This window comes from Schistocerca gregaria, chromosome 3, assembly GCF_023897955.1.
Source record: "Schistocerca gregaria isolate iqSchGreg1 chromosome 3, iqSchGreg1.2, whole genome shotgun sequence".
NCBI classification, from domain to species: domain Eukaryota; kingdom Metazoa; phylum Arthropoda; class Insecta; order Orthoptera; family Acrididae; genus Schistocerca; species Schistocerca gregaria.
This window is the reverse complement of record NC_064922.1, coordinates 447274791-447418969: the sequence shown is the minus strand read 5'-3', so window position 1 is coordinate 447418969 and position 144179 is coordinate 447274791.

The following is a 144179-nucleotide window of genomic DNA, read 5'->3' as shown; positions in this document are numbered from 1 at the left end:
AACTGCCGTCAAATTTTTCTTGATCATACTTCAGCTACGTAGTTTTTATTTCAAAAATCGTGTCCAGTTGCTGTCTCTGTACTATTGTGCTCTGACTGTCACGTTCTGTAAAAATGGCTGCATCCTGCTCCGTAGCGAAACTCACGCGTGGTATGCCGTTAAAAAGAGGTGAGATAGAGATTGTTCTCAAAGTTTTTGACAAGTTTACAAAATAAGGGCGACGTTGAAGTTTTCTGAAGGAATTTATTTACTAAGTTTAATGAGTTTTTCGTAAGCGGTGTGTATAGTTGAATCGTTAGCGTAGTAGACTCGTTATGCGGTGTTATCCCTAGATTGCTGTTTAAGCCCTGGCTTCGGCGTTTTTTACGCTACATTTGGAATACCTACGTCGTTTATATTTAAAATTCATCAAATATATGATACCCAAGGCATATATAATAATCATTGTTATAACAAATGGGGATATTCCTTTTATAATTACGTACTGCACGAAAAATCCAAATTTTGCTTGGCAATATAAATTCTTGATTAGAAAAGATTGTTTCAGTAAAAAAAAACCATAGCAAATAAAATTTTAGGAGACAAGTCAAAATATGATACTCTTTATTTTGAGTATGTTCACTGTTTTACAGCAGAAATGTGGTCTCAAAATAGAGAGAGTAATATGCGTCGCAGAAACATGGGAAACAAAACTTTTAAATTTATCGAGCACTACTTACAAATGCTGCAGTTTTACAGTTGCCACCACTCCACTGTTCTATGAACTCGAGAAAACTGATCTGGAGCCAAGTTAAGGGATTTGTCGCAAGAAATAACGAGAGATTTTAGCTGCCAGACGTACTGGAACTAGTGTACGAAACTTTGACGAATGTTGGGGGGATACAGGGACGGCACGGCATGAAAGAAGAGGAGAAGAAGTGCTGCTTGGAAGGTTTCAGCTAGCCTACTGTTGATCGATTCGTTATGAAGGTGGCAGATGACAGTTCCAATACTGAAATACATATCTCGTATTCGGATATGGAAAGAGTTCAGAATTATTAGGCGACTGTTTAAATATTTAAATATACGATGAAATCCCTGCAATATGCTTTTGAGCCAGATACAGCTCACGCAAAAAAAGTATTTTGTTTTTATGTTAGGAATTTTCATCACCGTTCTTTTTAATTACAATACTATGTTAGCTAAAAACTAGAGCACGTTACGCTCTCTGTCTGGTCCCCAAGAAGCGTGCGGTGTTGCTGAAATTTTAGGAATATTATTTCATCTTGTTTAAAAATTAAATGACATTCTAAGCTGTATTATATGTCTGCTGGTCTCTTTTTACGTCTTGACAGCAGATGCTCACATCACTGCACGTCATTTGGACCAGCTGGCTGACATTTTCTGTCAAATTCGCCGGTAAAGTTGTTATCCCGTATTATCGCTCTGTCGATGCAAGCCTAACGCGCAGTATAAAACGTACCTCTGTTTCCGTACTTGACTTTATTCAACACAGCTTGGCTTTCACTCCATGTGAAACGAAATCCAGTGTCATTCCAGCAAACGCGGAAGAATAGTTGATGTAAAATGATGCACACAGTGGTACACGAGAGAGCGGATTAGGGGTTGGCAGCTAACAGTGGAAGAAATCGGCCACAAAGCGACTGCGAGACAGCACACAGATAATGTATCTGGACACACTGGTGAAAAACGGCCTGGCAAGGCACAGTAAATGTGAAAGACAGGCAGTTATAAGGGCCACCGTACAGTGTTCCAGCAAGTAAGCTACCGTGTGGTCAAGTTCAAGAACATTAAAATATTTCTGTAATTGGAATAAGGGTTCTTGCGAAGATAATATTGCCGCCATAGTTCTACGTCGCGCCAACATCAGCTCTACCTCGAAGTACAAAACTAACATTACAGACGTTGCGAAATGTAGAAGACTTGACAGTGTCATGCAATCAGGTAATGGACTGACACTATGCTTGTGTAAACTTAAACGATTTTCATGCGTCACTAATACTAGCAGTATGAAACTTTTCCTATCACTAAAATAAATAAGAGTCGCATTATAAAAGAAAAGCAAATATGAAAATCTTAGAAGAACCAGAATGTTAAATTTTGCTTTTCCAACGAAGAGATCAGTTTTACCAGCTATCTGATAGTAATTTAACTATATTTACAATCATTTGAGGAGGAAGGTCACAGACTGACAAAATTATTTATTCTGTCATAGTAACCATTTGTATTATGGCTCAAAATTGTTATTCACTTTCATATATTTATTAACATTGTGTGTTGATTTTGGCTTTGGTATTTTCGCGTTGCCTTGTTTAAGTGATGATACACTCCTGGAAATTGAAATAAGAACACCGTGAATTCATCGTCCCAGGAAGGGGAAACTTTATTGACACATTCCTGGGGTCAGATACAGCACATGATCACACTGACAGAATCACAGGCACATAGACAAAGGCAACAGAGCATGCACAATGTCGGCACTAGTACAGTGTATATACAACTTTCGCAGCAATGCAGGCTGCTATTCTCCCATGGAGACGATCGTAGAGATGCTGGATGTAGTCCTGTGGAACGGCTTGCCATGCCATTTCCACCTGGCGCCTCAGTTGGACCAGCGTTCGTGCTGGACATGCAGACCGCGTGAGACGACGCTTCATCCAGTCCCAAACATGCTCAATGGGGGACAGATCCCGAGATCTTGCTGGCCAGGGTAATTGACTTACACCTTCTAGAGCACGTTGGGTGGCACGGGATACGTGCGGACGTGCATTGTCCTGTTGGAACAGCAAGTTCCCTTGCCGGTCTAGGAATGGTAGAACGATGGGTTCGATGACGGTTTGGATGTACCGTGCACTATTCAGTGTCCCCTCGACGATCACCAGAGGTGTACGGCCAGTGTAGGAGATCGCTCCCCACACCATGATGCCGGGTGTTGGCCCTGTGTGCCTCGATCGTAAGCAGTCCTGATTGTGGCGCTCACCTGCACGGCGCCAAACACGCGTACGACCATCATTGGCACCAAGGCAGAAGCGACTCTCATCGCTGAAGACGACACGTCTCTATTCGTCCCTCCATTCACGCCTGTCGTGACACCACTGGAGGCGGGCTGCAGGATGTTGGGGCGTGAGCGGAAGACGGCCTAACGGTGTGCGGGACCGTAGCCCAGCTTCATGGAGACGGTTGCGAATGGTCCTCGCCAACACCCCAGGAGCAACAGTGTCCCTAATTTGCTGGGAAGTGGTGGTGCGGTCCCCTACGGCACTGAGTAGGATCCTACGGTCTTGGCGTGCATCCGTGCGTCGCTGCGGTCCGGTCCCAGGTCGACGGGCACGTGCACCTTCCGCCGACCACTGGCGACAACATCGATGTACTGTGGAGACCTCACGCCCCACGTGTTGAGCAATTCGGCGGTACGTCCACCCGGCCTCCCGCATGCCCACTATATGCCCTGGCTCAAAGTCCGTCAACTGCACATACGGTTCACGTCCACGCTGTCGCGGCATGCTACCAGTGTTAAAGACTGCGATGGAGCTCCGTATGCCACGGCAAACTGGCTGACACTGACGGGGGCGGAGCACAAATGCTGCGCAGCTAGCGCCATTCGACGGCCAATACCGCGGTTCCTAGTGTGACCGCTGTGCCGTGTGTGTGATCATTGCTTGTACAGCCCTCTCGCAGTGTCCGGAGCAAGTATGGTAGGTCTGACACACCGGAGTCAATGTGTTCTTTTTTCCATTTCCAGGAGTGTATTTGTGGACAACCCCACCTGCCACGAGAAGCCTGTTCAGTGTATTCGTTCGGAAAGCTCCCACACAAGTCAAACTGCACAGAAGTGTGTAGAATCCAGCATTCTCTCTGATGAAGGCGATGCTGAGGCAAACGCCCCATTACTATAGTCAAGACAGAGCTGTGTACAGCTGCAACGATGTAGGGCGATATGCACGCCAGTCGGTGTGACTCAGGGATAACATAATATTAAGATGCTGCCAAAACTTTTGCTTAAGCTGATGAATATGGGGAAGCCAAGTTAAACGGGTACTGAAAACCAGGCCTAAAAATAGTCCACTTAGGTACTAAATTCCTAGGCAAAAACGGCTCTGTTTTTCATGTAATCTCTCATAGCGTACATGGGGAACTTCTCGGCACTGAAGTCTACCTTTCCCTTCTTAGGGATTGCTTTGACCATTCGGTCAGCGGCAACAGATGACTTGGTCCGAATCATTGCGGGTCATAGATCCTGATGCCACCCACTCCGAACACAGGCTCTCCGTAAAGGCGTTACTCAGCCTCAGCGAAGACGACCTAACAGGGCAGCACTTGCTGGGAGCCCTGATGGGTCAGGTGGATGGGAATGTACTCCTTGGCATACGTGGGGAGTTTACAGCTCAGGCATCAGCAGTGCGAGCCTTGTATTGTCAGGACGCATGACGGCCCTTCCACGACGGACTGGCTGCCATGATACTGAGTGCGAAGAAATCCTATATTGTCATGGGGGCGGAATAGGACATTAGATAACGGATGTAGATTATGCACAAAGTAAGGTGTCCTCGCTCAAACAGCTGGACGATGGATGGAGTTGCATACCTATGACAATAACAGGTGCAGAATGTCTAAGCACACGATGGATATATGACTCACCACGTAATTTGTCTCAAATGTCCCACACTTCTTAAAAATTTGAAAGTGTAGAGGTCAAACCTTAACGGGAACCATAATACTGAAGGCCGAAAAGTTATTTTAGTCGTCTCTTGCGGCAGGCAGAGATACCTCGCTCTCAAACCCGCCGGGGAAGACTCAGTTTTGGTTTTAAAGGCGTCTATAAATGTGATAGTAATAAACTTTCTGGAATTATATATAATTATTTACATTTTTGACTGAGATCACGCACGCGAATTGACTGTTGTCACGCACATATGTTTTCTTAATATGAAAGTTCAGTTTCAGTATAACACAATTAGTGTCTGTGTAGATGGTTTGTAAAGCGAAAAATCAGCCAAAGTGTATAAATATTATTACCTCTGCTATATTTTATTTATTTTAAATGCCTATAAATGACGTGGTACAATTTTAAAGGCAAGAGTGACTTTTTACCACTTTAAGAGTGTTGTGCTACATATTCTCGGGGAAAAATGTATACAGCTCATCGGACGTTGCAAGATGCTGGTTAAAGATACTGTTTGAAATTTTAATGATAAAGGATTTTAAAAACAGGCCACGAGAAACTTTTGCTGCGTGCTTATGCAAAGTTTCGGACGCAAAGGCCGCTTACTGAAAAAGGGCTGGGATAAATCATTGTGTGCATTGCATTAGGCGAATAATATGACATTTCCAGTGAAAAAGTGACGGCTAATGTACTTCCCTATCCTTGTCCTTGTTCTTGTTCTGTTCACTGAGTTCACTAATGACACTGCTAACGACTGCACGGGAACATAATATTCCTTTTGTTTCAATTAAATTCCAAAGGAGGATGTAGCCAAGATCACGAACCCCGCCAGTGCGTAGTTTAATGATCGAGGAATAAAACTAAAATTAATGATTGTATTATGAGTGTAGGCATCACGTAAAATATCATGACGGAAGATTCGTACATTTGTTTTTGCAAATGACTTAACTTGCGCCTTATATAACCCTCAAGATATGCAGATGTTGAAATACAGAACGCAATTGTGGATGACTTTCGTGCATGTATCCATTGTTTCATTGATTTTCAAAGCAGTATTCTCCCTGTGCCATTCGCAATATTATCAGTTGTGAACATACGAAAATAAAAACTACTAACTACTTCTTTGCACTAGGAGTGTTAAAAAATAAGATTCAGTTTTTATAGAATACCACTTTTATGATATGTATTATTAACGAATTTCTGTATTGTAATAATGTATGGGAGCGAAGAAGGGAAACATTTTAAATTCGTCGCAGATTTTTTAATGTTTTCTCCGTGACGTGGACACGACTTTCTCTACAAAAATTACGTATGGAAATTACTGTTGGAAACTTTACAATTACCCAGTTTTTAATGAGAAAACTTTACACTACATTTCATCAACCTCCAACAGTCCCCTACTAAATAATTTTTGTGGAGCTCATACTTCACATTAAATGAAAAAAAAAGACCTGATGTTTATTTCTCTTGATAAAAATAAATTCCCGTTAATTAGAATTTTCGGTGTAAGGTTATTAACAACTTGCCAGAATAATTGCTATATAATTGCCGGCCGCGGTGGTCTCGCAGTTCTAGGCGCGCAGTCCGGAACCGTGCGACTGCTATGGTCACGGGTTCGAATCCTGCTTCGGGCATGGATGTGTGTGATGTTCTTAGGTTAGTTAGGTTTAGGTAGTTCTAAGTCCCATAGTGCTCAGAGCCATTTGAACCATTTTTTTGCTATATAATTGCTATTTATAAAACTGTAGTACGACGAATGAGCACTTACATCATCTAGTTCCTCTCGAGAGGCATTCTGTAGCTTTGCTTTGTAACCTTGGTTATTTTTCATATGACATGAAAGAAATGTAAACGTGTTTTGAAACTTATAATGAAAATGGTTAGAATGTTTTAAGAAATAACTTGTAATATAATTGAGGTCAGCTTTACGAGAGATTCAACGGAGCATAAGATATTCTACTAATTACTGTAAATTAACACTTCTTCGTTCAGGAGTATCTATGGAAGTAGTAATCAGTGATTTGATATGGGTTGAGTGGACAGTAAAACACTTAGACGCATTGAAAATAAATCTGAAACTTAAGGTGTGCTATAATTTAGCTTCAAAATTTAATAGACAACAGAGTACACGTGATTATGGTCAAAGATTCTGTTGTTAGATTCCACTATTCGTCTAACATTGTACGACCGTCACATGATTACTTATTATGGTTTTCACTATCCAGATGTGTCCACTACACATTTACAGTAATGGCCAAACTTGGGCATCGTCGGATAATACGGAACTAGAGATGTAAAGGGGAGCAATCACTTTAAAAGTGTCAACGTTCCTGACAAACTGTAACCGTCTTACCTGGATTAAGCGCGTAGGACTTGAAACTCAGAATGTCTGACGTGTGCTGCCTCACAAGAAAACACAACTAGCGCCAGCACACGGCCAGACGACCGACGTCGGAAGCTATGCACGTGAAATATTAATTAATAGGGAAGCATGTCGCACAGCTATGTCGCTCTATTGTTTTACTATGGAGACAGAAGGATAAGTTCAGCTGTTGATTTAATTCCGACAGATTCTTTCAAAACACGATCCCAGTAATTGCAAGTACACAGCAGAATCTCTGCACTGTTACATCCCGTGGGATGGTCGGTAGCAAAGTAAGGATTGTTAGTCGCTGACTTGCTCAGCTGTTGTAAGCGCATGTAATGTTTATGCAACATACGCCGATATTTGGATCATCACTCCTGAGACATTTGAAACGGCCTGCCATGAGTTGCTCTCCTGTGGTAACCTCATCATCTCACGGTAGCACTTACAGCCTTCGTCAAAAATTATTTGTTGGATGTGTTTCAATTTCTGTTTTCCCCTGCCCTCTACTACGACACTGGTAATTCCTGCCATCTTAACACATGTATTATCATTCTTCCCTGTCTTCTTGTCAGTGTTTTCCACGAATTCCTTTCTTTGCAGATTCGGCGGAGAATCTCCTCATTCCTTGTCACTCCAATTCAATTTCGACATTCTTCTGTACACCATATCTCGAACTCTTTGGTTCTCTTCCGTTCCTGTCTAGAGGCAGCAAGCGTAATATTACCAGCAGCATCTCAGTCACTTCTCTGTGGTCGCTGTGCTATTCTACTTGTGGGGTTCTCGTTCTTCATAATGTTTCTCTTAGTAACATACAAACTGTTTCGTGTGCTGCAAAAGTTAGTCCGTCTTTTACACGCCAGTTTTCCTCTAATTTAACCGACACAATGCTGGCAAATATTATAATTAGCATATCGTCTCCATAGGTGAAGCAGCCTGAAGCTGATTCAGTAATGGCTTTCTGCCAACATCCCGTAACTAGGACCTACAACACAGCCCTGTGAGCAGCCTTGAAACGATATTACACGTTGAGGAGAGAGTGTAATCTTTGACTGTTAAAGTATAACATAATCCTATAGTTAAACTAAACAGTAAATTAATGTTATGTGAACACTTCACACAAAACATAAAAAGTAAACATACCGTGTGGCTTCTTTAATTACAAGAATGGATTACTCTGATGTGACGGCGAAAGGCTGCGATGGTAACAAAGCTGACATGCATACTTCTGGGTGAACTGACGTTGTATTCTGGGGCTTTACGACGAACTATGTGTGTGCAATGAGATTCTGAACAGAAAAAGAATATGTGGTATGGATGATGACTACAGTAACAATTTATGGATAGCCGAAGAAAGCAGTGTCGCGTCAAATTTTGGTACTGAAAACGACTGAAGCGTACCATTTCGAAAAACATGGCACGTCATGTGAAAAGGTAGAACAGCGTTACCAGCTGTGGTGTTTGGAAATGAGTACCCACGACACTACTCCCTCCCATGACCATGACTAAATCGTGAAATTCATTATCGACTACAGCCATGATCCAGCATCACCATCAGTGGAACAGATCAGGAGCGACGAAAGAAAACTCTACTCAAATAACATTCGACTACAGACTCAAATATGTATATTTTTATGAAGGCTCAAAGGGTGACCGAAAACTATGTTAACATTCGAATATGCACTGCTTCACGGAATAGTATACGTAGAGAGGTAAAAATTGACACACATGCCTGAAATGACATGAGATTTTATAGGAACCGAGAAAGACTGCCAAACCTGTCCAGCAGATGGTAATGGATAGCAACATGTCTGTGACCCCGCATGAGAATCGTGTATACAATGAGGTGCAGAGTGAGAGAGAGTAAGATCATCCCTATCTAGACTGATGAAAAGCTGCTGGAAGTTACGACTTTTATGTAGGATTGCCCTCCACGTCATATTTATAAACGTGTGAAAGATCTCTCGCGCACTTCGTTTGATGAGGATCGCGTGGTGAGCTACCACGTCCGTCATGATTGGCCTCCCAGGTCCCCAGACTTCGGTTTGTGTGATTATTGACTGTGGGGCCGCAAGTCTACCCCGATCGTTCAGTCTCATTGGGGGTGGTGAGAGACAACATCCGACAGCAGTTTCTCACCATACCTACATGTATTAAGGTGCTGCTCACAACATTGTTTCTCGGCTTCAGATATAGTGCTAAAAGATGGCCGACATGCTGAACATTTGTTGTAAGGATCATCGACTTTGCTAAAAATCCATCGTTGTTCTAATTATTGCTTTTGTATTATATGAAGCGCCATCCACTGGTATTTTTGTGCACTTTTTTGGTTTGAATAAAATCCGTATCATTTCATGCAAGGGTTTCAGTTATTATGTCTCTCCCTATAGTGTTCCGTGACATAATGACCATTTTAACGGACTTTTGGGTCATTCTGTTTATTAATAATGAAGTCCACATCACTAAACAATCAAAAAGGGCTGTGTAATAAATGCAGAAATGCCTGGATGCGAGATATAACTGTAGTAGGAATCAAGGCTCCGTCAAGGGAAATGATACATAAAATAATCAGAGGCCAACAAAATAAAGCAATAAAACACATAACTGAAGTAGAGCGAGAAAGATACTTTCTAATGATGGCACATGGCAGCAGAACATGACAGAAAACCTGAGCGGTGCATGGAGGTGTAGGTGATCTAGGTCCGATCGTAAATAGAAGTTGCTCAGAATGACCTGATTGTTGCAACTGGCGAGCAGTGTGATCATTAACTCTTTCTCCGACTAATCGGCAATATTTTATCGACCTTCTGGTGCCTGCAGCTCCGTCAAACTGTGTGGTCTGGAGTCAGAAAACGTAGAAAGTAGTAGAGCTGTAGTCCCAGGGAAGACGAGTTTCTGCTGTGGAAGCTACTTAAGACCTAGGTTTTCGATTAAAACGGCTTAGACCACCAAACTGTGCTGATTCGTAGAGGGTTGGGCAGGGTACTTATTCTGACTACTACTAACGGCGAGAATTGATTCTCTGGCCAGCCTCTGCTGTAATCGTGTGCGAGGAACCGTTCAAACTCAGCACAATGTGCTCCCTCACAACGGAGAACGCCAACTGCTCAAATGTTACTAACTTGTGAATTAATGTACAATTACTTCCAGCAAAAATTGTGGACGATAACTCTATAAGGGGCCTACAATACTATTTGTCTGGTATGTCTCATCCGACTTCGGAAGACACATGAAATCACAAATCAAATTAAATTAAAAATTAATTCATGAAAAGAGGCTGAAGTTACTTTTTCAGAATATTATCTTTTTCGGGTTTTATATTAAGCCGTTATGAAGTCTATTTGAAATTGCCAAATATTAATACATAATGTGACGGGCATTTTTTGTTTTTCATAATAGATAAGAGACAATGTTTACATGCACAGCAGAAGCAAAGAAAAAAATGGCTCTGAGCACTATGGGATTAACATCTGTGGTCATCAGCCCCCTAGAACTTAGAACTACTTAAACCTAAGTAACCTAAGGACATCACACACATCCATGACCGAGGCAGGATTCGAACCTGCGACCGTAGCGGTCGTAGAAGCAAAGAAATAATATACAACATACGTTGTGCTGTTGAGAAGCAACGACTAATGATACAAACAGTACAAGTCAAGTGGATTTAAAAAAAAAAAAACAGTTTCACGCCCAATTTGAAACTGTTAATTTGGTTTAGCTTAGAAAGAATTATCTGAAGTATTTCAATATTATATTGTATGGTTTTCAAATAAAATGCTAATAATAAACTAAAACAGGGCAAAAGTCAAGTATATTTTAAAAGTTCTGCGGCCAATGACATCACGAGAAAAGTGGCCAAGTCGTAATTATAAAAAAAGTATAATCAGAAAAACTGTTACCATGCTTTTGTTTGAACGAGATACAGTCTGAAGTGTCTCAGAACCACATTTTCAAGTTTTCCAGATAAAATCTGAAAGTAATTATTTGAAATTAATGAAAATTTAAAATAATTGTAGTGAACGAGGTGACCAAGTCGGGTGTAAAGGTACGATCTCTAACGAGTAAAATTTGAACCACCAGGAATTGTTGAGGGCTCTAACGATGCAGTGTCAACTGCTCACAAAAGTATGTTTATAAACAACTAGAGACAGCTGCAGCTTCCTGAAGATTCTTATGCGAAATTGTCAATAACAGTGAGGAGGATATACAAGAAACTGGTCCCCCATAATACATATTAATCGTTAAGCATCTTTTCTTTGGCCTTTTCTTCAGGTGGATGTAAATCCCTTTATCTTAGTAAATGTCTGTAAAATAGCAGTTCCTCATAGTGTGAAGGATTACATGGTTGTTTTCGATACTGTGTACGTTGTGACTATCTTATATTGGGTAAGCTGCGGATGTGGATTTGTTAGCTATGTTTTTTTTATTTTTGTTTGTTCATTGTAGTGTGGTTTGTAATTTCTTTTGTTTTGCAGTAGGAGCACAGAATTTTGTATATGCCACTGTTATGATATACATCATATGTGTTAATATCATTTATTAAAAGGCGTGTAAGCGGTTGTTAAGATTTATATGCAATTTACACATTTTATTTTTGTTAAAAAGGTTACTCGGTCTGGGTGAGTCCTGGTCATTGAAAGAAAACGAAATAAAATGTTTTCTGTGTAGTATCTCGTTTTGTGTCAATTGATTCTTTTTAGATTTCGCCACACATCTTATGAATCGTTTATTGTCTGGTACACTTCACTACCAGCCATGTTCCATCTCAGCTTTCTTTACTTTTAGTGGCAGTATAAGCAGTCTATCGCAGAACGAAAAAAGGCGTCTTTATATTGAGGAGGATGGTACGAAGCTTCTGGATTAATGACGTCGGAAGATATAGGCTAATGATGAAACACATTATTCATTCATGGCAATGGAAAGATCAAATAAATTAATATTGTTTATCCGGCTGGTGGTCGACAGTAACAGTAGTATTATTGTGCACTAGACTAAGTACATTTGAGAAGTGGTCAATTTCTTGTTGTGAGCCAGGGAATAAGACGAGAATGTCGTCAACATAATGTCTGTAGTACACTGTACAAGAGTTAACTTCAGAGTGGTTTTTGAAGAATTTGTTCTCCAAGTGAATGACGAAAATATTTTACAGTATGCTTGCCAATGGAGATTCCATAGCTAATCCAATTCATAAAATATTTGGAGGTCGCACTAAAGTAAAATTACTTAGCATTCAGGACAAGTTCTACCTTCAAAAGGAAGACGACCTTTGGGATCCCATTTTTTTTAAATCTATTTGGCCTCTGCAGTGTTTATTATTTGATTTTTCTTCTCTACAGCGTAAGGCAAGTCGTATATAGTTTCTGAACCTGTACTGTAAAAATACAAGACTTCTCTCTCATCTTGTATTATAAAAAAAATAAAGAAACAGAAAAATGCTCATCATATTATGTATTGAAATTTAGTAGTTTAAGATTCACTGGATAATGGCTTAATACCAAGGACGAAATTTGTCGTGTGAACTTGATAAAGTTATAAAAGAAAGTATCTAAAGCTGCTCTTCACCTATTGAAGAAGTAGCGTCACCTGCATCATCGAGACACTCAGAAACTAAAAATTAACTGCTTCATATAGAAGCACCAATACTAAATTCGTAGAACGGTTAATCTTTAATTAACCTAATTCTGATGTGGTGGTAATGGTTTGCAACTTGAAGACTGTGGCAACACGATTTCAACCAGTTGATGATATTACCACCTCCTATGTTACCAAGTTGACGTCCTACCGTCCGTCTCTGCTACATTTACGTCTGCGGATGGCCCTGTAGAGGGCAGCCCAAATGAACCCCCGTCCCTGTGTAGTGACTGTTTATCTATTTCGGCACTTTTTATATCGTATATCCTTTTTTATAAGGTAGAGTAATCTTCCTTGTTTTCTCAAGAACCAAACTCCTAATAATTATACATCCAATACACACTCTTCTCATGGCCACTGCCTAGGACATTTCGCCGCAAACAATCGGCCGGGCTTCGGCTTCTTAACTATAGGCGCCCGAGCTGTATGTAACAGTGTTCACCACGCCTGCTCAGGTGGACATCCACCACACCAACGGCTCCTGTGTTCTTCAAGGGTATACTAGATGCGCTACTTTACTGCATTATTTTATTTTAGTGGGCATTTCGGTTGTAACTGAAGCTTTGCTATTATTCCTCCTCACATAAGACCTGAACATGGTCACTTAGAAGATAGGAACACGATATCTGAAAATAAAAATAAACGACTTAACATCTACATCTACATTTATACTCCACAAGCCATCCGAAAGTGTGTGGCGGAGGACACTTTATGTGCCACTGTCATTACTTTCCCATCTCTGTACCAGTTGCGTATGGTTCGCGGAACGAACGACTGCCGGAAAGCCTCCGTGCGTGCTTGAATCTCTCTAATTTTATATTCGTGATCACCTCGGGAGGTATAAATAGGGGGAAGCTATATATTCAATACCTCATCCAGAAACGCACCCTCTCGAAACCTGGACAGCAAGCTACACCGCGTTGCAGAGCACGTCTCTTGCAGAGTCTGCCACTTGAGTTTGCTAAACATCTCCGTAACGCTGTCACGCTTACCGAATAACCCTGTGACGAGATGCGCCGCTCTTCTTCGGACCTTCCCTATCTCCTCTGTCAACCCGACCTGGTACGGATCCCACATTGATGAGCAATACTCAATTATACGTCGAACGAGTGTTTTGTATGCCGCCTCCTTTGTTGATGGACTGCTTTTTGTAAGGACTCTCCTAATGAATCTCAACCTGGCACCCGCCTTACCAACAATTAATGTATTATGACATTCCACTTCAAATCGATCCTTACGCATACTCCCAAATATTTTACAGAAGTAACTGCTACCAGTGTTTGTTCCACTCTCGTATAATCATATAATGAAGGATTCTTCTTTCTATGTATTCGCAATACATTACATTTGTCTATGTTAAGGGTCCGTTGCCACTTCCTGCACCAAGTGCCTATCCGCTGCAGATCTTCCTGCATTTCGCTGCAATTCTCTAATCCTACAACTTCTCTGTATAATACAGCATCATCCGCGAAACGCTGTATGGAACTTCCGACACTATCTACTAAATCATTTAAATATATTGTCAAAATCAATGAACCCATAACACTCCCCTGTGGCACGCCAGAGGTTACTTTAACGTCTGTAGACGTCTCTTTATTGAGAACAACATGCTGTGTTCTGTTTGCTAAAAACTCTTCAAACCAGCCACACAGCTGGTCTGATGTTCCGTAGGCTCTTACTTTGTTTGTCAGGTGACAGTGCGGAACTGTATCGAGCGCCGTCCGGAATTCAAGGAAAATGGCATCTACCTGGGAGCCTGTTTCTAATATTTAGAGCCTGTATCTTAAATGCGATCACGGCGGTGAGTATTGAAATAAACTATACAGCATTAACAGCGATAACAACTATCAAAGTGGGAGGGAGAAACTGACTTGAACGATGCTGTAAGAAAGAGCTGGACGTGACCGATGTCGCACGCTGTGGAAAGCTAGAGGGGCGCCTCGCGCCGTGCAGGGTGCCTTATATTTTATTCAGCCTCTCGCGGGCCGTGGTGGTGCGGGTTGCGGCGTAGCGTGTAGGCAGGGGTAGCGGCGCGTCGCGTCGCATCGCATCGCCTGGTTGGCGGCTATTTGTCGGCGCTAAGCGGCTCATGTCTGCGTGGATTAGGCCGCTCCTCTCCTCTTCGCCTGCACCACCCACCACCGGCTCGTGGGTGAGTCTTCGGCGCAGCCGCTGTGGCGCCACGAATTTACTTCCCTTTTACGTAAACGACGTCGCTGCGACACTTTATAGGAAGCGCTGCGGCGCTGAAACAGCGAAATATTAGCTGACTGCACGGAAAGCAGTTTCGAGGTGCCCGCTCCTCTCTTGTCCGATGGGTCTTATATAACAGCCCCTGAAAGATGCCTACCTCCTTTTTTTTATGTACCGCTTTGCTCGCATATTAGCTGATGTAACAAGTAAGGAATCTCTAAGCGCCTCTAAGAGGTAGAAAATACAACGGAGGGTTAAGTAGCTCCAGGCGTCAGCGAGTAGTCTAAGGGAAAAGCTATGTTACCTCGCTGGTCTGTATCGTGTCGACGATTCAGATTTCAGACATTCGAGTTGTTCTCCCAATCTAACAAGCATAAAATAAAACTAAATTCTCAGGTTCCAAGACAATTTGTCCAATATTTCTTCTGAGTTATAGACCTACAAATACTACAGAACAGTGTGCCAATATTTCTTCAATTCTTCAGGACGGGTACACTGATGATTGACACTTGCCATTGAATTCTAATGGTTTCACTTAGGTATCGTCCAATGATTGGACACTGTGAACTGTATGTTTTGCTTGTCACCAATATGGGCGCCATTGTATATTTTCTAAAGTCTGATCAGTATGTTCATTTTGCTTGAATCTACAGCCCAGTGATACATGGTTCCAGGCGATAAACATATGGTCATATAAAATCTAATAACTTCACATGCAACTGGTAAATTATTGCCAGTTTACTCCCACAATTATGGCAGCCCAAATGGTTTAAAATATGATTCAAATGGCTCTGAGCACTATGGAATTTAACATCTGAGTCATCAGTCCCCTAGAACTTAGAACTACTTAAACCTAACTAACCTAAGGACATCACACACATCGCGGCAGGATTCGAACCTCCGTCCGTAACGGTCGCGCAGTTCCAGACTGAAGCACCTAGAACCGCTCGGCCACTCCGGCAGGACCCAAAATTTTTCCTGTGTTCACCTGCGGCAGCTGAATAGTTTAAGGACAAGGCTACAGGCTCATTCCTCTTCGCGGAGACCATAGATAACGCAAAGATGTACGTAGCCTTGTTGGAGTTCTGCGCTAGCCACAGTTTCTTCGAGACGCAACCTTTCAACAAGATGCACACCACGCCATTTTGTGAACGTGAGGGCTCTCTTGCAACTTGTGTCCCAAACCGCTGGAGTGGTAGAGGTAGTCCATCGACTGCTTGGCCATCTAGAAGCCCAGACATTACGCCACTTGATGTTTTCTGTAGAGACTTTATCAAGAATCAAAGGTATCAGACGCCATTTCTTGATCTACCAGATCTGCACTATCGCATCAGTGCCGATATCGCAAATGTTGTGCCTGTAATGCTACAAAACTGTTGGGTAGAAGTGGAAGACAAATTAGATGTCTCTCGCGCCACTAATGATGCGCATGTCGAGCAGTGTTAGGTTTGTAAAAAGCATTTTGGATTACAACACCTGTAGAAACATACCGTCAATATACATCTCAGTTACCACCCAAGTTATTACGGTTTATATTATTACATGTTTAAGGTGGACACCCTGTAGTGACATGTCCAAAAAGAACAGACACCATCTTTGTATAGTTAAGTGCAACGGGCCATTGAACTTCTTCTTCTGAGATGGATGCACACTCATTGTCCGAACTCTCATGGGACTTGGTAAGATTGTCTGCCTTGAGTAACGAGTGTAATGGGCAGGGGCATTACGAATGAGGTGTGTGTGGGCATCAAGTAGAGAATGTGGGTCTCACGGGGAGCGTGCAAGGAATAAATCCCTGCAGTCGCACTATTCTCTGTGCCTTCGGTGGCTCAGATGGATAGAGATTCTGCCATGTAAACAGGAGGAGATCCCTAGTTTGAGTCCCGTTCGGGGCACACGTTTTCAACTGTCCCCGTTGATAGCCTGTAGACGGCTTAGGGTCTTAAATTTTTGTTTTATTTATTTCAAGAGCTTTCAGACTTTTCACGTAAGGAAATCGAAGGTATTACTATTCAACACGGCCTCGTATTTTGCTTCCAAGGTAGCATAAATCCTTAATTTCGTGTACTACATTTCACCAATTCAGGGCTAAGTTAATCACTAATCTTATTAATCTCAGTCGTCATTGCGTTCGCCTTAGTTCGCTTTACTCTCAGTCGACAGTTAGTGTTCATTAAACTGTTAACTCCATTCAAAGTTCATTGAGGAGGGGAATCTCATCAGGGAATGTTATTGCTGATATACTCTCACTATGAATTTTAACGTTAGTCCTTATCCGTTGCTTTACATCTGTCATTGCTTCTACGATACATAGATTGAACAACAGAAGCGAAAGACTGCATCCCTGTCCTATAATCATTTTAATCCGAGCGCATTGTTCTTGGTCTTCCAATGTTACTGTTTCGCCTTGGTCTTTATACCTATTATATACTACCCCTTCTCTCGATGGCTTACAGCTACATAGTCATCGTGCATCGTTTTACGTAGTTGAACGCTATGTGTAGACAAATCTATGAAAGTGTCATGTTATTCATTAAGTCTGTGTCATTGGTGCCGTTACATTTCCTAAGACCAAACCGTCAGTCATGTACTAGTTTTAATTCCCATTTTTCTGTGTATTATCATTGTCAGCAGCTTGGATGTTTTAGCTGTTAAGCTGATTGTGCGATAGTTCTTTCACTTATCTCCTTTCACTGACTTCTGAATTGGTGGATGATATTTTCGAGAAACTCTGAAGGTCTGTCTCGATACAGATAGATGCCACACACCAACCTGAATAATCGTTTGCCCCTTTCGCCGGTGATTTTAGAAAATCCGATGGATTGTTGTCCATCCGTTTTGAAGTATTTGATCTCAAGTCTTCTCTTTTGTTAAAATTCATAATTTGGCACGTAGAACATCTGTGATTGATTATACGCACCCATTTATGGTCAACAACTAAACACGTATGAAATTTATTGAGAAACTACATGATGCGTCTCATAGGAAGAATGTGAAGTGTGGTAGGGGTGCGTCTCTATCATGGGCAGTATCTGGGTTGGGCTGGTGAAGTAGTCGATTGGTGTTATGAATCTTGGTGGAATCGCGATCTGCGCAAGAAACAACTCTCTTTAGTTCGACCCACCAATACTAGTAAATCAACTATTGTGGACAAAAACATTGGTCGTGATCTGTTCGTATACTTACCTTTCTGTTCCGCTGTTGGGTTTGGTGGCTATTTTCCAAATGTGCATGAGGTTATTTTATTGGATGCATTTGATTGGTCAAAGTGGTAGCAATATGCTGATATTCTTAAATTAATTGTTGAAGGTATAAGGGTCGAAGTAAATGTTAAAATGCTCCAGGATTTAATAATCAGCATCGTGATATTGTAATATTTATGTCTACTGAAGATATAATTTCTGATGAAGCATTGAGGAATCATTTAACTTCTCTGTATGCTGAAGTTCATCATCATCTTTCCAGTGTTCTATAATTAAAGTTGAAGACGAGGTATCGAAGGAAGTTTATTGCCCGTTGCGTCGTACACTGACGTCAAGGCGCTGTAGAGCCGGTCGTGTATGGAGGTTTCGACGCATGATTGTCTGTAAGAGGATTCTCCGGAGCCGGACACGACTCTATTATGCGACGAAGAGTTATCGTCGTCAGCGTCGTCGGACTCGTAGATTTTCTCAACATTAACGTGGTCGCGAACCGATTTGCTATGCAGTTGCACGGCTAAATGTTCCATTTAATGTCTGGTTTAAGTATGGTGATGGAGATTTTACAGATTCTGCAGTGAGATCTGAATGTGATACCAAGCGTATGCTTTACCAGTTGTATGTGGAAAATGCCTTGAAGTATCGTAACCTCTGAAGGTCTCTCTCGAAACACATAGATTCTGCACACCAACCTAAATAATCGCAATTTTAGAATATCAGAAGGAATGCTGTCTATCCATTTTGACGTATTTGATCTCAAGTCTTCCAAAGCAAACTCTGCCTCTAATTCGGAGTCTCCTGTGTCTTCATCATCGATGTCCATTTCTTTTTCTGTCCATTATCAACTATGACCTCCCTCTTGCACAGGTCTTTGGCGTGCTGTTCCCAAATATCTCTGCGTCTAGCAATAAAATTTCCAGTGTCCACCAGTAGAATTCCCATTGCTTGCTGCCGCCAACACTTCTGATTTCACAGGGGTTGTTTCGACTTTCCTTCGTGCATCTTAAGTCTTTCAGACGAACATTTCTTTTTTAGATTTCATGACAGTGCACACTTTCATAATGCAGCTTTTGTGAGGCAATAGTTTGTGGACCGCAATATTCTTGAAAAGGGATGAGGAACCAACATCCCGATCCCAAATCAGTGGAGTACCTCTCTGATGAAATAAAAAGTCGACTTTGGTCAGGCACCAGCGTCCAACACTGTTACCACTTCCGGGTTCAGATCATGAGGAACAAAATGCTGCCACTCATCCACTGGCATTCCGACACCTCATTGAATGTCTCCTCAAACGATTTCAAGCCGTCGAGAAGGCGAACGGTAGACACTCCTCAGATTAAGGTCCACTAATTGCTATATGCATACTTCACAGAGTGTTCGTGCTTTATGCAGAACGCCTTCATTTTGTGTCTCCAACCTGCCAGACGCTTGGCATTAAGCAGCGTTGTGACCCCGTAAAGTAACTTCCTCTCTACGACTCTTCTTGTTACAGCCAGGTTACAATTGTTGCCCACTACTGCAAGGAATCTGTAAGTAAAATCAACTCAGTCTCGACTTATCCCTCGTATTCATCCCCGATTAACGCTACACAACATTAGTCTAAAAGATAATACGTATTTGTACTGTATGACACGACGTACTATACAGCACAGAATAATATTTTAAGTACCGGGTCAAGTAGTCAAGCAGAAGTTGTACGAAGCGTTTAATGTAATAAATTAAAATTTGGTGCCGAACTGTGACTCCCTTGGCACGCCCATGTGCTGAGGCATTTCACACATATTTAATAAATTCAGAAGGGTATCTCTCAACAGTCTATATGAGTGATTCAGGACGTCCACGTTGCTACAGAGACTGAATTCTGTTCTAATGCTTGTGGTACGTTGAGGTAATTACTTCCAGAGTTGGTGTGGAATGCAGTGTAGGTTCTGAAGTAATATAAACTTGAGTGCATGATTGGGTAGCGTATTTTGTTGCTCACTGTGTGTCAAAGAATTCGTTAGCCATTTAATGATCCATAAATAGTTTTAACATATTCCAGTTATGAGCCAAATTTCAAAATCATACTTTAATAAGGTAACAACTTCGATACAAAAAACGGAATCATCGGCGCACCACAATATTCAAGGGAGAGAAAATATACACTTGACCCAATTGATTCTCATTGTCTGATTAGGTACGTAACTTATTTGACAGAGTAAATCCCAGAGCAGCACGTAAGCTACGCAGCTTCGACTCAGGGAATGAGACCTGTACAGCCTCGCTTTATACTGAACATGTCTTGAAGTCCCCATAATCTGCTGTAGGTCAGTCGTCCAAATAACACTACACCCCAGAATGGCATGCATGATCCAAACACTACCTGATCAGTTTCGCGGAGTTGTAGTCGCAGTGCAGTAAGTCAGAGTCCTAGAGAAAAAGAAAGATAATGGAAAACAATATCAAAATATCATTTAAATACGATCGGGTCACACAGTGTCGACGACAGTAAAATATTTAGGTTTCAGTGGTAGTTTCGTAAATCATTTTAGTATGCCGCACACAAACGACTTAGACAAAATGCGGGCTTCAGAGTATGCCATCGTACATAAGTGTTATTGGCTAGTAGGGCTCTAAAAGCTTTCACAGGTAAGGAACTGCCAGTAGGTATGAACGGGATTTGCTACATCTAGCGCAGCAGCGATTATAGTGGGACGGCACGTTCGGGACCGCAGAGAGAAAGAGATTGGAAAGTTCCAGAGACGGTCCCAATGCGAAGCATTTCGGTAATGGGCAGCATCGGTCATTAGAAACAAAGTTACCTCTGTATGCAACACAGAAAAATGTATTTCACCGTATCAGTGTGAAGAGCACAGAAATAATACCATCTCACGTATACTCCAAATTCCCAGAACGTTACGAGCAATTCTTAATTGTATATTCAATTGAATATTGTCTGTTATCATTGGACTGCAGTACTGCTATTACTACCTTGTATCTGATACACTAATACACGAATGAACTCCTGTGTGGACTATATCCATGCTGGATTTTCAGATTAAACTACTTCTAGGTTTCTGTGAAGCGTCTAGGTGCAGAAGTTGATTATGGGAGCATTGTAGTGTAATGGGTGTAGAGTCTCCAACTAAACAACGAAGAAGAGCCGAAGGTTCCCCCAGCACTACATTTTTGGATTGTACCTGGGATAAACAGTAGCATATACATCTACATTTATACTCCGCAAGCCACCCAACGGTATGTGGCAGAGGGCACTCTACGTGCCACTGTCATTACCTCCCTTTCCAGTTCCAATCGTGAACGACTGCCGGAAAGCTCCGTGTGCGCTCGAATCTCTCTAATTTTACATTAGTGATCACCTCGGTAGGTATAAATAAGGGGAAGCAATATATTCGATACCTCATCCAGAAACGTACCCTCTCTAAACCTGAACAACAAGCTACACCGCGATGCAGAGCGCCTCTCTTGCAGAGCCTGCCATTTTAGTTTCCTGAACGTCTCCGTAACGCTATCACGTCTACCAAATAATCCTGTGACGAAACGCGCCGCTCTTCTTTGGAGCATCCTCTGTCAACCCGACATGGTATGGATCCCACACTGATGAGCAATACTCAAGTATAGGTCAAACGAGTGTTTTGTAAGCAACCACCATTGTTGATGGACTACATTTTCAAAGGACTCCGCAATGAATCTGAACCTGGCACCCGCCATACCAACAATTAATGTTAAATGGTCATTCCACCTCAAATTGTTCCGTACGCACACTCCCAGATATTTTACAGTAGTAATTTTATCAGTGGTTGTTCCGCTATCATATAATCATACAATAAAGGATCCTTCTTTCTATGTATTCGCAATACATTACATTTGTCTATGTTAAGGGTCAGTTGCCACTCCCAAAACCAAGTGCCTATCCGCTGCAGATCTTCCTGCATTTCGCTACAATTTCCTAGTGCTGCAACTTCTCTGTATACTACAGCATCATCCGCGAAATGCCGCTTGGAACTTCCGACACTATCTACTAGGTCATTTATATATATTGTGTAAAGCAATGGTCCCATAACACTCCCCTGTAGCACGCCAGAGGTTACTTTAACGTCTGTAGACGTCTCTCCATTGAGAACAACACGCTGTGTTCTGGTTGCTAAAACCTCTTCAAACCAGTCACACAGCTGGTCTGATATTCCGTAGGCTCTTACTTTGTTTATCAGGCGACAGTGAGGAACTGTATCGAACGCCTTCAGAAAGTCAATGAAAATGGCATCTATCTGGGAGCCTGTATCTAATATTTTCTGGGTCTCATGAGCAAATAAAGCGAGTTGGGTCTCACACGATCGCTGTTTCCGGCATCCATGTTGATTCCTACAGAGTATATTCTGGGATTCCAGAAATGACATGATACGCTAGCAAAACCATGTTCTAAATTCTACAGCACATCGGTGTCAGAGATATAGGCCTATAGTTTTGCGCATTTGCTCGACGACCCTTCTTGGAAACTGGAACTACCTGTGTTTTTTTCCAATCATTGGGAACCTTCCGTTCCTCTAGAGACTAGCGGTACACAGCTGTTAGAAGAGGGGAGGGGCAAGTTCTTTCGTGTACCCTGTGTAGGATCGAACTGGTATCCCTCAGGTCCTGTGGAGTTTCCTCTGTTGAGTGATTTCAGTTGCTTTTCTATTCCTTATTTCAGCTTTACGCGTGTCATCCTCTGTTTCAATGCCATTACCATCCCAGAGTGTCTGGATATGCTGTTTCGATCCACTTACTGATTTAACGTAAGACCAGAACTTTCTAGGATTATTTGTCAAGTCGGTACATAGAATATTCACCTTAAGGTCTCTTGTGTCACAGCAATGCCAGGTATGAAACTATGTGGCGTAAGTTTCCTAGGTTGGCTCTACATCCAGAGGTTTTCCGCTGGGTAGCATGGCGTGACACTCTGATGGGGAAAGTGGGTAATAACCAGTTCAGAGGACTGAGGAAAGTGACGAGTATTGATGGTGCTGGCTGGCCGATAGATGTTTGGCTGAATGGCGAAAGCGGAGGCGTATGTGTGAGGCCGCCTGCCCGCAGTGTCGTCTTTAAGGGCTTCCTGAACTGTGCGCTCTTGACGTGCCTGGACCAATGGCTTATGGTTTCTGCCTGCAGATTTTTAGTTTTCTTACATGTTAGAACGCGGAAGTATGTTATTTCAGTGATATTTATATAGCTAGCTGTGCCGAACAGTATTACACACTTTACATGTGCTGTAATTTGGGGTTTGCTGAAACCATCATTATATAACAATTATCTGCAGACATTGCGCCACTATACCGTGTTAGTGACTAATGAGAGGTAGTTAGGCACAGTGTATCATTTTTGACGTGTAGGATAAAGACTTGCCGGCCGCGGTGGTCTCGCGGTTCTAGGCGCGCAGTCCGGAACCGTGCGACTGCTACGGTCGCAGGTTCCAATCCTGCCTCGGGCATGGATGTGTGTGATGTCCTTAGGTTAGTTAGGTTTAAGTAGTTCTAAGTTCTAGGGGACTGATGACCACAGCAGTTCAGTCCCATCGTGCTCAGAGCCATTTGAACCATTAGGATAAAGACTTTGTACCAGTTGTACGTTATCAGTTAAATAGTCGGATTGCTACATGTTTTCGCATGCTGTTATACTGATCGTGTGCATCATGAATAGCTTATGTCACTCATAGAATAAGACATGGTTGTTTTCTGTTTCTAATACTGAACTGTTTAAGGTTATTGTCTATTGTATGTACATCTGTCTTCTGTGAGTAGATGTCGACTGAGACGTCTGTACCAAGGAGGCATATTTACGACAGGTTTCAAACGGGAAACACCTGTGGTCTTCAAAACATAAGCCAACATTCTTAATTGTTATAGTATTTATGGTAAACATTTGATCTTTTAGATCCAATGCATTTCTGAAGTTGCCTTGCACTGGTTAGTTACGTTATGTTTTTGTTGTTTTAATTATGATGGAAATTAATCTAAATTTTATTTAATGTGAGACTTTTCAATGAATAAAGTTTGTTCCTTTGTTGATATTTGGTTTTAGAAACACTGTCTGCGAATCTAATGGTTCTGCCCGGTTGGTCTGATAGGGTCCAATACCTATCTGTAAGAAGCTTTTTATTGATATTATGAATAAGCGTATAAATATTGTATTGGTAACCCAACACCTGTTAATCGATTCAATCCTTAAATCCTAATGGTCCAGCTGTTACAGGATGATCTCGGAGAGGAAAACATGGGTAACCTCTCGTAAATCACTTTTACTTACACGGAAAAAACGTGTTCAGTTTATATACTGTTTGTTTTGAAGCCCGAGTAACGGGAGTCCAGTGTTTCAGCTGTGTGGCCATCATACTTCCTAAAATCGAGCTGGAGTCGGAAATACTCACTTTTTTTCTTACTTTCTAAACGTTTCATTTACTTCTAAATAAATGACGGCCTTAATACGAGTTCACGTATTATACCAAATTTAGAGTCGTGAACAAATAAACAAATTCGTTACACATACTGTTCGCTGCATACCAGTCAAGAAAAAGCACATCTTGTATTACCACAAATGTGAATGACGTTGACCAGAGACGGCATAATGACTAGTAAGATATGAAACGTTTTAAATGACTCAGGAGTCACATTTTCTTGCGGCAATACTCCATGAAAGAAATATCTGCCATAGATTATAATTACGGTATGCATGTATCTGTCGTTATACTGTCACGTCACGGATTGGTCAGAAGTATGTGGTGACATACTGATAGAGACTGTGAAGTTAAATGAATAGTTGTCTTTCTGTGCTTCACCCTTAAAGTTATAACTGTCCTTAGGCAGCGTGGTATGTACAGGTACTTCATTACGGAGATCACTGTACAGTGAAAAACGCTCCATTTTGTGACTGGCCCTGAATTTTACTGGTTTTGAAAAATTCTTTACCATAAAATTGCGGCTTTTATTCATGTGACTCAATATCGGGAGAGTGACATGTGTTCTCCCTTGTCATCCAATCACAAATGCTAATCCTGAAGCGATTTATGTAAGCTGATATAGCTAAATGCTCTGATTGTCAGTGGCGCTCGCAGCGAACAATGGCTAAAGCGGGTTTTTTGTTCATGGCCGTGCAGTGAATGTAAGCTTTTGTATGTCACGTAGAAATAAAGTAAGCTTTTTCACTCTTCCTATTTAACGAATGGGGCATTAACAGTACATCTACCAATTTTCTCTTTCTTTGATGCATTTCCAGCGACTTCATAGTGATCTCAGCTGTGGTATTAAAACACTGTACATGAAAACAAGACAATGCTCAAAAATTAAAAGCACATCATTATCTAGCAAGATCCAAACATAAAAGTTAACACAAAGATTTAAACTTCTCTTTGAAATAGTTCCATCATAAAGGGTGTTCCTGAATAGCAGCTACATCCGCTGTGAGATAGTTCCGTCAACAAAACGAGTTAAAAACCATTAAAATAACTGTGCAGTGGGGTAGCGTGATATACAAAGTGTCATGATAGTTGAACAAGTACAAAGTTCATGAAGTATGGAGTATCGATAGTGAGGCTAATTTCAAATGTTTGTGAGCCACTAATGTTACTATGAGAAATGAAGCGAGATATATGTAGCAACGAGATACATGTAAATATTTGTACAAAGTTAGATAGGCTGCACGGTGTGGACAGCTGTATGTAACGAGTTCGTAATACGAGAAAACCAGTAATTCACTGAAAGAATGAGAACCAAAAGAATACTAATAAAATGTTTAGTGATGATGGAAAATTAGGATCATTTGCGACCATTGTGTTAGTGGGTGGACCTCATGGAGAACATCAGGTGATAATTTATACCCCTGTCACTCAACATGTTGAATACCATAATTATATACTACTAAGCACAAGATTTACTTCAGAAACTTGTCTGCATAGCAAGAAAATTTACTGATCATTCATTGTCCACCAGTAAGTTTATAGTGTTAAAGTTCCATTTCCATCATTTAAAGGAGAAACAAAACGACCGCCTGAGACATCAGGAATGGAGACCTATGGAGTAAAGGACATCACAATTAATCAATTCGGCATTCAAGTATTTGCTAAGACGGAAAATAATTTCACACTAATTTGAAACTCGGTGGTATCGACTTGAAAGTAACAAAATTCGTGCATGTTCACATGGTAAATGATGTAAACCAACCTTAATTCCTTGAGAAAACTATTTAGGTTTATAAAAACCAGTAAATGTTAATGGTTAACATAAATTATGGCATAGTGCCTCATATGACTTTTTACCACATTCACTTACCAATGCTCGTTCAGAGTTGTCAAAATCATGCTAATAAATATTTCCACCTCTGTGAAGTTGGATAAGTAAGTACGTTGCGTCAGGAATCTAATTTTTTCTGCTATATTTGCCGCCTTGACGTAACAGAAGCAACACACAGAATGGCAGAAATCCCCACTCAATATAATGTATCCCTGGACTCCGCACGTAAGACAAGATGTGTCACATACAGTACGAATGGTTTCATCCCATGTTCAAAACTCTACTTAATGGATACGGCCCATGTGACAAGCGACTGGCAGAGAGCGTTAATATTACACTGCCCGGAACAAAAATAGGTACACTTGGAAATACTACGTCAATTTTGATCAGATAACGGCGTATGCCATGTGGGGGAAATTAGATGCATTGATAATGGTTTGAACTTTGTCCTTCCCTTTAAAAGAGAATGGTCATAGCCTAAGAACTCAGTGTGGTACAGACGTGTAAAACAAGTAGGCAACCGTGCCACAGAGTCGCTTTCTATAGGCAAATTAACTCGTTTGAAAGGCGATAAATAGTGGCCTTCTGGGTGGCGAGAAAGTCGTTTCGGAGAACTGGGGTACAAGTAATATGTGCTGCGTCAATTGTGCAACGGTGATGGTATCAGTGGCCTCGTGAACATTCTCACATGCATAGACGAGTTTTTGATGCCCACGCAGCCCAGACGCCCACAAGGATCGTCGTATTGTAAGGACAGCAGTCGCAAGTCTTACAGCTACTACAGCACAGACGAAAGGGCTTGTGAGGTCAGACATATCAACACGAACTGCAGCGAACCGGCTATTAGCAGTGGGACATTGGACACTCACAGCTCTTGTCGGTCTTCTATTCACAGCAGGAAATCGATGTGCACGGCTCGATTGGTGCCGTCAGAGAGTGACTTTGGTAATCGACTGGGGTATCCTGGTCTTCAATGATGAAAGCAGATTCTTCCTGCACGCATGTGATGGTCGTTTGCGCGTACAGCGTAGACATGGTAAGCACTGTCTCGTAGAGTGCATCCGTCCAAGACACTCTGGGCCTTATGGCCTGAAATGCAATAAGCTACAACTCCCGTTCACCTTTGGTGTTTCTGAAGGGGATGCCAACTAGTGCAGAATACTGTTAGTCCCATTTCCTTTGCCCTTCTTGCAACAAGAAGGTGATTTATTGTTCCAACAGGATAATGCTCGCCCACATCCGGCCCTTGGAACTCAACGTACTCTGCCAGATGTGCAGTAACTTTCCTGCAACCAACCGAGTACGTGGGGGGTATGGTGCGACGCGCAGTAAGTCCTCCGAGTCGTCAACCAAGGGCTGTTAGAGAACAACGTGAACGGCTTCAGCAGGCGTGGTATAACGTAACCCAGACCAACACTCGTCATCTGTACGATCGACTAGATTCCAGAGTCAACGCTTGAATTGCCACCTTGGAAGCTACGTCATATGCGTGTCTCAGCATGGGTTGATACATGGTATCTCAGAACTGCTTGTGCTACTGGTCAATCAATGTAATAATTTCATGTGATCCATATGCAGTCATTGTTGCATTACTACATCTTGAGTGAATTGGAAACCTCTTATAGGGTGAAATTTTTTTCCTGGCAGTGTATATAGTGACTGCCTGAGGACCTGGCGTTGTATTTATTCCAATCCGCTTCCTCTCACCCCTCTCTGCCAACCTTCCGTACCTCTTTGTGAATGTCCTCCTGCTCTACTCTCTGTTGGTTCTTATACTCAAAGTATTTCTTTCCAGATAGTGGATAGTAGGACGTTTATGGTTGTGTGTGAATTTTAAATAACAAAAATCGGGTTACAGACGAACTGTGTAGATAACAATATAGTTACAGATACACTGTATTCGAATAGTTATTTTGAAATGCCAAATTAACGACAATACAGAATAATGCATAGCACTGTTGATTTAGCCACAAGAAACATGTTACGTATTATGAAGCAATATTAGTATAAATCATGCTAAGAAAGTTACATGCACCTATGATTCCTTTCTTTGATCGTATCAATGAAGTAATTCCAAATTATAAAAATCTCTTTCCTAAGCATTTGTTTACGCAATTGAAGTGGAGCTAGAAATCAATCTCACAGAAAATCACCACTGAACCACTTAGAAATGTAAGTAAATTGGGACTTCAGACTGAAATCTATGACCTTTTGTTGTTACCATTTGAGCCGTGGCGCGGCTGGAGCCAGTGGTCTCGCACTTAGAATGGCATCGCTGCCATCGATTATAGGGTCACCATCTTTGCCTCCCGCTATTCAGGCCGCTGGACGGGTGGTTAAAGGAGAGAGAAAAGAGACAGTGGAGTGGATACTCGCACGGTTGGAGGTGGCTTGTTGACGTTTACCATGAGACCTGTGGTACGACGCCTGTACGCTTTGGGCTGGGTCAGCGAGAGATCCCGGCAGTGACTTGATGGGACCTCGGGTTTGGTATCGCGGTGGTGCACTGTTGTGTTCAGGGGTCTTTCTGCTGCGAAGGCATGTATAGCTTCTTGTTATTGGCCATTGAAATTGAGATGTGTTTGTGGCGTGACGGTGGAAATGTGTGATGATCGCCGCTGTTGCATGTGAAAACGCTTCGTCTGCCTTGTGTCTGTGCAGGAAGTTACGTGAAGTAAATAGTTGATACTACGGCGACGTATTGCTCTCACCCGTTGTTGAATATATTTCCGAATTACTGAATGGTGAAGATATCCAACATGTAAAGCAAATGAAGCCATTTGCGCCATACTAAGGTACTGTTTTATTCTGCTTAAATCTATGTCAGTTATACGTGCATTTATGTGCCCTTCGTTGGTTGCAGAAGTTATAGAAGTGTGTAAACAAAGAGCTATGTGGAAATGGATGTAAAGTTGAAACCCTTCCACTAAGTGATTACACTCGGACTCTGAATTACTAAAGGTGCCTTTCGATACCAACACCTACCTCGGGTAATAAATGTTAGTCGGAGGTTGTCATGGTATTGTGAGTAAATATTATACACAAAATTGTTAATTCTGATTATACTGAAATGGAGATGTGAGGTCGGTTGTGTGCCGCTGTAAATTACTATTGTCTCCTCTGTGTGGCAGCCTAGCATTGTCAGTGGCTTCAATCATTATTCCTCTCATATTTCGAGTTTTGTAGTCGCGGGTTTGCTTAAGCTGACACTTAAGTCGAGCTGTTAGGCCTGTAAACAGGCAAGTCAAACTGAGTATTCTATGAGCTAAAGACGTTATTCTATTATGTGGTACATTAGTTTGTTATAGGTTGGAAGTATTTTACGTGGTATTAATATTCTGCTGTTTGCTTTGTCTAAGGAGGAGCTAGTTCTGTGAAGTAGTCGTTTATATTTTATTAGCGTGTTACGCGCTGTGCCTTTTCATGTTAATTGTGTTTAAGAAGCTACAAATGGCTCTGTATATGTTGCAGGTAGCTGAAACTGACGTGTTCACGGGGTCGCGTCCTGATAGGGTTGATAGTGGCCCTTTCTACTACGGCACATCCAGCTATCCCTCTTTAGTACATTTGTCTCGCTTACATCGTTAATACGTTTGTAGAGAGGAGTTAGGGCTTACTGTAATCACCTTATATGTTGATGTTAAGTATTTCCCTTGCCAGGGCGCGAAACATCGTGGATATAGTCGTATTATGATCTGTAAAGATTGGTAGTGTTATTCATTTGTTCTAGTCACACGTATGGTTATTTATCTTGTTGTATTTAATGTCAGTAAAATCTGTGTGTTACCGAGGTCCGAATTAGGACATTGTATTCTCCTTTTGTGGAAACAAATTTAAGTGATTTTATTCTTTTTTAAGTAGCCTTTAGTTGCGTACATTTTGCCTTCATGTTTGGTGTTTTTATGGCTTCCACATTAATTAAAGTTCAATGAAGGTAAATTGGGCAACGGAGGGTTTCGTGTATTTATTAGTTGCAAGTGGATCCTCAGCTAACTGCAGGAACCCTATCACTATATATTACCACATAATTTTCTTTTACACAATTCGTAATAGAAATTAAAACATATCAACGCTGGTAGCGACGCCATTGGCAACTGCGATAAGTACACGCTGGATTGATCGATGATGAACATATAACACATATTTTACGTTAATGAACCAAATTCTGAATGTTATCTTCAAAACGTTTACTGGAGTTATTCAACTAATTAATTACTTCAAAATGGAAAGAAAAAGCTAATGTCTACTCCTAATACTGCCGAAGAGCTCCCACTTATTTATTTTATTGAACTGTTCTCCAAACAGCAAACCATTTTGCATTGCTCACGAAACTTTGATACAGCATTGTAACAAGCTTTCTTCTACTTTTTTCTTATAATTTTGTTGTTACGACACTGAATCTCAGATCTAAGCATGTAGATCTGGAAGCTGTACCAAGAGACGTGACGTGCGTTAGTTAATACTGGAATGAAAATCTGAAATATCGCGTTGTGGTTTGGTTATTCAGAATAAAGCAATTATCCATGCATATACAAATCTAGCTGGTACTTAGCCTTAACGTGGCGAGACGATGCGTCCATTACAGTGAGTATTGAATATCAACTCCGTCCAGCGTATTTGCATTGATAACTTCCACAATGCATATCTTTATTGCACAAAATATGTTTATCTTGTTAGTATAACATTTGGCAGCACACCGTGGAGCTTATTTGCGTTATTCTTGCAGCATATACATTAACAGCCATCCGAAGCTTTACTGTACGTTCCCCGCTCCAAAGACACGATATCAAATCATTTTACAACTCTGTGAAACGGCGGCTCACATATACTGGCTGGTAACTGTCACTCTACTGCTGTTGTACTCTTCGATGGTCGCTAGTCGACTGAGCGTGAGCTGCATCTGGCTGGCTTGGCGCACACCCAAAGCTTTTATACAGCTTTTACTTTTGTGCCCATGGACGTACCTAGCACAGAGGCACTCACACCTCCCCCCCCCCCTCCCCTCGATTTTCCATCGCAAACATTATATTACTAGTAAAATCTATATAAATCTTATGCATGCATCGGTAAAACAAAACATCATACAAAAGCATAATTGATTTCTAACAGTTAACTCAAAATAAAAATTTGTTTTACAGATGTGAAATAAAAAAATACTATATGTACACGCGTGAAGAATATGTGAAACAGATGGTAGTGTTACAAGTTCCAGGCAGCTTCTGCGATAAACTATCCCGGATCTCCGTTTCTGCATCGGTTTTCCGAAAACGTTACCGATAGGTAGGGGACCTATCCAATGAGGCACCCAGGTACGTTTGATTGTTGCGACATCAGGGTAAAATATCTCTGAATATTGCATACAAAAGTTGTTTACAGATATTTTGTTCAGATGGAATGCTGCAACTTCTGTTTCCAGTGGGTTTCCTTTCTGTGTCCATCTCCTGAAATACTCATTTAGTACAGGTACATTCTTTGTGCAGAAACGAAAACTTGTGAAGTGTCATTCTCAAATTCGACAGGGGAATGAACAAACCACAACTCTGTATTTGAATGTAAGTAGTTTCTATTTAAAAAATTGGGAAGGCACTTTGAAACCATATAATTATGCTGCTCACCACATCACCACAAAAAATGAGACAAATTAAAATTAAGTACTTTATTAAGAATGTTTTAAGCGGCCATATCGAGAAACTGACTGATTCTCAGACTCAATAAAGTTTGACTCTTACAAAGAAGGTAACAGCCATCAGCCACTGTTAATAATGCACCACACCTGGGAGCTGGTTTTGCAGTCTACAAAAATGTTTTAAACTCAATGACAGGTGGAAAACCAATTACTAATAGCCTAATGAAAATTTTTCGTAAATGCGCAAGTAAATCATACACGTCAATTATCGCCCATATGCCAGTCAATGACAAGGAATGTAGAAAACCTGATGAAGTTAGTTAATCATTAGAATTAATTAATTAAACATTAGAAAGCGTCATTCCCTCAAACCATTCTTAAATTTTAGTGGGTGATTTTAATGCCCAATTAGATAGAGAAGAAAATATTGAATAAACGATGGGTGGATTTCCTGCACATAAATGGACAAACCAAAATGGCCAAAGACTTGTTGAAACATGCAAAAATTTTAACCTTAAAGTCATGACAACACATTTTAAAAAGAACTCTTCTAAACAAAAAACTTGACAAGCACCCAATACATTTATTTGACAATTCAAATCGATCATGTAGCAAATTCATATCCTAGCTACAAAGAAATTTTCAATGCCAAAGTTAGGTAAGGGGCTAATATTTATTCTGTCCGTTATCTAACATGAATAAAAATAAAAAGCCTAAAAAACTCTTCAAAACAAATGTTATCCCATAATTTCACATTGCTAAAATAGCCCCAAGTCGAATAAGTGAACCTGACAAAAACAATCCAACAATTGGCAAAGCCTAAACAAATGTTCATCAAAACAACACAAAATTTAATTCGCTTCCAAAGAAACAAAAGCACCCTTGCTGGAATGCGGATTGTGAAAGAGCAGTTAGGTCTAGGCATGAGGAATTCGAAAACTGGAACAGGAATCAAGTCGAAAAAAAGGCACAACACTTTTCTAGCTGTGAAACATGAAACCACACATTAATCGGACAGGCTAAAAGAAACTGAGAAAATGTGCAACTTTTAGAAATCGAAAAAGATTTCCAATAGAGCAATACTTTTATAAAACATTCAAAACAAAACTTACTGGTTACCAACATCAAAGGCTTTGCTTCAAAAATGAAAATGGCAGTTTGGCTCTTAACAAACCTGAAAGCTGTAAGGTACTTGCTAATAATTTTGAAAAGCTATTTATCTGTCCAGAACCAGTGAATAAATTCCAACGACAGCAGATTAATAACACCGACCCTAACTCTAAAGCACCTGACGAAATCGAAATAAGTAAACACATTAAGAGACTAAAAAACAATAAAGCAGAGAATACAGTTTAATGGCAGAATTACTAAAATCATCTGGCATTGCAAAGATCATTCAAATAATAGGAAATATCTTGAAAACTGAGAAAATACCTTAATAATTGAAAACTGCCCTAATTCATCCATGACTTAAAAAAGGGAATAGGTCTGATGTTAATAATTACTGAGGTATCTCTCTCCTCCCAGTCACATACAAAATTCTCTAGCAGTGTTTAACTGATCGAACCCAAGAACAACTAGAACCTAAAATTGATGAATACCAGGCACGCTTTAGACCAAACATATCCTGTCCGCAACAAATTGTTGCTTTAAAACCAAGCATATGACACCAAAGGATTTCTAGTAAGAATAGTATATGTACATTTGTGGATTTTAAAAAGGCTTACGACTCAGGTAATCGTGAATCTGTTTCCCAAATTTTAAAGGAACAAGTGCTAGATAATAAAACTCTAACACTGATTAAGGAAACGTTATCTGACACTAGCAGCCATTAGGTTGGTAAAACAAATAGTAGAATTCTAAGAAAACTGATGTAAGGCCAAAACTAAGCCAATGAAATGGGTTGCTCCGATTAAAGAGGATCTTAAAGCAGCTGCTATAATTCAGCGTGACCTCACAGACAGGAAAACATTCAGACAAAAGGTATTGATTGAAAAGTTGGTCAGAGGGAAATTAGAAGAGGAACTGTAACACCGTGGTCTGATGAAAGAAAGAGCCTTTATTCTGAAAGGACGAAACGATTTTGGGCACAAAGAAAGGCCAACCATCAAATGTGACCTTGATGGAATGTACCTCGTGTGGTTCTACTGGGCCCATATATGAATAATAATATAATAATAATAATAATAATTCCCGTGGAGGCGAGGGAAAAGAATTGGCCTCTGGTATGTTCTGCCAGTCGTAAGAGGCGACGAAGAGAACAAACCACTAATAGGGCTAATCCCCCTTTTAGTGTCATTAGTTGGTTCAGGACTGAACTAATGGAGCCTTGGACAAGGGCTGTCATAATCAGGGACAACGCAAGAACCCTATGCCCGTCCACAATGGTAACGACACTGCCAGCCACACAGAAAACGATTTAAATCCAAATATAGGTGTTCTGCATGATATGCTTCCTCCAACCACCCTAGAAGGAAAACCAAGACGGAGGATGAGATGTTCAGATGAAGTTAACCGACACCTCATGTTCTGTTATTACCAAGCAACAAACTTAGGAACCAACACAACTGGATACAGATCACAAGTATACACAACATTTATTACCAGATACCCAGAATTAAAACTTTTAACAGAACAACGACTAGCTGATCAGGTCTGTGTAATAATCAAAAATAACAGGATACCCCAGTCAGAATTAGAAAACATCAAAACACAAGTACAACAAATACTAGAACAAAATAATGTGCAATCGGAAGAAGAAGAAAATACAGTAATGGACTCAAACATCCCAGAGCAAACAAACAAAGTACAACATGCATCAATTAAACAATCAGAGGAAAACGAAATCTTAAGACAGACACCAGAACAAGCACAAATAGAAGGCGAAGTGACACACATGTTAGACATGGAAGAAAAATTTCAGCTGACATATATAGAATACAAAGACACAAATACAGATATTAGACCACCAAATAATCCACAAGTTGAAACAGCTCACAACACAATCACACACAACAAAATAAAAGAAAATACAACTATGGAAGAGTTACAACTACTGGTTTATATAGGAGCACTCACTACACTAAATATACACACAAGGCAGAGATCAGAAACAACCAACACACAGAAGAAGCCCACAAAACCAGCATGGCAACACAGGCTACAGATCAGAATAGAAAAACTAAGAAAAGACATCAGACAGCTAAAACAATTTATAAGAAATGAAATGTCAGAAAAAAACGAAAAAGGTTACGTAAAATCTCACAACAAGAAGCGATAGAGAAATTCGATGAAAAGAAGCAGAAATTACAATCATTGGCCAAACGACTTAGAAGATACAAAAAAAAGTGAAAATAGAAGGAAACAAAACCAAACATTCAACACAAACCAAAATAAATTTTACCAGACTATAGATAACACACATATTAATATAGACAATCCTCCAATCATAACAGATATGGAACACTTCTGGAGCAACATATGGTCAAGCCCGGTACAACATAACACACATGCACAGTGGATACAAGCAGAGACAGACACATACAAGAGGATACCACATATTCCTGAAGTGATAATTTTGCAACATGAAGTCACCCAAGCAATTAATTCTGCTCACAATTGGTAAGCCCCTGGAAAAGATAAAATAGCAAATTTCTGGCTAAAGAATGTCACCTCAACACAATCACATCTAACTAAATTACGTAACAGTTACATTGCAGACCCATACACATTCCCTGATACACTTACACATGGAATAACTTATCTAAAACCTAAAGATCAAGCAGACACAACAAACCCAGCTAACAATCGCTCTATAACATGCCTACCAACAATATACAAAATATTAACTTTTGTCATTAAACATAAATTAATGACATATACAACACAGAACAAAACTATAAATGAAGAACAAAAAGGCTGTTGCAAAAAAGCACGAGGATGTAAAGAGCAACTGATAATAGATGCAGAGGTGACATATCAAGCTAAAACTAAACAAAGGTCGCTACATTACGCATACATTGATTACCAAAAAGCTTTTGATAGTCTACCCCACTCATGATTACTATAAATATTGAAAATATACAAAGTAGATCCTAAATTGATACAGTTCCTAAACATAGTAATGAAAAATTGATAACCACACTTAATATCCGAACTAACTCAAATAATATCACATCACATCCAATACAGATTAAGTGTGGAACATACCAATCAGACTCATTAAGTCCTTTCTGGTTCTGCCTTGCTCTGAACCCATTATCCAACATGCTAAATGATACAAATTATGGATACAATATTACTAGAACATACCCACACAAAATCACACATTTGCTATACATGGATGATCTAAAACTATTGACAGTAACAAATCAACAACTCAACCAATTACTAAAGATAACAGAAATATTTAGCAATGATATAAATATGGCTTTTGGAAGAGACAAATGTAAGAAAAATAGCATAGTCCAGGGAAAACACACTAAACAAGAAGATTACATATTGGATAACCACAGCGACTGCAGAGAAGCGATGGAAAAAACAGATGCCTGTAAATATCTAGGATAAAGACAAAAAATAGGATTAGATAATACAAATAGTAAAGAAGAACTAAAAGAAAAATATAGACAAAGACTAACGAAAATACTGAAAACAGAATTGATTGCAAGAAACAAGACAAAAGCTATAAATACTTATGCTATAACAATATTGACCTACTCATTTGGAGTAGTGAAATGGAGTAACACAGATCTAGAAGCACTCAATACTACACGATCACAATGCCTCAAATATAGAATACATGACATACACTCGGCAACAGAAAGATTCACATTAAGGAGAAAGGAAGGAGGAAGGGGATTATCGACATAAAAAACCTAAATTCTGGACAGGTAGATAATTTAAGGAAATTCTTTCTAGAACGAGCAGAAACTAATAAAATACACATGGCAATCACTAATATAAATACATCGGCTTCACCACTGCAATTTCATAACCGCTTCTACAACCCTTTAGATCACATAACATCAACAGATATGAAGAAAGGAATTTGGAAGAAGAAAACACTACATGCCAAGCACCTGTATCATCTAACACAGCCACACATCGATCAAGACGCATCCAACACATGGATAAGAAAAGGGAATATATACAGTGAGACAGAAGGATTCATGATTGCAGTACAGGATCAAACAATAAACACCAGATATTACAGCAAGCATATTATTAAAGATCCCAATACCACAACAGATAAATCCAGACTTAGCAAACAACAAATAGAAACAGTAGATCACATCACAATCGGATGTACAGTAGTAGCAAATACAGAATACCCCAGAAGACATGACAATGTAGCAAGACTAATACATCAACAGCTTGCACCACAAAATGTACAGGAGAATGATGAATACAAATTATAGTGGAACAGAACCACTATAACAGATAAAACAACACAACATAACTAACCTGACATCATACTCACCAATATGAAGAAGAAATTAACACAATTAATCGAAATACACATACCCAATATAACAAATATACAAAAGAAAACAAGAGACAAAAATTGAAAAATAGATCTAACTGTCTGAGGAAGTCAAGGACATGTGGCATCAGGATAACGTTGACATTATATCAATTATACTATCAACTACAGGAGTCATAACACACAATATCCACCAGTACATCAATGCACTACAGCTACATCCAAACTTATATACATGGTGTTACAAAAAGATACGGCCAAACTTTCAGGAAACATTCCTCACACACAAAGAAAGAATATAGTTACGTGGACATGTGTTCGGATACGCTTACTTTCCACATTAGAACTCATTTTGTTACTTCTCTTCAAATCACATTAATCATGGAATGGAAACACACAGCAACAGAACGTACCAGCGTGACTTCAACACTTTGTTACAGGAAATGTTCAAAATGTCCTCCGTTAGCGAGGATACATGCATCCACCCTCCGTCACATGGAATCCCTGATGCGCTGATGCAGCCCTGGAGAATGGGGTATTGTATCACAACTGTCCACAATACGAGCACGAAGAGTCTCTACATTTGGTACCGGGATTGCGTAGACAAGAGCTTTCAAATGCCCCCATAAATGAAAGTCAAGAGGGTTGAGGTCAGGAGAGCGTGGAGGCCGTGGAATTGGTCCGCCTCTACCAATCCATCGGTCACCGAATCTGTTGTTGAGACGCGTACGAACACTTCGACTGAAATTTGCAGGGGCTCCATCGTGCATGAACCACATGTTGTGTCGTACTTGTAAAGGCACATGTTCTAGCAGCCCAGGTAGTGTATCCCGTATGAAATCATGATAACGTGCTCCATTGAGCGTAGGTGGAAGAAACTAAAATGAGCTCTAACATGGAAATTAAGCGTTTCCAGACACATGTGCATATAACATCTTTTCTTTATTTGTATGTGAGGAATGTTTCCTGAAAGGTTGGCAATACCTTTTTGTAACACCCTGTATAAAACTACAGAAATCTGTAATTATTGATACATGTTCAATTACTCGAAAGTTCCTAAATGCAATGTAACATATACTGTAGAGTTAAAAGGAAGTCACGCACAATCAAGGTCCGCGTCACTTTCCATTTTTGACCAGACATAACGCCTGAGAAAAGAAAGAATAATAATAATAATGCTATTTATGTACACAACAGGCAGATAGCAGTTGCGAACCCACAGGTTTATCTTCAGACAATGTTTAACATTTCCATTTCATTTGCTTTTGATACATTAGCTGTTGGCTATTTGTTCAAATGGTTCAAATGCCTCTGAGCACTATGGGACTTAAGTTCTGAGGTCATCAGTCCCCTAGAACTTAGAACTACTTAAACCTAACTAACCTAAGGACATCAGAGACGTCCATGCCCCAGGCAGGATTCGAACATGCGACCGTAGCGGTCGCGCGGTTCCAGGCTGTAGCGCCTAGAACCGCTCGGCCACCACGGCCGGTGGCTATTTGTTTCCAATAACAAGTGAAATGAACAACAAATGTAATGTAAGCGTGAATGGCAGTCTGAAGTTGAATCTGTCCATTCGAAATCGGTGAGAGCCCTATTTCTCTTAGTAAATAGCATTCTTAACGGTGGCAGTACCTCTGTTTTTTTTTTTCTTTGTAAGACTCGACTGGTATTTTGTACACAGCCACGATCTCAGAGATGTCAGTTCTCTGCAAAAAACCAAGAAAAATGTTTTTCTTCCAAGTCCCATCAATAAAGAAGCACTATGTTTTCTGTGTAACGTTACAAGTGCAAAAAAAAAAAAAAAACAGCATCAAGTTTTAAACTTGTAGAATGTAGTCAATAAAACCAATTGTCATCCCTGTTAAGTTGTGTAACTCCTAAGGGAAGCTCGGCTTAGCACAAAGATGTTGTACCCTCTACTAATACAGGTAGGAAAGATTTCATCCGTGGTTTGGCACCGGAATCAAGTGGAGGGACACACAACAGAGCACCGAGGAAACAAAACCATTGAAAATGTTTTTTGTGATAGACCGCCCCTTACAACGTTTTCCATTTCCATCGTTTTCCAGCTTCTGACAGTGAAAGAGTGGTTCACTGGATAACTACAAAGATGCACTTTGTGCATAAAATTTGAGAGTCAGTTCCTGCTAGGTCATGGATAAAGAGTGTGACCAATATAAGAGAGAGAACTAAACCAGGAGGCAGGCCACTGTCAAGTTTTGGTAATTTATTTTGCATGTTTTCGGAGTAACCTCTAAATTAGCGGCTGTTTAATATATTGTACAACAAGGAGCTTTTGTTGATAGAGGGATCTGCGTTGATCTATTTAATTAGTACTTGCTCTCTCCAGACATTATCGTGTAGGATCAAAATTTTTTTTTCGCATATCCAATTTTCAAACAGATGGTTAACGCAGTGACCTGGTTCACTACAGAATAATTATTATCATTCGATATACCGGAAACATTCGTGTCGACACCAGTGCTGAAAGCAAGAACATTAATATGGGTAGATGAACATGTGACACAGAAAGAGTTACATGGTTCCATTTCTTAAAAACGGAAAAAAAGAAAAATTACGTATCAAATGCTTGCCCACGAAAACAGTTCGCCACATTGTCCGTTACAGCTTATTGATATTTCATCGTTCTGGATATATCTGGGGCAGCACATATTAGTAGCCCCAAACTGTATGTAGTGAATGAAGAATAATAGCTTTACGCGAACAAGGAAGGATGTGGCATCGTAATTTTATGACGTTACCATTGAGTACTACTGTAATTAGATATTTTATCATAAAATGTTGACGCGAGTTCGTTTCTTGTCTCCCTTTCGCGACGTCAGTGTTAAGTTACTCGAGAACACAATGTATTAGCACACTAAATCATACATGACAGAACAGTGCGTAAGGAACCTATTCATGAAATTTCACCATATAATGTAATAATATGATTTACTTGCTTTTATGGATAAATTACAATATTTAATGACTTATGACTGGGGAATTCCAATCTTTTGTATTGCTTTAAGAGTCCTAAAATGTCAAGTGTGAGTCATCATAAACCAGCTTTCTGAAGATAAATATACAATATTTGTCGGAGAGTTTGGCAGAACTGTATGTACGAGCATCTGACGCAATTTCACGTAAACAATTCTGATGAAGAAACTGTGAGGCGACAGAAATGAATGTTTGTGAAATAAGAAACATGAGACAAATAATATGACAAAAGATACGAGTACATTCATTTCGGAACTGACTCTGAAGTTCTTGATCTGCTGTAAATCTGTTTCTTTCAACTAATGAGTGAAACTTGATCACCACTCTGAAAAATCATTTTCGTTCAAGTTTTTGTTTCCTGTGGTGGTGCGCACTAGCCATAATTAAACAGACTCTTCTACCACTAAAAAAAATAATGGTTCTCCAATTCAGTAGCTAGTGGGGATTCCATAGCGATTTCAGGCTTTACAAAACCAATTTATGGATATTACGCTGAACTGTTTTTTTGGAAACATGTCTGAGCATCGACAACTTATGCTCTGGAACCACACATGCACTTCATGGCTGTCGCTTTATCTCTGGAATTTGGGACACTGTGAATAACACACAATGAACGTTACTGCTATAATGTTCTCGAGTAGCTATCTCTTTCCTGACAAGTGTTCCCGAACTATTGGAATGTGAGGATATATGACAAAACGCAGTAAAATGCTCCACGATACACAGGTGCACAGTTTTCATCGTAACAGTGAATAGAATGTAGGTAAAGGAAACTACATTTACCAGTTGCTTCAGGGTATCACTGTTCTTCTTTGTTATAATACGTGTATTCTCTTATTGAGGAAATTGCCTATCAAACAATACCCTTGATAATAAGTCGCTCTGGAGAAGTGAGAGTAATAAAATCGCTGGCAACAACCAGACCGCTGTGGTTTTTGTATTTTCTGGTACACGTAAATTCAGCTGAGGTGGTGCTACTCAGTTCATGCCTGATGGCATTTCTACACTCCTGGAAATTGAAATAAAAACACCTTGAATTCATTGTCCCAGGAAGGGGAAACTTTATTGACACATTCCTGGGGTGAGATACATCACATGATCACACTGACAGAACCACAGGCACATAGACACAGGCAACAGAGCATGCACAATGTCGGCACTAGCACAGTGTATATCCACCTTTCGCAGCAATGCAGGCTGCTATTCTCCCATGGAGACGATCGTAGAGATGCTGGACGTAGTCCAGTGGAACGGCTTGCCATGCCATTTCCACCTGGCGCCTCAGTTGGACCAGCGTTCGTGCTGGACGTGCAGACCGCGTGAGACTACGCTTCATCCCGTCCCAAACATGCTCAATGGGGGATAGATCCGGAGATCTTACTGGCCAGGGTAGTTGACTTACACCTTCTAGAGCACGTTGGGTGGCACGGGATACATGAGGACGTGCATTGTCCTGTTAGAACAGCAAGTTCCCTTGCCGGTCTAGGAATGGTAAAACGATGGGTTCGACGACGCTTTGGATGTACCGTGCACTATTCAGTGTCCCCTCGACGATCACCAGAGGTGTACGGCCAGTGTAGGAGATCGCTCCCCACACCATGATACCGGGTGTTGGCCCTGTGTGCCTCGGTCGTATGCAGTCCTGATTGTGGCGCTCACCTGCACGACGCCAAACACGCATACGACCATCATTGGCACCAAGACAGAAGCGACTCTCATCGCTGAAGACGACACGTCTCAATTCGTCCCTTCATTCACGCCTGTCGCGACACCACTGGGGGCGGGCTGCACGATGTTGGGGCCTGAGCGGAAGACGGCCTAACGGTGTGCGGGACAGTAGCCCAGCTTCATGGAGACGGTTGCGAATAGTCCTCGCCGATACCCCAGGACCAACAGTGTCCCTAATTTGCTGAGAAGTGGCGGTGCGGTCCCCTGCGGCACTGCGTAGGATCCTACGGTCTTGGCGTGCATCCGTGCGTCGCTGCGGTCCGGTCCCAGGTCGACGGGCACGTGCACCTTCCACCGACCACTGGCGACAACATCCATGTACTGTGGAGACCTCACGCCCCACGTGTTTAGCAATTCGGCGGTACGTCCACCCGGCCTCCCGCATGCCCACTATACGCCCTCGCTGGAAGTCCGTCAACTGCACATACGGTTCACGTCCACCTGTCGCGACATGCTACCAGTGTTAAAGACTGCGATGGAGCTCCGTATGCCACGGCAAACTGGCTGACACTGACGGCGGCGGTGCACAAATGCTGCGCAGCTGGCGCCATTCGACGGCCAACACCGCGGTTCCTGGTGTGTCCGCTGTGCCGTGCGTGTGATCATTGCTTGTACAGCACTCTCGCAGTGTCCGGAGCAAGTATGGTGGGTCTGACACACCGGTGTAAATGTGTTCTGTTTTCCATTTCGAGGAGTGTATTTGTATGATCTCAATAAACGGCAGCATTGAAAAGTGAAATATATTATCGAATCCCTCGAAACACTCATTCACTTCACAAAGTGCAATAAATGTTATACTTACTTGGGTTCCCAATCAGACGGCAAAACTGTCGTGAAGTGTACAACGAGTCCTTGGACAGGCCGATGTTGTAAAACGATTATTATGGACGTTCCAGTCTATAGGGCGATCAGGTAGACAGACCAAACATCAGATGATCCAGTTAAATTGTCGTGGAACGGGGATAAAGCTCCACTCCGTTGTCCTCTTGGAGCCTGCAGGTGGACACAAGCAAGACAGTTTGGGATTGCGTAATCTATTTTTCCTCTTGGAGCCTGCAGGTGGACACAAGCAAGACAATTTGGGATCGCCTTATCCATTTGTGTGATTCTGTGCAAGAGCCGCTTAATCTTTAGCGCCGGTGTCCAGCGTCGCTTGGTGTTGGCTCGGGGAAACACGAGCTCTTCGCGGTTTGCAAGTCACTGCCTATCTCTGGCCGGATTACATAACTTACAAATATTAACTCCAGCAAGCCGGCAATACATTTTCGGTAAAAGTTTGAGTTAAGTGGTCCTTTACACTTTATAAATAACATAGTTTGTCGAAAATCGCGTAGTTGTATCGCTGCCATATTTTGGAAGAAATGGCATACTTTACACGGAGCTTGAGTGGTTTTACGAAGCAATCACATAAGAATTTCGCAGTGTCGTAACCGGTTGCGACCATCATTGTTGACAACTCCTCGTAAACTGGTTGCAACTTGTGGCTTCGGTCGTAAGACCTACAGGTCGACAGCGTTTGGATTGTTGTGTCGTAAAAACGTGGAGTTATCTACTATCAGGAGGCCACAACTGACGATGACAAATGTTAATTGTACGAAATTTCCACGACATGCGAGAATTTCTGTTATGGTTCAATCCAGAACAAAGAACTTCAAATCAAAAGCCCACTGCATTACTACTTTGGTATACATACTCTCAACCCGCGTACTTGATCGCAAGTGAGTAATACAGCTACCATCTGCGCTCCCTAGGACCACTTCACGACGTTTTAATCTTCTACAATTTCTTCCCCTCCTTTCTGAACACCACAATGCTTCTCGTGCGTACTTTGCAGAACGAGAACTCCTGTGAGAAATAATCTGTCAGTGGCACGGTTTTATGACAAACCCGAAGTATGTCTTTCTGTATGAGACACTCACTTGGTAGTGAGTGGTTATAATTCCACTTTCACTAGCTCCAATCATTACTGGATTTCAATTACGAAAGATATATTGTCTGTGAAACATTTTTATAATCTGCAGGACACCAGTCATCCGCGCGAGCTATGCTGCCACAATCTGAAACAAAGTAAGTCTGTATTATTTTATTGCTTTCCTATATTCAGCCGATCCTTCATGTGCGTAAATTTGGACTTATTGAAACCGATTGTTGTTACCTTCCGTGTTACCTAGTATTCTCTTTATTTTTAGATTGCGGAAGAAATGTCAAAAAAAAAAAACCAAGGACAGAGTTTAGTAGAGATCCTAATGTGCGGTTGGAATGGTTCAATGAGCTTAGTGATGAAGATGCTCACAGCGATAGCGCTGACTCAGAGACTGAGGACTGTGTTCATGAAAGCGGTCATGATTCAGGAACAGAACAAGAAGTGCCGGAGAATGATGAATGTGAGTCACAGGAAGAAGTAACTCGAGACGATGCATTTCTTTTACGGAAAGATGGAATAACTAAATGGAGGAAAAATAAATATCCTACCATTGTTAGAAGCAGATCTTGTAATATCATTACACATTTTCCTGGACCAAAAAATCAATCTCGTAAAAAAAGGACAGAAATAGAAATTCTGAATTTGTTCTCGGATGAAAACATAATAAGCATTATATGAGAATGCAGGCTTTCTCGGCGAATCTTGATGACAAATTCTTCTCGGGTTGAGAGCCAAGTCAATGCGTTGTTCTCCAGCAACGTTTCAGCAAGTTTCTTACTTGCCATCTTCAGGCGAAGTGTCGGGTTCACGTCTCGTCCGGGTCTTTATAGCCGCTGGACCACGGGCATCTCTGCATCTTGGCGCGGGTCGGGCCAATCAGGCGCGAGCGGAATCGGCGCGGCGGTGCGTGGTGGGGGGGAGCCGCGGGCGCCGGGTCCTGGCGTCTCGTCTCGGTGCGGCCTGTTTATTCCATACGCCGCCACCGACCTACCTCCATCGGAGCGCTCTCGTCTCATTCTTGATAATAATGTATTCCACGCGCTGCTGAGTTGGAAGCCACTGTCCCGATTGACCAGGTTGTCACTAACCCGTATCTCCACTGCCTCTTTAATAACTGAGTCCCAGAAACCTTTCGCTCTACACATTCTTCAAACTGAAATGTGTGTTCTTCACTGAGGCTGTGCTCCACTACCGCGGATTATTTTCTTCTTGTCCGAGGTGGACGCTTCTCACATGTTCAGAGATGCGTTGCGTTATGTAACGCTGCGTCTGCCCAATATATTGTTTCTCACATTTACAGGAAATACTGTAGACACCCGGAGTTCTTAGACCCAAGTTGTCCTTCATTGAGCCCAGCATATCTCTGATTTTTGTTGGAGGATGGAAGATGGTTTTTACCTTGTTTTTCTCCAGTATCCTGGCAATCTTGGCCGTGGGTGGTCCTGTGTACGGGAGGAACGCCATACTTTTGTCGCCTGAAGATGGCAAGTAAGAAACTTGCTGAAACGTTGCTGGAGAACAACCTATTGACTCGGCTGTCAACCCGAGAAGAATTTATCATCAAGATTCGCCGAGAAAGCCTGCATTCTCATATAACGCACCTCTACGGGGAGGACATACATTACAGTATCAAATCGCTGCAAAAAATTCGGATCAAGAAGGCAAGTTTGCTCAGCAGACTCGCATTCTTGCAGCGTTGTCGGGACAAGGACGTACTGCCGCAGTTCACACACCTGCGACATCCTATAAATACAGCAAGAACCAAACGCATCCTGCAACGTGCCAGTTCGGCACTGGTGAGGGAACACATACGCATCACACGGTCTGAACTCGACAAAATTGGTCGTGCATTACTCGCGTGTCATCTGCAACTGGCTTCGACACTGTCACCTTTCACATGGGAGTGGGTGGATGGCAATACTTTCGCATCCAGTGGACTATGCAAGCGGAAGGCCACCACGACACAACAAAACAAGTTCCAGCGACTCCCAGGTGCACAACGCCAGGAGGCTGACACCGAGGATTCGAGGACCATCGTCATCTTGGCCAGCAAGGAACTGGATGAGGTGACAATTTCCGTGCTATCCAAAGGACTGAACTTTGCACCGGTTCCGAGCACATTACCCAAACTAGAGATCATCAGCAGCGTCGAACAGGCCATACGTGGGCTGCCGTCTGAAGCCGCTGAAGAGGTGAGAAAGGAGACCTGCAGAATCCTGGACAAAGCGAGAATGCCGAAAACCAACATCTCGGCGGCGGAACGCAGGGCGATACGCAGCCTCAGAGAAGATGAAGATTCTGTCGTCCTACCAGCAGACAAAGGCAACGCGACAGTGCTGTTAAGAGCGGCTGATTACTGGGACAAGATTAATTCGCTGCTGCAGGACCAGGCCTACAAAGAAGTGGACAAGGACCCTACAAAAGCTGTAGCTAGAAAGACCATCGCTATTCTCAACAACTCAGGTCTGGACCGAAACCTGATAAAAAGGCTTTACCCCAGAGCTCCGGTTCCACCACGGTTATACGGCCTCCCCAAGATACACTAGAGGGAGATACCATTACGACCGATAGTAGACACGATCAACTCTCCCACCTATGGTGTAGCCAAACACCTGGCGCTACTGCTTAAGCCTCTCGTGGGTAAATGTCCCCACCACATCAAGAGTTCTACGGAGTTTGTTAAGACACTCCAGGAGTGGCGTCTTGACAAATATGATATTATGGTCAGCTTTGGCGCTATATGCCTTTTCACAAGGGTACCGCTAGAGGACTCCCTGAAAATACTGGAAAATCATTTCGATGAAGACAGAGTGGAATTATTCCGCCATGCACTCACGACCACATATTTCCAGTGTGGCGGCAGGTTTTACCAACAGGTGGATGGAGTCGCTATGGGATCCCCACTGGCACCATGTATCACTAATCTGTACATGGAATACTTCGAGGATATCGCCTTGGAAACAGCACGCCTTAAACCCAAGGTCTTTTATCGGTAAGTGGACGATACCTTCGCGGTCTGGCCGCACGGCGAAGACACTCTAACGGAATTTCTGAACCATCTGAACAGCATACACGAGAACATCTGGTTCACAATGGAAATGGAAGAAAATGGGTGCCTACCCTTCCTCGATATCCTTATAAAGAAGAAAACGGACGGCACACTGGGACACTCGGTCTACCGAAAGAAAACGCACACAGACCTGTACCTCAACGCCAACAGCTGCCATCACCCAGCACAACGGAAATCCGTGCTCACTACCCTGGTCCGCAGAGCTCATGACATATGCGACAAGGACAGTTTATCTGCTGAGATTCAGCACCTGAAGAAAACCTTCCAGATGAGTGGATACTCCGACACGCAGATTAGACGCGCTCTCCATATGAGCAAGAAGAAGAAGGAGAAGAACCTTCAGGAAGATGAGAACAACAAAAGTCTGGCGTTCCTCCCGTACACAGGACCACCCACGGCCAAGAGTGCCAGGATACTGGAGAAAAACAAGATAAAAACCATCTTCCATCCTCCAACAAAAATCAGAAATATGCTGGGCTCAATGAAGGACAACTTGGGTCTAAGAACTCTGGGTGTCTACAGTATTTCCTGTGAATGTGGGAAACAATATATTGGGCAGACGCAGCGTTGCATAACGCAACGCATCTCTGAACATGTAAGAAGCGTTCGCCTCGGACAAGAAGAAAATAATCCGCGGTAGTGGAGCACAGCCTCAGTGAAGAACACACATTTCAGTTTGAAGAATGTGTAGAGCGAAAGGTTTCTGGGACTCAGTTATTAAAGAGGCAGTGGAGATACGGGTTAGTGACAACCTGGTCAATCGGGACAGTGGCTTCCAACTCAGCAGCGCGTGGAATACATTATTATCAAGAATGAGACGAGAGCGCTCCGATGGAGGTAGGCCGGTGGCGGCGTATGGAATAAACAGGCCGCACCGAGACGAGACGCCAGGACGCGGCGCCCGCGGCTCCCCCCCACCACGCGCCGCCGCGCCGATTCCGCTCGCGCCTGATTGGCCCGACCCGCGCCAAGATGCAGAGATGCCCGTGGTCCAGCGGCTATAAAGACCCGGACGAGACGTGAACCCGACATATCCCATGGAGTGGGACGGCAAAATACCTAGGGGTTACCCTAGACCGCAGGCTCACCTGGAAGCATCACATCCGTGATGTGAAAGGGAGAGCAGTTGGACGCCTCCGCGTCCTGTATCCACTGCTAAACCCGCAGTCAACTTTGCCACCGCAACACGGCATCACGCTTTACCTAACATTGGTTCGCCCACTGTTAGAGTATGCGGCCGTGGTCTGGGGGAAAGCCGCAGATGCTCACATTGTGACTCTGCAACGGATACAGAACCGCGCCCTGAAGACTGCTATGCATCTTCCAAGGCGCTTTTCGACGCGCCAACTCCACGAGGACACCGGAATCCTGCCTCTTCGAGAAAGGTTCCGCGCCATCGCCAGGAAATTCTACGAGAGGACAGAACACTCCCGTAACCGGCTCATCCGTGGACTGGGCCAACAACCACATCACAGGCCAAGCACGCGCTGGCCTGACCTGCTGAGGGATTAAGTTTTACTAATCCCCCAGCAGAGTGTGTTACTTTTTCTCTTACAGGTCACACCAGCATGGAAAAATCAACAAGTGTGTTAATATATTTTTCTTCTCTCTTCCACAGGAACCGCAGGAATGACAAATCTGTCTAGACTGCACCATTCTCGAGCCAAGGATCGGCTCGTCTTTACAGCGTCAGCGTCAGCGTGAACCCGACACTTTCTTCCGCCAGGGCTTACGCCGCTCGAAATCCTGGGAGAACCCATCCCATGGAGTGGGACGGCGAAATACCTAGGGGTTACCCTAGACCGCAGGCTCACCTGGAAGCATCACATCCGTGATGTGAAAGGGAGAGCAATTGGACGCCTCCGCGCCCTGTATCCACTGCTAAACCCGCAGTCGACATTGCCACCGCAACACGGCATCACGCTTTACCTAACATTGGTTCGCCCACTGTTAGAGTATGCGGCCGTGGTCTGGGGGAAAGCCGCAGATGCTCACATTGTGACTCTGCAACGGATACAGAACCGCGCCCTGAAGACTGCTATGCATCTTCCGAGGCGCTTTTCGACGCGCCAACTCCACGAGGACACCCGAATCCTGCCTCTTCGAGAAAGGTTCCTCGCCATCGCCAGGAAGTTCTACGAGAAGACGGAACACTCCCGCAACCGGCTCATCCGTGGACTGGGCCAACAACCACATCACAGGCCAACCACGCGTTGGCCTGACCTGCTGAGGGATTAAGTTTTTACTAATCCCTCAACAGAGTGTGTCTTTCTCTTTTTCAGGTAAAACCAGACAGGACCATTCGACTAGACTGTTAATTAATATTTCTCTCTCCTACAGGAACTGCAGGAATGACATATGTATGTCTATACAGCATCACCTCGAGCCAAGGACAGGCTCGTCATTCCAGCGTCAGCGAACCCGACACTTCGCCTGAAGATGGCAAGTAAGAAACTTGCTGAAACGTTGCTGGAGAACAACGCATTGACTCGGCTGTCAACCCGAGAAGAATTTATCATAATAAGCATTATCACAACATGCACCAATACATCCATCAGTGAAGTTCATGGTAACTTTTCTAGGGAAAGGGATGCTAAAGAAACAGATGCGATAGAGATCAGAGCTTTCATTGGTTTGTTATACCTGTGTGGACCTTTGAGATGTTCTAGGAAGAGTATATCGAAATTGTCGGATAACTCAAAGGGCAACAGACTTGAATCATGTTATTTATGAATAAGTGAAAACCTATTCAGGTTTCTGTTGAGATGTTTCAGGTTTGATAATATCCGTGATAGAGGTGTTCACAGACTGACAAGTTGGCTCCTATCCGAGAGGTACTTGAACTATTCACGAACACTTGCCAAAACTATTTTTCACCTAGTGAACGTCTTACTGTTGATGAATAGCTCTTGGTATTTAGAGGAAACTGCCCATTCTATTCAGGCACTATATCCCTAGCCAATAAGCAAAGTACGGGTTAAAAGTGTTTGCTTTGGTTGATGTAAAAACAGCTTACACTTTGAATTTACAACAGAACGTCTTTAAGCAACCAAAGGGACCATGTAATGCCAGTAATTCAGCTGAAGATATTGTTCTTTGAATGGTAGACCTGTTTCAAACATTAGAATATGTTTTACTGTGTACGAATATTAAATGTATTACATTTATATTTAATAAACAATAATAAAATCGGTATTGAAGACCGTTAAAAGTATACAAGTAGACCGCTTGCTTTGTGGATGACACCTGTCGCCCACGCGAGTGACCATGTCACGAATTTTCACTCGAGTAACGAAGAGTTAACTATCGTACGGATACCAAACTTTTATAGGTATTGGGCGCTGCAGGATTTTCGGATGTTAATCATGTTAGTACGAACTTCAAGCGTGCTGGAACAATTGTCGGTCAGCAACTTCTGCTATTCAGTGCAACAAAAATCCACCCAAAATTGCAAATTTTACGTTTTTTGTATTCACTCGTTGACTAGTTTCGAGCCGGGACCCATTTAAAAATCGTCGTAACATGGTCAAAACGGTATTTCCAATTTTGATATGGTTACTGCATCTTCGGAAATAATATTTTACTATCTGTTAGGATGATGTAAAATGGGTTTCGGCTTGAAATCAGTAATCAAGTGAACATAAAAAAGTAAAATTGGCAACTTTCGCTGGTTTTTCGTTAGTGTTGCGACTTACTGCAAGGCGCCGACACTGGAACGGCGACGTTGGGTTGAAACACAAGCATCAGTGTGCAGCACACAGTAGCATACCGTCAAACATGAGTCAGGGGAAGGTAAGCAGGGCTTTATTCTTGAAACAGATTTATCAAAACAACAGCAATAGTGCTGCTGCTCTTCGTATCGATATGTTGCTCGTGAGGTCATTCGGTTACTCCGTAACGCATTTGAAGAAAACCGAATCATTGACCGAACGTTCCCAGCTGTACGAACACACATATTAATAGATTTGAGTCCGTGGGATTTGTGGTTGTTGAGTTACCTTGAGGTCAGGATTTGTCAATGGGGCATGAACACTCGCTGGGGATTGAAAGTGAGCATAGAGATGGAGGTAGCCCACATGCCACCGGAGATATTTCTGGAAGGAATAGTGATCTCTAATGCGACTGCAGGCTGTCGTGGATGCAGAGGGTCGTCACTTTGAGCAATGTTAATGACCTGGAACGAAAACCTTTTACGCAATTAGCAGATGTCACCTTCTCATATGGAAATTAAAATTTCTCTTCAGGGAGGTATGTTCCGTCTACATGAAAGGCAGTCATTTTGCCTCAAGTGTTTCGCTTCATTTATTTCTGAAGCATCTTCAGTGGTAATTTCCTGTGTTGCAAGTCCAAAAAATGGTTCAAATGGTTCTGAGCACTTTGGGAATTAATATCTGTGGTCATCAGTCCCCCCAGAACTTAGAACTACTTAAACCTAACTAACCTAAGGACATCACACACATCCATGCCGAGGCAGAATTCGAACCTGCGACCGTAGCAGTAACGCGGTTTCAGACCGCGCGCCTAGAACCGCTAGACCACCGCGGCTGGCGTTGCAAGTCCATGTGTGCGGCTCTCGAGGCGTGTTTGCTCTGTCCCACACTCCAGATGGCCGATTTACGGCGTTTTCTCGTCCACATTTATTACAACATTTCACCTGCCCTTCTGATTGTGTGTTGAACGTGTGTGTATGTTTACAGTAGCAATGGGGACCGAGTAAACACATTTCCAGAAGCACACGCTTGTAGTAGCACAATGTAAATCGCCACTGAAAATGCTTCATACATTAAATAAACGAAACGCGGTCTACAAGTAAGAAACTGCATTTCACTTAGGTACAAAGATGAGAAATGGAAGAATTGACCGTAAAATGTCTCTTTCAGTGGTCTATCCGTTACTGCTTTTCTTCATGGCCTTATAAATGTTTCCGCAGTACTTCATGGACCTGCAATCACTCGTTCTTCGTGGGGGCCCTCTCAAGTGGCGGAAGTTTAATTACAATCACCCTGTGCATGTTCAAAAGCCTGTACAATCCTAGGATTCCATCCAGGTACCACTGCTTATTTCCGACTTAGCCCTACGGCCTAAGTGAGCCTACGTATAAATATAGGAGTAGTTTCCGGCAGACCTTAAGAGTGAATCGCGTCGCAGGATTTGCCTGGATAGCTAAGCAGACAGCAGTATTTGTAATTGCACGAAGAAAGGTTTGTTCTGCACTGTTAAAGTTAGTTTTCCCAATGTCCTAAATAAAATCTTGTAGCTGTTGAGGTTATAGCCAGATTCTTCTACGAATATTTTCAAGATTTAGTGAGTCTAACACTTTGAGTCTATTTTTCTTAGCAGTACCTTGTTAAGCAAAATTAAATATTGAGACCAGATGAGTGTAAGGTATGAAATGAGCAAACTTCGCTGTGAATACATTTTCGTTTGCGGATGAGGCACGGGGAATGCAGCAGATACTCAGCGCCAAGAAGGCATCGCATGTGTGGGGGGCCACTATTCCACCGTGATACGCGCTCCACTAAATTCTCCTGTGGTAATTTACGCGCCAAACCGCGGTATGCTCGTGGAGTGTCACGAAGACGGGGAGACGTATGTTACTGGAATGGTTGATGTGAGAACATTTGCTGGAGTAGCTTCCGAACCCGCGTCTCACAGCGAACATTTTACAGATTAAGGGCAGTTTTAGCACTGTTCTGAGAATTAATTATGCAGGCACAAGCAAGCAAGGGCGCGGAGATGAAATGAAGTGGCTCGAAATTTCCTAATTTGTTCCTTTTGGTATTTAATTAATTAAGAAAATTTGCGCAAAGAAGATTTGGCTGACGGCGTGGAGCATATTTCATTCGGGCAACATTACTTAATTAATCACATAGTGCCAACTTGTTGCGTGGCAGGTGTGAGAAGAAAAAGTCTCACAGAAAAAAAGCGCCTAATGTCCTTTTTGAAACTTTTGCCTTACCAGTCGTTACCTCCCGTTTGTCAAATAACGCTTTTCACTGATACTGATGCTATGAAAGTGAATTAAAAAAAGCTGGTAAGTGTTATAAGAAATATACATATTAAGGTGGTACTGAATTCTTTATTATGCTCCTGACGAGTTTTGGGCATTGCCCATCATTACATGACCTGGTAATAAGTAATAAGAAGTGTGAATAATGATATCACATAATACAGCTTTACCCAAGAATTGAGGTAGTATAATTCTCAAATAAAATTAATGTTACACAATTTTGAAGTACATAAGCACATACCATTAAATACCACTATATCCCTTTAGAAGGACCTTGAATAATGTTCGTATAGAAGAAGTAGACCAAATCAGTAGCTAACCGATTTTCTTGCACATCAGTGGTGTTTGAGCTTTTATTACTTTATATTAACAATTCGATTTTACACATCATCCGAAGTGCTGCGCTGTAGTGATAGGAGCTTACGTTTATTGTTCCGTTGTTAGTGTGCGACAGCACATGTTTTGCTAGACATTTGCACGGAAATTATTCAGCGTCCTTCTTAGTGGATATAGTGGTAAAGCTGTATTGTATGATATTATTTGCATTTCTCTTCAATATTTGTTACCAGTTCATCTGATGACTGGCTATGCCCGAAACGTGTTACAATCATGATAAAGGGTGTAGTACCATTTGGATCTCTATTTCTCTATTACGCATGCGAATTGCTGCCGTTTCATAATTCACTTCCATAGTTAGTTTTATTAACATCGCACAGCTCTACCAGACTAAAAGTCCGATTTACAAATTGATTTTGATACAGCCCCTTTATTTCTTAATTGAAAGAAACGTAATGTGTTACGCGTGGTAGCAGAGGTAATGCAAAAATTAAGAAAAACAACATATTTTCTCGTATAATTTCACATGAGAATATTTTTTGGGTTACTGATCAAGTTTTCCGAGTCTAAAAACGAGAATAGCAAAATATTTATGGTGTGAACTGGAGAACAATATCTTTTTTTTTTCTTCAACCAACAGTGAGTCTGATGGTATCAGTACTCGAAGTACGAATGTTTTTCGAAAGGGGATAGAAATGTGTGAGGTATTCAGGAACACTTATTTTTAGAAACTTAACAGCACCTATATAAAGACAAAATGCTGCTAAAGTTCAAGCAAAGGATTTTTTGGTGATCAACTACTTGTACTTCCTGGACGAATTCAATCTATATGCCTATATATAATTTACAATTAATAACATCTAAGTATATAATACGACAATACTACTGACGGTACTACAATAATTTCGAAGGACAAAACAGATGCAAGGATAATGACAGAAGAATTTCACGAAATTGAAGCTAAAGCCAGATTACAGATGTCGTATGCGAAAACGGAATAAAATTAAGTGAAACACAATAGAGAAAAATACATACACACACGACACCGGACATTGCAAGATTTGATAGGGTCAGGTACACTGACGGAAGAAAGTAGTACACTGGACAAACGACGTTGATTTTGATCCGATAACGGTATGTGCCACCTAGAGGATAGTAAAGGCAGTGATAATGGTTTCAACGTCGTCCGTCAACAGACAGCGTAATGGTAGAGCAACCAAAGCGCTATCTGTATCTTTAGAGGCGCTGTCAGAGAAATCTTTTATAATAGAGAATGCTTACAGCCATAAGGCTCAGTGTGGTGCGGACTTGTGAAGCAAGTAGGCAACCGTGCCACAGAGAGGCATTCGGGCTTCCGACAGCCAAGTGAGTGAGTTTGAAAGGGGTCAATATGCGGCCTTCCAAGTTGCGGGACGGTCCTTTCTGAGAATTGCCACACAAGTATGAAGTATTTTGTCAGTTGTCCAACGGCGCTGGTATCAGTGGCCTCGTGAACATTCCCAGATGCTTGGGCGACTTTTGGGTCGCCGACGCAGCACAGACGTCGTATTGTTATGGCAGCAGTGGCATGTCATACAGCTACTACAGAACTGACAAGGGGGCTTGTGAACCCAGATGTGTCAACATGAAATGTAGCCAACTGGTTGTTAACAGTGGCACTTCGGGCAGGCACACATCCAGTCCATCCCCCAGTCACGCCACAGCATCGTCGTGCACGGCTCGAATGGTGCCGTAAGAGGGTTACTTGAAAGATGTACTGGCGCGTGGTCTTTAGCGAAGAAAGCGTGTTCCGCTTACACGCAAGTAATGATCGTTTACGCGTACGACGCAGACCTGGTGAGCGGTGTCTCATGGAGTGCATTCGTCAAAGACACACCGACCCAACCCCCGGCCTCAGAGGTAGTGTGAGCTACAACTGTTGCTCATCTTTGGTGTTACTGAAGGGGACGCCAACTAGAGCTCGGTACTAGCAGAATATTGTCACACTCTTTTCCTTTGTCCTTCTTGTCTTCCCACAAGCCCGTAGCCTATTCTTGCTTACACCGTTTTTCGTACAGCTACACTCCATCCAAACTTTTCAGGAAAGGTATACTAACACTTCAGTTTTGATTTGATAACAGCATACGTCTCTTTTACAGAAACGCTTTTCTTGCTAAAGACAGTCAACGTTTAGCTCATCCTTAATTCGGCTGTAGCCAGTTTTTTGCTCTCTAAATAGCAAATCTCTTTTGTTACATTTAGTATCCTATATTTCAGCCTCATTTCCTCAGTAATACCCGATGTAATCAAGTAGCACTCCACTAAACGTGTTTTAGTTTTAATGATATTGATCTTATGGCCTACCTGCAAGGCACTATTAATTCGGTTCAACCGATTTTTGAAGTCTTTGCACATAGACAAAATTACAATGTTATTGGCACCTTTAAATCTTTTTACTTCTTCTTTAATTCCCATACTTTACCTGTCCTCAGATATGTTTACTGTTTTTGCGGACTGAATAACTTATGCTAGAGGCTACAAATATGTGTCAGTCGCTTCTCCGATGATGCATCAGTTTCATGTTCCTCCACTCTTAAAATTCAGTCTTGTTTCTACATCGTATGTTGATAGCATTTCGCCCCCTGTTGCAATTTCGAAAGACTGTATTTCAGTGAAAATTACCTTAAGTATCTAATTCCATAAAGGCTACAAGTGTAAATTTACCTACCGCCCGCTAACTCTGTAATGAACTGTGAAGCAGATAAGTGTAATTTCTGACTAATTAGTTTGATGCAGAGCTTTAGGTTTTGTTGTAGGAAGATTCAGTAGTCAGTGCTGCTACGTTCTTACGCAGCCAGCGACCAAGAAGCTGTACAGGTTGTTTAAAATGAGTTTATAGTGGATTTGAGTATAGATAATAAAATTTGTGTGAATACTGACTGGTAAACATTGTAGTCAGTTAAACTAGGCAGTTTTATTTTAAAATTCTCGCTAAGTAAGTGTTACAGCTCCCTTCACATCTTTGTGATTCGTAGACTGCAGACACTCCAACCTTCCAAGACGACAACACACCATTCTGCCTTGTGGAGCACTCATGTCCTCTATCAAAACTCCAAGGCCTCATAGATCACCCGATCTGACATGCATGATAAGAATTTTTAGCATATTACTGCACCGTTAGCGACTGTGATAGACTAATATTTTGAAGAATTAGCATCAGTTGCGCAAATTTTCTCGTTTTTACCAGGTTTCGGCTAAATTAATCTAGCCTTAATCATAAAAGTACCATAACATGCCAGAGTAAGGCACAGTCAACACTAAAATTGAAACCTATAGTTCCGTGGTGCAATGTCGAATTAAAACTACTTAACTGAAGTCCAGCCCCGGCGTATCTTCACCACGCGGTCGGTTGGCAGCTGCAACTACGTTGGCACTGACCGTTGCACGCGGAATTGCACTGAGCACGTCGTGCGCGTGCACATACGGAGATTCAAGGCTGTATATCATTGGCTGTCTATATATCACGTGTTGGGAGCTGATAACCAAAATTGTGAGCAAACTAAGCATTATGCTTAAAGTCGTAAAGGTTATCCTTAAACTTTATATACCCAACCAAGTAAATTTCCTAACATTTAACACAATTTCCGTATCGTTAATGCACATAGGGACTTCATCTACATAATGCTTAGTTTGCTTACAATTACGGTTACCATCTCCCAACACGTGATATACAGACAGCCAATGATATGCTCAGTGCAATTCCGCGTGCAACGGTCAGTGCCAACGTAGTTGCCGCTGCCAACCGACCACGTGGTGAAGAGATGGAGGGCCTGGACTTCAGTTAAGTAGTTATAATTCGACATGGTACTACGGTACTATAGATTTCAATTTTAGTGCGGACTCTGCCTTACTCTGGCATGTTATGGTAATTTTATGCTTCTGAGGAAGGCTAGATTAATTTAGCCAAAACCTGGCAACGACAAGAAAATTTGCGCAACTGAGGCTGATTCTTCAAAATATAGTCAACATGCCTACAGTGTGGTAGCTCTGTGGGATCTAATCACCACCAACTATTTGCAGCTAGGTATGGCTTGTTTAGAAATGTTCACTTCGTTTTGTTGATCGTTGCTGAGAGCATGATGTGCTTTGGCTCGGCAGTGGAAAGTACTGTCTGCGTATGCTTGACAATTAAAGTGAATATTTATTCGTAGTTGTGACAAAAATGATTACTCACCTGAAGCCGAATAGAACTGCAATTACCTCTGAAAAATCTAACAAATAGTTTTACACAAGTAACTGTCCACTGATGTATTCAAAAGTACAATAAATGATTGTTTCAGAGAAGCGCTCTTAGGACAGACCTCTTAACAAATGGTGGAAACCTCTAATTGTTCAGAATTTTTCTACGGAATCACGATTGAATTTCCAAAATTTGTTCAGCTCGCATAGGCAAGATAAAACCAGATCTAAGATCCAAATAAGCACACACACTGAAAAGTAACGTAAGTTGCAGAATGACCCTCGCAGACTGCGAGCTGTTCAGAGCAAAAGTAGTGCTATCGCTAAAAAAAAGCGATACATAGTCGGACGATTCAGCGATAACTGCGCCTGTCCGCTAGCAGGCGCCTCTCGCTCTGTCCGTGTGCCTTCTCGGCCATGCTCGTCTGTGTCGAGCCCTCGACTCTCTCGTGTTCCTCTCTGCTCCCAGAAAAAGAGCTAATTCTGGAGGGATGGTTCACAATTTTCACCACTCTGAAGACCAAGAACACAACGGTTTCTCTACTACCACTTACAGTATGCCCAGACGGAGAAAGCTTGACACAAGAAGTGGACCATCTCAAGTTTGAATTCTAGCAAAAAGGCTATACAGATAAGCATAACTATCGTGCTTTCCAGTTTGGACCTTCACCTGAATCACCAGAAGGTACCTGCAAATCGGTGGCTTCTCTACCCTTTGCTGGGTTTATTTCCTCGAAAATTGGAAGAATTCAAAAAGTATATCACATCAAAAGAATGTTTCGTCGCCAGCCAAGATTAGAGCGGTTCTTGGCTCTGTTAAGGAATACTTGGACTTCAGGTGTGTACAAGATCCCTTGACACCGAGTAAAGGCAAGACAATCCTGACCATTCAGGACCGATGTGTTGAGCACCAGCGGCACATACGGTTGCTTCAGCCTGAGAAATCTCCAGTGGGGAAGCAGTCTCACCGAGGGGCATAGAATGCTGTATGACGAGACACAAATGGTAGCCGCTGCATCTCGCTATTGGGACCGTATGTTAAAAGAATCGATAGAGATTCGATTATCTGATAATCTTATCAATAGAGACAAAGGTTACCTTTTATGTAAAACTTGGAACCTGGTGTTATCAGACATTAAAAAACAACGGTCTGTGTTTCGATCGCCGGTATAAATTTTAATTTTTGATAGCGATATCTTGATTTCGGCTGTTTTCACCACTGGGACGCTGTATGTTGACTTGCGCTAGAGGCCAGTTACGGAATCTTCTCGCGCACGCGTTGTGGGCCTTCTGCGGCCTATATAGTGGCCGCAGCTTGCGCTGAGAAGACAGTTCCGGTGAGATCGTGTACCAGCACTCACACCTGAAGATAGCCGCCAGGCGGACCGCTGAAATATTGTGTCAAGATGGCATTATAATCCGGCTGCACACCCGAGAAGAGTATTATCACTGTATATGCTGTGTCATGACTCACTGGTTCACTCGTGCTCCAGCGCCTGTGCTGATGACCCTTCTGATAGGTTGACACCACGCGGACAGATTCTTGAAATCTCCCACTCTGAACACGGCACAATGTCGGTGACGCATATTTGCAGCCGCCGGCACGAAATGCAGGTTAGTCACACCATAGACGCTCTGGGGGGCCCGTGATGGGCCTGCTGTAACTTTCAAGACCGTGCCGCCTGGCGGACTACAGAAACTTTGCAGCGCGCAGCCACAATACTTTTGGGAACTCGAGGCCCGGCAGACGAGGGCTTGAGACGCCTCTTAATCATAGCGCTGTGACCGCCCAGGTCTGTCACTCTATCATGTTAAGCTTCCCGCAGCGATAGGTAGTTCATGAAACATACACCAGAACCCAATAACAACGTATTTACACTAGCTCAGTTAAGAACTTTTAGTTATGTCGAAAAATGTATATGCGATGATACTATTAAACCTGAACATATTTGCCGACACACTTTCTTAAGATTTGAGGCCATTACGAAGGCTAGAGGCGATATCACACGACTTTAGTGTTATTTCTTCGGGAGGAGCCTAAATTTTTGACTTATGTGTATGTTTTCGATCTACGTACGGAAATTACTAATTTTGGATGCACATTAGTATGAGCTACTCACGTACTAAATTTCATAAACCGAAAGTGAACGACTGTTTTATCTTGCGCCACACAATCCAGAATAAGCTGTATTTAGTTGCTGTGTTACATGGAACGGAATCTAGAATCTCTGAAAAGAGGAGTGCTATGGCTCATTTTAAATGTAGAGGTTTCTGGTCAGATGAGTGCAGTGTAATATCAACAAGAGCAGAAAATGGTAGAGCAAGAGTTAAATTCGTTATGATTACCAAAGTGGGGCAGAGAGTGGATTACTGTGAACACTTCAGTGGTAAGAGTCGACTGCAAACCAGTTACAACAACAGTTCAGGTATACATGCCGACGTCGCAAGGAGAAGATGATGATATAAAGTACTGTAGTCAGTCCGAACTAATTCAAAAGTAATAGCAGTGTACATGGCTACAACAGTAGGAGAAAGGATGAGATTTACTACTCAAGGTTAAATCTAACTTTGGCTCAGAAGGGGGTAAATTATGCTGCCTAATAGCATCAAAAGTCTGACAGATAGCCATATAGCATTTAAAAGGAAATTAAAAGAATTTCTTAATGGCAACTCCTTCTACTCATTAGATGTATTTTTGGATATAGTAAGTGGGTAATTTCCCCATCCACCACAAAAAAGTTAAAAATATAAAGTGTCATGTAATAATTGGTGTAATTTAATATCTAGTATAGACACCATTCGTTAACCTGAAATGTTCCACATCATTACGGAGTGCCGTATTTATGATCTGTGGAACAAGTACTAATCTAATCTAATCTAACCTAACCTAGTCCGTTTAATTTGTGGCCTTATTGTTACCTCCATCACTGGAAAGTGTCTCACAAGCAAGTAAAAGAGCACGCAAAAGTGTAATATTTCCAACAGCCTACATTCTAAGAATTTCAAGATTTCCTCCTTGTGTCGACATTCAGAATAAGCTTGTTACTATGCGGTTGGTACTCCCTAAGTGCAGTTTCTCATGTATTCAGTAGTGTAGCAACCTTTTTGTAGCTGTTATACTAAGTTGACATTGCTTTCGTGTGACGGATAAATTAAATTCTCCATACTAGCCATAGTATACTTTCGAAATACATCTGGTAATTCAGTTCGCCTCAAAATAGTTAATCACTAAGGTTTGGATCAAATCCGACCAACGTGCTTAGAGTGATAGAAGTTCGAAATCTATTAATCTTCACAACACAATCTATGATAATCGAACTCAGCGAGTGTCATTATTTTTCTGTCATTGTTCAATTAAATTCTACATTTATACTGTAATCAAGCAACTAATCATTACTTCCAGTAGCGTACTGAACAATTTGGGGTTGCCATTATTGTAACTGATAATAAAGCAAGTATATTTCAAAGACATGTGTAAGTAATTGGGAAAATATTTCTTGTAACACTGTTCTTTATAATTTTGGTGAATGAGATACAAGTCAGATGTCTCATTATTTGTCAGTGGGGATGAATTTCCAGTTTAATTTAATCACACAGATCTGATCGGGATCATTATCTCGCTATTGGTAGCGCAACTGTCAACCTCAGAGTATTCGTTTCTTCAAGCCCTAACAGTGATATAAGTCATTCTCGTATGCGATGTCAAGAACATACCTTTGTGTCGTCTATGGAATTACTTTCATCTGCGTGAGAGCTTCTACGTCACTACTGACTACAGTGTCTATTCTTGGTTACTGAAATGTGCATTTGCAGAATCCCCGGTCTTACACTACACTGCATTAAATGAATTAAGATTTAAGAACGGTAACAGTTTCTTCCATGTATGCTGGAACAGATGGGGGTTACATTAAGATCCGTTGTACCTAATAAATAGTAGTAATAACAGGGAATATTAAGTCACAAATTTACAAGCGCGGAGATAAAGATAAAGATCATGACACTCATATTTTCATACTGTTCCCGACAAACGGATTTTATCTTACGTTTGTTTCTTACTTTCATGCTTCTTTCACTTTCGTAGTTCGATCTACTCTCAAAGGTGTGTTTATGAGAACAGTAACCGAGCTTGAACTACACGTGTTTTTACTTTCGAGGACTTCCTGTTAGAAGGTAACGTACAACTGATCTCTTTCATCACCTCTACCGCTGCCTTCCTGTGTGAGCGCGCGAGCGCGCAACAGAAAGAGAGAGAGAGAGAGAGAGAGAGAGAGAGAGAGAGAGAGAGAGAGAGAGAAAGGGTGAGAGAGAGAGAGAGGGAGAGAGATAGGGAGGGGGGGAGGTAGGAGGGAGACATGGCAGTTATCTAGCACCCTGCAGTGAATGGCGCATCTCATGCCGGTGTTTCTTGGGGTGGGCCCATATCTTCTTGCAGCCTTTTTTTGTGCCGTTATTCCACAGGTGATTAACGACAATGTGCCGCTCGTAAAATGACCTCGGCAAAATACAGCGTCACTAAAGATGTGTTCACTCTTTTTTATACTTTTAAATACCCCATACCTAAAATTCAGATGCTACTTTTTCCGCGAAGTATATGAAAGCCTAACAGGGAGTATAGTTTTTTTTTTAAGTCTTGTGCTTCTCTATTCAGGCGTGGAATGATAAAACACGAAAAAGAGTGTTCACAGATATAAAGACTTTATCTTTGTTTCCTTCTTTCTGCGGAAAGTTTTTTAAAAGTAAACATCGTGAATAGCTTTTTAGCGAAGGCTTTTATGTATCAGCGTCTGTGGAAGTTTATAATTAGTGTTAAAGGTGTTTCTTCATTATGCACGGAAAGTATTAAGGAGACACATGGTATGAACTGCCTCTTCATCATCTTCACTCTGCTATTACTAAAGTGTAGTATTCAAGAAAAAAAGTTATTAATGTACCTAACCCATTAATGTAATTGACAAACTACAGCATACTGCTTTGCTTTGTTATTTATTTGCGGATATTTTACTTGACCATAAGGAAAAGTACTTCGACGTAACATAAAACTTACTGCTAATTGGCTTCAGGCAAACAATGGAAAAGCGTCAGGCTGGTGCAATACGTACAAAATTTTTATCCGTTTGTAAATCGAACGTTCACACGAACATACTGTTTATACAAAGAACATCGTTGCCTTGGCAAATAATTCGCAGTTCAAAAGAGTAACACGGATGATCAATTATCAACTATATGTTAATTTATCGTTTCAGTTCACTTATCTACTTGTCTGTTACTACCTCCGCATATTTTATATCAAAATAAGAAACGAGGTTCACTCCTCAGCTAACCACATTGCCATTATCCTCAGTTTTGGGATCTCGAAGAGCGTCGACACTTTTAACCAACTTGTCAAGTTTGATACCTTCACGTTTATATTCCACTCAAAGCAGACTTACTTGCCCGTAGTTTCCGTCATTCTGCTGGGTGATTTCAGAAATAATCACCAAAGTACACTGCACGACAAAGTTACCAACTGTTTCCTCAGAATACGTCAAAGAAGTAACATTCCTGGAATCTGTGCAAATTGCAGGTCTATTTGACTTTCCCGAATGTTTCGTTGCGAAGGTTGCGTTTTTTCTTACCTTCGTTTTCAACAATAATGAGAGTGTTATAGATGTGTATAAAATTCTCGCATTTAAACGGATCCATTATAATTTCTAGGCCAGTGAAACTAAATAATTAGCAAAAAGTAACACATGACTGAAATACTATAGCTAAAAAATCCATTGTGGTTTTAGTCTAGATAGGAAACTGTTCCTCGTACACATTTGTAAGACATGCAGTTTCTCATAATAAACAAAATTAAGCGGACTGCCTACATTACTAGCTAACTATTTAAATAAATTTCACAGGTTTTTACAAGAAGATAATTAACGTAAGGCTTTCAGAATGTTGCACACTTATTTCAGTCTCATCCAGTATTCTAGACAATCCAATTGGCTATTTTTGTGTTGTAAAGAAAATGCTACTGCAATTACGTTGACAACAAAATTGCTTCGGAATGGAGTGTAGCGGGTACGTAGAGAAGAATCTAGTAAGAAATAGCCATGTACATTGTGAATTGAAGAAGTAAAAAAAAAAAGAGGGTTATTCACAATACTCAAAGAATTAAGAGACAAACAACAGACCGTTTTATAGCGGAACAACGTAACATTTAGCTGAATGAACTAAAATTATCATTTGTGGTACGCTCCTAGAAAAGTGCTCACTTATATAAGCGCGATCAAAAAGTTTCAGTTATGAGGCCGTACCCTTCAGAACCATTATGCCAATCACGCGAAATCAGCTTGAGCAATGAAGCAATCATACCACCGTGCCCGGCTACGTAAAGAATTCCGTTACTGCCTGCTTCACATCCTCCCCGGCTCTTCAAGGCTTATTCATGGGACCAAAGGCGTGATAATCGCGTGGGGCGAGATCAGGACAATAGGGCAGGCGCTATACTCGAAGTTACTGTTGTTCGTAGTGGTTGACGCTGGCTCCAGATTGACCAGCGTCTTACGATGAATCGCCACCAACAGTGAACTTAACACCCCACTCCAAAACAGTGGTTTTGGGCACGCTGTTCCATACATATTCTTCATTTTCTGACACAATTGTTATGTTTGCACGCATTTGCTGATAACGTCGCAATAGTTCACGTTTCTGCATTTACTACACACACGTCTGAAAGACCTGAGTGCTACCACTAAGCCTTTGACTACATGTCGGTGCTTGTATACCAACCTCTGAGTCGCGCTGTTACATATCCGTGCAGCTGCGCCCTCAAACGGAAACTTTTGATCGTTTCTTATACATTGATACGAAGATACGGAACATGTAGGACGTTACAATTAATAGTCACATATACATCTGCATTTATATACACTAATGATCCGAAATATTATGACCAATGCCCACCGTGAGACTGAATGACATCTCGTGGTGTTAGCACCGTGTGATGTGGCAAAGAATGTTTTTAAGCCTAACCGATCGGGATCACCCTAGCGATGATACAGTTGTGGAATTCTAATGGAATAGGACATTATGAAAAAATAGTTGATTCCTATGGGCCGCTACATAGAGAACGAACATCTGGAAACGGCAGATATGTTGGCTATTCGTGTAATATTGCCGTGATAATCCATGGAAAGTGCATCAAGGAGGGTGATAGCATGAGCAGGCGACAAGGTGTTGAATGTCAACGCTGCCTTACAGAATGTGGGTGATATAGGCTGTCTTCTCTGTAAGGCAGGCAGTAGTTTTTGGCAAATCCGACAGCAGAGTAGGCAGAGAACGCCATTCATCGGCTTTGTTGAAACTGTGGCAACGCAGCAGACAACAGCTACTTATTCGCACCTTGTTCCAACGACACCGCCAGTTACGTCAGGTCGATGGTCGTGTCCGAACGCACCACTATCCTGGCGAGCGGCTGTTCGAAACATTCACCACACCGCGGGCACAGCCCGGTGGCGACACTATTATGCTACTACGGACATTCACGTGGGCTTTCGTTGGACGCTTAGCACTAAATGAACCTAGATGACTACACGAACGCGTGTATCGCTTAATGATTAAATTCGTTCAGGGGATAAATGTCCACGTCACAACGCCAGAATCATCATACAGTAGTTCGTAGATCGTGACACTCAACACGCGTTGATATCTTTGCCACCAAATTAGCAGGGGAGATTCATGAATTGATCGCAGACCTCTGGCACCACACACGCCCGGAAGCCTACCACGCACTTGTCGAATCCCTTTCACGGAGATTCACAGTTGTAATGGTCTCAACGTATTCAGCGGTCGGTGCTTTGTACCAAGGTTAGCACGTGCCTGTGCTCTTATGTTACCTGCGGGCAGGGTCATCTAAACGTCTAGTTCCCGCCCTAATTTCTGTTATTGTTTTTTCATGAGTCCTACAGACGGTGTTTGTTGCAATCAGCTGAGTGCAGTTTGTCTCAAATAATTATGCTGTAAATATATGCGAAAGATTTCCTAGAGATTAATTTTTCTTACAATATATATATATATATATATATATATATATATATATATATATATATATATATATATAGGGTGAGTTACCCAACGTTACCGCTGGATATATTTCGTAAACCACATCAAATACTGACGAACCGATTCCGCAGAACGAACGTGAGGAGGGGCTATTATAATTGTTTAATACAATGCCCTTTGTTGCATTGTAAAATGTTAATTATATCCGGAGATATTGTAACCTAAAGTTGACCCTTGAAACCTCCAACGTTCAGTTGCGTGTTGTAACAAATACGGGCCACGGTCGGCGAGCAGCATCTGCAGGGACATGTTTACGATGACGACCGTGTTTACGAGTGTGGCTGTAGTGAACTGTTGTGGGTTGGTGTTAGCTGTCGCAGTGTCCGCATGTAGCGCTTGCTGCTATTGTTATTCTGTATTCGTCTCCGCACGCAGACCAACTGTAGTACACCGTGTTACCAGACGTCTGTGATAGTGCAGTGTTGTAGGAACTGTCACCATGGTGTATTCGAACTCTGAAAAGGCGGAGATGATACTCATCTATGTCGAATGTCGACGAAATGCAGCTGAAGCCTGCAGGGTGTATGCAGAACGGTACCCGGACAGAGAGCATCCAAAGTACCGTACATTTTCAAAACATCTACCGCCAACTATATAGAAAAGGTATGGTCGTAGCACGCAAACGGGTCCGTAACAGGCCCGTCACAGGAGAAGAGGGTGCAGTTGGTGTGTTAGCTGCTGTTGCCATGAACCCACACATGAGTACACGGGAAATTGCGAGAGCCGGTGGACTGAGTCAAAGTAGTGCCATGCGCATACTGCATCGTCACCGCTTTCACCCGTTTCATGTGTCGCTACATTACATGGTGATGACTTTAATCATCGAGTGCAATTCGGTCAATGAGCATTAACAGAGAATGCGTTGCAGTTCTACCTGTTTACCGATGAAGCGGGTTTCACAAACCACGGGGCAGTGAATCTACGGAAGATGCATTACTGGTCCGTAGACAATCCTCGCTGGCTCAGACAGGTAGAGCGACAGCGACCGTGGACTGTAAATGTATGGTGAGTTATCATTGGCGACCACCTCATTGGTCCTCACTTCATTGCAGGGGCCCAAACAGCTACAACATACATCGCGTTCCTACAGAATGATCTGCCAACGTTGCTCAAAAATGTACCACTGGAAACGAGTCGACGTATGTGGTATCAGCATGATGGTGCACCTGCATATTCAGCAATTAACACTAGGCTGACCCTTGACAAGATGTTCCACGGACGTTTCATAGGACGTGGAGGACGCATAAATTGGCCAGCCCGTTCTCTTGATCTTACACCTCTGGACTTCTTTCTGTGGGGTACGTTAAAGGTGAATGTGTACCGTGATGTGCCAACAACCCCAATGGATATGAAACAACGTATTGTGGCAACCTGCGGCGACATTACACCAGGTGTTCTGCGGCGTGTACGACATTCATTACGCCAGAGTTTGCAATTGTGTGCAGCAAATGATAGCCACCACATTAAACATCTATTGGCCTGACATGTCGGGACACTCTCTACTCCAATCCGTAATGGAAAACGGAAACCACTTGTGTACGTGTACCTCACCCCTCATGGTAATGTACATGTGCGTCAGTGAAAAAGACCAATAAAAAGGTGTTAGCAAGTGGACGTAATGTGCTGTTCCAGTCTCTTCTGTACCTAAGGTCCATCATCGTTCCCTTTGGATCCATACGTAATTCGGTGCTCTCAGATACACACGATCGAAGAGCTTAGGAGTGGTACTCAAGCGTCAACTTTAGGTTACAATATCTCCGGATATAATTAACATTTTAGAATGCAACAAACGGCACTGATTACGTATTTGTTTATTTGTTCAGATGTGCTAACAAAACTAACGGGGTTCCATTAAAAAAACGTAGGTTTGTGTTAAAAAAACATACTTCCGTGCAATTTTGTATGGTTTGTATTAACCAATTACACTAGCCCCTCTCCTAAGGTTCGGTATGTGGAATCAATTCGTCAGTATTTGATGTGGTTTACGAAATATATCCAGCGGTAATGTTAGGTGACTCACCCTATATATATATATATATATATATATATATATATATATATATATATATATATATATATATATGCCAACTAGCTCTGCAGATGATGAAGAAATTGAAGAAATGTACGATGAAATAAAATAAATTATTCAGATAGTGAAGGGAGACGAAAATTTAATAGTAATGGGTGACTGGAATTCGAGTGTAGGAAAAGGGAGAGAAGGAAACATAGTAGGTGAATATGGATTGGGGCTAAGAAATGAAAGAGGAAGCCGCCTAGTAGAATTTTGCACAGAGCACAACTTAATCATAGCTAACACTTGGTTTAAGAATCATGAAAGAAGGTTGTATACGTGGAAGAACCCTGGAGATACTAAAAGGTATCAGATAGATTATATAATGGTAAGACAGAGATTTAGGAACCAGGTTTTAAGTTGTAAGACATTTCCAGGGGCAGATGTGGACTCTGACCACAATCTATTGGTTATGACCTGTAGATGAAAACTGAAGAAACTGCAAAAATGTGGGAAATTAAGGAGATGGGACCTGGATAAACTGAAAGAACCAGAGGTTGTACAGAGTTTCAGAGAGAGCATAAGGGAACAATTGACAGGAATAGGGGAAAGAAATACAGTAGAAGAAGAATGGGTAGCTCTGAGGGATGTAGTAGTGAAGGCAGCAGAGGATAAAGTAGGTACAAAGACGAGGGCTGCTAGAAATCGTTGGGTAACAGAAGAAATATTGAATTTAATTGATGAAAGGAGAAAATATAAAAATGCAGTAAATGAAGCAGGCAAAAAGGAATACAAACGTCTCAAAAATGAGATCGACAGGAAGTGCAAAATGGCTAAACAGGGATGGCTAGAGGACAAATGTAAGGATGTAGAAGCTTATCTCACTAGGGGTAAGATAGATACTGCCTACAGGAAAATTAAAGAGACCTTTGGAGAGAAGAGAACCACGTGTATGAATATCAAGAGCTCAGATGGCAGCCCAGTTCTAAGCAAAGAAGGGAAGGCAGAAAGGTGGAAGGAGTATATAGAAGGTTTATACAAGGGCGATGTACTTGAGGACAATATTATGGAAATAGAAGAGGATGTAGATGAAGACGAAATGGGAGATACGATACTGCGTGAAGAGTTTGACAGAGCACTGAAAGACCTGAGTCGAAACAAGGCCCCCGGAGTAGACAACATTCCATTAGAACTACTGACGGCCTTGGGAGAGCCAGTCATGACAAAACTCTACCAGCTGGTGAACAAGATGTATGAAACAGGCGAAATACCCTCAGACTTCAAGAAGAATATAATAATTCCAATCCCAAAGAAAGCAGGTGCTGACAGATGTGAAAATTACCGAACTATCAGTTTAATAAGCCACGGCTGCAAAATACTAACGCGAATTCTTTACAGACGAATGGGAAAACTGGTAGATGCAGACCTCGGGGAGGATCAGTTTGGATTCCGTCGAAATGTTGGAACACGTGAGGCAATACTGACCTTACGACTTATCTTAGAAGAAAGATTAAGAAAAGGCAAACCTACGTTTCTAGCATTTGTAGACTTAGAGAAAGCTTTTGACAATGTTGACTGGAATACTCTTTTTCAAATTCTAAAGGTGGCAGGGGTAAAATACAGGGAGCGAAAGGCTATTTATAATTTGTACAGAAACCAGATGGCAGTAATAAGAGTCGAGGGGCATGAAAGGGAAGCAGTGGTTGGGAAAGGAGTGAGACAGGGTTGTAGCCTCTCCCCGATGTTATTCAATCTGTATATTGAGCAAGCAGTAAAGGAAACAAAAGAAAAATTTGGAGTAGGTATTAAAATTCATGGAGACGAAGTAAAAACTGTGAGGTTCGCCGATGACATTGTAATTCTGTCAGAGACGGCAAAGGACTTGGAAGAGCAGTTGAACGGAATGGACAGTGTCTTGAAAGGAGGATATAAGATGAACATTAACAAAAGCAAAACGAGGATAATGGAATGTAGTCAAATTAAATCGGGTGATGCTGAGGGAATTAGATTAGGAAATGAGACACTTAAAGTAGTAAAGGAGTTTTGCTATTTAGGAAGTAAAATAACTGATGATGGTCGAAGTAGAGAGGATATAAAATGTAGACTGGCAATGGCAAGGAAAGCGTTTCTGAAGAAGAGAAATTTGTTAACATCGAATATAGATTTATGTATCAGGAAGTCGTTTCTGAAAGTATTTGTTTGGAGTGTAGCCATGTATGGAAGTGAAACATGGACGATAACTAGTTTGGACAAGAAGAGAATAGAAGCTTTCGAAATGTGGTGCTACAGAAGAATACTGAAGATAAGGTGGATAGATCACGTAACTAATGAGGAGGTATTGAATAGGATTGGGGAGAAGAGAAGTTTGTGGCACAACTTGACTAGAAGAAGGGATCGGTTGGTAGGACATGTTTTGAGGCACCAAGGGATCACAAATTTAGCATTGGAGGGCAGCGTGGAGGGTAAAAATCGTAGAGGGAGACCGAGAGATGAGTACACTAAGCAGATTCAGAAGGATGTAGGTTGCAGTAGGTACTGGGAGATGAAGCAGCTTGCACAGGATAGAGTAGCATGGAGAGCTGCATCAAACCAGTCTCAGGACTGAAGACAACAACACACACACACACACACACACACACACATATATATATATATATATATATATATATATATATATATATATATATATATATATGTGTGTGTGTGTGTGTGTGTGTGTGTGTGTGTGTGTGTGTGTGTTGTGTGTGTGTATGTTACCCAAGTACGAATTTCGTGTAGTCGTTAATTACCTGTCGCTATCCTAGCCGCAGCTCTCGGAATTCATTCGGTGTTTGATCAACATCTACATCGACATCTACATGAACTTTTACTCCGTAAGGAATTGTTGCGCACAGTAATCGTAGACTATAAGCAAAGAGAGGTACACAGCAATCAGTCCCAATACCAATAGCTTTTATTATTCTTCCATATCCAGATTTCGGCTATAATTAGCTATGCTCGGCCAAAAAATACAAGGAAGTTACGGAATAAGAACTACTTTACTTTACACAGAACCATAAGTGAATTGCCATATTACCCGCAGCAGCAATAAGTTCTGGTCATCACACCATCTGAGTTATAATCCAAAAAGTCGCTGCAGTACATGTGATCATACGATATGATTGCTATACAGGCAGAAGGAAACTGAGGCGTTTGCTTACGGCAAGTACAGCAGCCTTAAGTCATGTAGTGATAGTAACGCACTCTATGTTACAAATTAATTAAGAGTGTTTCAGTTCAACATAGTAGTTACAACCCTTTTTTAATATCTAAAATGAACATGCATATTTGCCTATCATTTTGAAAATTTCAAGAAATGCTTGCAAAATACTTATTCATATCTTAGTGGTGAAGTGATCCGCCAAAAACTATGCAAAGGATCATTAATAGGGTAGTATAAATGTCCTATGGAAAACTGACACATCACTTCAGGACCAAAAATTAATAAGTTAAATATAGTATTTGGAAGATGATCTTGATGAAATATATGCCAATTTGAAATTCGTCAAAAGCTAAAACCTAGCACAGTCACTCATTTCATAGTGGTTAAGAGATCCACTAAATATTTAATACAAATGAATTATTAAAAAAAACATACGAATATTTTTTATAAAGTTATGTTAATATTATAGTAAAATTGATTGATTTGACTGGGCCAGGTGCATTTGATAAAATATACAAACGCCGTCTACTGACGTAAAATTTCATACATAAACATATGATGTAGCTCCAATTACGTTACGCTGTTTGCAGAAAGGCGATAAATCAAACTGTCATGACGCAACCTAAGGTTGCTGTTCTTGCTGTAAACCACAGCTTCAGTTTCCTTCTGTTGTATACCACTACTTCCTGTAAACAAACTCGTCAGTTTCCTTCTGTCTGCACCCCAGTACGACATTATGATGACAGGTACAGCCACGAGTTTGTTGGATTGTAACTCAAATGGTATGATGAGCGGACACCATATATGCAAGAGTAATAAAAACTAATGAGATAGCGACTGATTGCTGTGTGCCTTCCGTTCCTGGCACTTCCTGAAATCTTCACCTACATTCATAGTCCGCCACCACCGTATGGTACCCTGTACTACTGCTAGCTCTTATGTTTTCTCTCCCTTTCGCATAAGAATCTAGGGAAAAACGATTGTCGACGTTTCCATACGGGCGGATCCTCTGATTTTGTTTTCAGGGTCCTCACGCGAGACAGACCTTGGTGGCGAGAGAACTGATCTGCAGTCGCCTTCGAATGTCAGTTACATAAATTTTCTCAATAGTGTTTCGCAACTAGCACCCTGCCCCTCAACTGCTGCCATGGCGTCCTTTACTCCGACCTGGTGAGGACCTGAAACACTCGAGAAACACTCAAGAACAGGTCGCACAAGCGACCCGTATGCGGTTTCGTGTATAGATGAGTTGCACATGCCTGTAATTCTCCAATGAACTAAATCCGACCATGCGACTTCCCTACAACCAACCTCACGTCGCTTTTCAACGTCCCGCATGAATAGTCAATCGATGCAAGACAATCATCACACCACTGATATTGTATTACAACTTTAAAGTGTTGGAAAATTACTGTTAATTTCTGTCTCAAGTTTTTCAGGCGACGTCGGTTTGACGATTTTTTTCTAATGTTTCGGGAGCACGTGTGCCTGGTATTGTGAAGCTTCACCCTCCATTCTTGGAGGCGGAATGGTGGTGATTTGGCAGCCGTATAGTAGTATTCCTTGGTGCCTGTCCTGAAAGCTCCTATTACTGCCAACAATTATGTCGAAATTTTAGCTGATCAGCTGCACCCCATAGTACAATGTTTGTTAGGTAATGGTGATGCGGTGTTTCAAGACGACAGGGCTCCTTTTTTTTTTTTTTTTTTTTTTTGAGGACGAGGATGAAGTTCCGCACCTTTCCTCCCTACCACAGTCAACAGTCAACACAACTCAACATTAAGCAACATTTGTGGTCTACTCTGGAGAACAGGAGGGTGGTTGCTATGCACCTCGATCATTACCCGAACTTACTACGATTGTGCAGAAAGAATGGCATAAGATACTCTTGGAACAGAACCTGTATTTATCCATTCCGAGAAGGCTGCAGCTGTTTTGAATGCCAACGGTATTCCTCTACCGATTTAGGCACGGTAATGTGTTGAGATTTTGCCGTCTCCATACTTTTTTCCACCCCTTGTGTATCTCATGTATCAACATTTTGTAACGAGGGTACGAAAAATTGGGTTACTATTTCGGTGGGTTTAATATCAAGACGTGAAGTAGAGTGCTGAAATGTGGCCGAAGATCCGCTTCATCAGAGCCTTTTTTTTATGTCACCCCCTAATCCAGTGGTATCATTGAGTCATAAAGGATCTGGGAGATTAACAGCCAAATATAATAAGTACGTCTGTATGCATCAACTCGTACGTCAGATATAATTAGCTCACGAAAATTGAAAGGAGAGGAGTACGCAGAAGGCATCCAACATTAAAATGTAATCCCTCGCTGCAAAGGCAGCGCTAATGAAGATGACTGTAAGCCAGTCGCAAACTCGTACTGCGCAGGCAGTGTTGTCACGACAGAGTGTTGAGTAGAACAAAGCTCACGGAACGTAATCAATAGGGCGTTGGCAAAGAACTGGTGGCCGAGCCGGCTTCTATCAGAATTTCCCTTGAGACACGACTAAATACTCACTGCGGAACACACATGCCCCCGCGTGTCTCTTAACGTTGCAGTAGTTGCATTCTCGTGCTTCATTACATCTGTTTGGATCTTACTGGTATGCTATCGCGTGTTTAGCGGTCGGAGGGTAGGGGATGTACGGAAAAATATTGAAAAATGGAGTGGTTTCGTCTTTCTAATTAACGCAAGTATTATGCGAGGTGAACTCCGCGTCATCTCTGCGGTAAACCAGTGCTTCCCGTGGCCATATAGGAAACTCATAATGAAATGAGTGAAGGTCGCGTATTTCGTGATCAAGTTACGTAATAACTCGCCACGGACCAGCACTCTGTGTTCATTAATCACATTTCTTATTAGCTTACATGAATTCCTCAGATTCCTTCAAAGCCAGCGTGGACACGCAATAGGCCGAGGCCTTTAATATACGACAAAATTAAATTAACCCGATGAAAGCAGATTCATTCATTGATATATAGAGAAACTTTGTAAATAACTTTGCTTTAAATAAAACTTTAAGAAATAATATAAGAAACGACAAAATAAGTCTTGGGTGTCTTAATTATGGTACAGCGTTGTATAAAAACCAAATTTCATTCGATGAAAGCCGGCGAACTTTCGTTATGCCCTCAATATCACTGCTGAAAGTTTCAAAGACCTTTATACTTGGCTTCCGTGTCGTTCATGGGTTCCGCCCTTTTCATAAAGGGACTTCGTGAAAAACAGAGAGTGTATTACTATATTAATTTGCAACGGCAGAAGGTGAGCATTTCTTTGTAGACTGTTCCGCATATTTTAGTGGTGAGGCGTTACTTCCCACAGCGTCACCTGTTTCTGCCATAGGTTTTTCATAGTGACTGGTATAAAAGTGGTAAGAGAGAATATTTCTTAGAATGATGTACTTTGCAGCAGGAACTACAGAACAGGAATATCCATGGGCAGAGCGTAGCGTATTGAGAATTCCGCCAACATGAAGCCCAAACATTGATGCCAGTTGAATGTGTACAGTGACTTGACATCGTTATAACCACGTTTCAATACACTTTACGCTAACGGCGAACATGAATTACGTCCTGCACATCAAAATGCTCATTCTTTTGGTTTTACTAGCCTGTTGGAGAAACCTTAGTACCTTTCTTTAACAGAACTGAAGTCTCACCCTTTGCTTTATTTGATATCAACGCCTCTTAGTATTTACATTACACACAGCCTGACAAAAAACTGAAGCACCTTGTAGACATGATCGGATATCAGTCTAACTTCGTATGCCTACACACGATCGGTGAGTATTAATTCTCTGTGACATGAGAATGCATTACTTCTTTTCGTTATAGAATTATAGTTTGTGGTGTTGGAAGTCAGATCTGAAAGCTGGAGAGATCTGTAGAGATTGAGTAAGAGTCCTTAACTGTTCTTTCCAACAACCTGTCGTCTTCTTAAGTTATTCCCCCAGCGCAGAAGACAGCGCGTCCGTCGCGTTTATCTTCTACGGCGGAGCTGCTATGCTGTCATCTTGAACTTGAAATTCTGTTTGTGCTTTTTTTTTAGGATGCCACTTGCCCAGGTTAGTGTCTGTAACTGTAGAAGGCTAGATCTGTAGTATTGACAATGATGGTAGACGACACCTCTTGTTAATGTATCTATTTGTTTATATTTTAAAATATCACTTTTTACACTGTCTTCTGCAACACTCCACACAGCTTTCTTAATAGTACGGTAACTTTTCTGACAACTTCCGATATATACAGAGTACGATGTGTCAGTGCGAAAGACCGGTAGACTTCAGGGTAACCATGAGAGATTGACATACTGAAAACTGGGTTAAAACCAATGAAAAACATACAAAAAATTAATAAGAGAAGTTAGGCGTTTTGGCGCCTAACACCCAAATGTGACGACCAATCTGAAGCAAGATCAGTAAGGTCGGCCGACTCTCCCACTGGAATAGTACATACTGTACCATCTGCTGCTTGTACCTCAGTTCACTTTTTTACCTTATGCTGCTTCACGTGTATCAAGCTGCATCAAGACGAGCTTCTAGGAAGATAAAATACTGGAAGCCACAGCCAGGAATATCACATCGTCTTTAGTCTCGTTACCCGACCTGTTGCGGTACATATGGTGCGTGAATGGCCACCATACATTGTGCGATCACTGTGGTGGACTTGGAGAAGCCATTTAGTCGCGTGAGACAGCATTACCAGCAAACTGTCAAACTTTCAAAGGAGCCTCATTGTGGGCCTCCATTTGACCGATTGGTCCACAAGCGTTCTATCCAAATTTGTGGGGCATTGGCTCAATGTTGGACTGCATGGATACGTGATGGCAAGCATACCAAAAGCTGTTTTGTTTAACCTTTAAATCTAAAGAGGGTGGAAGGGCTGACCAAATAACGTGAAACATTTTAGTTCCAATGGATTTATTAGCTACCCAAAACAATAATATGAAATTTTACAGGCGCCTCACGGGCAAGATTATTTAAGAGACTTACATTACATAAAATCGTAAGCACTTTAATAAATCATCATTGAAAACCCCCTGTCAGGCAATATATTCAAGAAACTCTCATTACGTAAAATCATAAACAAGTTAATAAATCATTTCCCACCAAAGCCGAAGAACCCACTAAGGCTGAACTTAATCAAAGCTTTAACAAACAACTCTAGTTAACACACGTTATTTAAGACCCTTCAAATTTCAACTTAAATACGAATACTTAAAACATATTTATTAAACGTAAGCTGGGCAATTTTTCAGAGCGAACCCAAAATTATTCAAATGCCCATTGACTTGTAAGATGGACATTTAGGGCATACAAAGTTACAACTTCCTACAATGATAGATGTGTAACCACAGAAGCACGGTACAAGGTTGTAAAGCCGAAGTATAGCCACGAACGGTGGAACCGACTGAGAGAAATAATACGTAACTTCGAACCAAGACGTGGCTCCGCTTGCAACCCCACGTCGAGTAGGCCACCAAAATGTGAACAAAGCAAACGCTACCGAAGAGGAACACAAGAGCTCAGAGGGAAGCCCAGTGCTTCGGTTGCTCACTGCGTCACCTCACTGAAACACAGACCACACCCACAAAAGGAGACAGGATAACTATCCTTAACTTTAACATTGAAGATTAACCACTAAATTAACTCTATAAAATCAAGGCTACTGAACAACTACACTCGCAATTGGTTCTTTTAAATAAAACTGTGCTTGACAAACAAACACTAAGAGTGGGATATGAACTGGCTCCCGAGAACCGACATTCACTATAACTTAATGACTCATCTGCAAACACATCAATAGTATGCGGAAGCAGAGCACACATATAGGAAGAGGCCTCAAACTGAAATCGAACAAACATAAAATCACACGTCTTGGAACGTCTTACTGTACCAAGAGTGATCACAGTTAACTGAGCGCCCTTAGTAATTAGCGTACTTAACTGGGTGTCTTGTTGCTGGGGTGATTTTGCGAAGATGTCAGACCATCACTTCGCGAGACCATAACAGCGTGTCCCTGCAAGGAAGCAGGCACATCCACAGCTCACGAGGTTGTCGAAGAATGCACAACTCCCGCCGACTCCAGTACAACCACGTGACAACCGCCGCCCGGCTCCGGGCACGCCGTCTTCGCTTCTCTCCGCCAACCATTCGTCGAATCGCGCACCGCCATGTTCCGTTCTCAAGCGTTGTGTCCTCCCCGTCGACTCGCGGTTGGCACTCCCTCATATCTCGAGCCGGTCAAAGCCCATAGGGAATACCCTGCACTAGGATACTGATCGTCCTCATGTCAGAGATACTACTGGCGCCAGTCACGCCGCGGATGAGTTCTACCACCACAAGGGAGGATCACTGTATTGTGCATCAATCATACCTTAACCCCTTCGCATCAACCCTTGCCATCGTTGGTCAAGTAATTGACTCCCGGCATATTCTGTGTCATTCTACTCCATTGGCTGGAAACTACCGACAGTCGGTTTAGGCAGTTACCATCCCATGCCTGGGGTGCCGTTAACAAGACAACACAAACGGCTTCGTCTGGAGTAGTGCTGTGATCAGTAGGTATGGATCGATGATGAAGGCGTCATATTGTGTTCAGTGATGAATCGCGGCTCTCCACTACCCTGGGTGACTATCGCCAACAGGTATTCTTCCAAAGTTTTGGGCAGGCACAGTGGTTTTACTCCTGGCATCATGATGTGAGAAGACGTCTGGTATGGGTCGAGGTCTTGGCTGATAATGATGGAGGAAACGCTGACTGACCACCATGATCTGCACATTTTTCCACGACAGAACATGCGTGGGGTCATCTCGGACGTAAATTCCATCCCTGTTGCCAGTATCCAGGACAATAAGTACCAGTTGCAACATCTGTTGGCCAGATAGCCTCAGGAAAATTTACGAGGACTTTGACAGCCAGAGCATTTGAATCAGCCCATGCAGCCAGCTCAGACGGAGTGCAGTCCCATAGAGACAACAGGTGTCATACCTCCAAGCCTGTGTAAATTTGACTCGATTTTGTAATTAGCGAAACAACATTACATGCCTCATAACTCTGTGAAGTCTCGTTTTTTCCTTCTGTGTGATTCACTTTTTTTTTGTCCAATAGCGTAAATTCGCCCGTAACTGGAGAAGCTGACAAAAAGAGTCATTTCTACTTCCCAGGGTGAGAGGTGGACGGAGGCGGTGAGGTCAAAATGTAATAAGACTGCACGAATTGCAAATGAATTTATATGAATTTGATACTGCAACAAACTAAATTTATTATAGTTTTAGATAGTAGATGATGGAATCTCCCTGTCAGATGATATACCTTCTAATGATATACATCAATGAAGAAATAATATTCTTGAAATATTAATCGTCAAACGCAACAAAATGAAAGGCTATTTTTATTGTCCCATACTCGAATCAATTATTTTTCTTTGTGATACATCTTCAGTGGCTCGTACTAATGTTTGTTTTTGTATTTAATATTTGCGTAATATAGAAATTACAGATTTGTTATTACATAAACGTTTTTTGTTGTTAGGCTAAAAACAACTTTTCACAATACCAGTTTCTTTATGTAAAACCAATATTTTTTCTGCTTAAGATTTATGAAGTTATTAGCGCTTATGTTCCATCTTGTAGTTGTACTTAGATGGTGTGTGTACACAGCCTTTTACAAACAGATTTCAATTTAACACTGCATTTATGCCGATCACTGTGTTATTAGTTTGATTTATTTGCCGAATGCAGTGTTATCAACTGTCACGCTGTGCTTTCAGTTCATCTTTTGTTCGTGTTGTGGTGTTCGTATGTAGTTTCATATTCTTTTGTATGTTACGCGTGTCCGTGTTTCCCCTGAAGTTACACAATAGTACCGGTAATATCCCTCTCAGATTACACTAGGCCATTCAGTACACCAAATTCGACGTAAAATGCAAAATAAATAATGTAAATCCACTTTACCCTAATGTAAAAGTCAAAAGCAGTTGATTCATGACGCAAAAAGCGAAAACTCTTGCGCAGATACTAGATTCAGAAACGAAATCAAATAATTTTATACCAGGAAATTCATGGTTAACCCTTGAGCGGGCGCGTCATTTTTTATCACACAAGCGATTGCGTGAAGTAGTTTGCACAAAAGTAAAGAATAGCTATCTTCATGCTACCAACATTTCACAAACATGTATCGCAAAATCAAGTTCAATCTTCTTTGAATGAAACAACGATAAAATAAACGTGCGTAATACGAACTAAAGCACTATTCAATTAAATGAAATAAACAATGATTATGTCACTCTTTTGCCACAGACACGTGTTACCTCTCACTAATGAGCCACTCGAAGCTATAAAAAGTGCCGCTGCATCAGATCGCAGCCATCCATTTATTCACTTATTGGTTACGTCGTAGTACCAGCCTCGTTGTGGGGTTTTACCGCTCGCTCGTAATCTGGGTCATTCTCCTGTACGGCTCGTAGATTTTTCCTCGCATAGCTCGCTGTTTATTTTACATTATCGCTGCTCGATTGGATGTATGACAACACAATTTATCACTGTGTTAGCTGAAGCGATAATGAATATATAGGTAGGGGGTCAAGGTTGTGAAACAACTATGGAACAGTGCAAAACAATTTAATTGGTGACTGACGTACTTTACACATAGGCGCTTGAGAGTTGATAGAATGTGATCTAATGTCCATCTCGAGTTATCTACATTTATTAAGCTAATAGTAATGATAAATATGATATGGAGAATCGCGCACACCACAGAAAGAACGCTGTAGTATACCCAGAATAAACACTTACACAAAATTAGAACACAAACTGCCTCGTGGGGAAGCCCTCGGTCTCAGGCGCCTTCTCTCAATTCGCGCGACTCAACCCCCCCCCCCCCCCCTCCCCGTCGGTGGTTCGACTCCTTCGATTGGCATGGGTGTATGTGTTGTCTTTAGTGTAATATAATTTTAGTTAGGTTACGAAATGTGTAAGCCTAGGGAACGAGGACCTCAGCAGTTTGGTCCCAGAGCAACTTACCACAAATTTCGAACACTCACTACTAAACATAAAATATACTACAAAAAGAACAAGGTAAAACATCACCCACCCATCCCAAAGGTAATAAATCTCACAGATACAGAATGAGATTTTCACTCTGCAGCGGAGTGTGCGTTGATATGAAACTTCCTGGCAGATTAAAACTGTGTGCCGGACCGAGACTCGAACTTCGGAACTTTGCCAGTCGCGGGCAACAGCTTCTGGAAAGTAGAAGACGAGATACTGGCGGAAGTAAAGCTGTGAGGATGTGGCGTAGGTCGTGCTTGGCTAACTCAGTTGGTGGAGCACTTGTCCGCGAAAGGCAAAGGTCCCGAGTTCGAGTCTCGGTCCGGAACACAGTTTTAATCTACCAGGAAGTTTCTCACAGATACAGATTAACAGAGGAACATCATTAATAACTACATAGAAAATCAGCAGAAACAGTAAGTATTCTGTTAAAGGAAGGAAAAAAAGATATTAGCGCTGTGTACATAGAGTTACTATGAGAACTGATGAAGAATTAGACAACCAAAATAATCACAGCATTAAAGTAACATTATGAGAGTAAACATCAATTAGAAAATTTCACACAAGAATTAAAGAACTACACTCCAATAATACCACAATCACCAGAGCCGATAGAGGGAACACCACAGTACTTTACGGATCAATAAAGAAAAAATATAGGGAAAAAAGAGTTCATACCATCGAAAAACAATCAAAACACCAATATTTGATCTACCAGTACCTTTCCACACACACACACACACACACACACACACACACACACGCACGCACGAAGAAGGGCATCAAACATACAGTCACAGATAAACAGTGCACCACATAAGAGAACCCAATAGCATCAGCACTAGGAATCCAACCAAAAATTCACAAATCAAACATTTCCATGAGACCAGTCACAAATATCATAACCGTACTGTCATACTACGTCGCAAAACATGTTAACAAAATCATAAAACATCAAAGATTAACCGTTGAAAGGTGAAATACACAGCTGAACTTGTAATACAAATAAAAGAAGATCCTGCAAAACACCATCACGCATTCCTTTTGACACAGGGTACATTTACACCACAGTACAAATTGCAGACAAAGACATAACTGAAGATAACCTAATGATATGCAAAACAACATATCAGCAGGAAATTTAGGAGAAATATCCAAAACCCTTCAAGTAATAACATGTACAAATTACTTCCAATTCCAAAAATAATATTTCTTACACAAATGTGGTCTTACAATTAGAAGCCTAGCATTAGGAACACTGGCAAACTTATTCATCAATGCAATCTTTGATATAACAATGACAAAGAAAGGATAGAAAATTGTTTACAAGTTGAGGTCTGTAGATGATATCATTTCTATGGTAGTTGCATGGAGAAAATAAATCAACACAAGGCAGACAAATAGTGTGCATAAAAAGCGACGCGAAACACACATGCTTCTTGGAAATAACAACAATGCCAGTAAGTAGAAATTTCATATTTAAGGAAAGCCAACAGCAGCAGCTACATGCCACATGAAAACCGCCCAAAAAATCATAAACTAGCTACTTTCCAACATGTTACATAGACTGAACGAAGTCGCACTCAGACAGAGAAACAGTTAATTCTACTAACCACAGATCAAAGCAAACATAAAGGAAACTGGGAATAAACAGTGCTCACAAACACTACAACACTCCACCTCACAGACACTATCGTACACACAGCCCACAGAACAAGAACACCCACCGCCTGACTAACAAAAATAAATGGTACATTTGACGTACAAATACGAAAGAACTCACAGACTAGCAAATACACACAAGCAACAAGGACAATCCGTTGTATACAGAAGAAGAAACACGTTTCAATCACATTAGAAACACCAACAGAAAAATAAGACTGATACCAAGGGGCCTGTGTATACCAGTTCGAATGTTAAGACTGAAAATCGGTGTACTGGGAATGGCAGAAGTTTAAAAGTAGTGTACCTTCGCTAAACACCCAGTGAGGCATGTATATGTAACACGAAGAGTGTCACAATTAACAGTCACAATAGAAAATTCTTAACATTACAGGTAAACTACCACTTCAAAGAGTCATTACAAGGAACATAAAAGTGAGAAATGACAAAATCAATATTTGCTACGACACAATGATCATATGATCATGTCGGCCACTATAAAAAGGTATGTATAACATCAGCAAACAAAATAAAAGATAGAAAAATATGCAACTGCACACACACCCACACCCACACCCACCCACCCACACACACACACACACACACACACACACACACACACACACACACACACACACTGCTAATAAGGTGCGTACATCGTTAGATTGTTATACATTTTGACGAATTTCAAACATTATAGACACCTGTTTAGTCACTAATTTATTTTTTCAGTTTATTGCATGTTAGAGTGCTTACTTTCATTTTAATAGCAGTGTAGCGTACAGAACCGCCGTTTTTATCCACCCTTACATCGACCCTCGTATCGTACAGGCTTTTGTTTGTTTTGTCAGTGTAGCTCAGTGTCGGATAGACCGTCAATGAGAGAACACTTCGAATTCCTGTTGCTAATGAGCCGAGTACACCGTTCACTTGTTAAATATTTTTACGAGCTTCAAGCAGCAGCGACTTCAGTAATGGATAGGAACTGTGACTGTTGTATACAGCTGCGGGCTGAGTTGGTGACCCCTAGCTCACAGCTCCGTGCTGGCGTCCGTCACACAGCTTTCGGCTGCTGCCAAGGGGCATCACTGTGGGGGATCGGACGTGGATATGGGAGGGACGTCGAGCACGTCCCACGTGTCCCCCGATCGGTCCACTGCTAAGGCCGCCCAGGGTACTGCCTGCACTGAGATACACTCCTCACCCAGGGTCGAGTGGGAGATCATTCCAAAGTCTGGCAGGCATCAAGAGACTTTCCAAAGGGCCGATCGTAGGGCCTCCCCAGTTCGTTTGAGGAACAGGTTTCGAGCGTTACATGTGGCTGACGGAGTCTCTGAACCGGATGCAGTCGTCCACCCTGTTCCAGAGGAAGCTCCTCGGCCGCAAGGTCTGGGCATTCACATAGGGTGGGTTTGCTGGTAGTTGGAAGCTCCAACGTTAGGCGCGCAATCGGGCCACTTAGTAACCTGGCTGCCAAGGAGGGGAAGGAAGCCAGTGTGCACTCCGTGGGCATACTGGGGGGAGTCAATCCGGGTGTGTAAAGGGTGCTTCCGGATGCCATGAAGAGTACAGGGTGCAGCCAACTGCAGGTGGTGGCCCATGTCTGTGTGTCGCTTTAGATTGGAGGAGATTCTCTCTGGTTTCGGGCTGCTAGCGGAAATCGTTAGGGCTGCCAGTTTTGCTTGCGAGATTAAGGCGGAGCTCACCATCTGCAGCATCGTTGATAGAACGGGCCCTTTGGTGCAGAGCCAAGTGGCTGGTGTGAATCAGAGGCTCAGGTGGTTCTGCGACCGTGCACGCTGTAGGTTCCTTGACTTGAGCCCGTGGAGAGTGGAACGGTTGAGAGACAATTTACTGTGAATAGCAGAGTAATCACGTGGATGAGGTGTGGATCACTACATTGTGTGAATAAAGGGAGAAGAATATACATACCGAATTTGTTACAAACACAGGTACCATTTGGAAGGATTAGAGTAGTGATCCATGTCTAAACTGACAGGGTAAGAAAACGAGTGGAATGAGCTTTTAGATTTACAGAAGATACTTTCTGTCACTAATATACAGTATGATTGTAATGAAAGTTAAACATGTTTTGCGTCAGACACAAGGAAATTAATACTCCAATTTGATTTTCATTGGTGCTTTTTAAGCGGCTTTGGCCTCAGGACAATTAAAAAAAAAGATTTACGTAACTAACAATATCACACCTGCACACCTGTGAACAATGAGTAGTATAGTATGTTTAACATCAAATATATACCTTAGGTATTTTTGTACGATTCATTTGTCATTTGTAGCTGACCACTATTAAATTATGATGCTTACAACGCCATCTTTTGCTATATTTGCTACCCTTTTTTGCCATACGTTTTCCTCCTGATCCGACAATATTCCCTTGTAATTTGACGCCATTATGACCAGTGGTGTTATTTCTACAGTGGTTTTAAAGTTTAATTTTAATTATAATCACCCTGTTATTGGCTCTAAGCACTATGGGACTTAACATTTGATGTCACTTGAGCCGTGCGAGGCTCGTGTTCCTGGCATCATGTATGGTACACCCTGCTTTTAACAAACTTCCACCTCACTAAGTTTTAAATTCCTACTGTCACTGAGTTCTTGCTTTGCCATATCGTGACCGGCGTTATCAGGGCATATCGATATATCCCCTCTCGTAGTATCTTTGCTTGACTGCTATTACTTCCCGGTCGTTATCTGTCGTTCGCGAGTTCGGGTTGCGAGTTCGGGTCTACCAGTGAGTTGGAACTTGTCAGGAGCGGAGACCGTACCTGCCACTTGAGAGTAGCAATGTGGCACTCTAGTGCAGTCGGGTTGGAGCAGCATCAGGGTTTGCATCGACATGGCTCGCCCGACCATTGCCACCACACTTCACTTGTGTGCCGGGCCACGGTCTTGCTGGATCGTCGGTCGGTCGTCCTACCGGACGACGCGTTTTCGCTCACTGGTCGTTCCTGAGTCGGTTGTGTGGGCGTGTGTGTGTGTGTGTGTGTGTGTGTGTGTGTGTGTGTGTGTGTGTGTGTGTGTGTGTGTGTGTGTGTTTGTGCATCGACTCCCGATTTGTCTTCGTGCGTGTTTAGTGACTGTTGGGTATCGTTCAGGTCTTCGAGCAAGTGTTTGTCAGGTTCTGTGTGTAGTTCTGTGGTTTTTATTGACAAATTGTTTAAATGTTGTCGGAGTATTGGTTCATTGGGGGACGTGTAACTGGTTCTCCGAGCGTTTCTGTGCCCTTCAATTACCATCTTGTGGAACATGGGTCGGTCCTTTCCTGGTGCAGGGATGTCGTTTAGCCAGTGGACGTGTTTCCTCTGCATGGTTGGGTCCGAGCCAGTATTTCCGCCGTCGTGTGTCTGGAATTGAGTGGGAGACGCACCAGCAAGCTGGCGGTCGGTTGTCGCTGACGAGGGAAGTTATCTCCGCCCGCTGCAAACGGTTGGGTCCGCTGGCAGTCCCTGCGCTGTGTCGGAGCGAATGTGGAGCTGTCCGATCACTACGACCTCCGTGGTTCACCGACCCAGGACGTCAAAGTTGAGTAGTGGTTTGAACTACCCAAGCGACGTCCATTCATGTTGTGGTGGTTCGTTTCGGTGGTTTGTTGTTGGGGAGGTTTTACTGTGAGCAACAGCGCGTGTTTCTACTGCTGAAATTTAGTCGCCATGAGGTGCAATTAACTATTTTGGTTGACTAAAATTCGAGTGCACCAGTGGAATTTTCTGCTTTGAGGCCGTTAGTGTTCTGGTTACCTGCCCTGTGCACTGACGTAAATTCAGGCAGTGTTCTTTTGGGCGAAGTTAACTATATTACCGTGTGTCAAATTCAAGTGTACCAAAGGAATTTTCTGCCTAGTGGCCGTTAGTGTTCCGGTTACCTGCCCTGGCCACTAACGTAATTTCAGGCAGCGTCCTTTCCTCATCCGTTATCGATGTCAAATATGGTGTGTAATTTTGTCAGTTAAAACATGCTCCTTTGTGGATTATCACGTTTGTAAGCTTTTCTGTTTGAGTTCTCATCTACTGATTGATGGGAAGCAAGTCGTTGTGTTGGTCGGTCCGTGGCTGTCCTCTGGTTGGGTTCCGACGGATCAAGTGTAACTGGGCTCACTACCTGTCTTGCCTAAGTGAACGAGGGGAGACCGACCTCCCTGGAGGCTTCTTAGTGCCACCGGTGTTTAATTTTCATTTTCAGCTACTTAAAATTTAAGGCTTATGGATACTTTTTCTCCTAAAAAAATTTGCAAAATTAATTATTTAATTTATCTTGCAAGCTTAAACTTTGCGACCTTCTGCCTTCAAAAGATTATGGTAATATATTTTAAAATTTTGAAACTTAACTGTAGCCTTCAGCTTTTGGTATTGCACCTTGCATATTTTTGTTCTGTCTACTTTCCCTTCAGGCTTTTCACTTAGCCGTGATATGTTTATGTATTTATTTTATTTGCCTTTTAATTGCCTTTTTATGTTGTTGATTTCTAAGATTTGCTTTTTTATAAGCATTGTGGCCTTCTACCTATAGAAGTCTATTGTAGTATATCTGAGAATTTTTAAATTTAATGGTGGCCTTCAGCCTTGATTGGATATTATTCCATTTCTGTTTGGATGGTGGACCTCAGATTCGATGGACACTCAAAAATTCATTCGCTTTATAGGGCTAGTATTGTAGATGGCTGTCCCAGTCTCGTTAAGATAAGCTGACTCAGATAGGATGTAACACGTGTTTGGTAGTGTACACCAAATTCTTCGTGAGATTGCACCACTTAATGGTACGTAATGCGATTTAGGAAGCAAGAATTCTCATTCATCCCGGAACCTTAGAGTATTTCCTAGAACAGATGCTTAATAAACTGATATTTGCTTCAGCAATATATGTTACCACGTTTCAGAGTGTTATGTTTGTATTTTGGTTATTATGAAATTTTAAAATATTTTTGTAATTCATTAACAGCGGTTCCATATTAAATTGTTCAGAGACGAGACTCACTCTACGCAGATTCTGCATCGCCAATTGCAGTTAATGTTCTATTTATAATTTCCAGATAAGATTCCTATATAGTAAAAAATATCTCTGAATATGTACGAGTAGGAATCGTTTAATTACTAATGTCAATTGTATTTTTGGAGGTTACAGTGTTTTAATCACATGAAGACAATGTTGTATTTAAAGATGGAATATATTCTGTGTTTCGTTGGTAAAATGAATATAGTCCAGCGTTTTGCATTTCGCCATTTATGGTGAACAATGTATGGAAAATACATTTATCATTATTTGCCAAACGGAAAAAGTGTGCCTTCTTTCATCTGTTTAACTGAAATAGAATAATTTTATCTACATAGTAGTCAAATCAAAATGAGTTTTTTTATTGGCTTCATGAAGCTATCCAAAGAGTTTAGTGCGTTGCGTACATTAGCCTTATTGTTATTCGTAACGCATTTATTTTCATTCAAATTTGAAGTTACATTGTAATGGAATATACGGTATATTGCTGTCAATGGGACTAATCCTTCACGCTGTCAGTCTTCGTATGTTTACAGGGCGACAGTTATTAAACTACATAAAAAAACGTAAATTAGCTACAAACTACGGCGTGCACACACTTTATTCAACACGTAAACGTCACTAAAGATATTCAGATTTAGGTTGTGACGTGTTCGGTATGCCTGCCATCATTGGCGATGATGTGACCAGATGAATAGCGCGATTCTGCATGACCCAAAGGGCTATCGGAACATCGATAATGTCGATGACCTCCTGAAAGGTTGTTTTTACCTTAGCAATGGTTTTGGAGTTATTAATGTACACCTTGTTTTGGATACAGCCTGAGCTGGTGCGTTTCTGGCGCCAATTGCCATCGGTCATCAATTTGATCTATGAGTCGACTTCGATGCTTATTTTGTCTTCGTGCGCTCTGCTGGGGAGGTGTGTCGGGATCGGCGGTGACAGAGAGTCACGTGGGACTGTGTACGTAGGCAGGACGTCAAGAAGACGAGTCCAATTACGAAGGAGCGGGGCTAGCGGCTACGGCATATTGAGTCGTGGGTGTAGATCCACCGCCCATGGTGATTTGGTTTTCCTAGAGGTGTCGTGACTAACTATCTTGACGGCAGTTGAGGAAGTGTGACTACGCCCAATCAACCGATATGAAGCGTGGTTAAAGACGTAGCTAGAAGTGCAGCGAGTAGTGGGTAAGTCCGGCTCTGGCGTTTCAAGAAACTCTAAAATAGTCCTCTATTCTATCTTGTAGTTCATTCGGTAGTTTGGCGTGTAAATGTGCGCCAAAATAATTTGTCATCTTAACTTCAGGGCATGATTTTTAGCGAACTTATTAATTTAGGTTTAAGTGATGGCACTGGCCAAGTAACTGGCGGAAGCTAATTTGTTTCTATTCAGTTGTACTGATCACCTGTTCTCTAGATAAGATTGTGTAGTTTATGTCTCGGATTACTGTCTGCCGTTCACGTGTGTTGTGTTACAGATAATTGGCAGCGGTCGACGCGAGCATACTGGGAGCAGAGCACCACGTGGGCAGAGAAATATTTAAGGTCCTGTCCTCTCCTTTATATCTTGGGTTATGTTGTCACTGTTGCGTGATTCCATCTTTCCAATCTAGAATTTTAGCGTCTGAAGTTCAATTGCAGTGCAAAGTTGAGTACATTTCTACGTCATTTCCTGTCTCGTGGATCTCTCCTGTTGATTTGAACCCTTGGTCTGCTCGCGTCTATCGCTAATTCACACCCAATATTGAAGCAACCTCATTTTAGGGCTATTGTCATATGGTCATGTTGTAATCATTCTAAGAATATTTTTGATTAATCAACTGAGTAAGTAAATTTGAAGGACCTCCTTAATTGTTTTAGTCATTTGTATATAGTTTTGTTTAGGAAAGTTGGCTGTGTGATTGTGGTTTTACAATGCTTTTGATTGTAATAAAATAGATAGCAATTGCAACGGATTACTACAGTGATTTTGGTGTGTCACTACTATTAAACATTTCACAGCCCCACAAAAAGGAGTCACATGTTCAAATGCGGAGAACATGGCGGCCCATCGAGGCCTATGCCAGTGGCCTCTGGGTACCCCAGAGCCAGAACGCGGTCCCCAAAGTGCTCCTCCACGACATCAAAAACACAGCTGCTTCGATGGGGTCAAGCTCCGTCTTGCATGAACCGCATCTTGTCGAAATCATAGTCACTGTGGATATACGGGCAGGAAATCATCTTCGAGAACTTTCTCGTACCGTTCGCTAGTCACCGTGTCATCAAGGAATATCGCAACGATCATTCCATGACTGGACAATGCACACCAGTCACCAAATTGAAGAGACTTCTCGCTGTCCCCCAAATGCTTATTGCCGAACCCATCCAAATAAGCCGCTAAACCAAATCATACAGCGCATACCAATTCCCATCATGCCCCGCTTCCAAAACGCAAACCGTTCAGACGTTATGACGATTTTATTTGAAATAGTTCAATAATCGTCCCCTTGTACAGTACATTGGATTGCCATGTGGCGCTGGACACTTGTATCGTGCTACATTCCTTACTTCCGCTGAATTCGGGCACTGCGATTCCCGAAGAGTGTGATCATACCGGCCTCCAAGGGCGTGTCTGCCACGGAATGCACGTGATGGCGCTCGACTCAGTGGTAAGCCGCACCGCATCGTGGTGGTTGATGAAATGGTCGCTGCCAGTGTTCAGCTGACAGATGGAGAGGTGATGGCACTGAATTTCTGATGACCAGTCTTTTAGCGCAAGACCGATGTTCTCACCGTTTCCGAGTAGACTATGCGCCAGCTTGACGTCCCACTGCCTAATACAAAAGAAACGCTACACAACAAGTTGTTCAAAATGACGATTTGTGGGACAGGTTACTTACACCAAAACATGGATAAACTGTCCAGTAGCTACACATGGGCTCTGAAGTGCATACGTGGGCAGATGCAACCACTTCTTCAGTAAAAGAGGTGTGCTTCACTGCAGCAAAGGTGAACAAGTGCTCGTACCTCTTGAGTTATGAATTTCAGAGCCCGCGTTCAGTAGACATTTTTGTCTTGTTTTGGTGTAAGGAGCCTGTCCCGAAAAACGTCGTTGTGTAACACCCTGTATACTCGCATCCATTACACTCACCTACACTCTACAAATACACATACGATACAGTTTTCACATATCTGCAAGGAAAGGGGCCGACGCTCTCGAAGGAAGAACTCCCTACAGGCAGCTGAACCCACCCATTGCGATATCCCAACCAACAATGCCATAGGACACTTATATTATTTAATGTCAGAATTTCTTCAAATATTCTAATAGCGTATTATTATGTGTGATTCAAATTGAGGATTATATACACTGGAGCAATCGTTGATTTATATGAAATATACTCTTTCAGTAATAAATCTGTAGGCAATATTTGATAAAAATATTACAGTTAACAAGTATCGACTCTAATTAGTGACCATAACGACTAAGAAACCATCAGCTTTTTACGTAATTAGCATGCAGTCATCAAATACATTCTGTAGTAAGATAAAGTCTTTTACGTGTGTTTTTCTTAACACGTAACATGAAAAATACTTTTTAGTTCTGATGATTCGTCATAAAAATCTACCAAATGTTAATAAATTTATGAATGAAAAGATTTTGTCAGTAAAATGCCATGAAGCGAAAACGGTTAACTGTTGAGGATTAAATAAAATGTTTGTTTGGTTGTACTAAATTCGAAATCTGGCAGACACGTTCACAGGCTGTGCTGTGTCTTACAGAATGCGGTGAGAGACGCGTGTAGCATTAGCAGCGTTTTGCAGGCGTAGTGCTGACTGTGAGGCAAAGCGAGCAACCAGGCGCCGCTCTGAGAGACACACCCGGCAGCTGCTCGTCTCGTCTCCCACAGGTGTTGCAGGAGCGTTCCATGTCTGATGCATCTGCGCAGGCTAGCCGAGAGCTTGGCGTCGGGTAAGCTGTAAGGGATTCCCCTTACAGCGGAGGCGGAGCCGCTTTAGGCGTGCAGTAAATTTACTTGTTGTTCACAAGTGCAGCAATTGTAAGTCCGGAACAGAATTCCGTCAGAAAATGGAAGAACACTTCACTTATAACCAAGTAATCAAACAAAAAAACGTGTCACCTAATACACAACTGGCCACTGAAACAGCAATGCCAGGAAGGTAATAAAACAACGGAATTTAATTAATTTTACATATTCAGTACAGTAGGAGGAATTATGAAATTTTTAGGTATTGTGGAGGGGGACAGGGTTTGTAGTTCAGTATGCTGCTTTCTGCAACTCACACACGGTTTGGACTTGCTATTGATGTGAATGTTACGAAAGAGTATGGTAGGCTGTTTAAATATTGCGAGTTTCGTGGATGTTATAAACAGCAGTGATAATGCACAGGTGAGTGGACAGTGGTTATCGTCATTATAAGCAAGTTGTTTTGCATCGAAGAAAGTGTCTGAAACTAATGTAATTCTAGATTCCAATTCTGTTTGCAACTCAGTATATCCCTAAGTGCGATAAATTGTCAACAGTTGCACAGGGACTTTTGAACTATTTACAACACCTAGGCTAGATCGCCAAATTGTGAATTCGCGGAGATGTTTCGAATGCCAAAAATGGACACGCTATCTTGACGATTGGCGAGTTGAAATGAATTTTACACTGTTTCACAACTATGTAATGGACATTAATACAGGCATTGTTTGTGTCAGTCTTACATATACGAACTTCGATCTATACAAAGTCGACAGGATGGTTCCAATATTAATTAGATGTATGCAACATTAAATCTTTGGTCTCCAAAACAGTGGCCAAGGAATATATATCAAATACGAATTTAAACACTTATCACAACCAACTCAGTTTATTACATTAAAATTCAGGTTAAATTGATAGATAAACGTTGTGTAGTCTAATGCTCTGGTAGAAGAATGTGGAGTGTGATTCAACTGAATGCATATCCGGATAAGTTATTGCCTAATTATAAGGTTTAAAGAGAAAAAGTGCTAGAGAAGAGTGTGCGTTTCCATCTATGACCAGAGTTGAAAACATATTGAACCTGTACTCACAGGCTGTACTCCTACTCACTCATGTCTTATTCTTATTCTGCAGAATTTAACACAGCATCCACAAATCTTCTCAAATTAAAAAGCAGAATGTCGTTTTTTCAAATGACGCGCCATAGAAACTGGTATAGGTATGTATACTGAATTACAGAGATATGTAAACAGGCAGAATACGACGTTGCGGTCGACTACGCCCATATAAGGAAAAAGAGTCTGGCGCAGCTGTTACATCGGGTCCTGCTGCTACAAATGCAAATTATCAAGATATAAGCGGGTTTGAACGAGGTGTTATAGGCAGTGCACGAGCGATGGGACACAGCATCTCCGAGGTAGATATGAAGAGGGGATTTACCTGTCACCATTTCACGGGTGTACCGTGGCTATCAGTAATCGTATAAATCAAGTCTCCATTGCAGCTCAAAAAAGATCCTACATGAACGAAGACGACGGTAGAGAACCGTTCAACGTGACAAAAGTGCAACCCTTCCGCAAACTGCTGCAGATTTTAGTCCTCAGCCATGAACAATTGTCAGCGTGTGAATCATTCAACTGAACATCCTCGATATGTGCTTTCGGAGAAAAAGGCCGACTCGTATACCGTTGATGACTGCACGTCACAAAGCTTTATGGCTCACCTGGGCTCGTCAACACCGACAATGGACTGTTGCTGACTGTAAACATGTTGCCTGGTCGGACGAGTCCCGTTTGAAACTGTCTCGAGCGGATGGAGGGGTACTAATGTGGAGACAACCTCATGAATCCATGAACCCGCATATCAGCAAGGGACTGTTCAAGCTGGTGGATGCTATGTAATGGTGTGGGGCGTTTGGAGTTGGTGTGATATGGAACCTCTGATACGTCTAGATGCGACTGTGACAGGTGACACGTACGTAAGCATCCTGTCTGATCATCTGCATTCATTTACAGTATGTTCACTGTGCATTCCGAAAGACTTGGGCAATTCCAGCAGGATAATGCGACACGCGACACGTCCAGAATTGCTACAGTGTGGCCACAGGAACAGAAGTTAGAACACTTCCGCTGGCCACGAAACTCCCCAAACATGATCATTACTGAGCGTATCTGGGATGACTTACTGCGTGCTGTCCAGAAGAAATATCCGCCTCCTCGTACTCTTACGGATTTATGGACACCCCTGCAAGATTCATGGTGTCAGTTCCCTCCAGCACTACATTAGTAGAGTCCATGCCCCGTCTGTTGCGGCACTTTTGCGTGATCGCGGGTGCCGTACACGATATCAGGCAGGTGTACCAGTTTCTTTGGAACTTCAGTAGATTATGTCGTAGCTTATGGACTTCGTTTCTTCATCTTTTGGTCCATTGGGCCATAGATTCCCGATTCTTTATCATCTTATTCATGTTCTGAAACGTTAATTCTTCCGAAACTTCGGCGAACGAAGGTGGTGTCACGCTTTCCAACAAAAATGATTAGTTTCTGTGATGGACCATGTAGTCACATCATTCATCCAGTCATCCGTTTCAGTCTCCTCACAAACTCTTTTTGGTTCGAGGGTAACTTCACAGGACAATATGCACCCACAGATAAGCTAAGACAGTATTTTAAATAGTTTGAATTGTAATTTATTTCGTCTTATCACGAACTTTTATCATCGCTGCGTTTTTTAATACATAAATGTAGTTTCCCAATGGGGGTATGAGTTGGTGTTGACATTGTTTATCATAGTATTAGTTTTAGTCGTTACTATTTAACATCCCTGTCTTTCTCTTTTCTTTCCTTACTGGTAGATATTGCAGGTATCTCTATTTATATTTTGGAGGTGCAATGGTTTTATTACGCAGATAATCAGTTTAACTGTGATACGCGGTAGATTTCGTGATTCGTGGCGTCAGCCATTAGTTCGAAGCTCCGACCAGCACAAGGAAGTAAGTCTGGGTTTATCGTACCGTCGACATCGATTTCATTAGAGATGGAGCAGAGCTCGGACTGTGTCAAGGATAGGGAAGGAAAAATTTCAAAGGAATCATCCCAACATTTGGCTTGTGCGATTTAGGTAAATCACGGGGAACCTGAATCTTGATGGCCGGACGCGGGTTTGAACAGTCGTCCTTCCGATTGCGAGTCTAGTGTGCTAACCTCTGCGCGACCTCGCTCCGTCAGACCAGCACAAAACAAGTTACCGCTTGTCACTGGGCAAGGTACAGAATCGGTGAAAACATTTAATTTGACGGCTCTTTAAATACGGGAACTGTCTTTAAATTCTGTAAAACGTCATATCACAGCACACAGAAGACCAGGTGTGAGTTTATCTGTTTTTTCTATTTATAGTCGAACAACATTACAGTGTGTTCCAGTATTGCTGACAATGTGATCATAGGGTTTTGCGATACGTACACGTCAGTGTTTGTGAACTCTGAATAATTTTTGAATTGCCAAGAACGCTAAAATCATTTACTCACATACATTACCGATTTCGGCTTTTCTTTGGCAGTCATCTGATCTCTGTTTGCATTGTTACTCAATCTTCCCCTTCGGTACAATATGTGGTACTGTGCAAATATATGGCCGTGCGGTTCTAGGTGCTACAATCTGGAGCCGACCGACCGCTACGGTCGCACATTCGAATCCTGCCTCGGGCATGGATGTGTGTGATGTACTTAGGTTAGTTACGTTTAATTAGTTCTAAGTTCTAGGCGACTGATGACCTCAGACGTTAAGTCACATAGTGCTCAGAGCCATTTGAACCAGCCATTTGCAAATATAAAGACGTAAGGACAAATTGAAATATGGTGACAAAAGATATTCTGAATCCCGTAATCTATATGAATAAATAGTTTTAGCGATCTTGGGATTTAAAACTTTATTCACTGTTCATAATACGACAGAACGTCCCCACGCTGACGATGTCAGAAGCGTAGACTTCTGAGTTTGTTTACCAAAATATGACCCAATTCATTTTAGTAGCTTTGGTAGAGAAACGGTTTTTTTAGTCTAAAATAAAAAGAAATTTCATGCCGATACGGTCCAGATAAATTCACGATCAAAATTTCGCTAGTTAGCTCTTTTAAAACCCGTTTTTTACAAGCTGAGGTAATCTTAATTACATGAACTAAAGAAAGTCATCTGATTTGAGACGGTTTGTGCTAGATACACTTTATGGTAATTTTTATTTTTCGAGCACCACCAACGTTCTTTTATGAACTTAAAGTATTCTTTTAACAATTTGGTTTGACTAGCAGTAATAAATGTAGACTGTAGGATTCCCATAATTTCTTCAAATCACCAATTCGAGTTTTTTGTATGAGTTATTTATTTTGTGTCTGAATGGAGATGTGAGAATCGCTTTTACGGCTGTTGTTGGCATGTGCAATGAGCTGTTCCCTGAAGTTAGACACGTTAAAAATTTGAGAGCGCACTTCTGACTCCATACTCAGAGTGGACACACACACACACACACACACACACACACACACACACACACACACACACACACACACACACACACGCTAACAGCAAACGTGGTATTCAGTGCCACGTGCGACCATTCATTCGGACAAACGAATTTCAGGCGAAAATTACGAAACGAGGAAAAAAAACGCGCGGGGGAGCAGAAGTATCGGAAAACGGCGGTCCGAAGTGGGTCGGTACGCTCGCCGTTTGACGTGGGAGCCTCGCAGCCGTGGCTGGAGGGAGCGCGCGCTCAGCTGAGAGGTTCGCGGGCGGCTGATGTTTGATCGATGCGCCGGTGCGTCGCGAGTAATTACCCTCCCTCCGGACGAAAAATTGTGTTACGTGCCTCGTTTTCACGAATACTCATACTCTGACATTTAGTTTCGCACTACAATTCGTTTCTCTACCGTTGTTTGAGTCTCTGGAATCTGTTTCAATATAACGAATCAAAATATTAATTTAGACAATCCTGTATTTGTATGTTTCACAGAATCAAATAACAGACATTGACGTGAATAAATGAAATAGAATTCTGTTCCACTAGTGAAAGAATGAAACCAAAGATTTTATATTATGCGGTGAATTACAGGAAGCTGCAGATGTAGTAAATGGTTCATATGGCACTAAGCAGTATGCAACTTAACATCTGAGGTCATCAGTCCCTTAGACTTAGAACTACTAAAACCTAACTAACCTAAGGACATCACACACATCCATGCCCGAGGCAGGATTCGAACCTGCGACAGTAGCAGCCGCGTGGTTCCGTACTGAAGCGCCTAGAACCGATCGGCCACAGAGGCACAGATGTACAACGAAACCTCTCTCACCCAGTACCTTGAGAATTAATTTGAACAGAAATGTCAAACTTTCCACGTGCTAAATCGTAAATTTTTTAGGGGAATTTTTCCGTAACATATTTATACACCAAAAATTCAGAATGTATTCTGATAGCACGGTATTCTGGTCACCTCATCAGTTAAAAAAAATAATGAGACCAATTAGTAAGAACGTTCTAAGAACAAGTAAGTGATTCTAAGTGGCAATAATATTTTGTTTGAAGTGTCATTAATACTGATGTACTACGTTTTATTTATGTTAATACAAGTTCAGAGATACGGCATTTTAACTAGTATAACTGTAAGCCACAAAACCATTTCACATGTATTTTTGATTTTTGTAAGATTATAACCACATTAACTTCAAGTAAAAATTTTTAGAAATGACCAATGTTTTTCGATCAGATCTAATCTTAACGTAGAACTTGAAACCTCCCCTTAGAAAAATTTATGAGTGATTGTGCTGACAAACCCCTTACGTTATTTGATTTTCAAACAGCTGAGCAAAACTGAACGTACTCAGACATTACTATCTTTACTTTTTGTGATCATCACTAAACTGACACATAGTATTTTTAGCGCAACGCAGTCTGACTTTCAATAATCCCTGCAAAAGAATGAACCTGACTAACAATAACCTATACCTTTGACGAATCACTTACCTCACAAAAATCTTCGTCACTCTAACTACTGCAATACAGCGAGCTCCAATACTGCCAGATAAATAACAGATTCTAACTACTGAAGGCACTATCTACTGATAGGTATAGTTAGCAAATGAAAGATTTCGATAGAGAATAAACAATGTATTTACCCTAATAGTGTTCAAAAGTCATAATATATGTGTCAGCTCACGACATCCAGTCTTGCAAATTTACTCACTCTGATGGACACACGTCCAGATCATCCGCTCTCAAAACTCCGCCATCTCTCTCCCCACATCCACCACCGCAGGCGGCTCACCTCCAACTGTGCATCGCTACGCTCTGTACACACCCAACTGCCCAACACTACAATAGCGATTATTACAACAATGGCAACTAGCCACAGACTGCACACAGCACAGTCAGTGATTTTCATACAGAGCGCTACGTGGCGTTACCAATATAAAAACCTAAACAGCCTTTACAAACTTCCTGTGTTGTTGAGGAAGAAATGGTAACACCGTCAACAGGTTTTTCTGTTTCGCGACTGAAACAAGGGCATGTTTCGGATGAATTACAGCGTGACATCCATGAGCCATGGCCTTTCTTCTTTTGAAGACGCTGACCTTTCTCCATTACTCTGTTATAGCGAGAACTTACATAGCTTTTTGAGATGGATGAGCCACTTTGATTACACAGCATTTGAAGACCTTAGAAACCGGACTGATAATAATATTACAGAAGGTTTTTTTTTTTTTTTTTAATAAGGAAATCAGTAGTGTAATTGGAATTACTTGAATGGGTTCACAGCTTTACCTAATTCAATAGACTTGTATAAATCATACGTATCTAAGACCTTGATTATGTGTCTTTTACCATGTGCAATCACGTATTTCATCAGGTTTCCATGGTTTGGCACTTGGGACAATTGTAGTGATATGCAGCCGGCCGCGGTGGTCTCGCGGTTAAGGCGCTCAGTCCGGAACCGCGTGACTGCTACGGTCGCAGGTTCGAATCCTGCCTCGGGCATGGATGTGTGTGATGTCCTTACGTTACTTAGGTTTAAGTAGTTCTAAGTTCTAGGGGACTGATGACCACAGATGTTACGTCCCATTGTGCTCACAGCCATTTGAATCAGTTTTTAGTCATATGCAACTAAGTACCGAAAGCACAACAGCACCGACAACGTGTTTAGTTAAAAAAGTAGCAGATTTTCACGGCTGAGTTGTATTGTAACCATGATTATCAATAATAACTTTAACAATTAGCGTCATGAAGACACCTTATTTTGCAGGAATCTCGTAAAATTGTCTTTCTATCCCACCTGTGACCGTCCTTCCAACGTATCTCTAAGGCTTTGTAGTTATCAACTTCTTTTGGAAATTTACTACCGTTCATTGTTTCGATATGATTTAACCATTTCATCTAAGGTCCTTCAGTGTCTTCCACTCAGTGTTTAAACGTAATCTGCAGCTTACACGCTTCGGTTGCATTAATGTGACCAACACCTATGTCCGATGCCAACGCGGAATAATGACTTACAGAAGGCAGCTGGCTACACTAGCTGTGGATGATATTCAAAGCACATCTGGGAGGCGGACAACATTGCAGTCGTTGTAATGAGGAAAAGAAGCGATTTATGTAACGTCAGAAAGGGATCATCACTGGCTTCCGGGAAAAGGGTGGCAACATTTCTGACACGGCGCCGTTTGTAAACTGTTCGCATGCCGGTGTGGAAAAATGGCACTGTTCAAAATCGACGCCGAGGCAGCTGTAGTGCACCACTGGCCATAGATAAAGAAATGCAAGATGACTGCAGAGATGTGTAAGGTCGAATAGACGTGCAGCCGTTGAGGAACTGACCAGACGATCCTGATGAACCAAGGGCCTGTCAACAGTGTCTGCTCAACGATCATTCAGCTAACGTTGCGACGTTTGGACCTCTGCAGTAGGCGCCTGGTTCATGTACCCACGCTAACTGCTGTCCATCGGAGCCAAAGGATGCAATTTCCTCGCCATTACCGCAACCGGACGTCCACTGAGTCTTCTTACATGAATTAAGTTCTGTGCTGCATCAGACTAATGACCGTCAGCACCTACGGCTTGAAACGTCTGAAAACTAACTATGAAAGACCGCTGTCGTTTGTGAAATGTGGCACTTCTTGGGTCATCTCGTTATTCTGGAAGGTACAGTGAATAAGCGAAAGTATATTTCTATTCGTGGGGAGCACGTGCACTCCTCTATGCAGTTTGTTTTTCCACGGCACAACATCATCTACCAGCAGGACAATGTAACGTTTCATGCAGCTTGCAGTGTGCGTGCGTGGTTCGAGATGCTCTATGAGGTTTTATTTCCCCTGGCCACTAAACTTCCCGGATTTAAAGCGAATACAGAATCTGTGGACTATCCAAATCAGGCTGTTCGCACCATGAATTCTCAACCCAGGAACGTAGCACAGCAGGTGACAGGCCTGGAGTTGGCATGGCTCCACATCCCCGTTGGTGCCTTGCAAAAGTTCATTGACTCTCTTCCTGCCCGTCTCGCAGCGGTCCGCTCTACAAAATTTCGTTATTCATACTTCTGACAGGTAGTCACATTAATGTGCCTTGATAGTGTATTGATCACCGGACAAAATACTAGCTACCCTTGCTAAACTAGTTCTCTTGCCGCTTTGTAGATAATGGAGAACTGATTTCAGGTGATCACTAGAGGCACCCAGTTGACGTAAGTCAGAGCAGTAAGTTGGCTCGATCAGGATATTTGACAGAACCGGAGAAAGGAGCTGCTGTGCCTACAAGCAAACTGTGAAGATGCTTGAGTCCCAACGTGAGTGTTTACTTTATACATCTCTGAAGAAAACTGTGAGCCACTCACAGCCTGTGCCACGGCCTATGAACAGTGGGTACAAAAAGAAACTGGCACAGACCGCACACGAGTGTCTATCCTTGCCAAAGACAATCGGTTTCAAGCCCAACTAAGTTTGCTGCCATCAGTGAATCAAAATTTATATCTGCCTTTCTAGGAAATTTTATGCATTGTGTACATTTGTGTTTGTTACGGTACAGCGCAAAGTGGCGTGTTCACAGCAGCACATAAAGGTAAACATGTTGAGTGGACCAAATAACACAGACAGTGGACAGTAGCTGATAGCGAAGAGGGAGACATTTAATGTGCTTGCCTTTTTTGAAATAATAGAATGTGGCGAGTGCATTAAGAGCTAAATGAGGCGTTTGGTCCGTAGGGTTTGGAGAGCGAAGCTCAGGTGACGCTTTGTGGTTGCTTTTTAAACAGTGGCTTGGACCCACTTAATTACCGTACCGTTGGCATGAAAAACGATGTTTATTTCAACATTCGTGGAGACTAGGTGTTGCTCATTCTTCTTCTGCATCTTCATGAAATGCTGTGAACACCCCCGTATTCCAAAATGCCAACCGCAGCATTAAAAGGGCTGCACGTATATGCTATTGGCTTAACAAACAGCCCAGCACCTTATTGCTCATGGATTTAACCAATAAATCACCCGATCTCAGTACCACAGAAAATGTATGGGATTATGTGGAACAGCGGGTGAGACGTAGATATAAAGAAGCTTAACAGATAGTAACGTATACGTGACCCAATACCAGTCAGTGGATGTGCCATACCTGAGGCAAGTTGCGGACTTAATTCCTTCCAGGATAGAGGGTATTATCAAAGCTAAGTTAGGATTAAAGGGTATTAACGTGTAAGGTGTCAGGCAAATCCAACACCTTCCATGAAAACCCTGACATTTTAAGCAAATCCATTAGTATGTCACATAGCTCCGAATAAATCGTGACATTAAATGAACCAAAGTAATACGAGTAATGAGTGAGCAAATGGAATACCACAGACTAACACAAGAATGCCTAAATGCGTGTCATGCCTTCCCACCTTGAGCCAGACGCAGTTCCAAGGGGAGAAACGAGAACAGAAGCCGAGAGCAGAGCCGTGTTAAGCTAGAAGGCCCTACGATAAGGGACGGACTGGACACCCATGTCGCCAGCCTACCGCTAAGACCACACCACCCTCACGTATTACCGTGAGACTTTTTCGCGTCTCTGTTACGTCAAGGACCACCCCCAGAACATGTTAAAAGCTAGAGCCCTCCAGAAAAACAGTATAGATCTTACTATATCACAAAAAGTGCCACACCACCCGCAAGTTTTAGCGTGAGACTTTTTCGCGTCACTGTTACGTCAAGGACCACCCTCCAGCCCATGTTAAAAGCTAGAGCACTCCTGAAAAACAGTATAGATCTTACAATAACGCTAAAAGGACCACACCAGCTGCAGGTGTTAGCGTGAGACTTTTTCGCGTCTCTGTTACGTTGCAAACTTTAAAAACATTGCCCCACCACGAAAAGTATAACGTTTCTCATTGGATAGACATAATTTTTGTAGGCGGAGCTTAAGGTTAACATTGAGACCCTGATTGGTCAGATGAAAACACAGCTAGATAGTTTTTTTTTTAACCAACTTCGGTAAATGGTAGTAAGGAGAATTTTGGAGAGATTTGCTTCCGAGATGGCGAGGTGAGAGCAGCTGTGCTGTCCCGCCGCTGCCCTGACGCTGCCTAAACACCGACAAGGTAATGAACGCACGCGATGCCGCATTTTTGAGCGCATAAGGCTTCACTCAGAACTGCAGAAGTCTCATCTGTTACACCCGCTTTTTGCGTAATACTAGTGTAGATCGTAAATTAAAGCTCATGGTGTTCACATTTGTCACTTAAAGTAAAAATCTGAAACGCGATGATTTTTCTGTTATATAGTTACTGAGAAGCTACATCAGCCACTGTAATTTACGACAAGTTATTAAAGATAACTAAGGGTCACTGTAGACCATTTTGATAGTTTTCTCTTTTTAGAAACTTAATTTTAACCTAGATTATAGATGTGATATGGCATAGGTCATCCTTCGATCCATTGTAGAACTTGGAAACCCGTTTAAGGAATATTCGTTCACATTTATGTTGAACGCAGTTGGTTTTTACCATCCTGTATTAAAACATTTCCTTTTATCAATAGCGCAATTTATAAACAATGTTTTGTGAGTAGAATAAAATTTACAATGGTAAACGTAACTGCTTTTTCGACATTATTTTACCAGCTAACTAAAAATAGGAAAGCCTTGAAGCCCTTCCACTAAATTTGGTTAGTATTAAGATTCTTTTACAGGGAGTGCAGTGGAGCTGACGCTGAAATCATTAAGTATTTGGTTATATCATCGCTACTCTCACTGAACTCATCTGAATTCTACATGTCATGTGTGGTCTGGCGTCTCCTTACCAGCAACACGTCCCAGGTTCAAACTAGTCAGTTCCCTAAAAACACGCTCAGAGCGTCGTTGCGGGAAATTGGTAGGGAGACACGATATAGAACAAACACAAATTTTATAAACGTGATGTTTTCGGGCGTTGGAAGCGTCAGAATGTGTAATTTTTTGTCTGGTGTGGTTTTCTTTTGCACCCATGTTTTTGATGATCTGAAGGGCCTGCTATGGTTCTACAAAATTTTATGATTCACACGAGGCTAGCTTTGACATCTATGGCTATTCAGTTGTGTCACTGGAATTACCTGAACGTAAACTAAAAATAGGGTACATAAAACCATTGATGTGGTCTCCGCATTTGTTTCCCTTAAAATTTTTTTTGTTGGCATGAGGTTTCCTGGACATGTACGTATTTTAGTGTCTTGTAAAGCTCACTCTATGTGTGTGTGTGTGTGTGTGTGTGTGTGTGTGTGTGTGTGGACTGATTTTTGTACATCATCCTCCTATTCTGTTCCAATTACATAGTCATCTGCAAAGAGAACTTTTATCTGATAAAGTTGTTTGGCGTATTTCTGGGTGAAAATATTTTATAGTTCTAAATGATGTCTTCGTATATAAAAGTTAAACAATGTAGGTCATAAAGGACAATCTTGCCTGGCAGTTTCTGTTCCAGCTTTGCGTCTTTTCTTCAGCTTATGGGGATGAAGTACTTTCTGTCTATGCAATATTAAACTCACTCTTAAACGTACCTTTTCTCGGGAAGTGTTAACAGTAAAACGTTTGCTAACACGCCGAATTTTTGACAACTAACAGATCATAACTGTAACTTTGAGAAATATTTTAGTAATGAGTGAAATTCCGGGAAAGCTTCTAACATGAAAAGGTCATACACTGTTTTATAACACAGCTAGAAAGATAAAAACTATCTTCTTGCCTTCATGCATGTGTACTAAGACATTGCTCTGGGATAAGTGGGTTCAGAGTTAAGATAGATCTGTCTAGAAGAAACAAAAGTGTAAATTGAGTTCAAACTTTTATCGCACTTATATGCTCTTAAATACATTCCTGATTAACGTCCATCATTTAAATTCACGGCTTCTTTCAGTGCACCTATCGTAGATTAATCCACTACTGACCTTCAGAAAGTATGCAATAAGGAACTATATTTCTGAAGTTTCGTTAACTCGTAATGGCACATTATGTTTTCTCTACTGTTAATGCTATTCCAGTGGTATGTATGCCATACACAAACCTGACACTGTTTTCATTACATTCACTATTTTCTTTATTCTGCGTCTTCCACACATTTCCCTGGAAACTTTGCAGGCCGATTTTGGCATCTATTTGCTCAAAAAAAGATAAAAAAAAGTGTTACGGTATTCCTGCAAGGAACGACTGAATGCAAGATGAGAAACATTTTCTGAGAGCTGAAAGACCCTAGGCTTATGAATTCAAAGAGAAGTCGCTGAGCAACGAGTAGGCGTGTCTCACTCTGCAAGCTGTCATTCCTACATCTGTATCTACATGATGGCTCTACAATTCACAGTTAAATATATGACAGTTGGTTCACCAAATCAACTTCAAAGTATTTCTCATCTGGTCCATTCTCGAAGAACGCGGAAAAAAACGAAAAATTAAATCTCTCCGTGTGAGCTTTAATTCGTCCTTCTTTATTATACTGATTATCTCTTCTATGTAGGTGGGCGAGAAAAAAAAAATTTCACACTCTTAGGAGAAAGCTGGTGACTGAAATTTCACGAGAAATATCACCTCAAAGAAAAATTGCATTGTGTAATGACTGCCACCACAACTCCTGTATCATATCCGTGGCACTCTCCACTTTCACTATAATTCAAAGCGACATGATCTTCTCCCTTCTTTGAATCGTTTGTGTGTCCTCTGGCAGTCCTGTCCGATGCAGATCACACACCGCACAGCAGTACTCCAGAAGAGGGCGAACACGCTTGTGAAAACAGTCTCTTTAGAAGAGATGTTGCATATTCTAGTCTTCTGCCAATAACTCGGATTGCATGTTGAACTGTCACTGTTGCCATTCTGGATTTTCTACCGTGGCTCTTTCCAAGCATGCTTATTTAACTGTATTTTAATTACATATGATGACAGTATTTAATCTTTCATGTAACACGAAACAAGGCCTATATTCATGCCTCATTTGTATGATTATTGTAACTTCTACTGTAATATTATTTTTGTCATCCTACAAAATATTATTACAGTAGAAGTTACAATAATTATACATACGATGATTTGAAAATAGTATAACGTCCGAAACTGATCACCATCTGCATTCACACTGTCTTAAAACTTCCTCACAATAGTTTGCACAGCGTTCATCAGTGGAACAATGATCTACATACTTACTTTAGACCACATTCACGCATCATTCAAACTACTAAAAGCATATACAAAAATGTACAAACATAAATACAGAAAAAAGCCTGCAAGAAGTGAACAGAACAATTCAAAGAAACATTCTCTTGACTTGTTTCTTCAATGTCTATTTGCACTACTGGACTCCGTTTGATGAAAATTATACCTACGTACTCGACTGAGCGGCTCTAGGCGCTACAGTCTGGAACCGCGCGACCGCTACGGTCGCAGGTTCGAATCCTGTCTCGGGCATGAGTGTATGTGATTTCCTTAGCTTAGTTAGCTTTAAGCAGTTCTGAGTTCTGGGGGACTGCTGACCTCAGAAGTTAAGTGCCATAGTGCTCAGAGCCATTTGAACCATTTTGAACCGTTTCTCAGCATCTGTCACTGTGCACGCGTGAGTGATTCCCCCTATACACAGGCTGTAGATGGGAGCGAATTAAGGCGACACGTCTCACGGTTCATTGCTCATCATTTATTTTGGCATAGTAGGTCACTGAGACACCTACTGTAAATAAGACAAGATATTTCGTTTAACAAGACTTCGAGTTTTCAGATAAATTGTCTGCGATCCTGGGTCCCATGTGTGATCTTCGTTGGCAACAGAGGTACAGGATGGCAAACATGGATTTCGGGCATGTATGCATGCTTCTCAATTACCTGCAAGACACTCTAACAACCCTACCACAACAAAGGTCAAATTTAATAACGATTGTGGTGTTGCTCACGCTGTTAAATACTTCATTTTCGGGCAACAACAGCCATATTTTGTGCCAGGTGTCACTAGAGCACAGTTAATAAAGTCATTTCATGTAACAATCAAAAAAATAGGCACTCATCTTTTTGCATTTCCCACGCTGGTCTCGTCGTAAAATCATGGTTCAAATGGATCTGAGCACTATGGGACTTAACATCTAAGGTCATCAGTCCCATTGAACTTAGAACTACTTAAACCTAACTAAGCTAAGGACATCACACACATCCATGCCCAAGGCAGGATTCGAACCTGCGACCGTAGCAGTCGCGCGGTTCCGGACTGCGCGCCTGAACCGCTAGACAACCGCGGCCGGCCGTAAAATCATGGCTCAATCGTTGAAAATCTAGGTGGTTATGATTAAAGCTCGGATGCAAAGAGGCCTAGGTTTTATCCTGCTATATTCAAAAGGTTTGTAGATGCGCTTCACAAAACATTCTTCAAGATTACACTTTTGCTGGACAATGGTGATGTAAAAGAATAATCAGCACTCCGAAATTAAGTTACACTTCCTTTTAATTGCTTTTATTGCAATATCACGTAAACACAAAACATCACTTCACAATACAAAACATACTTGAAAACATCTTACTCACATTTTATAAGCCAGCTACAATATGCATCTTTCCAACATGACGTCCAAGACTTGACCTCTTTTTCAAGGTCCGACTCTCTAACAACTTAGCAACTAACTAACAACCGCTTACGCGTCCAAAAATCAGTGTTACAAGTACGTCAAAGATCATAGTGACAAAAGAAAGAATACACGTAAGAATAATGTCATTGCAGTATAAACATATCGATGTATCAAAAGTGATATTAAATGTGAATGTTATCTCAGAAATATGTTAAGTAGTTAACAGAAATACAGTAGAATATTACTGGTATCGAGAGGTTCAGATGAGGTTAAAATAATGGTTACCTAATTCAAGTACCATTACAAGACACATAGTAAAGTTACGAAGTACAAGAAAATTTCCCAGCATATGTGAAGGAAGTAATTATTCTGGTTGCTTAGGAATCACCTAATAAAGTCTTAAACCATCATTGAGTCCAACAAAATGCGTAATAACGAGCGCAGATACTGAGTACAGAAAATGGAAAATGATGTAAGTCCCAAAAATTAAAAATAGTCATAATGTCCTAAACTGAGCACCACCGATAAATGTAGGGTACCTCTTGATGCTACTTTCGACGGAATTCCAACCATTTACTTCAATTAAGAAAGAATTGGTTACCTGCTACTCATGCAGCCTGATAGAGGTGCGTGACTTTCATGTTGCTCTCGTGGTTATTAACAAGGCTAGTGGGACAGGAATAGATGCATGACACTGTGCTGCGGCGTGGTGGAGGGGGGGGGGGAGGAGGGAGCGAGGGGGAGGGGAGCAGGTAATTTGCGTGTGCGTCCGTTGCCCGGAGACGGTGCTGTACGGGCGGAATGAGGGTGGCCGCGCCGGGGACAGCCCGGAACGGCGCCGCCACAATGGAGGCCGTGCCGGGCCCGCATTGTCCCGCTGCCTGGCCGTTGGCCGCACATCTGCGGACCGTCCCACCCGCGGAAAATGGGTCACCTGACGGGGCGGCGATACCCGCCAGCTCGTCGGCTCGACATGAGTATCAGCGGATGTGTAACCGGCGGGGACGGATCGCTGCGTGCTCTGCTAGCGACACAGGTTACAACCACGCGAGCGTCCCTTTCACGCGCGTTTGTACCGGAATGCATCCTCATGCGTGGCAGTTCCAGTGCAGCCACATTAGTCAGTGCTGGCCAGCGCTTTTCTCACGCACCGCGAAACGCAGGAAATCCAGTCACAAGTGTGTCGGTACTCCATGCGAAAGTTTACTGTGCACAGTATCCACTACGAATAGGAGTCAGAGTAACTGGTTCAAATGACTGATCGTGTAGGCCCACGGGAGCACGCAGAAGTGCCACAACACGACGTTCCATGGACTCGACTAACGTCCGAGGTAGTGCTGGAAGGAACTGACACTATGAACCCTGCAGGGCTGTCCATAAATCCGGAAGAGTATGACGGGATGGCGATCTCTTCTGTACAGCACGTTGCAAGGCATACCAGATATGCGCCATAAAGTTAATGTCTGGGGAGTTTGGTGGCCAGAGGAAGTGTTTAAACTCAGAAGAATGTTGGTGTAGTCACTCTGTTGCAATTCAGAACGTGTCGCATTGTCCTGCTGGAATCGCCCAAGTGTTTCAGAATGCACTTTGGACGTGAATGGATGCAGGTGATTGGACAGAATGCTTATGTACGTGTCAGAGTCGTATCTAGATGTACCAGGGGTCATATACTGTTGTGTGCATAGTTCCGTGTAGTCAGCGCGTACACTACTTTCCCACTAGAGCGCGTCCCGCTAAGCACAACAGCGCAGGCGCAGCGCTCGTCCGTCTCCACACTACGACATGGCGCTGCCTTAGAGACGGACCAAATTCTGCATTCGCCGATCCGCATATTAATATGTAATTCAGCCAATGAGATAGCTGCTAATGTAGAACCTTATCTTCTCACGTATCACACTCGCTCAGTGATACATGAATTCGTGAGGTATTATAACGAGTGTATAGATCTCCGATTAGTCAGTCTGTATTTGTCTGCACCAGTCTGTATCAGTCTGCATTAGTCTGTACGAGCCTATAGTCAAGTTTCAGTCTGCACCTAATAAGATTACCATAATCCTGTACTTAACCATGAAGATAAATGTATAAACTCTTGTCAAGTATCAGAGATATGTGAGAATAAGATTAAGGTACCAAGACCAAAGGAACTTCAAATTTTCAATTATAAGTAGCATCCAGAATCTAGTTACGTAATGTTTGTGCTTGTTATTATTTTAATAAATGTGTTTAAAGTTGGTCACCGTCAATCTGATACTCTAAGCGTGCAAGTGGCATTTCTATCGTCTGATCTAACGGCAAAAGATAAACACGCCACGATAAGACCACGAGACATATTGCTGACACTCGCCTACTTCGTTAGAGCGAAGAGTCAAATTATCTGATGGTGCGTGTACCCAAGGTCTTACAGTACGCACAGCACATATACCTGCATCACTCCAACAGCACACGCCCCAAACTGTTAAAGAGTCTCCACCAGCATGAACAGTGAACAGTGCCCTGCTGATATGCAGGGTCCATGGGTTCATGAGGTTGTCTCCACAACCGTACATGTCTATCAGCTCAGTACAATTTGAAACGAGATTCGTCCGACCAGGCAACATGTATCCAGTCTTTAATAGTCCTATGTCGGTGTTGACGGGTCCGGGTGAGGCGCGGTTACCAGGGGTACATGAGTGGGACTTAGGCTTCGAAAGCCCATATCGATGATGTTTCGTTGAACAGTTCGCACGCTGATACTTTTTGATTGCCCAGCATTTCTGGAAGGGTTGCACTTCTGTCTCGTTGAATGATTCTCTTCAGTCGTCTTTGGTCCCGTTCTTGCTGGATCTTTTCCCAGCCACAGCGATGTCGGACAAAAATGGTTCAAATGCCTCTGAGCAGTATGGGACTTAACATCTGAAGTCATCAGTCCCATAGAACCTAGAACTACTTAAACCTAACGAACCTAAGGACATCACACACATCCATTCCCAAGGCAGCATTCGAACCTGTAAACGTAGCGGTTGCACAGTTCCAGACTGAAGCGCCTAGAAGATGTCAAAGATTCGATGTTTTATTGGATTTCTGATAGTCACGGTACACTCGTGAAATGGTCGTTAGGGAAAATCCCCACTTCATCTTTATCTCGGAGATGCTATCTCCCACCGCTCGTGCGCCGACTACAGCACAACGTTCAGTTTCACTTAAATCTTGACAAGCTGCCATTGTAGCAGCAATAACCGATCTAACAAGCTCCGTATTGTGCATGTTTACATATATCTGCATTTGAATGCGCATGCTTGTATCAGTTTATTTGGTGCTTCAGTGTAGGCGCCAGTATCATTAAATAAGAATGCAGAATTTGCATTCTGTGGTGAGGGAAAAGCACCATGTAAGCGTTGTACAATGGGCTTAAGATATGTAGTGCTGTGGTATGAGCCAATAGCTGATCAACTGAAGCTGTTTTTAGTTGATTCCTGGTTTGCATACAAAAAACACCGTCTTCAGAGCAAATTTTCTCTCTTGAAAAATGTGTAACAGAGCGGTTCATACTACCTGGAAATACTGGACAAGTTCAATGTATGGGTGCTAGCTTTTCTGGTGCCTATATAACATAATATAGCACTATTTACATGTATGCCTTAAAGTATAGCCAGGTGCACGTTAAGCTCCACGACAGACAGTTTCGTAACCTGTTGAATGTCTTCAGTTTCTGTCATCCCGTTACACCAATATGGTTCTATAGGCGTTCTTTAAGAATGGATACGTAGCTGAACTTCCTGTGCTTTTCGTAACTCCCAAGGAGTTCACTTTCGATCTTCACTGTGCGAGCCTCTGCGACCACTGTGTCGCATCATTTCCCGTTTGGAGATCTTGGTACAAATTAATGGTCTGTTATGAACATTTATTGAAAGTTAATGATGTCCGTTTCGTCAAGTCCAATACATGCATCCCGTTGAAAGTCGATCTCTGCACCTCTCGGACACTGACTTTCTGTCGGCAACCTGACTAACGTGGTGACAAATTAGCAGCTAATATTTTATCCGTCGAAATGGTTAATACAACACTTTCAAATGAGCTTTACTAAACATACAAATTGTCATCTCGCAATCAAAGGGTTCATTGTCAATATGAATAAAGAACTCACAGTAAGTTTAAGGTGTTTTATTTATTTATTCTTACGATCTTCTGTAAGCAGCAGGATCACCACTTCTCTCTTGGCTTTTCGCATATTTCATACTCGAGTGTCTCATGATTTTCCACCTGTTTCGTAGATCTGTCCCTAAAGGTTCATGAGTGCAAGTGATACAGATATATGAAATCACCTGCTCCTCATTTAATTCATACCGAGTGACAATGAAACCTAATCCGCTTCCATTAATACTCACGTGGAAATTGAAATAAGAACACCGTGAATTCATTGTCCCAGGAAGGGGAAACTTTATTGACACATTCCTGGGGTCAGATACATCACATGATCACACTGACAGAACCACAGGCATATAGACACAGGCAACAGAGCATGCACAATGTCGACACTAGTACAATGTGTATCCACCTTTCGCAGCAATGCAGGCTGCTGTTCTCCCATGGAGACGATCGTAGAGATGCTGGGTGTAGTCCTGTGGAACGGCTTGCCATGCCATTTCCACCTGGCGCCTCAGTTGGACCAGCGTTCGTGCAGGACGTGCAGACCGAGTGAGACGACGCTTCATCCAATCCCAAACATGCACAATGGGGGACAGATCCGGAGATCTTGCTGGCCAGGGTAGTTGACTTACACCTTCTAGAGCACGTTGGGTGGCACGGGATACATGCGGACGTGCATTGTCCTGTTGGAACAGCAAGTTCCCTTGGCGGACTAGGAATGGTAGAACGATGGGTTCGATGACGATTTGGATGTACCGTGCACTATTCAGTGTCCCCTCGCGGATCACCAGAGGTGTACGGCCAGTGTAAGAGATCGCTCCCCACACCATGATGCCGGGTGTTAGCCCTGTGTGCCTCGGTCGTATGCAGTCCTGATTGTGGCGCTCACCTGCACGGCGCCAAACACGCACACGACCATCATTGGCACCAAGGCAGAAGCGACTGTCATCGCTGAAGACGACACGTCTCCATTAGTCCTTCCATTCACGCCTGTCGCGACACCACTGGAGGCGGGCTGCACGATGTTGGGGCGTGAGCGGAAGACGGCCTAACGGTGTGCGGGACCGTATCCCAGCTTCATGGAGACGGTTGCGAATGGTCCTCGCCGATACCCCAGGAGCAACAGTGTCCCTAATTTGCTGGGAAGTGGCGGTGCGGTCCCCTACGGCACTGCGTAGGATCCTACAGTCTTGGCGTGCATCCGTGCGTCGCTGCGGTCCGGTCCCAGGTAGACGGGCACGTGCACCTTCCGCCGACCACTGGCGACAACATCGATGTACTGTGGAGACCTCATGCCCCACGTGTTGAGCGATTCGGCGGTACGACCACCCGGCCTCCCGCATGCCCACTATATGCCCTCGCTCAAAGTCCGTCAACTGCACATACGGTTCACGTCCACGCTGTCGCGGCATGCTACCAGTGTTAAAGACTGCGATGGAGCTCCGTATGCCACGGCAAACTGGCTGACACTGATGGCAGCGGTGCACAAATGCTGCGCAGCTAGCGCCATTTGACGGCCAACACCGCGGTTCCTGGTGTGTCCGCTGTGCCGTGCGTGTGATCACTGCTTGTACAGCCCTCTCGCAATGTCCGGAGCAAGTATGGTGGGTCTGACACACCGGTGTCAATGTGTTCTTTTTTCCATTTCCAGGAGTGTAGATACTTCAATATCCAGACACTCCGATTTGACATATTATAAGGTACAACAGGACGGCAGATATAGAGCCAGCACGAATAAAATTGGTAGTTACATGTCCCATAAATGCATATTCCTTCTTGTGTATTTTTCGGCTTACAGCTGGAAAATATTTGCTATGACTGCAGAGAAAAGTTGTTGCCCGAATCCCTTTTCAGTCCAATACCTCAACCGACATTGGGAACCAGATACCAAAATTTTAATTCATTACTCTTCAGCACCCGTTCGTGTCTGTGATTGTGTTGAAAAATAACCAATATCTGGAAAGTAGGCCTATTTCAACATTCAGCTTTTTTTTCCTTCTAAAAAGAGGAACGAAACAGTAATGATTTTGCGAGGGCAGTATAGTTTGTCTGTAGACTGAAGAACGAGCTCCAAGTACCCAGTCCCTCTGTCCAGCGACGTCACGTGAAATACCTGCATATAGGTCATTCCACAAAGCTACACCCACTCTGCAGCGGCGCATTTTTAAAATAAATGATGATACATTGCGCAGAAATTTTTGGAGAGTGCTAACTTTCTCTAAAGGCATTAAATTATGCGAAATACAGTAGGTCGTAACTAGCATAAATAATGCAAGAAACGCACACAAGTAGAATTTCGAGAAATCATTGCACTGCGCTGCTATACAGGTAACAGAGTCTTAGTCACCATTCACGATAAATGATGACAGCCAAAACAGTTGCAGGATAAAGATTTATTAAAATTCTTGACCAAGGTTTCGGTATATATGTAAATATACCTTCATCAGAAGTAAAATATCTAAAATTACATCCTGCAATGGAGATAAATAAAACAATTGTGCCAAAGGCGTCGTCAGTAGTTAAGACATCATCTCTATTTATACAGCATGATTGTGGACACAGGGTCGATGCGAACACAGTTTAGCATCGGTACTTCGCCTGTATTACCTGTCATCATTTATCGTGAAGAATTTCAACAGTTGCTGTTTAAAATCTTGATCTTAGTCATACCATACCGCCATTCTTCACGGAAGGTCGCTTCCCAGAGACTGATACTTAAAACCCAGCGCGATTACCACACGAGCGGTCAACTCCCAGTCCGAAAAAGCACCCACGACGAATGCCACCACTGCATTCGGGCCGTTTGAATGCAGAAGTGTGCCGGCGCGCAGTGGGTGAAAATATGTCAAGTGGTTAGCCCCGTTCAACAAACAGGGATCTATGTTATCGGCGTGAATTGTGACACATGCCAAAGGCTACGGACAGACGAGCTTTTTTTCCACGTTCTTGTGCCGGCATTCACACGGACTACATAGACAACTGTTGCATGGAGCTGACCAAATCAGCGTTTCGCAATCTGCGCGTCCACCGACTGCTGCGTCTGCCTTGCGCGAACGCACTGTAGTGTGTTCGTTCTTTTGTCGTGCCCATGGTTAGCTAGCACAGGCCACATTTGTGCAAGGAAAGCTCATTTTTATGATATGTCTGTGAACTGGAGAGCGACCTACGCTGAGGGCCTCCTGGGAAGTTTTAGAGTACAGACAGGGTACCTGATGCTCGATCCACAGAGACAACGCCGAGACCAAACTCTATGAAAACAGGATTTGTTTGAGGAAATAAGCTCACTGGACAAAAAAAATTTTTTACCCAAGCGTGCGCTCACTGATGAACAGCTAAGCCTTATAGATTGCATAGTGATCATGTGCTCAACCACGTGCGCACTTCCTGTAAGTGAGCATTAGGAAGTAGCGTTCAGTGAGACAATTATGTTTCAAGCGGACATTCTACGTAAATGTGGATAAAGGTAAGGACGTGACGGAGCGCAAAAAAGGGGCAACTATTAGACGTGTCTAAAAGCAGTGGTATAACACACACGGCTGTGAAACCCGGCGTCATACTGTGGTCGGAAAAGATCCCGACTGAGAGGGACTGGAGACATGATCCACGGTTGTAAGTTAAAATAACTTTCAGACTTGATAGGCAGTGACTGATCGTCCATTTCCACCTGTCAGTGAGAGAACATTGCGACGAGAACTGCTGTATTTTCCAGCAAAACCAGCTACTTATTTATCAAGGTACAAATCCTTCCTTTCAGTATTTTCCTGACAGAAAGTTAAAGACAGATGAAACGGTGAGACAAATTTCATGTCTGTCGTCCATTTTACTTATTATGTCGTCAAACGCTTTGAACCACAATAGTTTGAACAGCCTTACTCTAATCTTCAGTAGGAATAAATCGATAAAAACACGAAGTTTTTGGTGACATAGCTTTCAGCGACCATCTGTCAACACTTTGGATTCTACAGTTCTCTAAAGAAGCAGCAGAAGTGCAAGTGGCAGATTTGTGAACCAAGAGCACTGTTGCCACATAGCCACACCAGTTCGGCGGTAGTCGTTTACTGATGCTGCTGCCTGGACGATATGTTACGGTAGGAGTGACGAAGCGCTCTTTTACAGAGCAGACGAAAAGGAGTCTTCTCTTACGTAGAATTTAGGAAGATAAATATATAGAAATGTACGATTCCCAGATACCTCTTAACCCGTAAAACTATCCTGAGATTTTTCTTTTTTTTGGTTTCTGCGCTTCTCCCGACTCACCACTCTCTCTATATGTCCTTCAGCAAAATGGCCTCGAAGGGCACGTTAAAGTTATGTTTACGGGTGCCTTTGCTAAGCAATTTAGGCAGCTTTGTCTATCGTGTTTCGGAAGGTATTTGAAATTTTATTTTTGCTTTAAGTTCATGCAGCGAACGGTAACAAGCATAGTGTATTACCTGTTCCACACAACGGCCAGTGTTGATGTAAAATTACGGTTTCGTTCCTCTTTTTAGAAGGAAAAACAAACGCTGAATGTTGAAATAGGCCTACTTTCCCGATATTGGTTATTTTTCGACACAATCACAGACATGAGCGCGTGCTGAAGAGTAATGAATTAAAATTTCTGTATCTGATTCCCAATGTCGGCTGAAGTATTGGACTGAAAAGGGATTTGGGCAACAACTTTTCTCGGCAGTCATAGCAAATATTTTCCAACTGTAAGCCAAAAAATACACAAGAAGGAATATGCACTTATGGGACATGTAAGTACCAATTTTATTCGTGCTGGCTCTGTATCTGCCGTTTATCTCTATGGCAGAAATACGTCAAGATCAGACCATAATAGAACAGGTCAGCAACTAGATCTCAAAATCATAACACGACTAAAATAATTATATACCTGGACCCACACAAAAATAAAAGCATAAGGAAAATCTAAAGAAATTGTAACCGATTCAAATGAAAAAAACATATATAAAAATATGACAAATGACTGTTTCCTATTCCTTTGGATTCAGCATTTTCTTGTGCGAAGTCAACATCTGTCGGCGACAATAATAAGCCAGGGTGAAAGTTGAGGCTAGCCATCCTTATTCAGTGTTTTCATTACGGACAAAGTTGGTTCAAATGACATCTTAGTGAGCTTATGTCAGTGCTAACGATTAAGTGCCGATTTTTTATATGTGGTACCTTAATATGTACACACCTTAGTGTGTTGGCTGTTTTTTCACTGTACCGAACAGTTTTCCGTAAACACGTTTCCTACACAATCGTAACTGCACCACTAAAAGGATCACCCCTGTAAATATAGACTAAAAATTTTGCTGTCACGAGTCTGCACATCAACACCGGAACTCCTAGCCAGGGAAAATGAACATTAAATACTTGACCTTGCCACATGTATTTGGAGGAACTGCAATCCTAAAAACATAGGATTCAGAATAGCTAGAGTTACTAGTCTGAAAATGACGTAAATATTGGTGTAATGTTGTTCAATACACTGTCCTAAGTCATCAATAGTGATATCTGCTCTCATACTCGTTAGCCCTATATTTCCTGTAACATCAGTGTCACATAATGCCTCCGATTCTAAAATCAGGTTTTACACAAACTACTATATGTGCGACGAAAATCACAAGAACTTGTTGGCACCACAACGGACGACGATGCTATAGACCAGCCTACCACCACTGGGTCACTTACCATAGCATGGAGACGGCTAATGATTTCCGATGAGACTTCGATACTCGCGTCGCACGTCAGTACAGAGCAGTTTCCCTCTACTGTGCCCCATGTCCATCTGATAGCGAGCATCCAGCATATTTTGTGCTTCTCGTGCGCCACTCGAGAACTATATAAAAACTCTGAAGAACGATTCATTTCCACTATGTATCCTTCTGTACACAATATACGCTGTCTTGCGGAACACGAAGGTAAATCTTGAGCGAGTCGAGGAATAGAGTAGCGTTTCCTTTGGACGAAATATCGTGGAGGCAACATGTCTGTTTCTTTCTCGACACAAATGACCTCCCGATGCAGAGACCGCCTGCCCGTACCGAAACGGGACGTCGGACATCGCTGGGGAGCTGCCTCGTGTTTCAGGCTGTCGCGTAATATCGGACGGTTGGCATTCCGGCTCGCGGCAGGGGGTCGTGGCAGAGTCAATATCAGGAACGCACTGGCATGTCGACCTGGCTGCGGATACCGGTATAATAAAGGAAAGCGACGGCTTCTGCGGGCCGAGCCACCTGTCGATGCCAGCGAAACACGCCCTGGTCAACGTCACGACTTTATGAAGGTCGCGCTGTCTGACTGCATTCTTCTGGCGCCGGGACGGATATCCACGCTCTCACAGATGCGCCTAGTAGTCTCCACAGGAGAGAAAGCAGCCTCGCCTGTGAAACGACCGCTTTCTGTTTATTCTCGAGAAAACTTCATTCAGAGCAAGAAATTGCGTTTTTAGTAATTATTACTTCAACGACATAATTACACTACTGGCCATTAAAATTGCTACACCAAGAAGACGACGTGCTACAGGCGCGAAATTTAACTGACAGGAAGAAGATGCTGTGATATGCCAATTATTAGCTTTTCAGAGCATTCACAGAAGGTTGGCGCCGGTGGCGTCACCTAGAACGTGCGGACATGAGGAAAGTTTCCAACCGATTTCTCATACACAAACAACAGTTGACCAGCGTTGCCTGGTGAAATGTTCTTGTGATGCCTCGTGTAAGAAAGAGAAATGCGTACCATTACGTTTCCGACTTCTGTAAAAGTCAGATTGTAGCCTATCACGATTGCGGTTTATCGTAACGCGACATTGCTGCTCGCGTTGGTCGAGATCCGATGACTGTTGGCAGAATATGGAATCGGTGGGTTCAGGCGGGTAATACGGAAAGTCGTGCTGGATCCCAATGGCCTCGTATCACTAGCAGTCGAGATGACAGGCATCTTATCCTCATGGCCGTAACGGATCGTCCAGCCACGTCCCGATTCCTGAGTCAACAGATAGGGACGTTTGCAAGACAACAACCATCTGCACGAACAGTTCAACGACATTTGCAGCAGCATGGACTATCAGCTCGGAGACCATGGCTGCAGTTACCATTGACGCTGCATCATAGATAGGAGCGCCAACGATGGTGTCCTCAACGACGAACCTGGGTGCACGAATGGCAAAACGTCATTTTTTCGGATGAATCCAGGTTCTGTTTCCAGCATCATGATGGTCGCATCCGTGTTTGGCGACGTCGCGGTGAACGCACATTGGAATTGTGTATTCGTCATTTCCATACTGGCGTATCATCCGGCTTAATGGTATGGGGAGCCATTGGTTACACGTCTCGGTCACCTCTTCGCATTGAAGGCACATTGAACAGTGGACGTTACATTTCGGATGTGTTACGAACGGTGGCTCTACCCTTCATTCGATTCCTGCGAAACCCTACATTTCAGCAGAATAATGCACGACCGCATGTTGAAAGTACTGTACGGCCGTTTCTGGACACAGAAAATGTTCGACTGTTGCTCTGGCCAGCATATTCTTCAGATCTCTCACCAATTGAAAACGTCTGGTCAATGGTGACTGAGCAACTGACTCGTCACAATACGCCAATCACTACTCTTGGTGAACTCTTGTATCGTGTTGAAGCTGCATTGCCAGCTTTACCTGTACACGCCATCCAAGCTCTGTTTGACTCAATGCCGTTATTACGGCCAGAGGTGGTTGTTCTGGGTACTGATTTCTGATGATCTATCCACAAAAATTGCGTGAAAATGTAATCACATGTCAGTTCTAGTGTAATATATTTGTCCAATGAATACCTGTTTATCATCTGCATTTCGTCTTGGTGTAGCAATTTTAATGACCGGAAGTGTACTTGTCATTGTAAATACTCTGAAGTGGAAAACTTGAGAAGAAACATAGCTTTCGATTGATATGACATTGCCATGTAACATAGCTGGAAAGTTTGACCATACGTAGAGCTTGGACTATACGGAGAAAGAGTACAGAAAGTAACAGCAAGGACTACTCTGTGAGACTAAGTGACACTTATATTGAAACAGAAATACACTCACTGAACAGGAGGGGGGGGGGGATATCGGTAAATTACATGATTTAATCGAGAGAATGAGCTTCACAAATTGAGCAAGTCAATAACTCGGAGGTCCACCTCTGGCCCTTACGCAAGCAGTTATTCAAAAATGGTTCAAATGGCTCTGAGCACTATGGGACTTAGGTCATAAGTTCCCTAGAACTTAGAACTACTTAAACCTAACTAACCTAAGGACATCACACACACCCATTACCGAGGCAGGATTCGAGCCTGCGACAGTAGCAGCCCCGCGGTTCCGGACTACAGCGCCAGAACCGCACAGCCACCGCGGCCGACCAAGCAGTTATTCGGCTTGGCATTAATTGATAGGATTTTTGGGTGTCCTTCTGAGCGATATCATGCCGAATTCTGTTCCACTCTCGCATTAAATCATGAAAATCCCAAGCTGGTTGTAGAGCCCTGCCCATAATGCTCGAAGAGTTCTCAATTGGAAAGGCGAAGACAGGGTTTGACATGCACGAAGACAAGCAGTAGAAACTGTCTTCGTGAGCGGGGCAGGCATTACCTTGCTAAAATTTAAGCCCAGTAAGACTTGCCATGAATGGCAACAAAACGGGACGCAGAATAACACTGACTAACCGCTGTGCTTTGAGGGTGCCGCGGATGACAACGATAGGTTTCCTGCAATTAAATGTAGTGGCCCACCTGACCATCAGTCCTTCATGTCGGGCCGTATAGCGCGCAACTATTAGCTCACTATCCTATCGCTGTCTGGGGCGTCTGCAGACACATTTTCGCTGGTCATCCGAACTCAATTCGAAGCACGACGCCTCTCAAGGACGTGTTGGATGTGGTGGGGAGACTTATAGCAGTACGTTCATAATCACTAGCGACCATTCAACAGCTATCAGCCTGCCGCTGTGGCCGAGCGGTTCTGGAACCGCGCAACCGCTACTGTCGCATGTTCGAATCCTGCTTCGGGCCTGGATGTGTGTGATGTCCTTAGGGGTTAGTTAGGTTTAAGTAGGTCTACGTCTAGGGGAATGATGACCTCAGCAGTTAGATCCCATAGTGCTCAGAGCCATTTTAACCTTTTGAACAGCTGTCAAAAGCCTTGTGTGCACCTTCGGAGCACATTACAGAGCCTGCTCTGGCGTCAGTGGTGATCACACATGCTATTGAGAAAAAGTTTCGTCTTTTCTAACGTCCAACGATCCACCTTGCAGCACGGTGTCGTAAGTGTCTTTATTCTCTCAAAATAAAGTTTCATTTCTGTTTGTTTCATTGGATATTGCCTCCAGTTATTTTTTGTACTACACTGTAGCTGCTCTTTTGATTATGGTCTAAGTGTCGTCGAGTCTGTGACTAAGGAGTGACATCATTTGAAATTTACTTTCGTCCTTAAGTTTTACACTCGAGTGGGATTTTATAGGGTGCACCCGAACTACACCGAGAAAATTTCAGATGTTGTTCAGGGACATTTTCTGGGTATTCTGGTATAAGGGACCTTCGGGTCTCCAGTTACTCGTTACAGGGTAATAGCTTACTGCGTCGTTTCTTAGCAAAGGTTCAAATGGCTCTGAGCACTATGGGACTCATCTGCTGTGGTCATCAGTCCCCTAGAACTTAGAACTACTTAAACCTAACTAACCTAAGGACATCACAAATCCATGCCCGAGGCAGGATTCGAACCTGCGACCGTAGCAGTCGCACGGCTCTGGACTGCGCGCCTAGAACCGCGAGACCACCGCGGCCGGCTTAGCAAAGGTTCTGGACGCTTTGGATGTGTAATTCGTTTTACATAAGAAAATTTAATTTATAAGAATCTGTGCGTAAAATTATTAAAAAATATATTATGATCGTACGAACTGGATAGTAGTGCCCGAGTTTAGAGATATTATTCATACGCTAACATTGATATAACTGAAAAAACTCTAATCAAAAACTGTATGCTTGTGACGAGAACTATTGACAGTAAAATGTAAAATCAAATATTGAATAGGAAGGTCGACACTGAATACTGATTTATACAATGAACCGCTACATATAATTTACATAGTTTTACGCGGTAATGACAATCAGCAAATAGCAATTCCTTTCTCTCTGTATCTTTCTCTAATATACTGGTTGCAGTATCAGTAATGCTAAATTTAACACTGCTTTCACTGTATGAATTAAATGTGTCATTCTTTATTGAAATTTATAAATATATCTTATCATGATTTGTACCGATATTATGTAGAGGACCGTGGCGTGATAAATTCTACTTATTTATGAAGCTGACAAGTATTTTTATTCTGTTTTTGTAAAAGTGTCCAGATGTCGTTGGATGGCTGTATACTTCTGAAAATGCACGCCCTTCTAGGTACGGTGTTCTGTTTACATATTATCTATCTCTTAGCTGTAGACGGAAAACTTGACTTCTCTACGAGCCGTTCAGCAATTACAGTAACTTAAGTATAAGGCTGTATGGTAAGTATGAATAATTTGATATGATCAGGAGCAGATTTACTAATCTTGAATCTAGTGGATATTGTACTTTCGAAACTACTTTGACTTCAGAAAACAATTTTATTGCTTCTGACTGAAACTGGTAAGGAATGTCATGCATGCTTTTTCCATTATAATAGTCTGAATCAAACAAGTGAGTGAGTGAGTGACAAGTAAATCTATCACTTCTGTATCAGGAAGACGTACTACATTACTTTCGTTAAATTCCAGATTTTAGTCAGTGCGGTTGCTTTGAGAATTTTGTTTTAAGCACTGCATATCTACGCTGCATTGAGGCTGTAGCGAAGCTGTTATCTTCCGATTTAATTGCTATGTGTTGATAGCTTGGAGGGTGAACGGTTTTTAAGTATGTTTCACTAAAACAACATATTATGTTAATTAGAAAATCAAGCAAAACTGCAACGAGTGTGGAACAGAGTTTCACTAATCTTGATACTTCACAGGTCTCTGTAATTTACTTTGACAACACTAGTCATGCATAAAATGTGGGGTCACGGAAGTATAAGACAAATTTATCAGACGCACCTTGTGTGTTGGAGTGTTACTGTGTATCACTAGAAGTGATATTGGAATATCCAATTATTTAACGGTACAGTATCCCTAATAATTACCTTCACAGTTGTTGTCGTAAACCCACCCACGTTGGACGTATTTCATAAAGCTACAGTTTATCGTACAATGGCATCCAGTAATTCTGCGCAGTACGCATATCTATCTTGTAAATACATTTACTTGTTAGTAATTCTCCTACGAAGCTCAAGAAGCTGTTCCCCGAGTAATATGTTTCATATACGTAAATCTAAGGCTCACGTCAGCTCTTAGCTACGTGAAATTTCGGTCTTAAAGAACGATCTCCGATTTTGTACGCCCACAGCATCCAAGGCCTTTGCAGCATAGAATCAGTTTCACCTTACTTTAAAATTAGAAGGCCTTAGAAGAAACGATACACTTGTGCAAATACAGCTTCTGCAGTTTCACTGTTGCTACACCAACGAATCCCCAGTGTTGTCAGCCTGTACTATATTATTTGAAACGACACGACAGACGGATACTGACATTTATTGATAGTAAGTTGAAGAGTAACAATAATTTTCAAAACAAACAAGTAATATCTGATTGCTCACCAGTGTACGAAAGGCGGTTTCACTTTCTACGGTGACACACCTTATTGAAAATATTGTGGACGGTGCTGTTAATGAGCTATCTTAGTCGTGTGCCGCGGTATGTAAGTCGCCGACAGGCAGGGGAACGTTTTCGCGGCGCAGCTGTTGCTGTGATGTTGGCATGGCATCGACAGCAGGCGGTATATAGCCTGTCGTAAATCTCATTTCACGTTTCGGTGCTCTTAGCAAACGCGATTCGACGCTGCTCCGGTCTAGAAATTAGTTTCGCACTTCGCAAACAAATATTTGGGACCGAGAATTATAACTGTCACCGAAGTTCACACTTCTAATAACGGTAGCAAAGCAGCCCAACATTCACCCTAACTGTGACAGATGAGAACAAAAGTAATGTTCACCGCTGTAGTGTAACAAAAGGATACCCTGTACTGTAATATCTATGTCTGAATATCAAGAGCCTTAAGGGCGCCTTGGAATGCAATTAAATTACTTGCTAGATCGTCACTTTGGAGTAAATTTCGATGTAGCAGCCAAGAATCATGGTGCGAACTGAGAACACTAAAACAGTACTATGAAATCAGAAGGTCGTACAAGGAACAGAAAGGGAGGTAAAACGGGAAAGCCTCTCACTGAAGAAGGTAGAAGTGAATCTGTGACTGTGGCAAAATAATATTAGTGGGTATTTCACGTATTTGGAGCTTTTGCATTTCGATCCCAAAGCGATTTGGCTGTATTCAAAATGCAAGTACGTCTAGGAAATATTTGCCGGCCGGTGTGGCCGAGAGGTTCAAGGCGCTTCAGTCTGGAGCCGCGCAACCGCTATGGTCGCAGGTTGGAATCCTGCCTCGGGCATGGATGTGCGTGATGTCCTTATGTTAGTTAGCATTAAGTAACTCTAAGTTCTAGGGGACTGATGACCTCAGGTGTTAAGTCCCGTAGTGCTCAGAGCCATTTTAACCATTTTTAGGAAATATTTGAAATAAGGAATACGCAAGCGTTCATGTCCCACTAACATTTTCCGAAATGGTGAAAATGGTATCTGTGTATCAGATACTCGCTCCTGATGCACTACTGGTAAGATGCAGTGACGGCTGCTACGGTCGCAGGTTCGAATCCTGCTTCGGGCATGGATGTGTGTGATGTCCTTAGGTTAGTTAGGTTTAAGTAGTTCTAAGTTCTAGGGGACTGATGACCACATTAGTTAAGTCCCATAGTGCTCAGAGCCATTTTGCAGTGACGGCAAGACAAAATTTTCTGAGTTCAGTATCGGATGTTTGAAGACTGAAGAAAGCACGAGTCCCAGAACTCCTTTGTTATCCTCTCAGAAGAAGATCTGCTTATGGAGAGGTCAATGGATCCAGCTGTCCACAGGATGCTGTCTAGAGAAGGAAAATTCAAAAAAGGTCAGCGTGTTCTTGAATTACAAGAAGAAGCCTGAGAGGAGCACGAAGCAAATATGTTTGGTACTGCTGAATTTTAATTAGTATGCGTCACGTAGTAGCGTTAATTTTCTAACAAAATTTAAAAATCCATTTCAACAAATTCAGTGCCACCTTTTTTATCCCAAATATTAAACAAGGCGTATGAAATTTCTGCAGTTTATAGACTTGAGTTACTTTCAAAATTCTTCGCATTAATATTATCGAAAATAGAGTTTGTCTCTCTTATTATCGCATTTATGTAAAGATAATTAAAGATAATTTAAGTCAAATACTTGAAAAAAATACTGAAAATATACTCATAACGCTTCCCATCAAATGTTCAAACAGAAACGGTGAACAGTGTCTTGTGAATTTATGTAAAGAACATGAAACTTGAAAATTGTGGTCTGAGTACCATAAGTTCCTTTACAAAAATACCATTAATAACAGTATCTAAAATTAAAAATTGAACTCCAGAAAAGTTTTGGACTTCAAAATTAAGGTGTTTCTACACCTTCGCGTGATACATATGATTTCAAAATTCGTTTGAAATCGGCCATTACATGAAAAGTTAAATATTTGAGTGGAGTCTCCCCTTAAGACGCAGAGGATTTTCAAATTTATTAAGGTACAAGAGTGACTGTACTCAAGCATTTTTTTTCAATTAGATATTTTAAGGAATTTTAGATGTGTACGATAGCTACATATTTACACATTTCTCCAAGCAGATGGACTCTCTTGGCTGCTCAGTGGATTTTCATCACTTGATTCTGAAGATTAATTTACCAATTACGAGTATTGGACCTTTAACAGTGGCAACTATTTATTTGCGACTCGTAAAAAACAGAAACGTTTTTCAAAGTCTTACTGACCTTCTGAGTAGTCACCAGCATTGTGTATAACCCGTTACCAGTGATGTGGAAGCCGTAGGATACTCTTAGCAATGCCAGTTATGTTGACAGTTCTAGCGGCGCGTTCTGTTGCCCAACAAATTTGTAGCTGTTCTCAAGCGAATGAAGTGTTTCTGTTTCCTTCAGTTTAGAAATCTCCAACCCTCGTAAAGGCACTGTGTTTGGCATGGAACTATATACAATTTTAAGGGCATTGGAGAAGATGAGTCATACACTATGTGATCACAATTATCTAGACACCACTATGTAATGTATAGCTGACAATTGGATATCACGTGCGACTGATTCAGAAGTGTAAAAGGAGGCAAGGAGTAGTTGAGTAATAATGGCAGCATGGGTTAGTCTGGAGAGCTCAAGTGATTTCGAATGGGAACTAGTCACTGGATGTCACCCGAGTAAAAAATCTACCCGGAGCATTCCAACCATTCTAAATCTTCCCAAGTCGACTGCCAGTGATGTGACCAGCAATCGGAAACGCGAAGGAAGAGCCGCAATTAAATTAAGACGAGACAGTCCTCATGTTCTGACGGACAAGAACCTTCGAGCACTGCTGATGGTAGCTGTAAGAAATCGCATGAAATCAGTGAGAGTTCTAAACAGATATTAGTAGTCAAGTTAACACTAAGATTGTGCTTAGAAAGTTAAGCAGAATTACGTTCAATGATTGAGTAGTACATAGGCTGCACATTTCTGCAGACAACGCAAAGTGCCGCCAGTGGGTGACTGGAGACAAGTCATGTGGTGTGATGAATTACGCTGTATCTTGAGACATTATAGTGGAAGGGTTTCGGTTTAGCGAAGGCCTTTTCTTATCTGCAGTCACGTATAGTGTCAAGAGTGAAGTAGGGAACAGCTGATTTTGCGGTAGGGGAATGTTTCTCGTGAAGAGGATGTGGTTCGCACTTAGAAAATGCTAAATGCAGAAGGATATCAGCACATTTTACTGTATTGTGTACGGTGTGCAGTAGAGCACCTTATCATCATGACAATGCATCATTTTGTAAAGCCGCATTAGTGACGCAATGGTTTACGGGGAATAATACTCATGAAATGGAGTGTTCTGCCCAGAGTTCCTACCTGAACTCCGCGAAATACTTTTGGGAAATGTTGGCTAGTTTTGGCTCTTGAGGAAGAATCGGTTGCCAATCCTTCACAGACTTTGATACGTCAGTGAAAGCGTCCGCACCCGAGTCCAAACCATCGTAGAGGCTGAACACCCCATATTAATGTTCTGATATTTTTCTCCATACAACGTAATTGTGCCTAAAACTCCCGTGTCTGTTCTCTCTGACGGTCCTGAAGTCTATAAAATTCTTTTGTCCTGCCGGCAAAAGTCCTTCGAAGGGCCAGGATTCCCTTGCTAACTGTAATGAGTGAGAAAGGTGTCATTCTGTTCGATATTAGAGCACACGAGAATTTAATGGAGTAAATTAGCGGCTATGGTAGCCAAGAAAGCATATGTTAGAATTCCTGTTGCTGTCGCCCTACGCACATTATATCCTCGCAGTTGAGGATATTTTGTGGAACGTTTCTCAGAGCTCAGTGTTCGTTTCAATAAATGCAGACTATTCAGCACGATTCTGAGGCGAAGACCAAAACCTCACGATAGTGCGATGGGTTCGAGCCGAAATTAACAGGTTTCCATCCCATTGATGGACAAAATTTTCATTGCACGTATACGGAGACGAGAGATGAACTGTAGATGTGAAGGTCTGCGTTGTGACATACTGAGCTTATGTCTTGATTTTAATCTCATGCCTACCGATGGTCTCCGTAGAAGAGACTAGAAGAGAAGATGACATTACCTTCGGCAGCCCCTTTATGACATTGAAAAGAAAATTACAGGCAGAGAGAGAAGAGAGAGAGAGAGAGAGAGAGAGAGAGAGAGAGAGAGAGGGAGAGAGAGAGACAGAGAGAGACAGCGATTGACAACGTTATAGGGAGAAGCAAGGGACTGGCATCTACCTTAATAACATGAAGATATTGGTATTTACATAAAAGTTTTTTATGTTGTATGCGGTGGTTTTCGGTAGAGATACTTTCAAGGCGCTGCGACAATATTCTTTTTATCATAAATTTTCAGCAAGCGAGAGAGGCAGAAAGTTTATCTACGTAGTTCCTCTACTTATCGACACTGCCCAAGGAACGCTCCGCATTGCGCTAAGAGAGGACACTAAGGGTGAAGAAGTGAGCGATTTTCCCTGTAGCGGCAGCAGGTCAGGGATCACTGATAAGCCGCGCTGGCTTTAGCCGCAGTTTCACCGGTCCCTAGAGTATTAGCGCGCCCACATAAAAGTTCCATCGCCAGAGATTGGGGTACTTTAGAAGTTTGCCAGCGCGCTGCTGCACCAGCGCGACCCATACTGGCGTCGTATGAAATTGTTTTACTAGTAAAACACGCCATCAAATGCTGGAGCTAGAACCATAAATAATATAAAATATACTTTAAAGTAGAATTGGAAATAGTGACTTTCTCATATATTTTTTAAAATCCTTCCTGTCTCTTCGGAGACGCATTATTCCAAGAAGATACGAAAGATCTGTGAGTGCTGCTCTGAATAAGGAATGAGTACTTCTTCATTATAGTTTTACATGAGCCATACTTACGTTTAACATCTATATTTATGTGACTACTTTGCAGTTCACCTTGTCAATGGACTACATTGGAACAATTTCTCGAACCCCCCCCCCCCTCCCCGTCCTGAAAAATGAACTCCTAATTCAACTCGAATAGCACTTGGAAAAAAATGAACATCTACATTTATCCGTGCGAACGCAAATTTCACCGTCACAGCAGGAAATATGTAGTACATTCTTTTAGAGGTTTCCAGTTCACTCAGTATTTATTGTTGCGACATTGAATAGGGAGTACATGCAATGATTACATTTACACGTCAATAGCATAAACGGTCTCGAGGTATCAGGTATCGACCCTTGCTGAAACTTCCATATCAGTAAGTATATGAAGGTGGTGTTTGTTTTTGGGTTATCTTGCAGCTCTGAAGAAATTCCTGCAGTTACCCTATTCTCTGTGTCCTCTATGGCTCAGCGTCGGTATGGTAGCTCAGCGTGTTCGGTCAGAGGGTTAGCTGCTCTCTGTAATAAAAAAAAACTGAGTTAATCCATCAAAGACGAACTTGAAGGGGTGTCTTACGACGACCGTCCCGAGCAGATGCAACGAACAAAAGCGAACAAAATAATTAAATAAATAAATAAATAAAATAAAAAAATAAAAGGAGAAGGATAGAGCGTCTGCATGCAAGCAGGAGATCCCGGGTTCGAGTCCCAGTCGGGGCACATATTTTCAACTGTCCCCGTGGATATTTATCAACGCTTGTACGCAGCTAATTGCCTGCGTTTCATTGTAATTTCATAGTAGCAAGTTGTGTAGCCTCCAGATGCGGCAATGCAGGCGTTCTGTATGGCATGTAGTAGACCGTAGAGATGGCGAATAATGTCCTGGGATACGTTATGCCACGCTTTGCTCGACCTGTTCGGGTGCTTGTGTAAGTGTTGTTGACTAACGAGTGACTTATCGTCCCATTATATCTCACACGTGCTCGATTGGAGACAGGTGAGAATATGTGTTGACCAAGGAAGTTGTTGCACACTGAGTTTCATTGGCAGTGCGTGGGCAAGCATTATCTTGTTGGAACAACAAATCACTTTCCTCTTGCAAGAAGGCAAAAAAAAAAAAAGGTCTAACAACATTCCTCACGTACTGAGCGTTAGTTAATGTCCTATCCAGAAACATAAAAGATGAACCAGAGTTGTACCTCGCTACTAGTCCTGTGATGGCGTCAGTGTATCTTGAACGAATCCGCTCTACGAGACAGCACTCACCACAACCATGTCCTATGTGCAAACGACCATCACTTGCGTGCAGGGAGAAGCTGTTTCATCCCTGAAGATCACGATGCGCCTTTCATCTTCCAACTGATTGAGGGTGAAAGTCTAGCCGTGAACGTCGAAGCTGTGGCGTGAGTGCAGGACGGGCCAGAGGTTTGCGTGTCCGTAGTTCCTCTGCTAATAACCGGTTCGCAGCAGTTCTTCTTTACCCGCTTGTACTCACAAACCTTCTTATCTCTGGTGTGGTAGCTGCGCTTAAAATTTGATGAGCGGCCCTGGTGGCCATCTGAGGTGTGTGGACGTCGAGGATCCTCGTCTGCAGATGTCAGATGTTCACGTGACCACTCATACAAGCAGCGATGCACACCTGATGCACCACGTCCACTCGCAAGGTCATAATTTGACGCCTTTCAAACTGTCTCAGTTGGCTGCAGGAAGCACGAGTGCCACCCTGTGTCACGGTTGCCTTCTTGCTTCGCACGTTTGCACCACACTGAACCTTCTGGCTGGGAGCGTTACCTATTAATGGGTAGATTCCCTATTACAAGGTAGACGCAGAAGGTGCTCTGGCAGCTATGTCTTTACGCTACCTGGTGGCGGATGATATTGAAACAATGATCAGTACGTCTTTTATCCCACATTACGATGGTCATTGTTCCCCATGTGGCTGGCAGTCAAGGAAATAATTAGTCTTTTGTAGGGGAAAGCAGGTGATTGAAATTTTGCATACTGGCCGGGAACAAAAATTCCACTGATTTAATGAATGCCACCCCAAGCTGAGTATCATATCCATGTTACTGACTCCACTAATTCGCGTTAATACTAATCAATCTGCTCTTCTTTGAAGTTTTTTGATCTCGTCTGTCATTTCTATTTGATAAGGATCCCTTACCGCACTGACGTACTCCACAAGAAGGTGGAGAAGAACAGTGGTTTGTTACATTTTAACTGTTTTGCCAATAAAGAGCAGTTTTTTGTTTACCTTCCTCATAACATTCCTGTACGAAGCTTCCAATTTAACTAGCTCAAAATCGTAATTCCTAGGTATTTATAGTCTTTGAATTTCTATGATTTATCGTGTAACCGAAATTTAGCAAAATTATTTTAGTACTCGCGTAGGGTACATCATTTTTATTATTTTGGGTCAAATACCACTTTTCGCTCCATACAGACACCTTGTCTTAATCATTTTGCAATTGGGTTTGGTCTTCTGACGACTTTACTGCGTAAAAGAAAGCATCATACCCGAGAGGTCTAAGAGGGCTTTAGATATCGTCTTATAAATAGTTTAAGTACATTAAGAATAGTGGAAGGCCCGCCTCAATACAGGATGTTCCGTCCAATACTACGAACTACGACGAATTCTGTAACACGGCTGAGACAATGATCCATAAAAATTTTATTTGCTTAGAAGCTGCTTGTGAGGAACGGTTTCAAAAGCCTTCTGGGAATCACGAAAAAGTCATCTCGGGACCCCTGTCGACAGCACTTGTGTGAATTTCTAAATCTATGTGTCAGCAGACCGTTTTCTCTAAGTTAACTGAAAATGTTCGAACACCGTATACGTTGCAAAATCCTACTGAAATTCAAGGTGAGCTGTGTGGATCTATAATTCACCAGATTACTTATACTTCTTTCCCTATGTATTCTAGTGACCTATAAAAGTTTCTAGTCTTTGGGAGTGGATCTTTCATTGAGGGAGTGGTTATATGTGATTGCCAAAATGCAGATATTTCATCGGCGTACTCCTTTAAGGAACTTCAGCTGCCTTGTTAAACGGAGGGCATCTGCTTCTAAATTACTCTTGTTGGCATACGTTCTTGAATCTAATTCCGGTATATTTTCTGCATCGTCTTATATGAGGGATTTTCGGGAAACCGCATTTAGTAACTCCGCTCTGAGGCAGTGAACAACCTTAGCGTAGACACAAATGTTTGGAGCACATCAATCAGCACACACGTCAAACACGGGTCTGCTGAGCAGACGACCTCTACGTGTTTCCATGTTGACGCAATGACACCATCAGTTACTCTAGCAATGGGACGACTTCATCGATGTTGGAATGTAGATCTACCAAACACTGTTAAGGATCTTGTGAATTACTAACGTAGACGTAGACATAGGTCAAACGAAACGGGATGCCTGATCGGATGAATCACATTTCTTGTTACAACACATCAAATATCGAACTTGGATACGTCTTCATGCCGTCATCACGCTGAACCACTGGACGGTGGGGGCACTACTACACTATGGGGAACGGTTGCCTGACCGACTGAGCGTTCAATAATATTTTGAGACAATGTCCTACGATAAATCACAAGCCACATGGCAATGTCTCACAGGATGAGGAGCTGCTCTACAGTTGACCATGATCCGGACAGTAGAAGGCGACAATACATTGGGCACTCCCGAACGAAGGCATTCGAAAGACATTACGGCAGCCGTGGAATACCCCACCACTGTTGCGAACAACGTACATCCCTTCAAGCTTGATGTCTTCCCCGATTAGGATAACCTTACGCGTAATAGACCAGAATCTCACTACAGTGGTTTCAAGAGCGTGATAGTGAACTCAAGTTTGTTATGCATTGGCCACTTAATTCTCCTTATCTGAAGTCAATGGCAAACATCTGTGACGCTATTGTGCCCCAGCTCTGCGCCTACAAATTAACGGCCCGTAATTTACCTGAATTTCTTGATATTCGCGAACACGAGTTGTGTCACATACCTCGGAAATCTTATCAAGGAGTTATTGGTTTCATGCCACACAGAATCGCTTTTATATCATGTTCCAGAGGTGGACCAAAACAGTATAAAGCAGGCGGCGATGCTTATTTGGTTCAATTTGGTTCATCAGCACATGTTTTGGAAAACAATGGCTCGGACCTCATCTCTTATCATTGGTTGTGCAAAAGTTGTGTAGGTCTTGCTTCGTCCTCAACTCTCGCTTCTCATGTCGTATTTACTTAGACTCCCATCAGTTTACAGTTAAGAGCTTCCTGGATGATTTGTACTGTTTCAATGAATATTTAATTAAGAGTTTCTAACCCTTATATCATACCAGTTAATAATAATGGGACTGAAGATACGAGCTTGAATATATTACACAAGCTATTGATTTTTATTTATTTATTTATCTTGAAAATTTTCTGGCTATCTTTTTTATTTGAGTCATCAGTCTTCTGACTAATTTGATGCTGCATGCCACGGATTCCTCTCTTGTGCCAACCTCTTCATCTCACTGTAGCATTTGCAACCAATGTTCTCAATTATTAGATAGATGTATTCCAATCTCTGTCTTCCTTTACAGTTTTTGCCCTCTATAGGTACCTCTAGTACCATGGTAGCCATTCTCTGATGTCTTCACAGATTTCCTTCTCCTGGTGAGTGCTTTCCACATTTTCCTTTCCTCTCCGAACTTGTATAGATTCTCCTCATTCAGCACCTTACAATTCCACCAAATTTTCGACATTTGTCTGTAGCACCACATTTCATATGCTTCGATTCTCTTCTGTTCCGATTTTCCCATATTCCTTGATTCCCTACCATATTGTACAGTGTCATAACGTAAAAAAAACACTATCGAAACCAACGTTTCGTCCACGGTTATAGTGGCCTTCTTCTGGGTATCCTGATGCGCGTCAGCTGTGTGAATTTCCTTGAGTTTATTATTGCTGCTCACTGAGCGTCGGGTTACGTCATATTTTTAAAAGGTCGTTCTTATGATTGGTCATATGAGGCGGAAAGAGAGGGAACTTCATTATAACAGGCTGATACGGTGGACGGAGTGGGAATGTGCTGTTGTGTATTGTTTGATGCATTGCTTACTATGATCAGGGCTGATCGGCGAACCAGGCGTGGGCTGCTATTGTCCCCCTGCTGGCTGCAGGCCGCTTGGCGGCAGTTACTCGCCGATAGCCCTCACGTCATGTGCTCCCTGCCGCCGTTGGATAAGCAGCTGCAGCAGCAAGTCGTATAACCCTAACTTACTTATTTGTTAGATAGATTAATTAATTTGTTTGCGTGTTTTTGGGTACTTGCATTGTTTAATTCATATATTTCGGGCGTATTATAGTATTTGACAGTTGTAGCATCGCGCTTTAGTGTTTACTTCGTAGATTCTTATTTAAATTGCGTGAGAGTTTCGTATAGGAGGTGCAATTTCGAGTTTTAGTTACTGTAATCGTAAATTCAGCAGATTGTAGCGCTGTCGTTAGGCATTTGTACAGGTTAGTTGATACATTCTTTGCGTGTTCCGCTTGCGTTATCTAGGCACGGACTCGTGTTTCGGTATCTGTTGTTAAACATCGATTAGAATGGACAGGGACTGCGATTGCTGTGTTCGGATGAGGGCTGACTTGGCATCCCTTCGCTCACAGCTGCAATCGGCGCTGCCTTCGGTCGCGCGGCTTGAGGCTGTTGCCAATGGGCACCACTGTGGGGAGCCGGACTCGGGTATCACGGGGATGTCAACCTCGTCCCGTCTGTCCCCAGATCGGTCTGCCGCTGTGGTTGCCCCGGTTGCTGCCCGCAGTGGGGCTGAGCCCTCGCCTGTGGTTGATTGGGAGTTCGTTCCAAGTCGTGGCAGGCAGCGAAAGGCGTCGCCGGAGGCTGATCAGAAAGCCTCCCCGGTGCGTCTGACAAACCGGTTTCAGGCACTGTCTCTGGCTGAGCCAGATGAGCTGCCTGCCCTGTTTCAGAGGATCATTCTCAGCCTTCAAGGTCCGGGCAATCGCAGAGGGTGGGCTTACTGGTAGTTGGGAGCTCCAATGTTAGGCGCTTAATGGGGCCCCTTAGGGATACGGCGGCTAAGGAGGGGAAGAAATCCAGTGTGCACTCCGTGTGCATTCCGGGAGGAGTCATTCCTGATGTGGAAAGGGTCCTTCCGGATGCCATGAAGAGCACAGGGTGCAGCCAGCTGCAGGTGGTAGCACATGTCGGCACTAATGACGTGTGTCGCTTTGGATCTGAGGAAATTCTCTCTGGATTCCAGCGGCTATCTGATTTGGTGAAGGCTGCCGGTCTTGCTTACGAGATGAAGGCAGAGCTCACCATCTGCAGCATCGTTGACAGAAGCGACTGCGGACCTTTGGTGCAGAGCGGGGTGGAGGGTCTGAATCAGAGGCTCAGACGGTTTTGCGACCGTATTGGTTGCAGATTCCTTGACTTGCGCCATAGGGTGGTGGGGTTTCGGGTTCCGCTGAATAGGTCAGGAGTTCACTACACTCAGCTGGCGGCTACACGGGTAGCGGAGGCTGTGTGGCGTGGACTGGGCGGTTTTTTAGGTTAGAAGGCCTCGGGAAAGTGCGGGATGGGCTGCAATGTCAAAGGGTGCTTGGCAATTACAGGACGTGCTTGGATCAAGGAACAGTCGGAATTATAGTTGTAAATTGTTGTAGTTGCGCTGGAAAAGACCCTGAGCTTCAAGCGCTAATAGAAAGCACAGAAGCTGATATCGTTATAGGTACAGAAAGCTGGCTAAAACCTGAAATAAGTTCTGCAGAAATTTTTACGAAGTCTCAGACGGTGTTCAGGAAAGATAGATTAGGCAGAATTGGTGGTGGAGTGTTTGTGTCTGTCAGTAGTGGTTTATCTTGTAGTGAAGTCGAAGTAGATACTCCGTGCGAATTGGTGTGGGTGGAGGTTATACTTAACAGCCGAATTAAGTAAATAATTGGCTCCTTCTACCGACCCCCAGACTCCGATGATACAGTTGCGGAACAGTTCAGAGAAAGTTTGAGTCTCGTAACAAATAAATACCCCACTCATACGGTTATAGTTGGTGGGGACTTCAACCTACCCTCGGTATGTTGGCAAAAATACTTGTTCAAAACCGGTGGCAGGCAGAAAACGTCTTCCGAGATTGTCCTAAATGCATTCTCCGAAAATTATTTCGAGCAGTTAGTCCACGAACCCACGCGAATTGTAAATGGTTGCGAAAACACACTTGACCTCTTAGCCACAAACAATCCAGAGCTGATAGAGAGCATCATGACTGATACAGGGATTAGTGATCACAAGGTCATTGTAGCTAGGCTCAATACCATTTCTTCCAAACCCATCAGAAACAAACGCAAAATAATTTTATTTAAAAAAGCGGATAAAGTGCCACTAGAAGCCTTCCTAAAAGACAATTTCCATTCCTTCCGAACTGACTATGCGAATGTAGAGGAGATGTGGCTCAAATTCAAAGATATAGTAGCAACAGCAATTGAGAGATTCATACCTCATAAGTTGGTAAGAGATGGAACGGATCCCCCGTGGTACACAAAAAAGGTCCGAACGCTGTTGCAGAGGCAACGGAAAAAGCATGCGAAGTTCAGAAGAACGCGAAATCCCGAAGATGGGCTAAAATTTACAGACGCGCGAAATTTGGCACGTACTTCGATGCGAGATGCCTTTAATAGGTTCCACAACGAAACATTGTCTCGAAATTTGGTAGAAAATCCGAAGATATTCTGGTCGTATGTAAAGTACACAAGCCGCAAGACGCAGTCAATACCTTCGCTGCGCAGTGCCGATGGTACTGTTATCGACGACTGTGCCGCTAAAGCGGAGTTATTGAACGCAGTTTTCCGAAATTCCTTCACCAGGGAAGACGAATGGATTATTCCAGAATTTGAAACACGAACATCTGCTAGCATGAGTTTCTTAGAAGTAGATACCTTAGGGGTTGCGAAGCAACTCAAATCGCTTGATATGGGCAAGTCTTCAGGTCCATATTGTATACCGATTAGGTTCCTTTCAGATTACGCTGATACTATAGCTCCCTACTTAGCACTCATATACAACCGCTCGCTCAGCGATAGATCTGTACCTACAGATTGGAAAATTGCGCAGGTCGCACCAATGTTCAAGAAGGGTAGTAGGAGTAATCCATTTAACTACAGACCTATATCACTGACGTCGGTTTGCAGTAGGGTTTTGGAGCATATACTGTATTCAAACATTATGAACCACCTCGAAGGGAACGATCTATTGACACGTAATCAGCATGGCTTCAGAAAACATCGCTCTTGTGCAACGCAGCTAGCTCTTTATTCGCACGAAGTAATGGCCGCTATCGACAGGGGATCTCAAGTTGATTTCGTATTTCTAGATTTCCGGAAAGCTTTTGACACCGTTCCCCACAAGCGACTTCTAATCAAGTTGCGGAGCTATGGGGTATCGTCTCAGTTGTGCGACTGGATTCGTGATTTCCTGTCAGGAAGGTCGCAGTTCGTAGTAATAGACGGCAAATCATCGAGTAAAACTGAAGTGATATCAGGTGTTCCCCAGGGAAGCGTCCTGGGACCTCTACTGTTCCTGATCTATATAAATGACCTGGGTGACAATCTGAGCACTTCTCTTAGACTGTTCGCAGATGATGCTGTAATTTACCGTCTAGTAAGGTCATCCGAATACCAGTATCAGCTGCAAAGCGATTTAGAAAAGATTGCTGTATGGTGTGTCAGGTGGCAGTTGACGCTAAATAACGAAAAGTGTGAGATGATCCACATGAGTTCCAAAAGAACTCCGTTGGAATTCGATTACTCGATAAATAGTACAATTCTCAAGGCTGTCAATTCAACTAAGTACCTGGGTGTTAAAATTACGAACAACTTCAGTTGGAAGGACCACAAAGATAATATTGTCGGGAAGGCGGACCAAAGGTTGTGTTTCATTGGCAGGACACTTAGCAGATGCAACAAGTCCACTAAAGAGACAGCTTACACTACACTCGTTCGTCCTCTGTTAGAATATTGCTGCGCGGTGTGGGATCCTTACCAGGTGGGATTGACGGAGGACATCGAAAGGGTGCAAAAAAGGGCAGCTCGTTTTGTATTATCGCGTTATAGGGGAGAGAGTGTGGCAGATATGATACACGAGTTGGGATGGAAGTCATTACAGCATAGACGTTTTTCGTCGCGGTGAGACCTTTTTACGAAATTTCAGTCACCAACTTTCTCTTCAGAATGCGAAAATATTTTGTTGAGCCAAACCTACATAGGTAGGAATGATCATCAAAATAAAATAAGAGAAATCAGAGCTCGAACAGAAAGGTTTAGGTGTTCGTTTTTCCCGCTCGCTGTTCGGGAGTGGAATAGTAGAGAGATAGTATGATTGTGGTTCGATGAACCCTCTGCCAAGCACTTAAATGTGAATTGCAGAGTAGTCATGTAGATGTAGATGTAGATGTAGATGTAGATGTCCGTGCGGCTTGCAGTACTCTGAGGACTTGCCGTCACGATGGGGCAAGCGTCTATCTATCCTTCCTGTTTATGTAGTTGGGGTACTTAATTATTTCTGTGGCTTCTCTGATCTTAGACAGTACGAGTATTTCATTGGATTTGGTTTCTATCTTCACTCATGCTGGATGCCAACAGGCAGAAACTTACTGCGATTAAACGAAGATGTGCAACGGTCGGAGCAGTACAGAAATTTATGTTTATATAAATTGCGACCAGTTTCGGACTTTAATCCATTCACTTGATAATGGACTAAAGTCCGTAACTGGTCGCCATTTAAATAAACTTCTGAGAAACTTTGACGGTTTTGTGATTTCGTTACATTTGGTTTCCTTGCCAGAGTCCTGCGGGTGTTCGGTCACTGCAAACCTGCTGTGTTCCTCCAGACGACTGTAGAACACATTTGATTTATTGTTTGTCAGAGGAGAACTGGCTGTATGCGCGAACGTTTTGGAAGAAATATTGTTGACTGAAGGAAATACGTCAGCTTTTTTCAGTCTAACACTTTTGGCTGTAGCTGAGTGGTCAGCGTAAACCGCTGCCATGCGGAGTATCCGGCTGGGAATCCCGGCACTGCGAAAGGTTTTTCCTTAGAGGGAGTCGTGGCAATGGTTCGCACTGTGCCTCGCGATGGCAAATGAGCAGATACTTGAGAGAAGTAGCGGCTACGAAGGTTTGAAAACTGGCAAAACGGCCGGAAGAGTTGCGTGATGAGCACATGGCCGTCTATATCGCATCTGCAAGACGCCGCAAGGCAGAGAATGGCATGGTGGCTGGACTACCTCTGTTATGCCTTCAACGTCTGGATGAGGACCTCGTACGCTGCCACAGGGCGTTGAATTGTATGCAAGATGCATAGCGGTGGAGTGCAGCAACAGATATGGAGATTTTTTTATGGATGGGTACAAATAACACATTACGTAAGTGTGAGATTATGATTGTGATTATGATAAGATGACCCTCCGCCACACACCGTCAGGTGGCTTGCGGAGTATGGATGTAGATGTAGACTCTTGATCTAAGATCCATGATGTTTGGATAATTGCAAATTGAAAATCCGATTCAGGTGATTCAGCTTAGGTAGTTCTGTAAGTTTTCCGGCCGTTACCATTGGAAATGGGGTTTCCTCTAACCATCTCGACTCCTCAGAACTAGAGCCATTGTGGTTCAGACAAATTACTATGTGACTCAACGGCCGGATGCAATTTTTCCAGCTGGACGCTACTTCATTAACTTGAGTCACCAAAACCAACACTAAATATCCAACTGTGGAGTGGGGACATAGAGTTTAACGTGGAATGTAAACCGTGTGTCGTTCCTGAGGACTCCTCTCATCGTTGAAACGTGAAAACTAGGTTAAATGCTGACTAAAAATTTCCGTGCCCCAAGCAGGATTCAATCATGTGATCTCTCGGTTCACACTCATGTGCTTTACCGCTACGCCGACACATCACACCTTACACTTATTATAACTGAAGGTAATCAAACCATACAATTTTACTATAGCCCCTTCCAGTTTTAAAAGTGTGTTCCTTAAGTAGGTGACATAAAACAATTGGAAAAAAAACTTCAGGGATGATTATTTGAGGTTTATTGTTCACGTTCTCAGTATTCTTCAAATTTCTGGAACGGTCGACATACATATCCTCTCGGTGTAATACAAACCTGTAGTAATACTTGTGCGCAAACTACAACAACGCGATTACATGTTTTATTAAGTATTTTATTGACAAGCGTCCAAACAACGAGAACCCTTACCTACTTAGGAATGCTTCAAGCCAACAAAAAGATAAATGATAAATCTGTCGTCTGCAAACACAAAAACAGAATACCGAAATTGTTCCATTAATGGAAACAGGACAATTAATGGCTGTGATCCAACAAGTTGGGTACTGCGCTGTGAAGAGACACGCAAATAAATTGCAGGGTAAGCCACTGATCAGTGGCGCGCATAATGATTTGTTAATTGAATTACGTGAATGCAGCGCAGCGGTCTGCCAGTACAGGCGGCTGGAGAAACGGAAGTGTGCTACTCACGTGCCACTCCAATTAAATTAGGTGAGGCGTTCATAAATTTGCTAGCCTTCGGAGCACACGGAATGTTCTGTATACAATCCATAGTTTTTTAAACATAAACTTTTGATTCTCTTTTATTTCATATTTTTCATAGTTTGCAACTTCCGAACCTGGAACGATATTTAGTTCATATATGTGTGTATAGTAAAAATTAACGAAAGTAAGTTTCTCTCATTTTATAATTCATCACCAGCGTCACTTTTACGGACGATTTTCTATGAAGTGAAGAAATTTGCTGTTCAACTTTCTGGAACGGCCGACATACGTATCCTCTCTGCGTAATACAAACCTGTAGTAAAAATTGCACGCGTTCTGTTCACTAAAGTTATTTTCTTGGAAGTCATTCAACGGCAGTAGTCTACTGGGCATTGAACAAAAATGTATTTTTTGTTTACAATGATAACTTTGAAGAATACTGGATTTCCGACAGATAGATACATCACCCTAGACCTTAAATCTTTTAAGAAAAGAATGTTGAGGAAAGAAATGCCTCCCTAGTTTTGTACTTACACAAACTGATCAAAAATATCCAGACATCCCTGTGTATTGCAGGATCAGTTTTAATATTTTCCAATGACTTTGCTCTGCTCAGTAAAACTGAAGTAGAATTACAGAATCTGTTGCATAGAATGAAGGGTCTAATGATTACAGGATATGGATTGAGAGTAAATCGAAGAAACGTGAAAGTAATGAGAAATATCAGAAATAGGAACAGCTAGAAACTAAACATCTCAATTGGTGATGAGAATGGAGATGGAGTTAAGGAATTTCGCTGCATATGCAGCTAAATAATTAATGGGCGGAACGAGGAGGACATAAAAACTCGACTAGCACTGGCAAAAATATCATTTTTGGCCAGTTTATGTCTATTAGTATTAAACATAGGTGTTAGATTGAGGAAAAAAAATTCCGAGAATGTACTTTTGGAGCACAGCATTGTACGGTAGGGTAACGTGGTCTGATGAAAAACCGGAACAGAAGAGAAAAAAATGGCTCTGAGCAGTATGGGACTTAACTTCTGAGGTAATCAGTCCCCTAGAACTTAGAACTGCTTAAACCTAACTAATCTAAAGGTATAATACACATCCATGCCCGAGGCAGGATTCCAGGATTAGAACATGCGACCGTAGCGGTCGTGCGGTTCCAGACTGAAGCGCCTAGAACCGCTCGGCCACTCCGTCCGGCGGAACAGAAGAGAATCCAAGCATTTGAGGTGTGGTTGTACAGCGGAGTGTTGACTGTGGACTGATGAGAGAAGAAAAGAGGTTCTCCGCATAAGCATTGGAGAACGGAACATTTTTAAACACGGACAAGAAGAAGGGACATGATGATGGGAAGAGGGTTAAGGCATCAGGTAATAACCTCCTTGGTCCTAAAGGGAACTGTGGAAAGTATAGATTGTAAATAAAGACTGAGATTCGAATAAATCAAACAAATGTTTCAGGATGTAGAGTGCAAACTTGGAGATTGGCGCAGGAGAGGAATCTGTGGCCGCCCGCATCAAACAAGACAAAGGTAAATCATGATAAGAGGGTTTTAACTCAGGCTCACCCTTACTACATCGGAATAAAATTGTACACAGATTGTCCGGGACCTCCGTATCTGAACACTTGTAGAACAAAAGGAAGCGTTTCCTGTAGCCAGAACGAGATTTTCACCCTGCAGCGTAGTATGCGCTGGTATTAAACTTCCTGGCAGATTAAAACTGTGTGCCAGACCGAGACTAAGGCAAACGTTCCGAGTTCGAGTCTCGGTCCGGCACACAGTTTTAATCTGCCAGGAAGTTTCGTTTGCTTTAGGTTCGATTTTTGGTTGCTGTCGATCTTTAACGACGGTAGTATTTTCAGTCATACCCTAAGCCTTCGGACTATTCAAAACGAAAACATGGCCGTCGTCTAGATTACATGGCTCTATCATCATGCGTTTAAACGTAGTTGGGTCGTATTGGCTAATTGAAGGAAGTCATTGTCAGCATGAGGTATGAATCATTAATGATAGGAAGCTTCTGTGTAACTGACATTGCGTACGTAATAAATGAACTTTACAATAAACAAGTTAAGCTATAAAACCTCAAAACTTATTTGTGATCTGCGGTATTTTCGCTACGTATATGTTGTGTTGCGCCATGTAGGAATGAGCTAATAAACTGCTTTTGCCGCACAATCCACAAAACGAGAAACATTCTAATAGCAAGATCGAAGGAACTCCAAAAAATGTATTCATTCATAAAGACCTGATAGTATTGAAAAATTTTGTTATTAAATTTCTCCCTGAACATAGTCCGACATGTCGACCAAACCACTGCCGTAACTTACATTGCATTGAAATGTCTAGCTACACGTTTAGGTTCTTATGCATGGCAAAAAGAGTTATAACTCCCTCCTACCGCTGTACTCATTCAATATGGCAGTAGTGAATATTTTTCAAAGCCTATTGAGAAGGAACGACTCTGAATTTTTATGTGAAAATTCCTTAAGATTTTTAAATAAAACAAAACTTACTAACATTTTCCACCTTAATTCTCGGTGTCTGCATATTTATTTCTCAACACAGTTAGCCTGGCGACGAACACTTTCCCCCCAACAAGAGACCAGTCTGTTGACAATGCCACTGTACAATGTTAGACTTCGTTGACGGAGCCACAACTCACCTCTGCTTACTCCACTTCTTCACTATCATAGTGAAGTCCTCGAAGGTGCTCTTTCAGTTCTGCAAACACTACAAATTCTGTCACTCACGTTGAGCGAAGAGATTAGTACCACCTTTTACTTCGTCACGAGTACTAACAAACCAACGCCGGAAATTACTGGTTTCAGTACAATCATCAACGTACACAGCTTACATTCTTCTACTGATTTCAGTCGGAGGCACTCGATTACAGCACGCTGTTTCTCACACATCGACATAGTTACGTTACACACTGCCCCGTATAAAGCTACAATTGGGAACGCTATCGCGGGGGGAAAGACGAACGAGTAAGATTCATGGCTTGTAATACATCAATATTGACAACAGAATAAAACATTCACAGGCATTACTTTTAAGCACACCCGTTTTCAGAGATAACACTGAATAAAACTGAAAGAAAAAATAACAAAAAAAATGGTTCAAATGGTTCTGAGCACTATGGGACTTAACATCTATGGTCATCACTACCCCAGAACTTAGAACTACTTAAACCTAACTAACCTAAGGACATCACACAACACCGCCGGGAATCGAACACGGGAACCCGGGCGTGGGAAGCGAGAACGCTACCACACTACCACGAGCTGCGGATGAAAAATAACAAGGAAGGCATTTAGTTTCGTCAGGGTCCCCCTGAATAGGGCAGGCGTGCACTACACGCCGGAAGCGGCTACGAGGGTGGCGGAGTACGTGTGGAGTGCACATGGGTTTTTTTTAGGTTAGAGAATTCCCTCCCTAGGCCCGACAAGACGCCTCCTGAGACGCGGCAAGGCAGGAGTAGGCAAAATGCAACAAGGAATAGCAATATTAATGTGCTAATAGTAAACTGCAGAAGCGTCTATAGAAAGGTCCCAGAACTGCTCTCATTAATAAACGGTCACAACGCCCATATAGTACTAGGAACAGAAAGTTGGCTGAAACCAGACGTAAACAGTAATGAAATCCTAAACTCTGATTGGAATGTATACCGCAGAGATAGGCTGGACAGTGAAGGGGGAGGCGTGTTTATAGCGATAAGAAGTGCAATAGTATCGAAGGAAATTGACGGAGATTCGAATTGTGAAATGATTTGGGTGAAGGTCACGGTTAAAGCAGGCTCAGACATGGTAAGTGGATGTCTCTATAGGCCCCCGGGCTCAGCAGCTGTTGTGGCTCAGCACCTGAAGAATAATTTGGAAAATATTTCGAGTAGATTTCCCCACCATGTTATAGTTCTGGGTGGAGATTTTAATTTGCCGGATATAGACTGGGAGACTCAAACGTTCATAACGGGTGGCAGGGACAAAGAATCCAGTGAAATATTTTTAAGTGCTTTATCTGAAAACTACCTTGAGCAGTTAAACAGAAAACCGACTCGTGGCGATAATATATTAGACCTTCTGGTGACAAACAGACCCGAACTATTTGAATCAGTTAATGCAGAACAGGGAATCAGCGATCATAAAGCGGTTACTGCGTCGATGATTTCAGCCGTAAATAGAAATATTAAAAAAGGTAGGAAGATTTTTCTGTTTAGCAAAAGTGACAAAAAGCAGATTACAGAGTACCTGACGGCTCAACACAAAAGTTTTGTCTCAAGTGCAGATAGTGTTGAGGATCAGTGGACAAAGTTCAAAACCATGGTACAATATGCGTTAGATGAGTATGTGCCAAGCAAGATCGTAAGAGATGGAAAAGAGCCACCGTGGTACAACAACCGAGTTAGAAAACTGCTGCGGAAGCAAAGGGAACTTCACAGCAAACATAAACATAGCCAAAGCCTTGCAGACAAACAAAAATTACGCGAAGCGAAATGTAGTGTGAGGAGGGCTATGCGAGAGGCTTTCAATGAATTCGAAAGTAACGTTCTATGTACTGACTTGGCAGAAAATCCTAAGAAATTTTGGTCCTATGTCAAAGCGGTAGGTGGATCAAAACAAAATGTCCAGACACTCTGTGACCAAAATGGTACTGAAACAGAGGATGACAGACTAAAGGCCGAATTACTAAATGTCTTCTTCCAAAGCTGTTTCACAGAGGAAGACTGCACTGTGCTTCCTTCTCTAGATTGTCGCACAGTTGAAAAAATGGTAGATATCGAAGTAGACGACAGAGGGATAGAGAAACAATTAAAATCGCTCAAAAGAGGAAAGGCCGCTGGTCCTGATGGGATACCAGTTCGATTTTACACAGAGTACGCGAAGGAACTTGCCCCCCTTCTTGCAGCGGTGTACCGTAGGTCTCTAGAAGAGCGAAGCGTTCCAAAGGATTGGAAAAGGGCACAGGTCATCCCCGTTCTCAAGAAGGGACGTCGAACAGATGTGCAGAACTATAGACCTATATCTCTGACGTCGATCAGTTGTAGAATTTTGGAACACGTATTATGTTCTAGTATAATGTCTTTTCTGGAGACTAGAAATCTACTCTGTAGGAATCAGCATGGGTTTCGAAAAAGACGATCGTGTGAAACCCAGCTCGCGCTATTCGTCCACGAGACTCAGAGGGCCTTAGACACGGGTTCACAGGTAGATGCCGTGTTTCTTGACTTCCGCAAGGCGTTTGACACAGTTCCCCATAGTCGTTTAATGAACAAAGTAAGAGCATACGGACTATCAGATCAATTGTGTGATTGGATTGAGGAGTTCCTAGATAACAGAACGCAGCACGTCATTCTCAATGGAGAGAAGTCTTCCGAAGTAAGAGTGATTTCAGGTGTGCCGCAGGGGAGTGTCATAGGACCGTTGCTATTCACAATATACATAAATGACCTGGTGGATGACATCGGAAGTTCACTGAGGCTTTTTGCAGATGATGCTGTGGTGTATCGAGAGGTTGCAACAATGGAAAATTGTAATGAAATGCAGGAGGATCTGCAGCGAATTGACGCATGGTGCACGGAATGGCAATTGAATCTCAATGTAGCGAAGTGTAATGTGATGCGAATACATAGAAAGATAGGTCCCTTATCATTTAGCTACAAAATAGCAGGTCAGCAACTGGAAGCAGTTAATTCCATAAATTATCTGGGAGTACGCATTAGGAGTGATTTAAAATGGAATGATCATATAAAGTTGATCGTCGGTAAAGCAGATGCCAGACTGAGATTCATTGGAAGAATCCTAAGGAAATGCAATCCGACAACAAAGGAAGTAGGTTACAGTACACTTGTTCGCCCAATGCTTGAATACTGCTCAGCAGTGTGGGATCCGCACCAGGTAGGGTTGATAGAAGAGATAGAGAAGATCCAACGGAGAGCAGCGCGCTTCGTTACAGGATCATTTAGTAATTGCGAAAGCGTTACGGAGATGATAGATAAACTCCAGTGGAAGACTCTGCAGGAGAGACGCTCAGTAGCTCGGTATGGGCTTTTGTTAAAGTTTCGAGAACATACCTTCACCGAAGAGTCAAGCAGTATATTGCTCCCTCCTACGTATATCTCGCGAAGAGACCATGAGGATAAA